We start from the raw sequence: 144,179 nt of genomic DNA, 5'->3' as shown, positions 1-144,179 counted from the left end.
CCTGCTGGTTTGACCAGGGATATAGTTGGCTTTTAAGATTCTGTGGTTCTGTCGACTATGGAGCGAGAAAATAACAAAAATGTAGCTGACACTACTGAAGTAGACTTAGCAAAATCAGAATCATCTGAAAAGAAAAGCTCTAATTTATCGAAGGCCAAATCTGATACTGCAAAGTCAGTGGCCAACAATTTCCTAAAGACGAGAAAAGCAAATGTTACTTCTGAGGTCCAGAGGAAAAAACAAAAGAAGAAAAGCACGAGCATATCAGGAGGCAGTAAAGCAATTGAAAATGGCGTTACAAAGTTAAACTCAATTGAAGAAAATCAGAAAAAGGATGCTACCACAAGTATGGAGCATGTAGAGAAGAGCCAGGAGATCCAAAAGAATCAAGAAGATACAAGTGCATCTGATAGCAAGGAAAAGATTACAAAATCAAATAACAATCCCAATAAACGGAAAAGTGGTGAGGAACCTGGCCCTTCTAATAGAAATACAAAGAATGAAGAAAATGAGGAGGGTAATAAAAGAAGAAAACGAAATGAACAGAAGGAAAAACACAATAATTCAATGAGGAATAACACAAGTGGCGAAAAGCGAGATGGTGAGGGAAAGAAACAAGAAATTATAAAGAAAGAAAAGATCGATGGTCTAATATTTATGTGCAACGCAAAGACCAAGCCAGATTGTTTCGGATATTATGTAATGGGGGTACCAGCAGGTAAAAAGGATCTTGTTATGGGCATTAGGCCTGGTGTTAAGCTTTTCCTCTATGATTATGATCTCAAGCTTTTGTATGGGATTTATGAGGCCTCCTCTTCTGGTGGCATGAAACTCGAGCCCAAGGCTTTTGGTGGGGCTTTCCCTGCTCAGGTACCGTTTTGTTTCAGCCATCTTCCTTTATGTACAACTTTTCTTATTCGTTACTTTAAGGAGATTTCTGTACCAATGACTTTGTTTCAGGTACGGTTCAGTGTCCATGCTGATTGTCTTCCTCTGGCAGAGAACATTTTCAAGAAGGCAATCAGGGAAAATTACGATGAGAAAAACAAATTCAAAACTGAACTTACTGTTAGACAGGCAAGGAATTGTTTTCTTACCTGTTAGTTTGATGTTCATAGTTTCCTTTCATATTTTTGCATTAACAACATCCAATATTTCCATTAGGTTCGGAAGCTCACAGAACTTTTTCGACCGGTTCCAGTTAAATCAACTGCGTCACCTTTTCACCGCCCATCAAGGGAAGTTCATGATAGACCAAGGGAAGCAAGGCCCCCATCACATAGGGAAGCTTCTCTTAGGGATCCTTATACCAATATTAGTGCTAGAAGTTATGCTCCCTGTGAAAGGGATCAGCGAGTTGGATATGGAGAGTTGGCATCTATTAAGAGGGAGGATGGTCATGATTTATACCCTAGTGAGAAGGAATATAGGACTTATAGTCTTCTGGGGGACAGAAGTAACTTGACTCCTCAGCATCGTATCACTCCTTGGTTAACATCTTACATGGGAGATCACAGAGAGGCATCTCTGCGACAACCAGATATTGTATACAGGGAACCTGTGCCTTCGCAGAGAGATACAGTTTGCTCTGATCCTCTTTACTCAACTGAAAGAGAATACCGGACTTATGATTTGGGTGCTACACGGGAAATGCAACCAACAGTTTCTGCACGAACTGCAAACACATCTGTAGCTGGTGCTTCTACCTTGGACTCCTATAGTACAGATCCATATTATGGCCGTTATTCTGGTGATCCATTGGTGGACGCTTACCTACCTCGCCCGAGAGAGGCACAGCCAATTGAGACTGATCTTTTGAGGAGGGAAAGCAACCAAGTGGATAGGTTATATTCTGCATATCCTTCTGGTGCTTTAATAGATCGGAACCAGATACATCGTCATCGAGATGTTAAACCTGCATCTGCTTCTACATCAGTTTCGTCCCGGTATGCCTTTGGTGGTTCATCGTTGCTTTATCGCTGAGAGTTATCAGTCCCTTCATATCGCCAGCACAAGACATGTTCTTTTAAAATTAATGTTCTCTTTGCTGGTTATCTCCATGCATGCTGTTGAACTTCAATAAGCTACTCTGTTAAATGGTATATGATACATAATTAGGATAACAATGCAGTTATCTGGATGTGTTTGAATGTTTTGTCTGACCATTTTGCCAACCTATCTATTCAGCCTTTTTGCTAACAGCCACATTCTGTTTTCATATGTTTGCAAGATTGACGTCTGAATTGTATGTTTCTTTGATTAGGGTCAGAGTACTGTAGGTTTTTGATTTATACATTGAGGGATCGAACATCAAAAATTCATTTTAAGAATAGTGAAACTTGTTAGGCATGAATAAAACAACAGTAATGGTGTCATTGAAGTTGAGGCTATTTTTGGACGTGGCGATTGTGACGGAGGCAGTAAAAATTGAACTGGTAGGTTGTTCCCCTCTCCCTATCTCAAAAGCCACGGCAACCGCACCTATATCTAATGCCGAGGCCCCTATCTCGACCTTCGATGACACCACCTTTGTACTGAAGATGTTTGCTTCGTTTTATTTCTCTTGCATTCAGCCATCTTTTACGAGAATGATGGGTTTAAATGAGTTGTATTTGTATTGTTTTTGTTTTTTGAAATTAGGTTTCATCTCAAGAGAATGATGGGTTTAAATGAGTTATATTTGTATTGTTTTTGTTTTTTGAAATTAGGGTTCATCTCAAGTTCATACGTTTCTTATTGTTTTGAAATTGAATGTGTAATTGATGTGATTTGTTTGTTACTGACCTAATAAACTGATTATATTTACTGATTATACCGAGAGAGACAGAGAGAGAGAGAGAGAGAGGCTACATTACAACAAAACACTAAAGTTTAGAGTTTTACTTGAGTAAGCCAGTACATCTATTATATATAAGTTTAAAGAGCTTAAATATACAAAAGGTGTCTAACATATGTCTTTAGTTTCAGTTTAGTGTCTAACATTTATTTCGTTTTAGTTTGGTACTTAATGTTTCATTCCGTAACTCAAATTGGGTCAGACCATGACGGATCGTTAAGTGACACTTGTCACAATATGGTAATTTTAAAATTTTTATTTAAAATTAAAAATTTAAAAGTATATATATATTTTTAAAAAGAAAAGACAAACTTTGAAAACCTTCATTTCAACCCCTAAACCTACCCCGACCACCATCTTTTGTCGTCGATGAAGCTCCACCCCACCTCTCCTTCCCCAGGCAACCAAAACCTCCATGAAATTGTGACTGATCGACGGTCGATCGATGGCGAATCAACGTTTTATACCTTGCGAACCCTAGGATGAAATTCCCGATCCCATGCGATTCCGACGGTCGATCGACCATCAATCGGTCACGATTTCATGGGGGTTTTGATTACTGGGGAGGGGAGGTCGGTTGGAGCCTCATCGATGAAAAAGGCGGTGGCTGGGGTAGGTTTAGGGGTTGAAATGAAGGTTTTCAAAGTTTTGGGTTTATTTCAAAATTTGCATTTTCTTTTTAAAAATATATATACTTTTAGTTTTTTAAATTTTAAATAAAATTTTAAAAATTATCATATTGTGACAAGTGTCACTTAACGATCCGTCACAGTCTGACCCAATTTGAATTACGGAATGTAACATTAGACACCAAATTGAAACTAACAAACGTTAGGTACTAAACTAGAACCTAAGGCATACATTGGACAATTTTTGTATATTTAAGCCTTTATTAAATAATGTACTTGGATTAAATCAAAAGCACAAAGTATGGAGTCCTTTTCTTATACTTCGTAGCAATTATTCTATATTTAATAAGTAAATAGAAGTATTGCTATTCAATTCATTAATTGATTAATCTAGAGTGAGGACAATAAATATTTATTATAAGAATTATATTCTCAATTCAATTCAATTTATTATATTACACATGGTTTCTTTTTCAAAGTAAAAGAAATTCCAACTTGAATTGAACTATTTTTCATTAAAAATATTATTTTACTTCAAACTTTTTAGAAAGAATTATTTTGATTAATGTGCTTTTAATTTTTTTATCTTTATGGTATAAAATAAATAAATTATTTTTTCTAAATCGCATGACATGATAACTAAAATAATTACTATCTAAAAATAAATTTAGCAATTACTATAAAATTCAATCTATTTTTTAAAAATATTTTCCTCTAAATCAAGATTTCCCCAATTTAAAAAAATTATCTCTAAGATCTCGGCCAATTGCCGTCGTTCGCGACGGCCGGTTTCCAACCCCGATGTCCAATGAAATGTATTTATCTCTAATTTTATTTATCCATAACGTGAATCAGTAGTAGAAGGAACTATCAAATTAGAGGATTAAATCAAAAGCACAAAGTAGGAGTCCTTTTCTTATACAAATATTTTATGCAGCAAATTATTTATAAGTAAAGATAAGAATTGATATTCAATTAATTAATTAATTAATCTACAATGAGGACTGTGAATATTTATTATAAGAATAGTCTTCTCAATCCAATTTAATTCAAGGTACAAATGGTTTCTTTTTCAAAGTAAAAGAAATTCCAACTTGAATTGAAATATTTTTCATTACTAAAAGAAAATAAACTTAATTTACATTGAATAAAAAGAAAATATTTGACATAACTTGCACTAATTTTTACAGTGAATCCAAAGATTACTTTATTTTATTTTAGAATAGATAATTATCAATGATTTTGATTCAATAGAGATTGCAACTTCAGTTGTTAAAAAGAGTGTTATTTTTCATAGATCTTGAGTTTAAATAATTACCGTAAGGTGTATGTTGTCAATAATTAATTAATAATTTTTTTAAAAATATTATCTTAAAATTATCTCATACTATTAAAACACAATTTCTTAATTAAAAAATTATCTCTTTTACCAATTCATTACTTTAATCATGAATAGAAGAACTATCAATTTTTATTTCCGAAACATAATAAAGAGTATTAGAAACTTAAGTTTGATTTGAAATTTTGAGTTATTTGAGTTGGACAAATCTTATTTTATAACTCGAATTTGATATCGAGTTTATAAAATTCAAGTCGAGTTGAGTTTTCGAGTTTTTGTTTAAATTTAATTATAAATATTTATATCATAAGACTATTTAAATTCAATTTAAATGATATTTTACAACCATATACAATATATATTTTTCTTCGTATGTGATATATATACATCGTACAAAGTTAAGATACTCGACTCAAACTTGAAAAATAATTCATTAATTACTAAAACTTTTGAGTTATTCGAGATATGTTTTATAACTCGATTTAAAAAAAAATCTGAATCGAGCCGAATTTATGAAATTATAACTTGAATTCAGTTCTGTAGACACTAAATTTTTGCCCGTTTTATTTTATTATTATTATTATAATTGTTATAATTATTATATTTTTATTATTATTAATAAATATTATTATTACATATTATAGGCCTAAATATTAAATCCCAAAGCCCAGTTTACAAGCCCTATTAGAACAGGCCCACGAAACCCTAAAACCCAACTAGGGTTTCTCTTATCCCAGCCGCCTCTTCTTACCACCATTGGATCTGGCTTTGATCCAATGGCTCAGATGATTCCAGATGAAACCTTAGGGTATCATCACCCTAGGGCCACGTTTCCAACCGCCTCCTCAGCTACCACGCGGCCGCCGCCTCTGCTGTCGACACTACAGTGCCACGTCACCGTCGAAGACTCCAGAACCAACAACCACGAAGAAGACACACAACAAACAGGAACCACAGAGCAGACGAAAAACAAACGAAAAGAAAAGGAGGAATACTTACCATCATTGAACCTTTGAAACGTCACCGGAAACCTTCGGATTTCGAAGGTAAAAATCTAGATTTACTCTGATTAGGAGTTTTTTTAGGGGAAATCAAAGCCAGATTCGGTATTGGGGTAGTCGGGTTTCATTTTGGTGTAAGTTATTATTTTTCGGCCACCGTCGGTGGCTGGCGGTCGACCAATGACCGATTTCCCTCCGACGAGGGAAATCTAGAGAGAGGGGAGAGCATTTTTCATCTCTCTCTTTTAGAGAGAGAGAGTGAAAAATGAAAAATAAAAGGAAATGGCCATTATGACCGACCATTTTGGGTTTATATATTCCTTCTCAAACGACACCGTTTTGGGGAGGGTATGTGTGTAATTTCACCAATGACCAAACTATACACGCTATACCTATAGTTTCATATTTTATATTTTAGTCACCAAATCTAATTTATAAGTATTCTGATTCGGTTTTCTAATTTTTTATTTATATTTTAGTCATTGAAACTAACTTCTGAACTTTTAATTTGGTATTCGAATTGCTATTTATTATAATTTAATCCCTGACCTAATTATATATATCTTAGGTTAAATATCTTATTTAGTCCCTCATAATTTAATTAATATTTATTTTAATCACCTATTAATAATTAAGGGCTAATTACACTACTAGTAGTTATATATTTTTTTATAATAATTCGAATTACGTTCATTAATTTTGATAATTTACATTTTAATCTTGTTGTTTAATTTTATTTAATTATTATTTATTTGCATTTTATTATTGTCCTTTTTATTTCAATATGTTTAAATTATTATTTTTATTATTATTTTATTATTATTATGTAGTCATATAATAAATAATATTTATTTACTTATTTTTATATTTTATATATATATTAAATAAAAATCCTATTTATAAATTTATATAAATTACTTTTAAGAAAAATAATCATATTTTAATATTTATTTATTTTTTAATATTAAGAAATGGGATGTCTTAAAGCACCTAGAAGTCCTTTTTGATATTCTTAAATAAATAAATATCCTATTTTTATAAAGTATATATTAATTTATTTTAATGTTTTATTAATATTTATTTATTTTTTTAATATATTAAGAAATGGGCTGTCTTAAAGCACCTAGAAGTCATTTTCTGATATTTCTAAAGTAAATAAATATCTTATTTATAAAAATAAAAAAATATATATAGATATTAATATATTTTCTTAAAACTATACTAATAAATTTATAACAAGATTATGAATTAAATATATTTTTAAATTTTTAATTTTCCAATAATAGAGATAATTTATAATTAATAAGTACCAATTTTGGGCTTTATAGGGGTGCTAATCCTTCCCTAAACGTAATCGACCACGAATCCTTTTTTATTAAATTTTTTTGTTATACGCAGATCAATTTATCTTTTAACTGATGTTTTCTTAAAAACTCTTTCAAAAGATAATTTTTGGGTATTCGACCTACCTAACCCAAAAAGGTCGATGGCGACTCCCAAATCATTTTTTAATCAAAATCATTTTTATCCACATTATTTTTCCCGCCAAGTAAAATTTCGTGCCCGGGCGAAAACCGGTTACGACAGCTTGGCGACTCTGTTGGGGACCTGGTCAAGCTTTAAAAACAATTATAAATTGTATCTATTAATTAGAAATTAAAAATTCATATATTTAAGTTATAATTCTTTCTTTTTCAAAATTTTTATATATACTTATGATTTTCATAATATTTATTATATATATTTTTATTATTAATGTTTTTTTATTAGTTTTATTTTCAAGTATTAAATTTCATCTTCAATTGTTTGTCAAAGGTTTGAAAATTTCTCCTCACACACAACACTTGCATTGCATAAACATAATCTCTATAATTGAGATTTATCCCTTTTAAATGGGAGTGAAAGCGATGTCTTGTGAGAATTTATTCTCTGTGTCAGACCTAGCAAGTAACTTTCGGGGTTCATATGCTCTATGTCTTCGTGAGAGTTTATTCTCCGTGTCAGGCATAGAGAAATGTGTCCCCTCGAATTGAACTCGATTCGCTTAAGTCTGTGATGGACTAGGATTGAGGGTTTGACAGCCTAAGAGGCACCAACAAGGACAGTTCGAGTACCTTTACTCTTAAAACTGAAACCCTGCATATAATAAACCCTAGAAATTCTCCTGATCTAAGATAATACTAAAACCCTGTCCATAGGTGTACACAAAGGAGAAAAAGCTCCTGAATAAATGTCTGCGAACTAGTAATCATGCGGTTAGGTTAATTTTTTCCAAAAAAGCATGAAACTAGAAAGCATGAGGTTAGGATTTATAACTTGATAAATATTTTTTTTCTTTCCATTAATTGGTACTAACCATTTTATTTTTCTTATTTTATTTTTTTATTATTTTACATTTTATTTTGCTCTAACTTGTTTATATTGATTTCTTTTGTTTGCATTGCATGATCATAGCATAACCAAAAGGTGTTGACTTGAAAGATTATTCATCAAATTGGAAAGAATTCATAAATGGACAAAAAGTTTTATGATCAAACAAAATATGATGCAACCAAAGAAAGATATCCTGAGGAAACTTTGAGGATAGAAGCGAGCTATGCACGTAAAGATCCTGTTATATTAATACCAAAAGTATTACACAAAGATCCTGCTAGATTGATACCAAAAGCAGTCTACAATAAGAGTATCAGTCGGGACACGCAGAATAGAGAAGGTTTTTATGAAGCTCAAGCATGTTATTTGAAGGATCAAAATAAGAAATTGAGCACAGAAATGGAAACCATGCATGAAGATTTTCAGAAGATCAGTCAAGCCTTTTAAAATGCTGGCATAGGAAATACCCAGAAGAGTGGATAACATGGGTCATTAAGCTGAAAAGAACTGCAACATATACGAAGATCTTGTCCAAGAACTTCTTGAACACAAAGGTTCTCTTACAAGGGAAAATGAGCAACTCCGAGAATTGACAGAGAAGATGAAGGAAAAAGAGAATGACATGGAAGAAGCCACAGTTCCAACAAGCAATATGGCTGATAGACTTAGCTAACTTTACAAGGAATTGAAGCAGACTGATAACTCAACTTTTGAGCATGAATGAAAACTAATTTGGCTTTAGAGAAGTTAGGAGGGAAAGTTATCCCCTATATGTAAAGTTTTGTTGAAGTTAGGACTGAAAGATGTCCCCTATATGTAAAGTTTTGTTTGATGCACGAAAGCTTTTGTTCAATTAAATCTGTTCTAAGATGATCACTCTTGAGTAACACCTTTTCATACATGCATTTACATTTTGAATCTTTGCATTTTTCATTTATACTTTTATGTTTGCTTTTGTATTGCACAAATTGAATTCTTATTTTTGCATCGTCATATTTACATTTGCATTTGCATATTTGCATAGTTACACCTATAGTTTCAAACTTACATCATGCATTAAAACATTCATCCATTAAATAAGGATTTCAACCGAAGTGATCTTGGTTATTTCTTGTAGCAAGAACGCTTAGTACGATACAAGAAAAATGTCTAAAGAAACAGATGATAGGCTAACCAATTTTGAAATAGAGAAAAAAGAGAGGCAGAAGAATTGAGGAGCAAGTTGGCACAAATTGAAGCTAATATCGTAAATTCTCATATCAATTACTGAACAAGATTGAAGAAATGATTGGGAAACATTTGACCGCTGGAAAGTGTCTTGTTGAAAACCCCACAAATCCTCTGGGTGTTGCATCTGTTCACATTCCTGAACACACCTCTGTACACCAGGAAATTCAATCACCAGTTCACTTCGCTGTTAAGAACCCACAATATCATGCTGGAGCATTATTCCCCACTGATTTCCTACTACTTCTGGATTGAAGCCAGATGAATTTTGTACTGATGATGAGATTTTTGACCCAAATGAATTAGTTGAGAAGAAACAACTCATCCAACAACTAAAAAATGTAGAAGAGGTGATAAAATCTAGAGAGACGGTTGAGTCATTTTATGGGTTTGATGCCAAAGAGCTAAGTTTGGTCCGACTTAGTTCCCACCAAAGTTTAAAGTTCCAGATTTTGAGAAGTATAATGGAACCACATGCCCTTCATATCATATCATTATGTACTGTCGTCGCATGACTGGCTATATGGAGAATGAAAAGTTGTTGATCCAATGTTTCCAAGACAATTTATCTGGGTCTGCATCCAAATGGTATAATCAACTAAAACATACTCAAATACATTCTTGGAAAGACTTATCTCAAGCCTTTTTGGATCAATACAAGCACATGGCTAATACGACCCCTAATCGAACAATGTTGCAAAACATGAATATGAAGTGCAATGAAAGCTTTCGACAATATTCACAACACAATGATGAAGGAACGTTGCTTCTCAAGTGCATCCACCATTGAATGAAAGGGAGTTCATTACTTTGTTCATCAGTACATTAAAATTTCCCTATATTAATCACATGATAGGGGTTGCCTCTAATAATTTTCTGACATCATCATGAGTGGAGAAATGGTCAAAATAGCTATCAAGAATGGCAAGATAAGTGGCTCTGATAATACTGACGTCGAGAAAGAAGTTGAGGTTAATACAATGAGATCTTATTCAGTTAAACAAGGTGTCAAACCTTATAGAGTGATCAAGAAGAAAAAGAATGTGCAGGGTTTTCAATTTCCTCCCTTCCACTGTTCGAGTGAAAAATTGCAACCAAAAATGCTCTCAGCCAGATTAATTACTCTGCGACTTGTTCAACCATAGTGGCCTCCAAATGAGAATTGGACCTATAAGGAGGTTCATTGGATAAATCAGACTGGAATTCAAATTGTTCAGCTAAGGTTCCTGGTAACCTTGAGGGAAATTTCCAAGATCCTTTAGAGCAAGCAATTCAAAAATGCAAGGTAAAAGAAGGGGATAAGGTTCAATGCTTAGAAATCGTTGCCTCAACAGAGACTAATGTGACCAAATCCTGCGAAGAATATCGGGCGCAAGAAAATGAGAAAAGAAATCAAAAGGCTCCCATGTATGTAATTCGAGATTGTCCCATAGGTCTAAGAAAGAATGGGGTAGATATAACCCAGAAGAAACCTCATATACCTATAACCAGTAAAGCAAGGGGTAACTTAAGAAGTCTAGTGAATACTACCCCAATTATAACTGAAATGAGCATCCAGTTAGTCGTTCAGAACGATCAAGGAAAGTGATAATATCTCAAGCGAGAAAAATTCTGAAGGTGTTTCAAGAATCTATCTCAGATCTGTACCCTCATTTGGTTAAAGGCCAATACATTAAACCAAGATTGGTGAAAGTGTCACCAAAGCCTTATGCCCATTGCTATGATCAAAATAGTTTCTGTAATTTTCACTTGGGAGTATCTGAGCATTCAACAGGGAATTGTTGGTCACTATTAAAAGAAATAGAGACGCTCGTTGACAAGGGAGTCTTGACACAAGAAATGATCAAGAAATGGGGGGCAAATAAAGGTGAAAATCCTGGGCCAAGTATACACCCAACATTCAAGGAATGATGAGGCATGATAGACAAAACAAGTGGAAGTTGTTATCTACCATTGTAGTACTTTCTACTTTACATCTTATTTGAACATGTTTTTTGTTCCTTTCCCCGTCTTTTGTGCAATAAATAAATTTGTGTTGCTTTTATGGTTATGAGCAAAAAATCAAATTTTAATCTTGAAGTTTTTGAGTATCAAGTATATTAAATATTCTTTTTCAAGAATTATAGATCTTTGGCAAGTTGTAAAATTATACCTTCCATATCCCATCCAATGCCAATTACTTGACCCTCACAAAAACAAATCTTGACCATATATTTATCTGAGACTAAAAAATAATGGCTCTACCTATTTTTGAGACACTAAATCCAGATATTTACCTTATCAGTAGAGTTGATTGGTTCATTACCTTCCATTATATACACGACTTCCAAAGTCACACCTTTGTCCTTCCATATACAAAACCATCATTTTTGTACAGTGAAATCAAAAGACCTCAAAAGAACCAAACTTCCAAATTATGCGTGAATCTTCCTGCAAGAAGAGACGAGATGAGGCATTATGGATCAAACTTATCGAAGATAATTTCGAGTGATTGGGGCATACTCAAAGAAGAAGAAAAAAAAGATTGATTTAGAAAAATATATCATTCATTAATTATATTATTTTTATGTAAATAAAGATTAATCTTGAATATTCATCCCCCTGGGATACCTCTTTTTACAAAGGATTCTGTGTATGAGATGACGAACGATATTGTTTCATTTATCCTGTCAAATATATGTATATATATATCCTTGTTGTCCCCTTTTGAGCCTATATTATTTTTCTTCTGATTCAACCATAACCAAAGATCACCATCCATATTGGGGAGCAAGAAGAAGGATATCTGCTCACAGGAATAAAGATTGTCAATTACGAAGGTAAATCTACAAGAAATAAAGTGAGAAATATCAAGATACCACAAGGTAGATCAAATGCAAAGTGCTTGAAGATCAATCCATTCAAGAATAACGAAAGGATTTCCAAAATGCAAGAGGAAAAGGAGGTGCTCAAAGAAATTGAAGTCCTATATTAAAAAAAAGGAAAAAATTGAATCAAGATAGGTGACTCATTGAGCCTCAAGTTACAAGGTTGATCAAGTTACAAGGTTGATGAAATATTTCACTTTCTTAAAAGTAAGTGGTCCAAGAAGCCAGAAAGTATGGAGAATTGAACTTGTAACGCTCTCCTGTGACATTATTAGAAATTCATCAAGAAATATTATCACTTATCTTATATTGAGGGCGATAAGCATCACCAGACAAATTATTTTCCCCAGCCACTAATCCATGGTCTCTATCAGATTCTCAATCACAGAGTCATAAGTCTCATTAGGTGTATCATGGGAATGAATAAGTCACCACCTGCACTCTGGTTATACCATGATACTGGCTCAAGTCTTGATACATCATTGCTATTTCTTCCATGTCGATCATTTTCCTTGTCAGTATTATATCCATTATGTCCTTCAGAAGATTGTTGAACTTAAATTTGACATCAGAACAGATTCTACACTTGTATACCTTTCATATTGGGTAACATTGGTTACATGATTCCAAAAGTAAAGATAACTAGTTTTACTATCAACTAAACCTTTCCATGGTTCGGGAAGAGAGGGATATGTAGGTGTCTATCTCGAAGCAGCATAAGAGGCATCACTGTAGCAGTCATTGCAAGAAAATGCACCAACAAAAATCTTCTAGTTCATCTCAATGATGTTTATTTCTTCCGGTATGCTAGTCGGTAAAGGACAACCTCTGCACCACTAATCCCAGAGAAAAGAGACATGACATTGATACCACCGGGGAACATGTCTCTAGAAAATCCTCATCCTCGTATATGGTTTTAGGGAAACCTAGAAGTATTTCCACCTCATCAGGTTCAAGTGAAACAACTTTATTCCTTCCAACCTATACCATATTCCATTTTCGGCACTCATCAAGAACATACTTATGGACACTCGAATGTGGCTCATCGTCATAAGCTTCAAAGCCTTACGAATCCTTTTTGTCAATTTGGCACTTCCTGTACATGTTTGTAAATAGTTCAACTTTGTTCTTGGATCCAGGAAGGCCACCATTTTTATTCAATAAAAAAGTCATGGCGGAATAAGAGGAAATCTGTTCTCAATTGGCAGATTATGATTATAGCCCCTTTTCCGTATAACAGCACAAAAATACTTCGAATTTACAAATTCTGGCTCTACATCGTATAAGTACCATGAATTTTGGTCCAAACTCCAACTGGAGCAAGTGCCAAGTTCTCGTAGTAGAAATAAAAAGGCCCAATAGCATCTTCTGGAAGTGTTCTTTGAGTTATTTGATCTGGTTTGGTAAGAACCCTAAAATCAATCATTGGATTTTGAAGATGAACTGCATGATAGTCTTCATTAATAAGCTTCTTTTCAAGCTTCCTCTACTTCTTCATTTTCCAAAACTCATAGCCCGAGTTTTGCTTTTTCTTGTAATTGAGGTCATTACATAATGGCTTCCTATCTTCTACCAAAAGAAGTGTGTCAGTAGCCTTAGCCATTTGAGCAGGACATATAAAATCTATCAACTCTGAAATTAATGAATCCAGACCACATCTCTCCATGGTTATTGAAGCCTCAGCCTCCGAGTACCCCATTTTCGTCAAGTATAACGGTTTATTCTCCTCATCATAATTAGAATTCAGGATTTTCTCGATATCAGAAGAATTATCAATATATGTGAAATCATCCTGAAAGACGCTTCATAATCAGATGAGTAGTTATCAGAATCAACATGTTGTATGGAAAAGTATATTCCAGAAATAGCCTTCACTGAAAACAAGGTTCATTGTGTCGACCTGAAATGAATTACCAAGCAATTTATACCACTCTGTCCAACTAGATCCCTCCAGATAAAAAAATGGACACCTCATTCAGAAGAGGCACATATCTCAGACATTTCCTTCAGAATGATTGATTACTTCTTAAAGTTTGTGACAACATGAAGAGAATCCCTCAGGTTACATGACAAATGTTGTTTAGTGACACCAGAATGAGAAAATAGATTTGGGGCACGAATAAAGCCACAAGTACCCACCACAGTGCATTGTCAAAATTGGACCTCGTGGGGATCATGATATTTAAGTCAAACAGACGTTGAGAGTAATCTTTACAGTTTAGAATGTATGGTATTTTGAAGGCCCAATTCAGACAGATCCATGCAGGACATCTTGAAAGCCCATTTCAACCAAAATAGAATGATAGGATATTTTGAAGGCTTATAGTAATATGAATATCTGGGCATTCTTGGAGGCTCATCTCATCAAGAAGTAATGTTGAGCACACTTTTAACATCTGTATCAGCAAATGTTGGGGCATTTTAAAAGTTACTTCAGACAGATATATGTGGGGCATTTTGAAGGCTCAGATTAACAAGAAGCAAATGATGGAGCAAGCTGAAATCCTATTTCAATCATAATCAGGAATATTGACACATTTTAAACGTTTGTATTAGCCAATGTTGGGACATGCTGAAAACCTATATCATCTTATGCAAAAAGATCATAACTTGAGCAAATATTTTCAATAATATAGAAAAGTATGAATAATGAAAATGGTGAAACAGTGATAGTGGAGCTGAATATATAATTGTTTCGTTCATCAGGTAGTCATGTTGTTGAACAAATATCTACTCAGCAAGTATGGTTTCAAATACCCAATCTTCTTAACCATTTGTCACATGACAACGTGTTCTTTATTGAGCTACATCATGATTGCATGAATAAAGATGGTCCCCAGGTAGACCATTCGATCTAGGGTTCAGTTCCTTAAAATATCGGCTTTGAATTTTGTATTTGTTTGTCGGTGATGATTGAAAATATTTCTTTGAGATTCAGCAGTTAGTTTCAACCATACTGTTGGGGTTATGAAGCTATTTTACACATCAGTTTTCGCTTACTTGATAACATTGAATAAAGAGGCTCAGCTTATGTTATTCTTATTCCCGTTGTTACTGGGGTTATCATTACCAGACAGGATGAACTGAGTTTTCATCTATTTGGTTTATCATGTGCGTTTCATCTACAACAACAAGAATTCCATGGACCTCCTTCTGTACATGCTCCTATAGCTGATGTGTTTCTACTTCCTACAACATTCATTATGGAAGAAAACGTGATCGATGCCATAGCTGGATGAATGTGTTGTCAAATGTTTTACGAGCATCTGAGCAGAAGCCATAGGAAATGATAAATGTGTTGTCAAGTGTTTTACGAACCAGTAATTATGGTACTGAACCAATGTTGCAATCATATGACATTTTATTTATGGATCCAAGATGAAGTTTGTCTTCTTCAACACCAAGCTTTGAAGTAAGATATGATGATGTTTTCTTTCCATAGAAGGGAAGCAGAAATTTTAACAACAAGAAACTAGTGGAGCCAACTAATGTTGAACGACAGGTTGTTATTAAGCATCTTGACATGATATGGTCCAAGTTTCCTTGTTCGAGATCCAATTAGACGTGGAGACATGAAAGGAATTAGGATAAATCTTCCTTGTGATGTGTTTCAAGAGTCAAATCAGAATAGACGCTGATCTCCTAATTAATCTCTGCTGAGTTTAGCATATCTACATCTACATTCTTCAAAGATGATATATTATCTTTTCAAAGATGATAGATTCTCTTTTAAAGACGAAAGCTTTATTGGATTTTTGCACAAGTTCATATGAAGAAAGCCGATTTTATCAAAGACAAAATGGGGGCAACAAGGTCATAATTCTGACTGCGATAAGAGTTCCATAAATGAAACCTTTTTTCTGAGCCTTTCATGAAACAAAGAAGACACAAAGATTGCTCTTTCAAATCAGAAATACCAACTTGAAATGACATTTTAACCAAGTGAAGGAAGACCAAGTTTGCCACTTTGAAATAAAATAGAGATAAACTCAACATTCATACATTATATTTAGGCATTTGCAAAAATAGGGACATTTTCATTCATTTTATTCATGTTAAATATTTGACAGGAATTTCAAAGATTTTAGCAAAGATTTGAATCCATCACTCGATAGATCAACTTTTTCAGAGAAAGTTCATAATAAGAACTCATCTAAAGAAGAAGAAGTTCATAATGAGAAGAACTTGTTCAACCTTTCGCTCGAATTTATCACTCGATGGATCAACATTGCCAGGTAGAGTTCATAATGAGAAGAACTCGTCTGAAGAATGAAGAAGAAGTTCATAATGAGAAGAACTCATCTGAAGAATGAAGAAGAAGTTCATAATGAGAAGAACTTGTTCAACTTTTCACTCGAATTCATCACTCGATGGATCAACATTGCCAGGTGGAGTTCATAATGAGAAGAACTCATCTAAAGAAGGAAGAAGAAGTTCATAATGAGAAGAACATGTTCAACTTTCGCTCGAATTCATCACTCGATGGATCAACATTGCTAGGTATAGTTCATAATGAGAATAACTTATCTGAAGAGGAAAAATAAGTTCATAATGAGAAGAACTTGTTCAACCTTTTGCATGACTCCATCACAGAATGAGATAGATCAGCATTAACATTTCCAGAAGTGTTCATAATGAGAATAACTCATCTGAAAAAGAAGAAAAGTTCATAATGAGAAGAATTTGTTCAACTTTTTGCTAGATTATATCATAGAATGAGATAAATTGTCATCCCCAGTGGAAAAGTTCATAATGAGAAGAACTAATCCCAAAGAAGAACTTGTTCAACATTTCTTTCTTAATCAAGAGAAGTCAACTGAACAAAAATTTATTGTCTTTTCATCTTTGCCCTATTCTTGTTAAAACAAGAATGTACAAAGAGGGGCAGCTGTAGACACTAAATTTTTGGCCCGTTTTATTTTTATTATTATTGTTATAATTGTTATAATTATTATAAGAGAAAATAACCTCAGTGACCGAAAATGCCTTATAATATACGATTTTGACCAACTTTTTTTTCGATTTGCCAAAATGACCAACAAAATCGCAATGCGATCTCCAGTATCGCAAATCAGTTTCCAGATTCGCAACGCGATTTTGACTATTGCATTGCGATTTTCCAAATTCGCGTTGCGATTTTAGAAAATCGCAATGCGAATATGTAAATAGCAACGCGATAATACAAAATCACAACGCGATTCTGACTATCGCAACACGATAATACAAAATCCCAATGCGATTTTTCAAATTCGTTGCGATAGTCCAAGTTCGCGTTGCGATTTTGAAAATCGCAACGACTGGTGGTATTGCATTTGTTTCTTAAGAATTTTCTCTAAAAAGATAGTATCCACGCGGACGTGTCGAAGACACGTATTACCACGACCACGACCACGACCCGAACCGACCCGACCCGACCCGAGACGGGACGACGACGGCGGCAGTGCGCGAGAGTCCCACTTGTTCTTTTCCACTCAACAAGGAAGTGGGAAATCCAAGCCTTAAATACCAATTCCCAATAGTGTTTCCAATACTATGTGGGATTGATCATTGCAAACACTTGGGAATCTTTTACACTATCGCAACACATTCTTTATTGTTTCAAACTCCACGTGAATTTGGAATAGTTAAAATGTAAACTTATTTTGGATTTTTCACTATCGCAACACTTTTTCACTATCGCAAACAACACGTTTTTCAAACTCTCGCAACACATTTTAATTATTGCAACACATTTTAACTATCACAACACATTTTTCAAAATCTCGTTGCAAATCTTACAATCGCGTTGCGAATTTGGAAACTAGTTGAAAAATTAGAGTTCGCGTTGCGATTTTGTTGGTCATTTTGGCAAATCCAAAAAAAGTTTGTTAAAATCGTATATTATAAGGCATTTTCGGTTACTGAGGTTATTTTCTCTTATTATTATTATTATTATTATTATATTTTTATTATTATTAATAAATATTATTATTACATATTACAGGCCCAAATATTAAATCCCAAAGCCCAGTTTACAAGCCCTATCATAACAGGCTCAAGAAACCCTAAAACCTAACTAGAGTTTCTCTCATCCCAGTCGCCTCTTCTTACCACCATTGGATCTGGCTTTGATCCAATGGCTCAGATGATTCCAAATGAAACCATAGGGTATCATCACCCTAGGGCCACGTTTCCAGCCGCCTCCTTAGTTACCACGCGGCCACTGCCTCTGCTGCAGACACTACAGTGCCACGTCACCTCGCCGTCGAAGACTCCAGAACCAACGGCTACGAAGAACACACACAACAAACAGGAACCACAGAGCAGGAGAAAAAAAACAAAAATAAAAGAAGGGAAGACTTACCATCATCGAACCTTTGAAACGTCATCGGAAACCTTTGGATTTCGAAGGTAAAAATCTAGATTTACTCTGATTAAGGGTTTTTTTTAGGGGAAATCAAAGCCAGATTCGATATTGGGGTAGTCGGGGTTTTATTTTGGTGTAAGTTATTATTTTTTGGCCACCGACAACGTGGCGGCGGCGATTTCAGCGGCGGTCGACCGGTGACCGATTTCCCTCCGATGAAGGAAATCTAGAGAGAGGGGAGAGCATTTTTCATCTCTATCTTTTAGAGAGAGAGTGAAAAATGAAAAATAAAAGGAAATGGTCATTATGGTAGACTATTTGGGGTTTATATACCCTTTCCCAAATGACGTTGTTTTGGGGAGGGGTATATGTGTAATTTCACCAATGACCAAACTATACGCGCGATACCCATAGTTTCATACTTTTATATTTTAGTCACTAAATCTAATTTATAAGTATTCTGATTCGGTTTTCTAATTTTATTTATTTATATTTTAGTTATTGAAACTAAATTCCGAACTTTTAATTTGGTATTCGAATTTTATTTATTATAATTTAATCCCTGACCTAATTATATTTATTTTAGGTTAAATATCTTATTTATTCCCTCATAATTTAATTAATATTTATTTTAATCACCTATTAATAATTAAGGGCTAATTACACTACTAGTGGTTATATGTTTTTATAATAATTCGAATTATGTTCATTAATTTTGATAATTTACATTTTAATCTTGTTGCTTAATTTTATTTAATTATTATTTATTTTCATTTTATTATTGTCCTTTTTTATTTCAATATTTTTAAATTATTATTATTATTATTATTATTATGTAGTCATATAATAAATAATATTTATTTACTTATTTTAATATTATATATATATATATAAAACAAAAATCCTATTTATAAATTTATATAAATTACTTTTAAGAAAAATAATCATATTTTAATATTTATTTTTTTTAATATTAAGAAATGGGCTGTCTTAAAGCACCTAGAAGTCATTTTCTGATATTCTTAAATAAATAAATATCCTATTTTTATAAATTATATATTAATTTATTTTAATGTTTTATTAATATTTTTTAATATATTAAGAAATTAGTTGTCTTAAAGAACCTAGAAGTCATTTTCTGATATTTCTAAAGTAAATAAATATCTTATTTATATATATATATATATATATATATATATATATATATATATATATATATTATCTAATAAATTTATAACAAGATTATGAATTAAATATATTTTTAATTTTCAATAATAGAGACAATTTATAATTAATAAGTACCAATTTTGGGCGTTATAGGGATGCTAATCCTTCCCTAAACGTAATCGACCACAAATCATTTTTTATTAATTTTTTTTGGTTATACGCAGATCAGTTTATCTTTTAACTGATGTTTTCTTAAAAACTCTTTTAAAATAATTTTTGGATATTCGACCTACCTAACCAAAAAGGTCGATGGCGACTCCCAAAATATTTTTTTAATCAAAATCATTTTTATCCACATTATTTTTCCGCCAAGTAAAATTTCGTACCCGGGTAAAAACGGTTACGACAAGTTCAAGTCAAGTTTTTTAAATGAGTCGAGTCGAAAAAATCAATTTTTTTAAACGACTTGAGTTTTGATGACCTCTGATGCTCATTATAGCTAGATAATTTTCTAAGCTCTCTCTATTTCTATATAGGCATGTATACCTTAGTCGGCTGAATCAAACTAGTGTTGAGAGGTAGAGAATGGGAAAAAGTAGGTATCTTCCTCTTTACGAAACAAGGTCAGCTAGGGGAACTTCCTTGTTTCGACTATTCGCAACTTCAATATTCGTAGCCATCTGCTTCATTTTGTGGTACAGGCTGACCTATTTTCCACTACTAGAAACTACAACGGAGAAATGGGTTTGGATTGGCATGTTTCTTTCTGAACTTTGCTTTGCTTTATACTTCTTCATCACTGTCATCGTCAAATGGAACCCTGTTTTCGTTACACTTTCAAAGACAGACTCTCTTCAAGGTTATCATCTCGTTTCACTTATTTACAGAAGTCCTTGTTCCTTTTTGTAAATGAATTTTAATGGAGACTGAATGCTTTTTTTTTTTAATTAAGAACAGGTATGACGATGAAGCACTGCCGGGAGTAGACATTTTCGTTTGCACGGCGGACCCGAGATTAGAACCACCAGCAATGGTGATCAGCACTGTGTTGTCACTTATGGCTTACGACTACCCACCTCAGAAGCTGAGCGTTTATCTCTCCGATGACGGCGGCTCCAGTTTAACGTTTTATGCTTTGTTAGAAGCTTCACGTTTTGCTCGGCTATGGCTTCCTTTTTGCAGGAAGCTCAAAGTAGAGCCAAGGTCGCCTGAGGCTTATTTCCAGGTGACTCCTGAACCCGTTGATGATCCTGCCATTGCCAATGAGTGGCTCACCATCAAGGTATTATTTGTCCATTTCTCTTATTGGTTAATTGTTATCAGAAAATAATGATTGACATGTAACTGTGCATATGTAGGGAAAATTCTAATAATGTACCATTAATTTTAAAGGTAAATTTTTTAAATAGTCATTAAACTATACTAAAATGTTCTTTTTGAACATCGAACTTCGAAAGTTACATAATATCTCATTCAATCAATCCCTCAATTGTATCACAAAATGAATATTGCATCTTTAATTATCATCAAAAGGATCACTTAACATGTTAAATTAATAAAAAAAATCTCATTCATCCTTCAATTATAAACTAAATTTTATTTTGATATTTTTCAATATTTTGAAATAATAATTCTAAATAATAAATTATATATATATATATAAATTCATGATTCATTTTTAAAATTATAAAAGTGTTTTTTAAATTTTATAACTTTATAATTAATCTTTTAAATCATAAAATTATAATTATTTTTTAAAATATGAATTTATTAATTCACAAAATTTTTTTATAATTAATTTTTTATTTAATCGTGGTTTCATTTGAAAATTTATAATTTATAATTTTTGAAATCATTTTTTATTAAACAATGTGATTCAATTCTTTAACTTTTTTTAGTAGTTTTAAATATAATTTTAAAAATATATTTAAAATTTCAAGAATAAATTTTGAAAATTCATATATTAAAAAAATTATTTTTCTATTTTTTTGGAATTATTACATAAAATTATTGAAAATATCAAAAATAAAATTTTAGTCAAAATTGATGGAGCAAATGAGATTTTATTTATTTATAATATATGTCACATTAATCTTAACGATAATCAAATGTCAATACATTTATTAACAAAATCTAAAATTTAATATTCATTTTATAATTTTTTAAAAGTTAATTGACCAAAAAATTATTTTATCATAATTTAATAACTATTTATACATTTATATCAATATATATATATATATAAGTGTGCGGTGTGCATTGTAGTACGGATGAATTGTAGTCTCATCCGTATATGTAGATATTTTCAATATTTAAATGGATGTGAAGGGAGATAAGATCATTGTTATTTCTGTCCAATCTCTATGTTGTAAGTTTTAGACTTGCATACGTTTCTAAACATCATTTTACTAAGGTGTTTGAGGTCAGATGCTGACAACCGACAAGTGACAGCTCATGACTGCCGGTCAAAATATCCTCACCCTACATATTTCCTACCTCCTAATTTTTATAGGATATATTCTGCATTTAATTTTAAACTATTAATTTTAATCTATTTTAGTATTTAAATTTTTTATTTTTTTAAAATTATATCTAAAATTTAGTTTTTATTTTATTTTAATATATCGTTTAAAATTTAATATTAAGTTTTGAAAAAAAATTAAAAGTTTAGACACTAAACGGACCAAAACTTATAGTTTAAGTATTCGTTAAATTTTTAATGACGAGATACTAAAATGAAATAAAAATTAAACGTTAAGTATAGTTTTTAAAAAAGTTAAAAGTTCAATACTAAAACGAATTAAAATTAATAGATTAAATATTAAATACTTAATTTATCTTTTTTGATAAACAGCAAAGGACCAGCACGCCAATATAGAACATATATGATTTTAACCTCAATGAAAACGACTGAAGAGGCATTTCGTTGTCCTTTTATGTTATAATTTCATATATTTACTTACTAGAACAAAGAAGAATTTGTTAAATTTAATTTTGTTAATATAGTTACTAATAAATTTCGTGATTTTCATATTTTTATATTAAAAAACCTTTACATTTTATAGAAATCATATGAAGATATGAAGAGTCGGATTGAAATCATCACAAGATTAGGCGAAGTTCCAACGGATATACACAAAGAACATAAAGGATTTGATGAATGGGATTTGGTTTCAAGTCGACATGATCATCAAACTATTGTCCAAGTAATATTTAATAATTTGCTACAATATTTGTTTCTTCTTCTTTTGCATTATATATATATATATATATATATGTTAGCTCATAATTAGTTAGTTGTAATTTTGCATTAAAAAAAACCTTTTGAAGGTGTTGATTGATGGAAGAGATCCTAACGCCATTGATATCGAAGGAAAACCTTTGCCAACCCTTGTCTATTTGGCTCGTGAAAAGAGACCTCAATTTCACCACCATTTCAAAGCTGGAGCCTTGAATGCATTGGTAACCTCCTTTTTTTTCTCCTTCTAATACTAGTATTTGACATTTATGTTCGATATATATTCAAATTAAAGAAAAGTAAATTATTTGATCGGAATAAATATATTTATATATTAGTACTTTGTTGAGGTAAATTGTTATTTTATCTTATTCTCGAATATATGGATGAACAGATAAGGGTATCGTCGAAAATAAGTAATGCTCCATTCGTCCTCAACGTGGATTGCGACATGTACTCAAACAACTCCAACACAATCAGAGATGCACTTTGCTTCCTCTTGGATGAAGAGAATGGACATGATATTGCATATGAAGGCCAACTTCAAATCTTTCTGTCCAAGCATTGCACCTTGTTAAACGACCGTAAAAACATGCCTCTCAAGCTTCAACTTTCTTATTGCATCTACATGCTCTGGGCTCCCTCCAGCATCCCCACCCTTTACTTCGTTTTGGTGCCTTCTTTTTGCCTGCTTAAAGACATCTCTTTGTTCCCAAAGGTACGGTTCTTGTTTTATTGTTGTTTTTCAGATGTCGTGTCCAAAATTATTGTGTCTTGTCGAATACTAACATTTGTCTGAATTACTAGATATCGAGCATTTGGGGTGTACCGTATTTGTATGTGTTCTTTGTCCACCGAGTTCACAGCCTTGTGGAATTCGTATGGTGCGGAGGCACAGTCCGAGGTTGGTTGAATGAACAAAGGATGTGGATGTTCAAAAGAACAACTTCCTACTTCTTTGCTGTCCTCGATTACATCCTCAAGCTTTGTCAGATTTCGGAGTCAACATTCGTCATCACCAGAAAAGTGGCCGACGATAACGTAAACCGGAGATACGAGAAAGACATCATGGATTTTGGGATTTCTTCACCAATGTTCACGGTCTTAGCAACGCTAGCACTTTTCAACGTGTTGTGTATCATTGCAGTGGGAACAAAGAAAATCGTTATTGATAATGATGATGTTATGAAGGTTTTCGACATTTACGGTTTTCAGATTGTTGTTTGCTGCCTTTTGGTGTTCATCAACTTGCCTGTATACCAAGCGATGTTGTTCCGAAAAGATAGTGGTAAAATCCCAGCATCTGTAACGCTTGTGGCCTTTACTTTGGCTTTCTTCGCTTCTGCATTAGCCATATACTAGTCTCATGGTCCGCTGTGAGAGTCGACGTTTACACAATAGATTTAAGTATGGGGTCGGGATCTTAGAATAAAGTTCCATGTGTGACACGACATTTATCAAGTAATTATAGTTAAGGAAATACGAACAATACTAGTTCACGTATATTTATTGTTCCTAAACTTTTATCATAATATATGGAATCTTCAAAACTTGTATTTGATTTGGCCCCCGGAACAGCGAAGCATCAACCATAAGCTTCTCACACAGGCAGCCAAAGGAACAGCCCTTGTCTACCGAACATTGCATCTTTTCTTCACTGCCCCTCATCATTACCCCCCTAAAAGGGCAGATTCAACACTTGACATTCTTTTGATGCATTTTGGAAATTTAACTAAAAGAAAATAAAAGGACTTCCATTGTCAGCGGTTCTATGTAATATTTCATCTAGGTATTTGATCGATGCTTATTGTAGAATGTACTTCATCTGGTCAATTAAGAAAATTTGCTATTTCTACAAGGGTTCGAACCAGGGACCCCTTGCTTAAGGGACCATAACCCCTTCCACTCAGGCCAACCTTCGTTGGTGTTTGCTTTATTAGCATGTATTTCAACAGCAATTTAAGTTGTAACTTGGGAGAGGATGAGGAATACAATCGAAATATTTGGGAAACTAAGTGAGAATACCAGAGGGGTAGTAGAAATAAAGTATGACTTGGAAATGGAAACCTTAGTCAATTCCACCTATCCGGTGCTGTGGTAACATTACCAAAGTTAAAGAGTACTTATGGTTAACTAGCATATGACCATGTAAATGCGAAATCCAATCTAATTCTTTTAAACAAATAGCCTAATAAGAACTTAAGATAAGATGAAGGATGTTTTGGTGACAAAATGTCGTGTTTCTCACTAATTTCTCTTATATTAGTTATTTAGTTTACTCCCCAATTTTGGAGGTTGGCCTAAGCCTTCTTCTTCGTGTGATGGGCTACCCTTCTAGAACTAAAACAGTTCTATTGTTGGGAAATAAAACGAGTAACAAGTAATTTCCCTATAATCAGATTAGTGAGAATGCGAAATAAAAGCGAAAAATAATACCCGAAATTGATAACAAAGTTCAGCCAATTTGCTTACTTCTTTGGACTGCTGCAGATCTTTTACTAAGAAAGAAAATTTACAGGTGTTTACAAAACACTCACTACTCACAAGAAAGCTCTCTAATATTGGGAGAAAGAAATGATTTTTGGGATGATTTTGAAGTTAAATGAGCTAGGGTATTTATAGTTGAAGGTTAAGGACTAATCTTATAAATACCCTAAAGTCCAGTGACTAATAATAATTATCCCATTATAATTTTTCAACAAACATTTACCAAACTTTGAAAAACCATTTTTCAAAGAAACATTTACCAAACTTTGAAAACCATTTTCAAAGAAACATTTACCAAACTTTGAAAATCATTTTTTCAAAGTTGGTTGCCAAACTTTGAACTTTTAACAATCTCCCACTTGAAGACTGATTTTAATCTGTCTTCACACCTCGATCAATGCAACAACTTTTCTAGTCTTGTTACTCTAGCATGCCAACTGAAGTTGAACACAACTTCAGTTTATCCGTAGTCATCATCTTTGTCAACATGTCTGCCGGATTTTGAGCTCCACTAATCTTTTCAAGTTTCAAAATCCCATCTTCTAGAAGAGACCGGATAAAATGATATCTCAATTGTATGTGCTTCGTCCTGGAATGAAAAGATGGATTCTTTGCTAGATGTATAGCACTTTGACTGTCGCAATACAAGATATTGTTTTCTTGTTTCTTGCCTAACTCTTCCAAGAAACTTTGGAGCCAAACCATCTCCTTGCTGGCTTCCATAACAGCAACATATTCTGCTTCAGTTGTGGAGAGAGCAATTATCTTCTGTAGTTGAGAAACCCAACTCACTGCAGTTCCTTCTAGAGTATAGACATATCTTGTAGTTCTTCTTCTAATGTCAACATTTCCGGCTAAGTCAACATCTACATAGCCTGTTAGTATCGTATCTCCACCTTTAAAACAAAGTGATTTTTTTGTGGTACCCCGTAGATATCTGAGGATCCATTTGACTGCTTCCCAGTGTACCTTGCCTGGATTATTCATGTACCTGCTAACAGCTCCCACTGCATGAGCAATATCTGGTCTGGTACAAACCATGGCATACATCAGACTTCCAATTGCTGAGGCATATGACACCTTCACCATGTGTGCACGTTCTTCCTCCGTCTTTGGTGACTGTTCTTTGGAGATTCTAAAATGAACAGCTAAAGGTGTACTTACTGGTTTAGCATCTTGCATGTTGAACCTGGAGAGTACTTTATTGATGTACTCAGCCTGTGATAACATCAAAGTCCCCGACTTTGTGTCTCTCTATATCCTCATCCCAAGAATCTGCTTTGCAACGCCTAGACCCTTCATAGAAAACTGCTTCGACAATTTTTGCTTCAGGTTTATAATCTCTTACATGTCTGAGCCTGTAACGAGCATATCATCAACGTACAACAATAAAATAATGAAGATATTGTCGAACCTCTTGATATAGCAACAATGATATGCTTGGCATTTGGTAAAACCACTGCTACTCATGAAGCTATCGAACTTCTTGTACCACTGTCTTGGAGCTTGTTTTAAACCATACAAGCTCTTCTTCAACCTGCATACCAGGTTTTTGTTTCCTGCCTCTATGAAGCCTTCTGGCTGCCTCATATAGATTTCTTCCTCCAAATCACCATGAAGGAAAGCTGTCTTTACATCTAAATGCTCAAGATGTAAATTCTCTACAGCTACAATTTTTTAACACCAGTATGATTGTAGACAGTTTTACAACTGGAGAGAAAATTTCATTGTAGTCAATACCTTCTTTTTGCTAAAAGCCTTTGACAACCAATCTTGCTTTGTAGCGTTTGCTCCCATCGTGCTCTTCTTTGATCCTGTAAATTCACTTGTTATGAAGCGCTTTCTTGCCTGGTGGTAATTCAGCTAGTTCCTATGTCTGATTTGACATAAACAAGTCCATCTCATCTTTCATGGAAGACTCCCACTTGACTGAATCCTCCACTTGCATTGCTTCATCATAGCACTCTGGTTCACCATTGTCAGTCAACAACAAAGAAGGAGAAGTAGTGCAAAGAAGGGAATTCTGGAGAAGCGTCTTAGTTCTGGTGTGCCTGGTTCTTCTTGAACTGCTTCATGACTGATCTGAACATCATTTCCAGAAATCTCCTCGAACTCAACAAATTCTTTTGTTTCAGCTTCGGTGTTTGAGCTACTTGATTCTATGGTTGATCTGTCTTTGTACATCACATTCTCATTGAAAATGACATCTCTGCTTCTGATGATCTTCCGATTTTCATAGTCCCAAAACCGGTAACCGAAATCATCACCGCCGTAACCAACAAAGGCACATTTGTTAGACTTAGCATCAAGTTTACTTTTTTCAGCAGAGTTTATGTGTACATAAGAAATACAACAAAACACTCTTAAGTGTGAAAGGTTTATTTCTTTCTTGCTCCAAACTTCCTCTGGTATTCCGCCATCTAAGGGAACTAAGGGCCCACGATTGATCAGGTAAGCTGCAGTGTTGATATCTTCAGCCCATAGCAATTTGGACAAGCCGACGTGTATCCTCATGCTTCTGGCATGTTCATTCAGAGTTCTGTTCATGCGCTCTGCTACACCATTATACTGCGGTGTCATGGGAACTGTTCTCTCCATCTTGATCCCATTGTTTGCGCAAAATTCTATGAATCTACTATTTCTGTACTCTTCTTCATTATCAGACCTCAACCGCTTGACTTTAAAACCAGTCTCATTTTTCACCACGGCCTTCCATTTTTTGAAGGTATCAAAGACTTCTTATTTCTTCTTCAGAAAATAAACCCACACCTTCCTTGTTGAATCATCGATGAAGGTGACATAATATAGTGAGCCTGCAAGGGATGGAGCTGGAGATGGTCCCCATACATTAGTATGAACCAACTCTAACTTTTCTGCCTTGGGTGTCTTGCCAATCTTTGCAAAACTGACTTTCCTTTGTTTGCCAAAGATGCAATCCTCACATAGTCTGACATCTACATTCTTTAGATCCGACAACTTCCCTTTTGAAAAAAGTGTCTTTATCCCTTTCTCGCTCATATAGACAAGCCTTTGGTGCCATAGGTTTGATTTTCCATCAGCATCTGCTGTAGCAAGGATATTCTCTAAATTTGAGGTTACATAGAGAGTACCAATCTTCTTACCACGAGCAATGATGAGTGCTCCTTTGGTGATCTTCCATTCACAGCCTGAAAAAGTTGTACTATATCCTTCTCTATCAAGTTGTCCTACAGAAATCAAATTTCTTTTGAGGCCAGAAATATGTCTTACTCCTTTCAACGTCCAGGTGGTCTGGTTTGGCAACTTTAATCGGATGTCTCCATTTTTGACAATCTTCAAGGTTTCATCATCAGCTAGATGAACCTTCCCAAAATCACCACTGACATAGTTCTTCATGATTTCTCGGCATGGGGTGGAGTAGAAAGATGCCCCTGAATCCAAGATCCATGATTCAATCGGACTGTTGACGTTTAGAATCATGACATCACCTGTCTCCTCTGTCACGTTGGCAGATTCCTGTGCACCGGTATTTTTCTTCGGTGCTCGACAATCTCTTTTAAAGTGAACCTTCTTGCCATAGTTATAACATGTAAAATCTTTCTTTCTCGTTCTTGATTTTCCCCTTCTGGATTTGGATCTGCCATGATTTGAATTTCTTTATGAAGTTCTCCCTCTGGACTCCGTGTGCAAGGCTGAGGAGGTTGATGCTTCATCTGATTCTCTCCGTCGAATTTCTTCGCTCAGTACCAGATCCTGAACATCGTCGAATTTCAATTTGATGTTTCCCGACGAGCTACTAACTGCTGTAACAATAGTATTCCAACTTTCTGGTATAGATGATAAGAGTATTAAAGCTCAAACTTCATCATCAAATTCAATTTCCACGGAACTCATCTGAGTTGTGATTGTGTTGAGCCATTGATGCCCCTTCCGCCATCCGCAAATTGAATAATCGCCTCATCAAATGAACTTTGTTTGAGGCCGATGGCTTCTCATACATACTGGAGAGAGCCGCTATAAGACCTGCCGTGGTATTTTCCTTTGCTATGTTGAAAGCAACATTTCGGGACAACGTCAGTCGGATAACTCTGAGGGCTTGTCTGTCGAGAAGAGTCCAGTTTTCATTCTTCATGTCATCTGGTTGTTTTCCTGAGAGATGTTGATATAGATTTTTCTGGTACATAAAATCTTCAATTTGCATATTCCAAAAGCCAAAGTCCGCACCATCAAACTTTTCAATTTTCACATTCCCTTCGTCTACAGCCATCGCTCCCACTCGAATATTGCTTATTCGGATCGTTTTTGACAATTTGTGCGAACCACCGTGTATTATAACACCTCCGTCGATAAACTCGTATTGTCGACAAAATGTTTACTATTCACGTGAATAGTAATGAATAGTAACCTCGTAAAAATTGACAAAATTCACAACCAAAAGCTCTGATTACCAATTGTCGGGAAATAAAACGAGTAACAAGTAATTTCCCTATAACCAGATTAGTGAGGATGCGAAATAAAAGCGGAAAAATAATACCCGAAGTTGATAACGGAGTTCAACCAATTTGCTTATGTCTCCGGACTGCTGCAGATCTTTTACTAAGAGAGAAATTTACAGGTGTTTACAAAACACTCACTACTCACAAGAAAGCTCTCCAGTATTGGGAGAAAGAAATTATTTTTGGGATGATTTTGAAGCTAAATGTGTTAGGGTATTTATAGTTGAAGGTTAAGAACTAATCTTATAAATACTTTAAAGTCCAGTGACTAATAATAATTATCCCATTACAATTTTTCAACAAACATCTACCAAACTTAGAAAAATCATTTTTCAAAGAAACATTTACCAAATTTTGAAAATCATTTTTTCAAAATTAGTTGTCAAACTTTGAACTTTTAACATCTACAACCGGCATGATCAAAGAATTTTCGTGGTTAACGCCCTCTACGTGCATTGTTTAGAAAACTAGTAGTTTGCACTACGTTACGCAGCAAGTCAGAGTTGTTTGACTTAGTCGGTCCTGAAGCTCCACTTCCTTCTGATATTTCTCGACCACCTCTTCAAAAGAGTGAACAGCAACTTATAGATGAGTGGGAAAAGACTGGTCCACGGCCCGTCCTCTTCCTCCACCTTCTCATAGGCCCATATACCAACATGAAAAAGAAGGTCGTATTCTTGGATTACGGAGACCGACAAAGAACCGGACCCTTCACCTATGGAACTTAGGAAGCAAGCTCACAGGTTAATTTGGGATGCGCTCCATTATATCGTCTCTGTGGAAGCAAATGATGATGATGACGCAGTTGAAAAGATAGAACCGGAAGTAACTAATGTCACAAGTAGGCTTAACATGACTGATTGATCGCGATGAAGAATGGGATCCTAATGACTAACCGGAGGCAAATACAAACTCCTCTGTTTCATCAGCCCAACTGAGTTTCCGGTGAGTTCTTCTGCAATGAAATTATCTTTGTGTCACAAGGGTAGCCATTCTTTTATTTCGCAGCAGTCAATTGTCTTTTTTCCGAGTGGATTCGTTCAATCTATTCTCCAGTGACAAAGAAAATCAAAGAATTACTTTTAGATTGGCTTATACCATCAGAGTTTTCTAAAATTAGAACAACAGTTCGATTCTTCTTTTCTTTTTTTTAAAATTGCTCTTTCTTGTGGAATTTCATCGATACATGCGCTACAAGCAATTCATAACAGTACAACACTTGAAGCTTTAACCTCGGTTCTTTTTTTCATGGTTAAACTTGTGACTGCTCCTAATTATGTCTTTTCCAGGATTCAAACTGAGATTCTTTTTCTAATATATCCAATACTTGATAATTACTTGTTTGATTATCATCAAATAAAAATCATTGTATAATATTACATATTCAATCAATTTTTTCATATAATTAAACAGAGTTTTTCAAACAAAATTGATGGACCAAGTTTAATTGTTCACTGTTTAAATCCAAAATCTATTTAATTCATTATCAAAAGCTCAAGCAGCAACATGAAGAATAAAAAAGAAAGAAATATAGAAACAGAATCACCATTAAAACCCACCCGACAAAGGAGCTAAGCAGTTCACCCCCTCCATGTTCTTCACTTCTCGATGATTTTCCCGTTTTCGCTAATTTAAAGTCTCCTTATCATTAATAAAAAAAGTCAGCTTATCAAAAAGAAAAATCTTTTAATAGACACTAATTTACACCATTTCTGTCTTCAAAAACAGAGCTCTTTACATCCGTCCATTTTAGCAAAGTTTAAGGTATACATGTATGCACGGACCAAGTGACCTCGGTAGGAATTGTTATTATTCTTTGAGGTCCCAAATTCGAGCACCAGAAATGTTAGGGTGTGAACATTCAATATCAAATGGTTGAGAGTTATTTTTAAACAAATATTGTCTTATATTTACCCTAAATTAATTATGATAAAACAAAGCTATACATACCTCTGTGTTTGGGTTCCTCGTGCTGTGAGTTTAAGGTATACGATTTCTTTGTCTTTAAAGATCAACGAACTGTTTTTATTATTATTCATGATTGATCTAGGTATGGATCTAGGCAGGGCGGGTCGAGAAGGTCGCCCTATAAAAATTTAAAATTACGATATATTTTATATTTTATTTTTGTATTTTCTATTAAAAATTTATTTTCGCCCCTATAATTTTTTAAGTTTAATTTCACCCTCCTAAAATTTTATAAGTTTAAGTTCGTCCCCAACATAAAATACTGTGTCTTTCCTGGTTTGATCTTTGTCTTATGCTGTTTTCTCTCTCTTTTTTCCTTGGAGATGAAGCATGAGTTTTTCCTGATTTGTAAAATGACTCCGAGAGGGAAAATACTCTTTTAATCATTAAAAATGTAAAAACGTTTCAGATAAGAAAACAGTATAAAGTATTTAAAAATTATGAATTAATATGAATATAATATCATTATTGATCGAAATAGATTAAATAAAACTTTTATCATAATAATTATTAACCGATAAATCATATAAAATAGATATATCAGTATTGATCGAAACATATTAAATAAAATTTTGACCATGGTAATTATTAACCCATAGATCATATACCAACAAGTGTGGAAACTTATTTTATTAGGAATTGATGGTTAGCTGGTTCATATGCGATCACTGATTCCAAAGAGTTCCAAATGATCCTAACAGTATCTGGCCTTCTTTCTTACAAATTACAATATTCAAATTGTTCCCTTTGTTATTAAGGCTCAAGCATTCAAAATTCCAAGCCTTTGTTAGAAATCAAACTTGATTTCTAAAAAGTTGAAAAGTAAAAAAAATGGCTATAAAGCAAAGGAAATGGAAGCAAATGAACAAATGTGAAATTGTGGAATTCAATTACGGTAAGCTTAAATAAAGCGGCAAAACAAAGTCAAAAAAAGGTTGCAAGAAAGGAAGAAAGTGGCAGCTTCTTGAAGTTTAAATTAGTCGGTATAATTAGCTTATATATATGTGTGTGATATGTGAAATGTAAAAATACAAGTGAGAAAAAACAAGAATGTAATATGATTGAAAACTTAGAAAAACTAGAGAGAATTTGAGAAAGCTTAGCAAAGTTTAGAACAGCGAGGTTGTGTTTGCAAATTAGCCGCAACTAATGTTGTAGTATTGTAATATTGGGGTAACGTCGTTGTAACGTATTTTTACCTCGTATCAATAATAGTTCGAGTGTTATAAATTACCAAGAGCCCATCTACGCTTCCAACAAGTGGTATCTAGATTAGGGATGGCAAAAAAACCCGAACCCGACGGGGAAAACCGAAAACCGAATTAAACGGGTCGGGTTCGGGGATGATAAACGGGGACGGGGACGGGGAAAACCCATTTATTTTAAACAGGGACGGGGACGGGGACGGGTTTGGTAATCCCCGCCCCGATACCCGACCCGATAAATATTAAAAATAATTATATATATATATATATAATATTAATAAATTTAATTTAAATAAAATATATATATTTAATTTAAATATATATATATATATACCCGGCCCGATTCCCAGCCCAATACCGACCCAATACCTGACCCAATACCTGGCCCAATACCCGTTTAAATAATCGTTTGTGCTAAACGGGGATACCCGTTTCCCCGCGGTTTTCCCCGATTACCCGACGGGGATCCCCATTTAAATCCCTGCGGTTTTTTAAACAGGGACGGGTACCGGTTTTTTAAACGGGGACGGGGACGGGGGGACCAATACCCGGCCCGAACCCGGCCCGTTGCCATCCCTAATCTAGAGCTTGGTTTGAGTTTAATGTGGTGGAGAAGATGACCAACATGATTCAACCTCAAATCCTGAGATTGACAAAGACGAATTATGACAATTGGAGCATTCAAATGAATGCGTTACTAGGCTCCCAAGATTGTTGGATATCATCAAGGATGATTACACCAAGCCTGAAAATGCAGCAGCAGAAGCAGTCCTGACCAATGAAGAAAAAAAGGTATTGAAGGAATCCCGGAAAATAGATAAAAGAGCGTTGTTTATTTTTCAAGGAGTAGACGAATCTACCTTTGAAAAAATTTCTAATGCGAAGACCGCAAAAAAAAGCATAGGATATTTTGCAAAAATCTCTCCAAGGTGTCGAAAAAGCAAAGAAGAAGAATTGAAAGATTTATCCCAAATATCGATCGATGAGCTTGTGGGTTCACTTCAAGCCCATGAGCAGAAAATGAAACAAAATGAAGATTCTGAAAATTTGGACAAACTCTACAAAGCAAGATGAATGTCAATGAAGGAGAAGCTAGCAGATGTTTATTATGAGTGTAGAGGCAGATATCAACAAGGAAATAAATCTCAAGTACAATGTTATAATTGTAATAAGTATGGTCATTATAGTTATAAGTGTAGATCTGCTCCTAAACAAAAAGAAAGAAATAACACAGCAGCAGCTGAAAAAGAAAAAATTGAAAAATCTCATGTATTCCTCACTTATAAAGGAAGTGAAGAATTCAAGAAAAATATTTGGTATCATGATAATTGTGCCAGCAACCATATGTGTGGTAAAAAAGAACTGTTTGTGAAATTAGATGAAACAGTCCATGGACGAGTAACTTTTGGAGATGACTCTCACGCAAAACTAAAGGGAAAAGGAGAAGTCATGATTACTCAGAGAAATGGTGAAAAGAAATGCATTTCAGATGTTTATTATATACCTGCTTTGAAAAGAAATATCATCAGTCTTGGTCAACTCCTGGAAAAAGGATATGAAGTGCATATGAAGAATAGCTCACTGTCATCAAAAATAAAGAAGGATAATTGATAACCCAAGTTGATATGACTCGAAATCGTATCTTTACAATTGATATCGAGTCGGGAGAAGTCAAGTGCATGAAGACTGCGATCAAAGATGATTCATGGTTATGGCATCCAAGATATGGACATCTTGGATTTTCTGGATTGAAGTTGTTATCAAATACAAGAATGGTGAAAGGACTTCCAGAGATCAACCCTGTAAATCAATTATGTGAGGCTTGCATTAAAGGAAAGCAACATAGACAAAGCTTTGAAGTTGGTAGATCCTGGCATGCCCGAAGACCGCTGGAGATAGTACATACAGATATAGCCAGTCCTTTTGATATACGATCGCTTGGCGGTAACAGATACTACCTTACTTTTATTTATGATTTTAGTAGAAAATGTTGGATTTATATCTTGAAAGAAAAATCGGAAGCGCTGAAAATATTGAAAGAATTTAAAGCAATGGCGGAAAAGCAAAGTGGTCAATATATAAAGATAATCAGATCAGATAGAGGAGGTGAATATACATCAAAGTTATTTGAATAATTCTATAAAGAGCATGACATCATCCATCAGCTGACAGTTAGATACACACCACAACAAAATGGAGTTGCAGAAAGAAAGAACCGTACAATTCTTGACATGGCAAGAAGTATGATAAAAGGTAAGCAACTACCAAGAAATTTTTTGGTTGAAGCAGTTCAATATGCAGTTTACCTATTGAACCGATGTCCAACAAAAAGTGTAAAGTATATGACGCCAAACGAAGCATGGAGTGGTAAGAAACCAGGAGTTGGACACCTCAAGATTTTTTGGTGCATCGCACATCTAATGTTCCTGAACAATTAGAAAGAAGCTTGACGACAGAGGAGAAAAATGTATTTTCATTGGCTATGATGAAAGAAGCAAAGGTTACAGATTATATAATCCTCTTACCAAGAAGGTAATAATTTCAAGAGATGTCGAGTTCGATGAAGCAGAATATTGGAGATAGAGCAAAGAAGAAAATAAAGTTGAAGGACTATTTTTAATGAATATAAAGATAAAGATGATGATCTTATCAATCAAGATGAACAAGCTGATGATCAAGGTCCTCAACAAAATGTATCATCACGACAAGCAGCAGCAGCGATCTAACAACATAATAGAAAATTCTGAAGCACCTCCCACTGAAGTTCGAAGATCCACAAGAGAGAGAAGAATATCAAAAAGGTACAAATATTATGAATTAAATAATGTTTCACTATTCAGTCTCTTTGTAAAGAGTGGTCTCATAACAAATGAAGAATCGATTGGAGATGACAAGCGGAAAAAAGATTGGAATGGAAAATCAAGTTTGAGGGAGAGTGTTCGAAATCAAACTTGATTTCTAAAATGTTGAAAAGTAAACAAATATGGCTATAAAGCAAAGGAAATTGAAGCAAATGAACAAATGTGAAATTCTGGAATTCAATTACGATAAGCTTAAGTAAGGCGGCAAAACAAAGTCAAAAAAGACTGCAAGAAAGGAAGAAAGTGGCAGCTTCTTGAAGTTTAAATTAGTCGGTTTAATTAGCTTATATATATGTGTGTGATATGTGAAATGTAAAAATACAAGAGAGAAAAAACAAGAATGTAATATGGTTGAAAGCTTAGAAAAGCTAGAGAGAATTTGAGAAAGCTTAGCAAAGTTTAGAACAACAAGGTTGTGTTTGTAAATTAGCCGCAACTAATGTTGTAGTATTGTAATATTAGGGTAACGTCGTTGTAACATATTTTTACCTCTTATAAAAAATAGTTCGAGTGTTATAAATTACCAAGAGCCCATCTACGCTTCCAACAAAGCTTGGTTCGAGTTTAACGTGGTGGAAAAGATGGCCAACATGATTCAACCTCAAATCCTGAGATTGACAAAGACGAATTATGGCAATTGAGCATTCAAATGAAGGCGTTACTAGGCTCCCAAGATTGTTGGGATATCATCGAGGATGGTTACACGAGCCTGAAAATGCAGAAGCAGAAGCAGTCCTGACCAATGAAGAAAAAAAGGTATTGAAGGAATCCCGAAAAAGAATAAAAGAACGTTGTTTACTTTTCAAGGAGTAGACAAATCTACATTTGAAAAAATTTCTAATGCGAAGTGTAGACACTAAATTTTTGTCTCGATCTTATTATTATTATTATAATGATTATTATATATATATATATTATTAATAAATATTTTTATTGCAACTCAGGTCCAAAATACAACAAACCCAGAGCCCAATTACCACCAGGTACCCACAAGCCCAACCTGGTCCAGACCCGGTTAAGATAACTCGGTCCAAGCCTAAATGATAACCCTAAACCCTCTTAGGGTTACAACATCTTCTCCAACCGCCATCCACCATCAGTCGTTGGATCTGTTGAGATCCAATGGTCCACATATGAGCCAGAGGAAACCCTAGGGTTATGATACACTAAGGACCACGCGGCGCCGCATCTGCTGCCACCATCTCACCTACGCCCCGTTGCCACGCCAACGTCTCACCAAAAGGCTCCAAAAGCCATTTGCCCCTCCACACGTTGAAGCTCTATGGTGAGTCACTCTATGGTGAGTCACCACCATAGTTCGATGACTCACCTCGAGGGCCATTCTTTACCCGGTCCAAGGAGGACATCATCGATGGCTATAAAAACCATCGACCGAACTTGCAAAAAAGAGGAAGAAGACAGCAACAAGGACCAGTGAACGAACAACAACTTCGAACCAACAGAGAAAGAAAGAGGGAACCAACAAGCAATAACCAAACACCACCGGAGAACCATACCAACAACCATCAACGAAAAATAATCTAGAGAAGAGGAAGAGACTTACCATCGTCGTCGGAGCCTCCATACGCAGCCATAGAACCGAAAGGTCGAAGGTAAAGAAAGTTAGATCTACTTCGATTTAAAGGGTTTTAGGCTAAAATAAGTGTGGATTCGGGTTTAGAAAAATAAAGGCTTTAATTTGGGAAATTTTAGAAAAATTCGACCACCGCGGGGGCTACCGACGCCAGAGCAAGGTGGTCGACCGGTGATTGGGCTTTCTCTAGACGGAGGCGTTTAGAGAGAGGGAGAGAGAATTTTTCCATCTCTCTCTTCTAGAGAGAGAGGAAATTGAAAAATGAGAGAAAAATGGCCTTTAGGTCCAATTAAAGGGTATTTATACCCTCACCAAAACGACATAGTTTTGGTGAGGGGTCTCGGTGTAATTTCAAAATGGGGAAATATCATACTCAATCATTCAGAGTTTGTAATATTTCATTTTGGTCACTCGTATCACACTTTTATTTATTTTAATTTTATTATCGTATTTTATTTTATTATATTTTAGTCCCTAGCATATATATGTTTATATATTTAGGGTAAATATCTATTTAGCCCCTATAATTTTAATAACTTTTATTTTAATCACGAATAATTTATTATGGTAAAATCACACTGTTAATACTTATATTTTATAATATTTCAAATTATGTCTATTAATTTTTATATTTTGCAATTTAATACTATAACTTTTAATTTATTTTATTTTGGTCATTATTTAATTGCAATTTTATTTTTATTATTGTCATTTATTTTTCAATACTTTTAATATAGTACTTTAATTATTTATTTATTTATATGTTTTATTCACTAATATTTACATGAAATACAATATAATAATTTCATAATTTGATTAAATAATAATATTTATTTATTTTTAAATACTTAGAAAGGGCTGTCATAAAATAACTAGATGTCCTATTCTGGTATTTTTAAAAACAAATATCTTGTTTATAAATATATATATATATACTTTATTTTTATTTAAATTATTTGTATCACATTCTTATTAATGTTTATTTATTTTTTAATATCAAAGAAATGAGCTATCTTAAAATAACTAGATGTCCTTTTCTGATATTTCTAAATAAATAAATACATTTTTTATAAAACCTTAAAAATATAAATATTTACTTTAGTTTTATAAAAATTATTTTAATATATTTTAGCATTATTCAATTGAATCTGAAATAACAGGATTATAAATTAAATTTATATTCGAATTCTTCTATTTCTGCTAATAGAGACAATTTATAATCAATGGGTACCAATTTTGGGCGTTGTGGGGGTGCTAATCCTTCCCCAAACGTAAGCGACCACAAATCCCTTTTTATTACTAAAAAGAATGAATTTTTGGTTATACGCAAACCAATTTATCTTTTAAATGATTTTCCCTAAAAACTCTTTTAAAAGATGATTTTTAGATATTCGACCTACCTTACCCAAAAAGGTCGATGACGCCTCCAAAACATTTCATAAAAGAAAACCATTTATTCATCCACATACTTTTTTCCACCAAGGAAAATTCGTACCCGGGCAAAAACTGGTTACGACAGCTTGGCGACTCCGCTGGGGATCCTGGTCAACCTAAGTCAATTATTTATTGTCTCAATAGTTAGAAATCAAGAATTCAATTTTATTTAATTTATGATTTTTTTGATTTCTTTCAATTTATTTTATACCCTTGTATATTTATGTTTGTATTTAATTGCTATTTAGATATTAATTTTTGTGTGAAAATTTCTCCTCACACACAATACTTGTATTGCATAAACATAACCTCTATACCCGAGCTCTTTTTACTTTTAAGTGGGAGTGAAAGCGACGTCTTCGTGAGAATTTATTCTCTGTGTCAGACCTAGCAAGTAACTTTCAGGGTTCGTATATCCTATATCTTCGTGAGGATTTATTCTCCGTGTCAGGCATAGGGAAATGTGTCCCCTCAAATTGAACTCAATCCGCTTAAGTCTGTAATGGACTAGGATTGAGGGTTTGGCAGCCCAAGGGGGCACCAACAAGGACAATTCGAGTACCTTTACCCCTAGAACTGAAACCCTGCATATAATAAACCCTAGAAATTCACCCGATCTAAGATAATGCCGAAACTTTGTCTGTAGGTGTACACAAAGGAGAAATAAGCTCTAGCTTTTAATTTACTTGATTCAATAAATGCATGCGACTAGTAATCATGCGGTTAGGTTAATTTTTCCAAACAAAGCATGGAACTAGAAAGCACGAGGTTAGGATTTATATATAGATACTATGATAGATATGATCTTTTCTTTCCAATAATTGGTACTAACTATTTTATTTTTCTATGCATTTTATTTTTCTTTAACTTATTTATATTGATATCTTTTGTTTGCATTACATGATCATAACATGATTAGAAGGTATTAATTCGAGAGTGTACATCAAATTGGAAAGTTTTCATAAATAAACAAAAAGTTTTTGATCAAGCGAACTATGACGCAACCAAGGAATGTCATTCTGTGGGAACTCCAAGGATGGAGGAGAACTTTGCACCCAAAGATCGTATGCCCATTGAAGAGCAAAAACAGATACGAGAAATAAGAGAGCAAATGTCCAAGATGATGGGTAGAATATCTGATTTGGCCAAAGGAAAAGAAATTCATGCACCAAAAGAGAGAGAGCTTAATGAACATAACCCTGCAAACTTAGATATACAAGGGACTTCAGATCCTAACCAATTTGAGAAATTATATACAGTCATCATTCGTATTCACAAGTTGTCTGGAGATACCAAGGAAATGGCGACAACTGTAAAAGCTCCCAGAGATGAGAAGAAATCATGTAATTTGAAATCATCGAATTTTAATCTGCTCCCGACATCGGGAACTCTGATTTAATTCAAGATAAAAGGTGGTTCTCATTTTGATGCTATCCCTATATCATATAAAGAGTTGTACGAGAAGCTACTTGAAGCATGAGAATCATCTCTTCATTATGTGAAACCGTTGTAACCTCCGTATCCGAATTGGTATGACATCAACGTTTATTGTGAATATCATGCCGGAGCTCAATGACATACCATTGAGAATTGCCTTGCCTTCAAACATCAAGTCCAAAGTCTTTTGGATCATAGAATCTTAGAGTTTATGATAAATGATCAACATAGTTTGGTAACTGAAGGTCTTGCTAGATTAATACCAAAAGTGTTCAAAGATAAGAGTATCAGTAGGGACGTCCAAAAGGAAAAAAATATTTGCTGAGGTCTGAGGCTCAAATATGTCATTTAAAGATTGAAAACAATAAATTGAGCACCAAAATGGAAACCATGCATGAAGATTTCCAGAAGGTAAGTCAAGCCTTTAAAAATGTTGGTATAAGAAATACCCAGAAGAATGAATAACATGGGTCACCAAACTGAAAAAGAACTGCAAGATACATGAAGGACGAGCCAAGAAGTTTTCTCATGATTTACGAGTTGCAGAAGAAAGATGTAATGTATCTGTCTGTGAATGGGAAAATGTCAAGCCAAAAATCAAATGTTGAATAGTGCTATGACCAACATGGAAGCATCATATCAGATCCATCAGTATGAGATTGACACTGAATTAAAAGCCACTAGAGCTAAAAACAAGATATTTATGAAATGTTTTTATGATTATGGAGATCTTGTATGAGAACTTCTTGAACACAAAGGTTATCTTACAAGGGAGAATGAACAACATTGTCTACAACTTCGAGAATTGACACAAAAAATTAAGGAAAAAGATAATATCATGAAGGAAGCAGATGCTCAAGCAAGCAATAAAACTAGTTGATTAAGATGGCTTCACGAGAGAATTAAAGTAGATTAACAACTCCACACCTGAGCATGAGTGGAAGTTAATTTGGCTTTTAAGGGAAATAGAGAAGTTAGGAGTGAAAGTTATCCCCTATATGTAAAAGTTTTATTTGATGTATCGAAACTTTTGTGTTCAATGAAATATGTTTTAAGATGATCACTCTTGAGTAACACCTTTTTCATACATGCATTTGCATTTTGCATCTTTGCATTTTTATTTTGCATTCGTACTTTTATGTTTGCTATTGTATTGCACAGTTTGCATTCCCATTTTTACATTTTCGCATTTACATTACAGTTTTATTTAAGTATTGTTATATGCATTGATTATAAAAACATGTAAATAATTCATGAAAAGTTTTGTAACAGTAAAATCGAGATCATTCATTCATATTATTGTACCATCATCATGAAAACAATGGAACAATCTTATTAGGACTACTAGATCAGTGGCCAGAATAATTGACAGGGTTACATCAAGATGCAAGGAAAGAAGCATCAAATTATCCACAAGATAGATCGAATCAAATTATTCAGGGGATGACATCTGATAAAGAAGAGATAACTACTAAAGAGCAACAGTGCTATCAGATTAATGAGTCAAAAATGATAACATACCATGGGGCATCCCAATCGAACCCAAAGAATAACCTCATTAATTATTCACAATATAAGGAGAGATTCAAGAGGGCAGATGAAATAATCAGAAATATGAAAAGTGTTAATGCCTCCCACAAAGAATTAAAAGCAAGAGAGCTCAGCTTGGTTCCAGACTTGGTTATTCCCCATGAATTCAAAATGCCTGATTTTGAGAAATATGATAGCATCAGTTGTCCTCTAATCCATCTGAGAATGTTTTGTAGAAAAATGGAAGGATATTTAAATTCTGATGATTTGTTAATTCACTCTTTCCATGATAGCCTCGTTGGCCCAGCAGTAGTATGATACACTCATTTGAATCAAGAACAGATCAAGAGATGGGTTGATCTAGCTGATGTATTTTTGGGACAATATCGGTATGTTAAAGGTTTAGCTCCCAAGCGTAAGGATCTTCAAGGAGTAAAAATGGAAGCCAATGAAGGATTTCAGAAGTATATCTTAAGATGGAGAGGAGTAGAAGCACAAGTTCAACCTCCCATGTTAGAAGAAGAGATATCACATATGTTTCTTGATTCCCTTTCTCCTCCCTTCTTTGAGTTAATGTTGGCAAATCCGACGAAGGAATTCGAGAATCTTATGACAAATGGAGAATTAATTGAAAATGTAATCAGCGAAGGAAACTCAAAAGTCACATCCAAGAGCCCGACAGATCAAAAAACGAAAGCTGATGATGTGAATGAGTGTCGCATCCAGAGTCCCCGCAATTGCAAAAGAAAAATAGCAAGTAGTTGTTCGGATCGACCAAAGAAAATCACACGACCAAGAAAAACTCTGAAAGTGTTTCAAGAATCTATCTCAGATATGTACCCTCATTTTGGTAAAAGGTCAATACATTGCACCAAGATTGGTGAAAGTGTCACCAAAGCCTTATACACATTGCTATGATCATAATAGCTTCTGTAATTTTCACTTGGGGGTAAAGGGGCATTCAACAGGGAGTTGTTGGCCACTGTTAAAATAAATAGATACGCTCGTTGACAAGGGAGTCTTGACACAAGAAATGATCAAGAAATGGGGGCAAATAAGGATGAAAATCATGGGCCAAGTACACACCCAACATTCGAGGAATGATAAAGCAGATAAATAAACAAGTGGAAGTTGTTATCTACCACTGTAGTATCTTTCTATTTTCAACATCTTGTTTGAACTTGTTTTTGTTCATTTCTCTGCCTTGTTGTGATAAATAAATTTTTGTTGCTTTTATGGTTATGAGCAAGGAATTAAATTTTAATCTTGAAATTTTTGAGTATAAAGTAGATTAAATATTCTTTTTCAAGGAATTAAATATTCTTTTTGAGACACCAAATCCAGATGTTTATCTTCTTGGGTAGAATTGATTAGTTTATAACATTCCACCATATACAAAACTTCAAAATTAACACATTTGTCCTTCTAGATACAAAACCATCATACTGGTAAAACCAAAAGACCTCAAAAAAATGAACTTACAATTATCCGTGAATCTTCCTGCAAGAATAGACAAGAATAGGCATCATGGACCGACTTGTCAAAGAGAATTTCGAGTAATTAAGGCATGCTCGAAATAAGATTAAGAGAGAAAAAAAGAATAAGAAGAAGAAAAAAAGAGGGATTGATTTAGATAAATATATCATGCATTATTACATTATTTTCATATAAATAAAGTTAATTCTGAATATTTATCCCCTGTGGATACCTATTTTTACAAAGACTTATGTGTATGAAATGATTTTTCTGATTCAACCCTAACCAAGGATCACCCTCCACATTTGGGGGCAAGGTGAAGGATATCTGCTCACAGGAATAAAGAATGTCAACACAGTTTTATTACGAAGACAAATCTCCATGAAATAAAGAGAGTTTTAAACTACGAGGTAGGTCAAATACAAAGTGCTTGAAGCTCAATCCAGTCAAGAATAATGAATTTTTTTTCGAAATGCAAGAGGAAAATGAGGTTCTCAAAACAATTAAAGTCTTATACTCATTCATTAGAAAAAAGAAAAAAAGAAAAAAGAAAAAAAGAAGAGAAAAGAAGAAAAAATTGAATCAAGATGAGTGGTTCATTGAGCCTCAAGCTACAAGGTTGATCAAGTGCAATCAGTTCAAAGATTCATATTCAACAAGAAGCGCAAGAAATGCTGGAGATATAAGAAAATGGAAATGAACCAAAAAATTGGCAGTCTAGAGGAATCCAGAAAAAGAAATGATGAAAGGCAAGTAGCAAAACATATTCAAATCAAGCAAGGCAAGATTAAAGGCATCATGGATTCGAGTCCATTTTAATCATACATGAATTTCTATGTGAAAGAGACTATCTTCAGATTTCATTTCGCTTCTCAAGATTGATTTTTATTTGTAAAAATTGGTTTTTAAAATATTTAATGCATGATATGAAAAATGATAAAAGGGGGGGTTCAAGACGTAAAATTTCTAAATAACGTTTTGAAACCAAATGAGGATTTGATTCAAAAACCTGAAAAGGCGACTCTAATATTGAATGGTGTAACAACAACATAAGAGACGATCTTAAGCTCTTGATGGAGCACCACACATCCCAAAGACGTTCCTGAGATTCTGGAATCAAGAAGTATCTCTATGAGATGAGCATAGCACCCATTTCTTCAAGTTAGAGAAAGCTCAAAGGGATATATATGCTGGACCAACCTCAGAGACCTTACCTTACCAGAATCAACCTATACCTTAAATCAATCAATAATTTTGACACTTTCCATAGGACTATGAATTTTTTATTTAAAAGTGTAGTTTATTTATTTGATATTCATTAAACTCATGTTTTATGATTTGATTCCATTGTGAGCCTAAATTAAGGGGCAATATTTTACAAAATTCTTTTATTCTTTGATAAAGAAATGAGGAAAAATATTTTCAAATAAGTCAATCTCAAATAAAGAAGGTCCTTGAAGCAAGTTGATGTCTATTCTACCTCTATTGGAGAAAAAGAATAAACGAAGCCATAATGATAAAACATTTCACATTGTTAAAGGCAAGTGGTCTGAGAGCCAGAAAGTTGGAGAATTGAACTTGTAATGCACTTTTTTGTGACATCATCAGTAACTCATCAAGAAGGATTACCCTATTCAAAAGGGGAACATATCTCAAAGCATAGCAAAAGACAAGAATGCGATCAGTCAAGAAGAAGATGACCACCTCGTTCAGAAGATGCACATATCTCAGACGTTTTTGTCAGAAAGATTAATCACTTCTTAAGTTTGTGACAACATGAAGATAATTCATCAAATTACTTGACAACACTGCTGTTTAGTGACACCAGAATGAGATTATTCAAGATAAACAGATTTGGGGCACGAATAAAGCCACAAGTACCCATAACTGTGCATTGTCAAAATTGGACCTCGTGGGGATCATGATATTCAAGTCAAACAGACTTTGAGAGTGAACCAGAAATAGAATATTGAGGCATTTCGAAAGCCCATTCCAGACAGAAATGATCTATATGGGGAATTTTGAAGGCCAGTGTCAATATGAATATTTGGGTATTTTTGAAAGCTCATATTAGCGAGAAGCAAATATTGGAGCATCTCGAAAGACCATTTCAGACAAAAATGACCTATGTGGGGGCATTTTGAAGGCCCACGTCAGTATGAATATTTGGGTATTTTTGAAAGCTCATATTAGCAAGAAACAAATATTGGAGCATCTCGAAAGCCCATTTCAGACAAAAATGACCTATGTGGGACATTTTGAAGGCCCATGTCAGTATGAATATTTGGCATTTTTTAAGCTCATATTAGCAAAAAGCAAATGTTAGGGCATTTTGAAGGTCCATTTTAGATACAAATGATTCATTTGAGGCATTTTGAAAGCTTATTTTGAGGACACACATCATCAAGAAATAATTTTAAATGCACTTTGAACATTCATATCAGCAAATATTGGGGCATGATGAACCCATTTCATCTTATGGAAAGATCATTGATTTGAGAAAATATTTCCAATGAGATAGAAATGTATGAAGAATGAAAATGGTGAAGCAGTGATAGTCGAGCTGACTATAGATAATTACTTTGTTATCATATAGTTGCATTATTTTGGTGATTTGATGATTGCAAGCCAAAGCATCCCACTTGTGGTCCCACTAAGCTTTGTTCTTAAATGAATTCATATAAAAGCTTTGAGCACTATGCAAAGAGCTTCATTGACTAGAAATTTGGGCAGAAGCCACAGAAAAAAATGAATGTGTTGTCAAATGCTTTACGAACATCTGGGTAGAAGCCACAGGAAATGATGAATGTGTTGTCAAATGCTTTACGATCATCTGGACAGAAGCCACAGGAAAGGATGAATGTGTTGTCAAATGTATTACAAACATCTGTGCAGAAGACATAGAAAATGATGAATGTATTGTCAAATGTATTACGAATATCTGTGTTGAAGCCACAGGGAATGATGAATGTGTTGTCCAATGTTTTATGAACCAATGATTATGGTGTTGAACCAATGTTGCAATCATATGGTATTTACATGTATGGATCCAAGATGAAGTTTAACTTCTTCAACCCCAAGGTTAGAAGTTAGATATGATGAAGATTTCTTTCTATAGAAGGGGAGCTGAAATTTTAACAACAAGAAACTAGTGAAGCCAACTAAGATTGAACAATAGGTTGTTGTTAAACATCTTGACATGATATGGTCCAAGTTTCCTTGTTCGAGATCCGATTAGATGTGGAGGCATGAAAAGAATTAGGATAAATCCTCATTCTAATATGTTTCAAGAGTTAAATTAGAACAGACATTGCTCTCCTAATTAATCTCTGTTGAGTTGGGCATATCTACATCTACATTCTTCAAAGATGATAAATTCTTTTTTCAAAGATGAAAGCTTTATTGGATTTCTACACAATTCCAGACAAAGAAAGTCGATGTTATCAAAGACAAAAATGGGACATCAAGGTCATAATTTTGATTACGATAAGAGTTCCATAAATGAAACATTTCTTTTGAGACTTTAATGAAACAAAAAAGACACAAAGATATAAGTTAATCAAATGGTTCTTCAGAAATATAGCATAAGTTGCTACACTGATATCTAAAGGTAACCCTAGAAATAAATGATCAAGTGAAGGAAGACTGAGTTCACCACTTTGAAGTCAAATGAAGATTGCATCAACATTCATGCATTCATAAGAACATCATTTTCACAATATACAATGCATTACATTGATATATTTGATTGCATTCAAATATGAAGTTCTACAGATCTTCGTATGAAAAAAGAAGATTCATGATGGAAAATACCTTACAAAGGGAAGGTAGAATTCAAATCACATCAGGAGAGGCAAACATCTGAAGAATAGACAGTCGCAATCCACAAATGAAGCATTATTTTGAAGTAGGACATGTTACCCAACTAACAAGTTATTTCAAAAATGAGAAAATAATTTCCAAAGTTTCTCATTTAATCTTTTCTGAAAATGAAATTTTGAATAGTAAGAAAATGATTTCCAAAGTTTCTTACTTAGTAAACTATTTCCGAAGATGATAAGACCTCCAGTACAGGATGTTTTCAAATGAGATTTTAGAAACTAAGCCTTTCAGAGGTTTCTTAATTATCTCAAAAGAGCTGTTAAAGGAAGCTAAGCCTAACAAAGGGGATCCTTGAAAACTAAGAAACTAAGCCTTCAAAGGTTTCTTAATTTAAATCCTTCAGGTCATCTGTAAGACCTACAATACAAGATGTTAAAGCCTTCGGGTTATCCATAAGACCTTCAGTACAGGATGTTTTCAAATGAGATTTTAGAAACTAAGCCTTCGGGGGTTTCTTAATTAAAAGCCTTCGGGTCATCTGTAAGGTCTTCAGTGCAAGATGTTAAAGCCTTCGGTCATCTGTAAGACCTTCAGTGCAAGATGTTAAAACCTTCAGGGTAGGATGTTTTCATAGGATATTTTAGAAACCAAACCTTTGGGGGTTTACTAATTATCTCAAAAGAGTTGTTAAAGGAAGTTAAGCCTAATAAAGGGGTTTCATTGACAACTAAGAAACTAAGCCTTCGGGGGTTTCTTGATTTGAATTTCAGAGATTAGCAAAGATTTCAGCCAAGAATTACCAAACTTTTCAAAGCTTTGAAGATTAGATTTCAGTAAAAATTTGAATTCATCACTTAAGGGTTCAACAACATTTCTGTCTTAATCAAGAGAAGTCAATTGAACAAAAATTTATTGTCTTTTCGTCTTTGCCCTATTCTTGTTAACACAAGAATGGGCAAAGAGGGGCATCTGTAGACACTAAATTTTTGTCCCGATTATTATTATTATTATTATATAATTAATTATTATTATATATATATATATATATATTAATAAATATTTTAATTACAAATCAGGCCCAAAATACAACAAACACAAAGCCCAATTACAACCAGGTACCCACAAGCCCAACCTAGTCCAGACCCAGTCCAGATAACCTGGTCCAGGCCTATACGATAACCCTAAACCCTCCTAGGGTTACAACATCTTCTCCAGCAGCCATCCACCATCAGCCGTTGGATATGTTGAGATCCAATGGTCCACAGATAAGCCAAAGAAACCCTAGGGTTATGATACCCTAAGGACCACGCGGAGCCGCATCTACTGCCACCATATCACCGACGTCCCGTTGCCACGCCAACGTCTCTCCAGAATGCTCCAGAAGCCAGCTGCCCCTCCACACGCCGAAGCTCTATGGTGAGTCACCACCATAGTTCGGTAACTCACCTCGAGGGCCATTCTTTACCCGGTGTCGGAACCGCCTTTCGGTTGGTCCCCAAAATTGGGCTTCGATTTGGATTAAATGAATTGGAGTCGACACCGATCATTTATTTTAAAACAAATGGGTTGATCGGATACCCTATTTCTTATATGATCTACGTCTTTCCAAAGATGTGTCAGATTCGGGAGTCGGTTACAGTCAAGGAAGGGTTAGCACCCTTGAACTGCCCTTTTGGTACTACGCAATTTCCAGTTTTCTTAAATTAAGAAAATTTTAATTTAAAATTAAAAGGTAAAAATATGATCTCAATTACTTACATTAGATAGTTTTAAAGGTGTGCCCTTAAGAAGGTAAAAAACTATGTTAGATAAAAAGCTAATAAATAAATAAATTAAATTAAAATAAAGAAAAAAACAAATTAAATAAAAGATAAGATAAAGAAAGCAAAGATAAAATCGTAAGTAAAATAAATAAATAAATATATAAAGAAAAAGAAGAAAAAATATATAAATAAAATAAATAAAACAATAAAAAAGAAAAAAATATATATGTATATATATAAATAAAAACATAAAAAATAGTATATATATATATATATATAAAAATTAATAAAACAGATAATAAAAAGTAATATATATGTAATCTAAAAAAATAAAAATATATACTAAAGTAAAAAAGAAAATGCATAAAATGTAAAAAAATATTACATAAAAAAGTAACAAAGCAATTAAATAAAATGAGTAATAAGGGAAATGCGCGTATAAATAAAGTTAAATAATAATTAAAACGTAAATGTAAGGGACCGAATCAAAAGGAAAACAAATTGATGGGCAAATTTTGAAACAAATTGATTTAGGGGGAGAATTAAATATTTAAAAGCAGGAACACGCCTCGGGGGTAGATCTAGGTTCGAAACTTCGAAACCCCACCCCTTTTTGGTCATCGACGCAACCCACGTTTTGGGTTATTCGAACCAAATCTCAAGAAAAATAACATGCACATGCGAGAAATAAACGAATCAAGGTAAAAAAAAGATGCTACCTTTTATTTCTTTTCGAATCGTTTATAGTAGCTTTGCCTTTGTTTTTTTTGTGCTTTCCTCTGTATTTTGTATGTAAATCGTGTCTTACAATAGTGAGTTACGATGGCTATTTATAACGCTTGTGGATCCTATTTTAGGAGTTTGAATCATAGTAGAATTATATCATATTTTTAGGAGTTTGAATCCTAGTAAAACTCTAACGTTATGTTTGTTTTCTGATTCCCACTAAATTGAGGTTGTTGTACCTGGACGAAAAGGTGTGTTGACAGTTGCCCCTTTTTGCCCATAGCCATGTAACGGGGATAGGGCAAAGATTAAAAGACACATTTTTTGTTCGGTGGAGTTGAAAATTGACTTTGATGTTTCAATAACTCCTTGTCGAATTGAGTTGCGGATGACTTCTCCGTCGTGAAGTCGAGTTCATCTTGATATGGAATTGAAGCCGTAGTTCAGAATTTGAATTAGCACGGGGCTTCTTGTTGCCCTTCGGTATTCTTCTTGGATCGGAATCGAACTCAGAAATCTTCGTTGACATATAGCTTTTCTTGACTTAAGCTATGCTGCTTGAAAATGGTTGCTTGTCACTAAGGAACGGCTAATCCAAGTCTTCTTCTCGACTTGAAAACCTCGACTGCAACCGAAAAGTGGTGTGATTGATGTGTCATCGAGCTGAATGGAATCGAACTCGACAATTTTGTTGACAGATAACCCTTCTTGCCTTGAGCTATGTTGTAAATGATATGCCCTCGAAGCTGAGTGTAATCGAACTCGAAGGTCTTAGGTTTCAAGAGAAACAATTTCAAAGGTTTTTTTGTGTTTCAAGAGAAACTGTCCCAAGGGAACCAAAATTTTGCTTCAAGAGAAATATATTCAAAGATTGGTGTTTCATGAGAAACTGTCTCAAGAGAGACAAAACTTTGTTTCAAGGAAACTGTCTCAAGAGAGACAAAATTTGTTTCAAGAGAAACTGTCTCAAGAGAGACAAAACTAAGTTCCAAAAGGAACTATCTCAAGGGAGACAAAATTTGTTTAATGTAAAACATATTCAAAGATTTTGTTTCAAAGGAAATTGTCTTAAGAGAGACAAAATTTGTTTCAAGGGAAACTATCTCAAGAGAGATAAAAAAAATCAAGAGAAACTGTCTCAAGAGAGACAAAACTTTGTTTTGAGTAAATTAGTCTCAAGCGAGACGACCCCTTATTTCGAGAGAAACAATCTCAAAGGCGATCGATAATCTGCTTGTTCCTGAAGATAAATGTTGTTGGTGGGTACGATTCCCTTCGTCGTGAAGTTGAAACCGTGGATGGCCCATTTGTTGTAAAGTTGAGCCTTGAATTGGATATCCTTCGTCGTGAAGTTGAAATCCAATGAATGTTGCTGGTGAGCACGATTCCTTCGTCGTGAAGTTGAAATCGTGGATGGCCCATTCGTTGTGAAGTTGAGCCTTAACTTGAATATCATTCTTTGTGAAGTTGAAATCCAAGCTTATATTGTTTCGAGTCCAATATCCTTCGCTGTGAAGTTAAAATTGGCTCTGAATAAAATTGGGAAGCCCCTTCACCGTGAAGTTGAGCTTTGAATTGGATATCCTTCGTCATGAAGTTGACATCCAATCTTCTGTAGATGGGCACGATATCCTTCGTCGTGAAGTTGAAATCGTGGATTTGTGGGCACAATATCCTCCGTCGTGGCCCTTTTTCGTGAAGTTGAGACTTGAATTGGATACCCTCCATCGTGAAGTTGAAATCCAACCTTGAGAAAGTTGGTTTTGAGTTGGATGTCTACTGTCTTGGAGTTGAAATTCAATTTCAAACAAATTGTGTCATTCGAGTTCAATATCCTTCGCTGTGAAGTTGAAATTGACTCTGAACGAGACTCAAAAAGTTATTTTATCGTCATACAGTCTCCCCTTTACTGTGAAGTCGAGCAACCACCCTCAACTTTTAAATGTGCTTTTGAATTGAGTAGCTTTCTTTCGTCTTGAAGTTGACACTTGACTCAAAAAACTGCAAAAAAATATGTATGCTAAAAATGATAAATGTGATGTCTAAGATACATGCAACATGGATTAATTCTTTTTTATCTCTTGGATGGAGCCTCATTCTTTGTCTGCTTGCTCCTGCATGTGGAGGAAAAGGCCTTTAGAAGATCTGATAATTCGCATCAGGATGTTGAATCCCCAAAGATGCTCCAATATTCGATATTGAATCTTCAAAGATGCCCCATTATTCCTCATTTCTTACTTCAGCATTGATTCTGAGCATGAGTTTTGTGTTTGAGAGCCACATGCCATTTACCAAGATCTACTCTAGAGAGATTGTCTTGTTTGAAAAAAAGGTTTTTCTTTCTCTTTTATTTTCAAAGTTCTTAAAAATATCAATTAAATGTGTTTCGAAAAAAGTTTAATCAAATTTTTTGAAAATATTGCCCCTTTCACGGTTTTACAATTGAGACGGATCATAAAACTAGAGTTCATTGGATATCAAAGAATTAATTTCATTATTAATCCTTCAATAAATTATATTTATTTGACAAGTGTCAATATCAAAACTATTTTTGGGAAATGGTTAAGTAAAGTCTCAGGTTATTGTGTTTGGTCAAAGGTTTGGCATTTTTGTTTATTTGGTGCTCAAAGGTTTGATGGGGTAGCTTGTATGCTCATTTACTGGAAGTGTTCACCAACTCTCAACTTTTATGGTCACGCTCGGATTGTACGATGCCTTATCAAAGAATTTGTACGATTGCCTCAGCTGCACAATTTTTATATTCGAGCCGTCTTTTCAGGTTTTAAACTCAAATCCTTCTTTGGTTTCAAGACGTCATTCAGAATTTACGTCTTGAACCCCCTTTATTATTTTTCTCTATCATGCCTTAAAGATTTTAAAAAACTGTTTGCAAATAAAGATTAATCCTGACGGGCGAGATGAAATCTGAAGATATCTCTTATGTTTAGAAATCCATGTATGATTAGAAGGGACTTTTAAGGCACGTAATATAGGCCATGGTTCATGGTTATGAAAGAAAAGGATAAATAGGCCCAAACAAGTGTTTCAGGGTATTAAACCAAGGATCAATTCATTCTGATGCCTTCAATCCTGTCTTGCTCAATTTGAATCTGCTCGTATGTGTTTCTCTTGATTTTCTCTGGATGTTCCATGATCTTCGAGTGAAGTGATTCTGGAATGATTGTGCTTGATCAATCTCATAATTTGAATCTTGTCACGTCATTTGAATCGAGTGAATCTTTGCATATGCATATTGTCTTCTTTTTCTTTGTTTTGTTTCTCTTTTTTATTTTCTCTTTGTTTTTTCTTTTTGCTTTTTTTCTGATTGGATCTTCGCACTTGGCATTTGGTATCTCATTTGGATTGATGTCTTCACTCATGTGAGTTGATTTCATCCACCTTGCCCCCCAATGTGGAGGACGATCCTTGGTTAGGGTTGAATCAGAAGAAAAATAGTATAGGCTCAAAAGAGGACACAAGGGATATATATTTTCTCCTATTTTGCATGTATAAAGAAAGAAAGTCGTTCATCATTTCATACATGGAAGTTTTCACAGAAGAGGTATTCCCAGGGGGATAGATTTTCAGGATTAATTTTATTCGCATGAAAACAATATAATTAATGCATGATAGAATTATTTCAAATAAATTATTCTCTCTGCTTCTTGCTTCTGACATGTCACAATGTTCAGGATCCCTACGAGATGCCCCAAGTTGTGTTTTAGAAGAATGCTCATGTTCAAAAGAACAACTCAATGTCTTGGGTTTTAATGGTATAAAAATGTCAATTTTGAGTCTAAAAAGAAAATGGTATGACTTTATTGACTCAAAGAAAGGTTTAAAAGTTTCAAAGGATGATAATGTCAAAATCTGGTCTTTTGGTAATGACCATGATTTATTTTGGGTAAAGAATCAAGGTATTTTATTTTGGGATTTGAGATAGGATAAGAAAGGTCTAATCTTGCCATATGTCAAAAATCTATCATTCTTGAAGAATTAAAAGAATCCTTAATTCATTTAATATTCGAAGAACTAAAGATTAAAATTTGTTCAATCATTCCACCTTATAAAGTAGCATAAATTCAATCGTTTAAAAGATTAAGAAAACATGAAAGATTAAAGACGTGTTCAAACAAAACAATGCTCTAAGTGCAAATGGTATATGCAATGCTCTCTTCTTCGGTTGTTCATGCCCCTGAATTCATCAAGTTTTGTGCTTCGGCGCCTTATAGTTCTTTGGGGATTATCTGAATCTTCCTATGTGGAAACTGCAAGCAACTTCAACATCGTAGCCCTTAGGATCTGGGGACTCTTTTCTCAGATCTTCCTGGCAGGCTTAGTCCTACAATTAGTTGATTAAGCTCCCACTATAATGATTTCAGTTTTTTCTTTTAATTGCTAAAATCTTGCTTCCATGTGGTGTCACGTGGTTAAGACCACTTTATCGAATCCTCCGTGAAGAAATTTCATGTTTATGAAAATGCTTAAAAATGAACGTAGATGCAAAATGAAAAATGAAAAAATGCATGAGATGTTCGAGGCATTGATCCAAAAACATGTATGTTATTATAAATAATCTTTATTGGGACAAAAGTGTTTTATCTTTTAAGAGACAAAAATATCAAAGGTATATTCTGACTAAATCCTCTAGACCCGGAACAGGTTGACTAGTCATTTGCCTTCATCTTTCATCGATCGAATTCTCTGCCGCACCGCTCCAGCTTCTCTGGCTAAACCGTGCAACTGACGAGCTCCTTTTTATTCCCAAAAATATCGAATGATTGCATCTCTGGCTTTCATCTTTTGCTGAACATGTTCTCTAACGAAAACACCATTGAAATCCTCCATCAAAGGGATTATCTAAAGTTCATTTGATTACTTCTTGAATTTGTAAACAATGGCTTCCAATTAAACTATCGTTTTATTATCTTGTTATTGTTGTCTTTGAAGAGACTCTCCAAGTCAGTAGCCTTTTTCTCGTCTTGCCCCTACAAATTTTGCCAACTCAAAATGTTGACTTATGATATGAATCTTTTATAATGCAGCAGAGTGATATTCTTCGATTGTGGGTACCACATCTTTTGGTTGAATTTTCTTGCTGATTGTCTCCTTGACCATAGTCAGACCTCTGCGTTTTTCATCTCTTGCATTACAACCCCTTTGTCCATTAATGCAAATTATTTTGGTTTAACGAACACGTTTTAGTGGATCAATATATCTTTTGAATGATGCAAATGATGAAAATAAAATGAAAGAAAACAGAAATGAAAAGAGTTAGTGAGGTAAAAATAATCAGAACAATCAGGAAAATAAAAGTCCCACCCCACATGCTTATTATTCCTACCCGAACATGATCTCTATCACGCATACTAATTTCAAACAAATCCTAACCGCATATTTGTCTAGTTTGCATGCTTTGAACAGAAAGTAAAGCATAAAACAAAGCAGTCTAGGGTTTGGAGTGAGATTTTGGGGTGGGCTCTAATTCCCTGTACTCTCCCGGTTTAAGTTCTAAAAAAAGGTAACCGAGTTCTCCTTGCTGGTGCCCCCTTGGGCTTGCCAGACCCTTAGTCCTAAGCTCATTACTAGCTTATATGGACTAAGTTAAACTCGAGAGGAAACATTCCCTTATGCCCGTACGGTGAATAAACTCACACGAAGACATAAGGTATATGAATCCCGAAGGCTACTTGCTAGGCCCGTACGGTGAATAAATTCACACAAAGATGTCATTTTTACCCCCACTTAAATAGGGTTCAGAGCTCGGGTATAGAGCCTTAAATGAAAAACAAGTTTGGAAGTCTGAAATCATTAGAAAACAGTTAGTACAACTATTTACTCGAAAATATAATCAAAAGTAAGCAATAAGGATCGAAATGTTACCTTAAAATTTAAACTTACCCTTTTCGTTAAAAAAAACAACTGGAAATTACCTTAGTATGACTCATTTACATGTCTCCAGCGGAGTCGCCAAGCTGTCGGAACCGCCTTTCGGTTGGGCTCCAAAATTGGGCTTCAACTTAGATTAAATGAATTGGAGTCGCCACCGATCATTTATTTTTAAAAAAAATGGGTTGATCGGATACCTTATTTCTTACCTGATCTGTGTCTTTCCAAAGATGTGTCAGATTCGGGAGTCAGTTACAGTCAAGGAAGGGTTAGCACCCTTGAACTGCCCTTTTGGTACTACGCAATTTCCAGTTTTCTTAAATTAAGAAAATTGTAATTTAAAATTAAAAGGTAAAAATACAATCTCAATTACTTACATTAGATAGTTTTAAAGGTGTGCCCTTAAGAATGTCAAAAAACCATGTTAGATAAAAAGGTAAGAAATAAATAAATAAATAAATAAAATTAAAATGAAGAAAAAAAAATTAAATAAAAGATAAGATAAAGAAAACAAAGATAAAATAGTAAGTAAAATAAATAAAGAAAAAAATATAAAGAAAAAGAAGAAAAAAAATATATAATAAAATAAATAAAATAATAAAAAAGTAAAAATAATATATATATATATATATATAAAAAAATAAAAACATAAAAAATAGTATATATATATATATATATATATATATATAAATTAATAAAATAGATAATAAAAAGTAACATATATATATGTAATCTAAAAAATAAAAATATATACTAAAGTAAAAAAGAAAATGCATAAAATGTAAAAAAAATATTACATGAAAAAAAAAGAAAAAAATAACAAAGCAATTAAATAAAATGAGTAATAAGGGAAATGTGTGTATAGATAAAGTTAAATAAATAAAATAATAATAATTAAAACGTAAATGTAAGGGACCGAATCAAAAGGAAAAACAAATCGATGGGCAAATTTTGAAAAAAATTGATTTAGGGGGAGAATTAAATATTTAAAAGCAGGAACACGCCTCGGGGGTAGATCTAGGTTCGAAACTTCGAAACCCCACCCCTTTTTGATCATCGGTGCAACCCACGTTTTGGGTTATTCAAACCAAATCTCAAGAAAAATAACATGCACATGCGAGAAATGAACGAATCAAGGTAAAAAAAGATTCTACCTTTTATTTCTTTTTCGAATCGTTTACAATAGCTTTGCCTTTGTATTTTTTCGTGTTTTTCTCTGTATTTTGTATGTAAATCGTGTCTTACAATAGTGAGTTACGATGGCTATTTATAACGCTTGTGGATCCTATTTTAGGAGTTTGAATCATAGTAGAATTATATCCTATTTTTAGGAGTTTGAATCCTAATAAAACTCTATCCTATTTTTAGGAGTTTGAATCCTAGTAAAACTCTTATGTTTGTTTCCTGAATCCTACTAAATTGGGGTTGTTAAGAGTGTTGTACCCGGACGAAAAGGTGTGTTGACACCCGGTCCAAGGAGGACACCGTCGATGGCTATAAAAACCATCGACCGAACCTAAAAAAGAGAGGAGGAAGACAGCAGCAAGGAAGAATGAATAACAACTTCGAACCAACAGAGAAATAAAGAAGGAACCAGCAAGCAATAACCAAACACCACCGGAAAACCACACCAACAACCATCAACAAAAAATAACCTAGAGAAGAGGAAGAGACTTACCATCGTCGTCTGAGCCTCCATACGCGCCGTAGAACCGAAAGGTCGAAGGTAAAAAAGTTAGATCTGCTTCGATTTAAAGGGTTTTAGGCTAAAATAATTGTGGATTCGGGTTTAGAAAAATAAAGGCTTTAATTTGGGAAAATTTAGAAAAATTCGACCACAGCGGAGGCTACCGACGCTGGAGCAAGGTGGTCGACTGGTGACCGGGCTCTCTCTGAACGGAGGCGTTTAGAGAGAGAGAGAGAGAATTTTTCCATTTCTCTCTTCTAGAGAGGGGAAATTGAAAATGAGAGAAAAATGGCCTTTAGGGCCAATTAAAGGGTATTTATACCCTCACCAAAACGACATAGTTTTGGTGAGGGGTCTCGGTGTAATTTCAAAATGGGGAAATATCATTCTCAATCATTCAGAGTTTGTAACATTCCATTTTGGTCACTCGTATCATACTTTTATTTATTTTAATTTTGTTATCACATTTTATTTGATTATATTTTAGTCCCTAGCATATATATGTTTATATATTTAGGGTAAATATCTATTTAGCCCCTATAATTTTAATAACTTTTATTTTAATCCCGAATAATTTAATCACACTGTTAATACTTATATTTTATAATATTTCAAATTATGTCTATTAATTTTTATATTTTGCAATTTAATACTATAACTTTTAATTTCTTTTATTTGGGTCATTATTTAATTGCAATTATTTTTATTATTGTCCTTTATTTTTCAATACTTTAAATATAGTACTTTAATTATTTATTTATTTATTTATTTTTATGTTTTATTCACTAATATTTACATGAAATACAATATAATAATTTCATAATTTGATTAAATAAAAATATTTATTTATTTTTAAATACTCAGAAAGTGCGGTCTTAAAATAACTAGATGTCCAATTCTGGTATTTTAAAAGTAAACAAATATCTTGTTTATAAAAATATATATATTTACTTCATTTTTTTAAATTATTTTATCATTTTCTTATTAATGTTTATTTATTTTTTAATATCAAAGAAATGAGCTATCTTAAAATAATTAGATGTCATTTTCTAATATTTCTAAATAAATAAATACCCTTTTTATAAAACCCTAAAAATATAAATATTTACTTTAGTTTTATAAAAATTATTTTAATATATTTTTAGCATTATTCAATTGAATCTGAAATAACAGGATCGTAAATTAAATTTATATTCGAATTCTTATATTTCTGCTAATAGAGACAATTTATAATCAATGGGTACCAATTTTGGGCGTTGTGGGGTGCTAATCCTTCCCCAAACGTAACCGACCACGAATCCCTTTTTATTACTAAAATGAATGAATTTTTGGTTATATGCAGACCAGTTTATCTTTTAAATAGTTTTTTCCCTAAAAATTCTTTTAAAAGATGATTTTTAGGTATTCGACCTACCTTACCCAAAAAGGTTGATAGCGACTCCAAAATATTTCATAAAAAAACCATTTATTCATCCACATACTTTTTCCGCCAAGGAAAATTCGTACCCGAGTGAAAACTGGTTACGACACAAAGACCGCAAAAAAAGCGTGGAATATTTTCTAAAAATCTCTCCAAGGTGTCAAAAAAGCAAAGAAGAATAATCAAAAGATTTATCCCAAATATCGATTGATGAGCTTATGGGTTCACTTCAAGCCCATGAGCAGAAAATGAAACAAAATGAAGATTCTGAAAATTTGGAGTAAGCTCTACAAAGAGAAGCTAGTAGCAGCTACACACGAGGTCGAGGAAATCATGGTGGTTATCGTGGAAGATACAGAGAGGATTCAGAGGTCGAGGTAGAGGCAGATATCAACAAGGAAATAAATCTCAGGTACAATATTATAATTGCAATAAGTATGGTCATTATAGTTATAAGTGTAGATCTGGTCCTAAACAAAAGAAAGAAATAACATAGAAGCAGCTGAAGAATAAAAAATTGAAAAATCTCATGTATTCCTCACTTATAAAGGAAATGAAGAATTCAAGAAAAATATTTGGTATCATGATAATTGTGCCATCAACCATATGTGTGGTCAAAAGGAACTGTTTGTGAAATTAGATGAAACAATCCATGGGCGAGTAACTTTCGGAGATGACTCGCACGCAGAACTAAAGGGAAAAGGTGAAGTCATGATTACTCAGAGAAATGGTGAAAAGAAATACATTTCATATGTTTATTATGTACCTGCTTTGAAAATCAATATCATCAGTCTTGGTCAACTCCTAAAAAAAGGATATGAAGTGCAGATGAAGAATAGCTCGCTTTCCATCAAAAATAAAGAAGGAGAATTGATAGCCCAAGATGATATGACTCGAAATCGTCTCTTTACAATTGATATCGAGTCGGGAGAAGTCAAGTGCATGAAGACTGCAATCAAAGATGATTCATGGTTATGGCATTCAAGATATGGACATCTTGGATTTTCTGGATTGAAGTTGTTATAAAAAACAAAAATGGTGAAAGGACTTCCAGAGATCAACCCTCCAAATCAATTATGTGAGGCTTGCATTAAAGGAAAGCAACATAGACAAAGCTTTGAAGTTGGTAGATCCTGGCGTGCCCGAAGACCGTTGGAGATAGTACACACAGATATAGTCGGTCCTTTTGATATACCATCGCTTGGCGGTAACATGTAATACCTTACTTTTATTGATGATTTTAGTAGAAAATGTTGGATTTATTTCTTGAAAGAAAAATCGGAAGCGTTGAAAAAATTGAAAGAATTTAAAGCAATGGCGGAAAAGCAAAGTGGTCAATATATAAAGATAATCAGATCATAGAGAGGAGGCGAATATACATCAAAGTTATTTGAATAATTCTATAAAGAGCATGTCATCATCCATCAGTTGATAGTTAGATACACGCCACAACAAAATGGAGTTGCAGAAAGAAAGAACCGCACAATTCTTGACATGGCAAGAAGTATGATAAAAGGTAAGCAACTACCAATAAATTTTTGGGTTGAAGCAGTTCAATGTGCAGTTTACCTATTGAACCGATGTCCAATAAAAAGTGTAAAGTATATGACGCCAAACGAAGCATGGAGTGGTCAGAAACCAGGAGTTGGACACCTCAAGAGTTTTGGGCGCATCGCATATCCCAATGTTCCTGAACAGATTAGAAAGAAGCTTGAAGAGAGAGGAGAAAAAATGTATTTTCATTGGCTATGATGAAAGAAGCAAAGCTTACAGATTATATAATCCTCTTACCAAGAAGGTAATAATTTCAAGAGATGTCGAGTTCGATGAAGCATAATATTGGAGATGGAGCAAAGAAGAAAAGAAAGTTGAAAGACTATTTTTTAATGAAGATAAATATGATGATCTTATCAATCAAGATGAACAAGCTGATGATCAAGTTCCTCAACAAAATGTATCATCGACGACAAGCAGCAACAACGATCCTAGCAACATAATAGAAAATTATGAAGCACTTCCCACTGAAGTTCAAAGATCCACAAGAGAGAGAAGAATACCAGAAAGGTACAACGATTATGAATTAAATAATGTTTCATTATTCAGTCTCTTTGCAAAGAGTGATCTCATAACAAATGAAGAATCAATTAGAGATGACAAACGGAAAAAAGTTTGGAATGGAAAATCCAAGTTTGAGGGAGAGTGTTAGAAATCAAACTTGATTTCTAAAAAGTTGAAAAGTCAAAAAAGATGGCTATAAAGCAAAGGAAATGGAAGCAAATGAACAAATGTGAAATTGTGGAATTCAATTACGGTAAGCTTAAGTAAGGCAACAAAACAAAGTCAAAATAGGCTGCAAGAAAGGAAGAAAATGGCAACTTCTTGAAGTTTAAATTAGTCGGTTTAATTAGCTTATATATATGTGTGTGATATGTGAAATGTAAAAATACATGTGAGAAAAAACAAGAATGTAATATGATTGAAAGCTTAGAAAAGCTAGAGAGAATTTGAGAAAGTTTAGCAAAGTTTAGAATAGCGAGGTTGTGTTTGTAAATTAGCCATAGCTAATGTTATAATATTGTAATATTGGGGTAACATTGTTATAACGTATTTTTACCTCGTATCAATAATAGTTCGAGTGTTATAAATTACCAAGAGTCCATCTACGCTTCCATCGGCCTTGGCTCATCATAGTAGATTCTCACTTTTCTAATGCGGGATGGGACTGCTACATTATTCTAGCTCAATTAAACTTTGAATCATCATGCTTTCTGCTAAAATTTGTGTTGTATTTTTCTCTCGAGAAATTTGAAGAAAAAGCAGGAACAGTTGAATTTGAGCTTGAGTTTGTGGCCCATGGTTTAGTTCCAAAACGATCAATAAACACGAAATTGAGACGAAGGAGATAGAGTCGGCCGGTGAGAATGAAGAGAAGGCTGAGGTGAAACTTGAGCATGAAACGGAACCGGTACAGACTAGTGAGTTGAAGCATGAAGAAAAAGAGGAGAAACATGTAGACAAAGATAAAGATGTCAAGATTCTTCAAAAAAGTGATAGAGATGTCGAAGAGAAGAAAAAGATTGAGTGAAAGGAGAAGAAGGAGAAAACAAAGAAGGATAAAGAGTTAGAAGGCGAAGAAAGAAAAAGAAGAGGAGGAAGGATTCTCTTTCTTCTTCTTCGTCGGCTTCCTCATCATCTTCTTCTCTTCTGATGATGATTCGGATTCGAGAAAGAAAAAGAAAGAGAGATGTATGAAGGAGAAAAAAAAGGAGAAACACAGCGCCAAAGAAGATGAAAATAAAGAAAGACGAAGAGAAGAAGAAAACGAAGAGGAAGAAGAAAGATAAAAATCATAAAGCTAAAACGAATGCTAGAGAGAGCTACTAACAGAATATCAGCCGTTATCGCGAGAAAGGCCAACATCAAAAGGATGCGTAAAGAAGTTGAGCTGCAGCAGACAAGTGAAGCCACAGCAGCAGCAGCAGTCACGGTCGAGAAAGCAGATGAGTGAAGGCTGCAGCCGAGGAGCATATCACTGAATCCGCAGGTATTAATGAACATATAGTGATGAATCCATATATACATAATCATTGGTGTGAAAAGGATGGCGTGAGGAATGAAGCCGGGTCCGAGATCAATCCATGTTAATTCAATCATCGAATAATTAGATTAAGACAATTGACAAGGGATGGGTATATCTTGGATCAAACTTCATTCCTTACGCCCTCTTTTCTTCTTCCACGAAACCCTATTTTTAGAGCTTCTCTGTCAATACTTACATTTATAACCACCCTTCCTCAATACACGATATATATATATATATCCTTTTTCTTTCATGATTTAACAATAACCTAGAGATCTTAGGGTTTAATATACATAAAGGAGACACAAATAAGCATGCACACGCCTACCGAGCATATATATATTCTCTCATTCTCATGATTCGACAATCAAATAAGGCTGCAAATCACCATCTCTCTCTCTCTCTTATAAAATGAATTATATATTTCCAAGGAAAAGAGAGACAAAGAATGAAGATGGAAATTATTAATAAATGGAAAAAAAAGCACATGATAGACAGATCACTCCAACTTTAAAAATAATGAAGGATAGTCATAGTATGGGCGTCCACTCCAATAACACAATTTATTCTCACTTTAAACCTTAAATTAATGGGAGATTCGCTTTAAAATCATGGGTTAAAACCCTTAATAACTTGAAAAAGTTTTAATTTTTTGAAAAAAAAAATATTAACTCTAAACTATCTTATCATTCACACAGCAACATTGTTCACATATCAACTGTGTGAAAACTTTCTATCAATGGACTTAATAAAATCTTTATGTTCAAAGACTCGAGAAGTTAAGGTTTAATTGATCTGTTCGAATTTAACCTTACCCTTTGTTTTTGTGTTTTTCTATGATGTCATTTGATGCTCCAAAAAAATGCTTAAGTTACATAATCTTTATTGAATGACGAAAATGTAACTTAAATATAATCCTAGTATTAAGTTAAAATCTATATTTCTAATGGCCGACCCTTAGCTGATGGAGGCTATCCTAAAATAAGAAAAAGGTTAACTCCGAGAGACATCTGTACACTCAAAATACAACCAAAGGGGAAATTTGAAGAAAAACAAAAGAAGAAAATATCATCGTCATTAGGCCCTCTCATGACTGGTTTTTGACAACTTTAACACTGCTGTAGAAGCATTTCAGATCCTTCATAGCCCTCTCTTCGATCTGAATTGACCGAATCGAAGTCGCTTCAGCCTCTGGTTTGAACCAACGGCTCATCGCAGGGGAATCCAATGGCGAACCTTGACTGGTAGCTGTTGGAATCCCGGACACTTTTGTTTTTGGACTGTGAAAAAGACTCTGCAGTTGTTTTCCCTGCTCTTGCTCAAAAAAGACCAAACAAAAAATGAATAATAAGAACGCAAAATGCTTAACTAGATTCAATATGCATTGCATGGAACAGAATAGGATGAAAATATCGTACAAGGACGAAACGCGGATAGTATAAATGATTAAACTAATTAAGGATGCATGCATGACACAAAGACGGGGAGAGCCGGAGGTCGGTAATTTCATGCACCTGCTGCATCTGAATGTCCCTAAGAGATGACCGTAAAAGATGAGTATCAGAAGCATACCAACGGGTCGTGCTTTTTTCTACATCAGATGCCTGTAAAGCTTGAATCGAGGCAACAGAAATTGGCTTGGATGGCAAGAATGAACTCAAAAGGATTTTCCTGAATTTCTATCATCAATATGATCTTCTGCCTGATTTTTGCTTCCATGTAACCGGCTCACCTGTAGTTTGCTCTGTTCACCTGTAGTTTGCTCTGTTCATCCTGAATTTCACGAAGTGAAGCTTTTCCCTTTGGAACTTCTGCGCCGCCCCATGCAGGGCCCTCGCTCCGGGGTGTTGGCGGAGGAGGTGAAACATGTTTGGGAGCGTCATCAAGAGCATGTCAAGATTGGAGAAGAAGAAGAAGAGGAACGGCGAGGAAATATCGAAGGAGATTTGGGAAATGAAGATCGAGGGTTAGGGAGCAATTGGGAATTTAATCATGTGAGAGGCACGGGGTTACTTACATTATCAGAAGAGAAGGGCGAGCAGCAAGGAAGTCTGAAGGAGCAGCCCAATACTGAAGGCCCAATACCTGAGAAAGAAAAGAAAGAGAGGAATCATTCAGTTATATAGTTTGGACAGCTAGCAAGGAATTATTGGCATTGTAACTAAATAATTAACAGACCATAATGTAAAAAAATCCTTGTGCAATATATGATGAATTTTCTTCTCTATCAGCTCTCTCTCGTCTAAATTCTTCTCCTAAATCTTTTGTTTTTCTCTCAATCTATATCAATTGGTAATCAAAGATTCGATTCTGGTAAAAATTTCTGGTGGGCATGCCAAAGAAGAACCAATCTATGGCGGAAATGGATTTATCTAGGATCCAAAACAGATTGAAGACCTAGCTGCATTGGTGAAAAAGGGGCAAGATGAAACTAATCCACCTAAATGGTGGGAGACTTAAGAGAATAGAATCACTGCATTGGAGTCCAGAATGGCTACTAATCAGGGTTATGTGGAGGAACTATTAAAGATTCTGACAGGCAGGAATGGGGAGCAGGAGCATTCTACTGATAATCAGGTACAATCTCCTGATACTTCTAAAAATAAGGACAAAAATCATGTTTTAGTGACTGTGGTGAATGACAAGTCTAGATTTACTTATAAACTGGATGAACCTGGGATATTAAACACTAAACATGATGTTTGTTTAGCTCATAAGAACATTTTTAGGCCTGAAAATCAAGTGGGTGAAAACAGTGATTCTAGACCTAATCTGTTGGGACTGAAAGCTGAAAAAAGGGGGACAGGGGGTCATTTAACAGTTCAGGAACTATGTGGCACAAACCTAAGATAGAGCTATCATTTTTATGGGGTTAATCCTAGGGGATGGATTCAAAAATGCTTGAAATATTTCTCTATTTGGAGTGTTCCTGTTGAGCAAAGAGTAGAGGTAGCTACTATGTATTTGAAAGGCAAAGCAGAAATATGGTTTGATAGATATATAATGCAAAAGCACCATGTAACATGGTATGAATTTGAAGCTGATATCTATCACAGATTCAGTGATAGATCGTTTTGTGATATTGTGGAAGAGTTTACTAAATTGACTCAAAAGGGGTCAGTGGAAGATTATCAGGAAAAATTTGAGGAGTTACAGCCCTATATGTTGTTGCAGAATCCTACTTTAACTGAGGAGTTCTTTGTATCACTTTTTATTAGTGGTCTAAGAGATGATATTAAGCATAGGGTCAAGGCTTTAGATCCTAAAATCTTGTTTGAAGCATGTAAACAGGCCAAGCTTTATGAACTTTCTGTGGAATTTGAAAATAAAAGATTAAGGCCTTCTTTTAAAAGCCCACCCTACCCAAACCCCATATCTATGTCTAAAACTCCTGCTCTGCCAGTGCCTATAAAGCCTACCTCATCACCAAATCCAAAACAAAATCTTATGGATTATAGAAGACAAAATAATCTTTGTTTCAAATGTGGTGAGAAATATTTGTCATGCCATCAATGTAAAAACAGGCAGTTAAATATGATGACTGAAGAAAATGATACTTCTCCTTTGGAAGTTAGTCCTACTGATACAGAAAAACTACAGCAACCAGAAGATGAAAACTTAGAAATTTCTATGAATGCCATAATTGGTTGTATTGGCCATAATACTTTGAGAATTTAGGGTACTATTCAGGGAAAACCCTTGAATATCTTAATGGATAGTGGTAGTATACATAGTTTTTTAACCCCTAAATGGGATGATGTTGGTATACAGATTACTACCCCTAATCATCTGGCTAGAGGCTATCACTGTGGTTAATGGCCATAAATTATTCAGTTCTGCTAGGTGCAACAAGGTAGAATGGCAAATGCAGGGCCATACTTTTTTACATGATTTTAGGCTGCTCAAATTGGGAGGAAGTGACATGGTGCTGGGAGTTGATTGGATGAAGCTATTCAGTCCAATATTAATGGACTTCAATAACATGACCTTAAGCTTTGACCATCAAGGGGATCAGATTTGTATTCAAGGTCAACAGCCCTCTAATGAACTACTACAAATTTCTGGGGCTACACTACTTAAAATGTCTACATGGGATTCAGATATTTTGGGTCATGTTGTCTTATTGAATATGGAAGGAAATTATACTAGTATTCCTACTGAAATTCAACATTTGTTGAAATAGTATATATCAGTTTTTGCTGAACCTAAAGGGCTACCTCCTCAGAGATCTCATGACCATGCTATTCCACTCAAATCTATTGTTACTCCTGTTAATTCAAGGCCTTATAGATTTCCTTACAATCAAGAGGCTGAAGTGGAAAAACAGATAGTTATTATGTTGTCCTCTTCTATTATTCAACCTAGTAAGAGCCCATTTGCATCTCTCTGCCTTCTTATTAAAAAGAAGGATGGCACTTGGAGATTTTGAGTAGATTACAGATAATTAAATAGTCTAGCCATCAAAGATAAATTTCCTATTCCTATAGTGGAAGATTTATTGGATGAATTGCATGGGGCAGTATACTTTTCAAAAATTGATTTGAGGTCAGGTAATTGGCATATCAGAATTAAACCTGAAGATATTTACAAGACAACCTTTAGAACTCATCAAGGTCATTATGAGTTCAAGGTAATGCCTTTTGGTCTCACTAATGCTCCTGCTACATTTCAGGCTCTTATGAATGAATTATTCAATTCTTTCCTTAGAAAATTTGTTCTAGTTTTCTTTGATGATATCTTGGTGTACAGTAGCAGTATGCAAGATCACATTAAACACTTACAGCTAGTTTTGGAAGTTTTAAAGGGGAATCAATTATTTTCAAAATTGTCCAAGTGTTTCTTTGGACAGACTCAGGTGGAGTATCTTGGCCATATTATTTTTGCTGCTGGGGTATCTACTGACCCTAGCAAAGTGAAGGCTATGTAGAATTGGCCTAAGCCTAAAACTCTTAAATCTCTAAGAGGATTTCTAGGCCTAACTGGATATTACATGAGATTTATCAGAAATTATGGTATTATTAGCAAACCCTTGAAACAGTTGTTGAAAAAAGATGGATTTCAGTGGACTACTGTTGCTTATAAAGCTTTTGAAGATCTTAAAATAGCCATATGTTCTGCTCCAGTTTTGGTCTTACCTGATTTTTCTAAAATATTTTATCTAGAAACAGATGCTAGTTCTGGAGGTATAGGGGTTGTTCTTTCACAATAAGGGAGACCTATTGCTTATTTGAGTCAAGCTCTAAATCCTACAAATTCAGCATTATCTATCTATGAAAGATAATACCTTGCTATTCTTTTGGTTGTTTCAAAATGGAGACATTATTTGTAGAGTAAACCTTTTATTATTAAGACTGATCACGAGCCTCTAAAATTTCTTTTAAAACAGAAATTGACTACCACTATTCAAAAGAAAGGGTTAACAAAGCTATTGGGATTGATTATACTATACAGTACATAAAAGGAAAATTGAATGTTGTTGCTGATGCCTTATCTAGAAGATGGGAGGATCAGGCTCAATGCTTTGCTTTGGGAGCTACTGTTTTGGTACCTACTTGGGTTCAAGAGGTGGAATAGAGTTATCAGTGTGATACTTTAGCTCAGTACTGGATTTCAACTCTTATTATTAATCCTACAGCTGATAGTAAATGGAAGTATTCTAAGGTTGTCCTTAGATACAGTGGTAGGGTTTATATTGGAGCTCATGGCAGTCTTAGATTGAAGGTTATTAAGACCTTACATGACTCTCCTCAAGGAGGACATTCAGGAGCCCAAGCTACATATTATAGGATTAGGTCTTATTTTTATTGGCCAAATCTTAAATCTATGGTTGTTACTTATGTGAGAAGCTGTGAAATTTGCCAGCAGATTAAGGTTGAACATGTAGCAAAGCCTGGTTTGCTACAGCCCCTTCCTGTTCCTAATCAGGCTTGGGAAATAATTACTATGGATTTTATTGAAGGTCTACCTACAGTCATTTTTTGTCTTTAGCTCACCCTTATTCTGCAACAGAGGTGGCTAAGATATACCTAGACAATGTGTATAAGCTACATGGCCAGCCAAATATGGCCATTTCTGACAGAGACAAGACCTTCACAAGTGTTTTTTGGAGAGAATTAATTAAACAGCTTGGAACAAAGACACTTTTCAGTACTGCTTACCATCCAGAAACAGATGGTCAAACAGAGAGAGTCAACCAATGTTTAGAGTAGTATTTGAGATGCCTTTGCTTCTATCAACCTAAGCAATGGGCTAAGTGGCTACCATATGCAGAATGGTGGTACAATATCACTTATCATACTGCTCTAAAGTTAACACCTTTTCAAGCATTATATGGGTACAAACCACCTATTATGGTTTGGCCTACTGATTCTATAGTACAAACTATATCAGAAATGATGAACAGTAGAGAAGCTACAAGGCAGTTGCTAAAGAATCAGTTACAAATAGCAAGAAATAGAATGAAGCAACAAGAAGATAAAAATAGAACTGAAAAAGAACCTTTGAGATTGGGGATTTAGTTTACCTGAAATTGCAGCCCTACAGACAAACATCAATTACCATGTGAAAAAACTTGAAGTTTGCAGCAAAATTTTTTGGACCCTATCGTGTTCTGAAAAAAAATAGGAATGGTAGCCTATCGAATGGACTTACTCGATTCCTCTCTATTACATCCAGTTTTCCATGTCAGTTTACTGAAGAAATTCATCAGCGATTCTTCTATTGTTGCTTTCGATCCTCCTATAGTAGATGAAGAATGAGAGTTACAAATTAAACCATTAAAAATTATGGCCAGAAGAATTGTAAACATAAACAGTAAACCTGTTACTCAACTTTTGGTTCGCTGGGAGAATCTCGCTGCTGAAAACGATACTTGGGAGGACTACTCGACTCTGAAGGGACAACTTCTAGCGTTCGATCCTTGGGGACAAGGCTCATCTCGAGGGGTGTGTATTGTCAGGATTGGAGAAGAAGAAGAAGAGGAACGACGAGGAAATATCGAAGGAGATTTGGGAAATGAAGATCGAGGGTTAGGGATTGAAACAACAATTGGGAATTTAATCATGTGAGAGGCACGGGGTTACTTACATTATCATAAGAGAAGGGCGAGCAGCAGGCCAAGCAGCAGGGAAGTCTGAAGGAGCAGTCCAATACTGAAGGCCCAATACCTGAGAAAGAAAAGAAAGAGAGGAATCATTCAGTTATATAGTTTGGACAGCTGGCAAGGAATTATTGGCATTGTAACTAAATAATTAACATACCAGAATGTAAAAAATCCTTATGCAATGAATGATGAATTTTCTTCTCTATCAGCTCTCTCTCGTCTAAATTCTTCTCCTAAATCTTTTCTTTTTCTCTCAATCTATAACAGAGCACCACTCAGAAACATAGAAAGTCCGCCTTTCCTATTCTTTTTGGTTGATGTTTGTGAAGTACTCTTATCTTTTGCACGGACCGAATTGTCATTTCTCTGAACAATGCAAGTAGACTCTTTCGAGGCTTGGTCTGCTGCAGTTCCTTCCAACATAGCAATTTCTTCCTGTCAAACATCACAGACTTCAAAAAAACACGATAACTTGGTCAAATAATGTTAACTCTTTTTTCCTTTTAGTAATTTATAGGGAACAAACGGAAAAACACTCTTCAAGATGCAATAATACAGGACCCTAGCAGACGTAGCAGGATAAGATAAACAGAAAAGCAAACTCACAAAATACAAGAAAAATAAGTCAGCTTATTGCCAAACTATGGTGTCGAAGGTTGATTCAAAGCACGAACCGGATCAGGATCAGGAATAAAAGATCTCAAAGAATCTTATCAAACATCAGACCTAATGAAGTTGTAGAAATTTCCAGATATTGACGATCATAACAGGCACTTGAAATCCTTAAGGGCCATAATGGAACTGTCAAAGATTCAGTTACAGATGGCTAGTTCTGATGAATATCAAGATCATTCAACAAAAGGGAGGGCTTCAATTAATTTAAGCACGAGAAATCCTAATACGTTATTGCAGACTTTCACACCTCGATTCACAGCTCCACATCTTGAACTTACAGTTGAACTCAAAACATAAAAAGAATTGGCAGGAGTAATGGTACAGAACAAAATAAACTAAACAAAATTTTAATCAATACAGGATAGAAGAAAGAAAACAATCAAGCGCTAGAACTACAACCAAGCAATCATCAATTCAGAGTGTCCACTGAAAATGGAGGCATTCAAAAGAAGTCTCTACATGCAGGAAGCATATTGAGTTTACCTTATTTGTTAAAACTTGAGGGATTTCAATATCGGAAAAGTCCTTCACATTGTTTGGTTCTATGTCACTAGTACTAAAACCCGAGACTTCCTCAACTTGAGCTGCCCTTTATTTGCTCTTCCTCCTCTGTTTTCTTGAAACCTCAGACTTTTTATTTCCTTTCGCATCTATTGGAACTGAACAAGATCCTTTCAACTGAGATTTTTCAACTGGAATACCAATATCGGTGAGAGAATTTTCAAGAGCTGGTTTTCTCTGCAGCTTTGCAAGTTGTTGGTTGTCAAGGACATATCCACCCAACTGCTTCATTTCAAGCACCTCGATCTGCTGCAACTTCTTCCGTAAAGCTTGAACTTGTTCAGAAATTCCTTGATTAGGATCAACATTAGGTTGCAGAAAAAAGCCCAATCTGTTTCCTCCATTCATAAAGCATGTTATATTCTTGTTGTCACGGGTTCTCAGAACCTCACTTTCACCATCCTCCTCGTCACTATAGATGATAACCGAATAGGTAGCAGTAGGAGTGGGAAGCCTTCGGTAACTCCATGATTCTGATGATCTCAAGTCTAATGACTTCTCAAGATTAGCTAGAACATCTGGCGATGCACTTGCAAAAGCTGGCGATGAGACGATTAAGATATAGTCCAAGTTACAAATGACAATATCCTGCGTTCAAGAAGTCAAAATGACTTCATAGTCAACGCATGTTTCATCATGACACACTCCTGACTCACCACCAAAAAAAAAAAGACTTAAGCCTTACTGCATTCAAATTCTGGTATACTATCATAAGAATGTCCAAACCAAAGACTTCTGAAGAATATAAGAAAAAGTTTCTCCCAATAATTGTTAAGACCACTGAGGATATTACCTCACAATGCTTAGATCGTCAGCTCCAAGTGACTCCGCAATTTCAAGTAGTTGAATTGCATTTTGTGGATCCATTAGACACTTTGCTGCCACTTTCTCACAAAGACTCTTTAAGCTCGGAATGGTCTTCTCAGAATCATTTTTATGTACGGATGATCTCATACTGCTCGGCTCTGAATCATTAAACAAAAACTCCTCGTCAAATTCTTCTACTTCATCATTGAATTCCAACTTTGGTGCCTGATCACTCTGGGGCATATTGGGATGATAAACAGGGTGGTAGAGAAAAACAATAGTCAAAAGATGAGTTTCACCGACTGAAACTGAAGTAGCCCTCTTAACACTGTAACCGGGTTGCAACAGGTCTAGGTGTAACAAGTCGATGACCCCAAGTATATATCTACCATACAAGTTTTACGGTGGTTAGCCCCGTGTGCTAAAAAAATATACTCTCATCCTACAATAGCAGGTGAAAACGCAACTTTCATTCATTCATTTCAAATTCAAATACACGGGATTTAGAAATAGTACAAGTAGACATTAATCTAATTATCAATTATAGAAGGTGATAGCATATTTACCTCTCCATCAGCTCCCAATGCAATTGTGATATTTTGCAGTTGCAACACTCTTAAAGACCTTGCCTTTGAGCGTACTCAACTATTCTTGGTGTGTAATTTGATGCTGAATTAGAGGTCCCATAACCAAGTTGACCCTCCCGGTTGCAGCCCCAAGTGAAAACTTCACCAGAGTCGGAAACAACGGCAGTGTGCTTATTCGCAACAGCAAGTATTCTTGATTTAAGTGAACTTTCTCTACGTGGTGTTGGTTGGGTATCCTCGGATGTATAACCCAACTGACCCTCTGCACAGTGCAAGATGAAGTCTACTTCTGCATTTCTTGTCAATTAGTACTTGATTTGTTTGAACAATTAATGCAATCAAGGAAATTTTCGCATTGGGAAACAACTACAGTGTGATGTTTAGCTGCAGCAATTGCTTTCACCTGACGAGTGCCCAAACCACAACTCACTTGGCGGGGAGTGATAATTGCAGCTTGACCACTGAAAAATATAGAAGATAAAATAATTGGTTTATTATTATTGACCCAAAATAAAAATAATAAATAAAATTCTCCCAAACTTTAAAATAATTTCAGTATGGCATTCCGATCCAAGAAAAAGATGACAAAAATTTTAAACCAACAGAATTCCACATATAGAGTTCTCAAAGCTTAAATTTTACTCAAGTGTTCCTTCTTGAATCATTAAAGCAGCTAAGGCTTTGTGTCGTTCAAAAGTAAGAGAAGTCGTTTACCTATGGATGTCTAAGTCAGGGTGCCCGAGACAGCCTCCCCTTCCAAAACCCCACGTGTAGACTTTTCCATGAGCAGTAACAGCTACACTATGGAATTTAGCAGCAGAAATTAACTTGATTATGGAGCCATAAAGCGAATCAAGTTTGCATGGTAACTTTTGTATATGAGCATTTCCAGTTCCAAGTTGATAGTTTACACCACTTCCCCAGCTAAAAACCCCAATAGCTACTAAAAACACAAGGAAAATTGTTATACTTTAAAACGGGTAGATTTGATTTGCATAAAACAATCAAATGTTTCCCAACAAAGTAAAGACAGTAGGAGGCACCTGAATCAAGCCCACTTTCGAAAACCTTCATCACAGGCCCAGAAAGGAGATCTATAGGTGTTCTAGCAGTTGAATCTTCCAATGTAATAGAAGCATGGGACTGCAGGAGAACACTTGCTACAGCAAGATGACCAAAATTCAGAGCCCTGTGAAGACTACTCCATCCAGATTCTCCATCCTGAAAATATACATCTATGAAAAGAGGATTGTACATAATGTTTAACACAGTATTATAGACATTCCGAGAAGGATACTCGATAACCATCTATTACGAACTTGAACACGTTCAGATCAATTAAGAGATGAGAAGGATTACACACCCTAGCTTCAGGATCAGCACCAGCTGCAAGAAGCCTCTGAATAATGGGAATGTGGTTTCTCCAAGTTGCAATGTGGAGAGGAGTCAGGCCAAAAGTGTTCCTAGAATTGATGATCCCACCAGTCTTCTTCAATAGCGCCAATGCTGAATCTACATCAGGTAAGGATCCTTCTCGCACAGCAAGCCACATGCGCTTGAATGCTGGCGAATCAGAGAGACTTACATGGAAATGTACGGGGAAGATTTGATAACTCTGCTGAAAAAAACTAGCCATCGTGGTCAGCCAGGTGGTTTCGCCCAAAACTTCCGCAGCTTTGTCCCTTTGGATGCTCGATCCTCACGAACGTGACGCCATTGTTGCCCGCGAAGCTCTTCTGCAAGATGATACTAATTATTGGGCTCTTGTTGAAATTTTCGTGGGACGAAAATCAAGTCATATTGCACTTATTAAACAAGCTTATCACTCCAAGTATAAAACGCATTTGGACCAGGATATCATCAATATTGAGCCTCCCCATCCCTACCAGAAGGTAAATTTTCGCCCTTTTTTTCTGTGTCGGACATCCGTGTCCGACTCCGACACACATCCGCTCGGAGAAAATTGGGTGAAACATAAAAAAAACGATACCACCGATTCATCTATGTTTTTATTGGCAGATTCCGGTTGCATTATCCACATCGCATGAGGCACACCAGGCAGATGTTAGCCAACATACAGCGAAATGCGATGCGAGGAGGCTTTACGAGACAGGGGAAGGAAGCCCTGGCGCCATTGACGAAGGCCTTGTGCTTGAGATTTTCACTAAAAGAAGCATTCCACATCTTAAGCTCACATTCTCTTTCTATAAACACATCTATGGGCATGATTACACAAAGGTAACATTTGTTCCTTTTTTGCAGTCTTCTTAGTCTGTTCCGATAGTGAAGGAAAAACTTATCGATTCCTTCTGTATTTCTCAGTCAATCTTTGATGCCAATTCTGGGGAGTTTAAGGATGCATTAAAGATGGTCGTAAAATGTATTTGCAACCCACCTAACTATTATGCAAAGGTAATATAACCGCAATAAGTCCATTGATACATACTCGTACCAAATATTCCATACTCGAATCCGAGTAACATAATGTTTCCTGCTTGACTGATTACAGGTTTTGTTCGCAAGCATTAAAGGGATGACAGCTGATACAGGAGCCGTAACACGAGTGATGGTGAGAAGATCCGAGATGGAAATGGATGAAATTCTAAGGGTTTTCAAAGCAAAATTCGGAGTTGAAACGAGAGAAGCCATATGTGAAAGCATTCCCTCCGGTGATTACAGAGACTTCCTTCTTGCTTTAGCTAATAAAACAGTCGCCGCCTTTTAGCTGCGGTGTAAACTCGTATGTCGTTGTTATCTGGACTCTTCATTTTCTTTAAAGAAGATAAAAAAAAACCGATACTCGTATTAAATATAACCTTTTATGTAACACTCACATCCGAGTCCGGATAATATAAGTTCCAATAGGTAATATAGCCATTACCGTATCATGTAACTAATGGAATTTGAAGTAGTGGAACTAAAAACATCCCCAAAGAATTCCAGCAAATTCATAAAAATTAAAGAGTAGAAAAAGCTAAAGCATGCTTGTCAGACAACAACTTTAAAGTCTTCCGTTTGCATCTTTTGTGGTGTAACTTTACTGCATATGATGATCTTTTTGGTTTCATTGCCAGTTGAAAGAAAGCTAAACCTACTATAATGTGTGAAGAACTTGGAGTTTCTATCGAAAATTATTGAATCCTGGAAAGAAGTTCAATTGTGAAATCAAAACGACTTAAATCGAAAATTATTGAATCCTGGAAAGAAGTTCAATTGTGAAATCAAAACGACTTAACATAATACTGATAATCAATATATTTACGTGGTGTTTGTTATATTTATATTATCGTGTTTATACGAACTCTATAATCATGGCATGCACATCAAAACTTTGAGAACTCATGGAGTATATTGAGCCTGGATTAAAGAATTCTGGCAATAATAAATTAGGCAAGTACATTGAAAATGTACCATAATTTGACTGAATAATATTAGATTACATAATCAGATTTTATTTAATAATAAAGTTTGACTGAATAAACGCGATACTTCAGTACGTACATGATATATTAAAATAACATGGAGGATTATTGCGGTTAATTGTTGACGTTCTTGAACAATTCCATGACCCAATAATTACAAGCAGGACAAATAGGTTTCAAAGCAGAGAAAACGGCTTGAATGGCTAATGTGTGGAACTCTTTTCAGTGTCCTTTCCTTTGCAGCAGGACACAAGAGTAACATTGAGAGACATCGGTATTGAGTGTTGTAGCAGTGACCGTGTCAGTGGTGGTGGTGGGCAGGTTCGGCATTAACGGTTCTACTGATACAACTTTTCCACTTTCTGATAATGCTTCGTAACAATTTCAAGCATTCTTCGTCTCCCCAATCATGAAGAATACACTAAACCAATCATACTAAAATGTGTTACATTTACTATAATTAAATAAAATCGATTTAAAATTCGAATGATTTAATTAATTTAATCAAAGTTGAAGCCCTTAATTTGTGGATACTTTGAAAGAATGAGCTTAAGATTAGTGCCCAATCCCCCTCCCACATCGATCGCTTGAGTTAAGCCTTCAAATCCCTTGTAGGACTTTGTTCATGATAATGGTAGTGTGGGTTGACAAGGTTTGGTTGAAATTATTGGATAACTTTGTATCTTTTGCAAGCACCTCGAAGAAGTCTGCCCCAACTACCCTCTCAAATGGTGATAACCTACCTTCTAACATTGCACCCTTCAAAGAATTCCTAGTTCCTACACATAATTTATGACATTTATTACTTTAGAACTTAGAAGATTGAAAGTTTGTGGGTAAAGGACCGACCAATATCGAATTAAATATTGGTAAGCTACGTTAATTTATAATGAATTTTGACCAAATTTTCATTTTGGTCATTGAACAGATTCAGGGACGGAGTTGTTCCTATAAAAGTTTTAAATTCTTATATATATATATATATATATATATATATATATATATATATATATATATATTTTCTATTGAAATATGTTTCCACTCCTCTAAAATTTTATAAGTTCTTGCTTCCTTAAAATTTAATATGTTCATATCTCCAAACATAAAGTCTTGTGTTCGTCCCAACATTGAACTATATATATATATATATATGTATATTATAGCTATAAATCTTTCGAATTTGTTTCTTAATCACCCGATTGTTTAATCTAAAATAACCTATTGATGAAAAAATCAAAAAATGTTTTAAAATCTTAAGTGACTTTGTCTTCTTCTCCACAGTTATGTTCCCCCATTTGCATTCACTACTGTTATCTGACATCTTTTTTCATCATTCTAAATATCGATGAACTTGTCTTATCGTCCTCTATCATTCTATTAGTTTAGATTTTCTCATAGTCTTTCTTAAACTCACAAAGATTCAAAAAACAATCAACTTTTTTGGAGGTTTAATAAAAAAATTAGAAAATTAAGGAACCTAATGAGATTTAAAAAAAACTTTGAGAAGCTTAGTAGAAGAATAACAATTTTTAAGAATTTTAATTAAAAACATTAAAAAAAATATCAAGACTTTGTGAGAATTTCTAAAAATATTAAAAAGCTTAAATGATTTATTTTTTAATGAAGTGATACAAATTATCCAAAATTTTAGAGATGTCAAAGTTTTTTTATAATTGTTTTCATCTCATCTCTAAATAGAATGTTGGAATTTTATTTTGATTTTTTTCGATTTTAAAATAACTTTAAGATACAAGAGAGAGAGAGAAAGGAAAGTTTTAGGGTTTGTTTATTTCCTTGTAATTGGCTTTTCGAAAAATGTTTTCCTCATTTTCCAGTGTTTGGTTAGCGAAAAACAAATGATTAATGTAAATTCATTTTCTTGGTCAATTGAATTTCTTTTCCATTTTATGAAAAAAAATGACTTATGGTCTATAAGTAATTTTACGAACTTTTCACTTTAAAGCATAAACACTCAAAACATTATTATTTTATATATTTAATATTAATATGTTATTTTAGTATCATTTTAATAAAATATTAATTATTAAAATATTTTTTTATAATTTTAGTAATATTATTATATTTTATTGTTATAATTATATTATAATATATAATATTGCATTTTATTTTAATAATATATAATAAATTATTAATAAAATTAATATATTTATTAATTTCATAAAAATAATATTATTGAATTGTTGAATATTTAAAATATAATCCTTAAAATAAAATATATATTCTTCTTTTAATATTAATTTTTCAATATTTTAATAATATTACTCTTTTAATAAGTAATTAATATAATTAATAATATATTATTCTTATTTAAAAATTAGTATACTTTATAATACTTTTTATTGAAATATAATAATCTTAATATTTTTATTTATAAAATTGTAGATATAATATTTCAATAATAATATTGACATAAATAATAATAAATAAATTATTCTAATATTTTAAAAATATTATTATTATTTTGTTAATAAATTATAGTATTTATTATATTTGATGTTTATAATAAAAAAAATTAAAAAATTACAAATAATTGGAAAATGAATTATACAACATTATTCAAACGTTGTAAAATGAATTTTTTAAAAAAAATTTAAAAAATATAATTTATTTTACGGAATTTATTTTTTAAAATATATTTTCTGTCAAACAAGCGACCTTAATGTCGATTTTAGTTAGGATCTTTTGGGAGTATAAAAAATAAAGCGCAACATCATAAGTCATAACGGCACGTTAAAGAACTTACAGGCCGAACGATTAAAAAACAATTTCAAAAAGGCTTGTGCTTTAATTGATTTTGTTTAGTTCAATCACCAAAATGAAAACACTGTCAAAGTTCACTGATTAACGTTGTAGTTTACCCATGGAATATTTATCATATATAACCTCAAAACTTCAAGGATAAAATTACTAAACTAACAAAGTAATTCTCCAAAATCATAAATTCGCAAAGAAAAAGAAGACTAACCAACAGTACTCGCAAACCCGTTCAAATCTGAAACTAGAGAAATTCCATCTTCATTTTGAAGAAAATATCTTCCGATTGAGGAAATACCGTACCTTCTCGTCGTATTTCCATATTGATCGGTGACAAGATCGCAATCTAAGATGGAAGAAGCCGTAAGATATCGAAGGATACGGTCGAAGATATTGGGAGCATTAGGGTTCTTAGCTGGAAGTTTCGACACAATCTCCGCAGCCGACACCTTAGAGCCTGGACCTGATTTAGCTATAATCTCCAGCAAATCAAGGTCGACGGCGTTTTTAAGAGCAAAAGGAAGCACTGTTGACTTAGCAATTTGAATAGCCCGTAAGCAATCTTCCTCTTCCTTTGTTGTGATTTGTGGTGAACTCGTCATAATTACTTAGTTTGCTTTTAACTCTGGGCTTGCAGCTGAGGATTTGCAGGAGGTTCAGTTTGCTAAATAATCTATTTAAAGATGAATTTGTAAAACGCAGAGTTTGAAATGACGTCATATGAACGTTTTCTAAATTTGCATGGACGAGACGAAATGGATAACAAACTAGTGAGAAAGAAAAAAGAAAATCTTATGGGCTGTTTGTTTACTTCAGAATAATTAAACGTTGAATGATTCAGATGTTCTGTATGAATTAGTTCAGAATGTGATATGCTGTTTGATAATGGCTCTGAATCATTCATAAATGTACTTTAGTGTTGAATGATTTAATATTAAATCATTTAGAGATGAGAAACAAACGTCTGAATGTTCAACATTCAGCACTGAATGATTCCATTCAGAGCCAAACAAACAGCCTCTTAAATCTTTACTTGACAAATCTAGTTATTTTTAGTTATAGGGTAAAATATATTATTTCACTTAATTTTATTCTATCTCCTATTTTACTCATTTTATTTTTAATTTTTTTAATTTGCGTACCAAACTTTTAAATTGTTTCTATTTTGATCACTATAAATTATTTTATTATTATTTTTATATGATGCGACATTTTTATTATTATCTAATATAAAAATAATTTTATTATTATTTAAATGGTCGATGGCGGTCCACAATGGGAGGTGATTATTTGAAGTTTGTAAGCTTTGTGCATTGCTTTAATAGGTCTAGAGTTCAATCCTCCAAACACAACATTTTAATATTTTTTTCAAATAAAATGACATCGATTTGGGCTTTTTGGGAATCAAAATAGTTGCACCAAAACGGTGTCGTTTTGGAGAAGTAACCACATCAACAACATCACGGCATGTAGCTGTCATGTCATCGTCCCATTAAATCATTAACGGTAGAGTGACATAATCAAACATAAAAGAAAAAATTAGTACTAAGATTGATAAAATTAAAAGTTCGGTGGTATAACGAGTCATCGCTTAAAATTTGATGGTATCAAATGTAGTTTAACCTTTAAAAAACAACCAATTGAGCGAATTAAATCATTTTTTTAATATTTATTTCGAATTTTAATAAAGCAGATTGATCTATCCTAGTGATGGAAAGAGAGAGTGGGATTAAGTTCCAAAGAGAGGGCCATTTCAGTTTTCTTCTGATGCTAAATTCTTTGCATTTAATTAATGGGTAAATTATGCATTTACAATAAAACTATCATTTTGTGTATGTTTTAATATCTAGACTTTCAGTTTTTTCAAAGTCATACCTAACATTTAGTTTTTACTTAATTTTAGTATATTGTCGTTAAAAACTTAAAGTTTTTAATTCTTAAACTATCAGTTTTAATTCATTTTAATACCTCAACTTTAAAAAAAATTCAGAACTTAGCAATAAATTTTGAATAGAATTACTAAAATAAAATAAAAATTAAATTTTATGTATAGTTTAAAAAAATAAAATTTAGATACTAAAACGAATCAAAATTAATAATTTAGTATAATTTAACCTTAATTAATTAGATTCAACCAAGAATTTTACACGGAAAGTTATTTGAGTAAAACATTGAATTTCTTGAGTTTAACACACTCGATAAATTAAAACGCTGAATTAGTTCAACAGTATCGAATTCCAGCTCGAAGAACTTTCAGTTAAACCCTTAATTCAGATCACATAGTTGATTGAAAACGAAGCCACGTGTTAAAAAAACAAAATCCGATCTTTAATCGGGAAATTCAATATTCATCCAAATTTTATTGGAACACTTGTCTTATCTGTAATGACCATCACAGATCTCTAAAAATATATATGTGCAACTTGCAGGCTAATCTTCCATTCTGAAAGGGACACGTGCCTCATCGTTGTTATAACGTGACGAATAAAATTTGGATATGCTAAACATGTATTCATTATAATTAATGTTATTTTTTAAAAGTTTTTTTATTCAATAAATTGTGATTACGATTGTGTGTGTACTATCGATGGATATAAAATATTATGAATATATAGTACCTTATAATTACCTTAAACTATTATGTTGAATTAAAATTTATAAATTTGGGCACACATTTATAATGTCTATTGTTATCATAAAATATGACTTAAATTAAGTAACCAATTATTTTATAAAGTCATAAGATATTAGAAGTTTTATAGAAATAAAAGTGTAGAAACTATTAAAGTTATAAGTATAGATAATAAAATATTTTTAAATCAGCTATATAAAGGGTTTATGGTCTCTAAGAAATAGACAACCTCGTATTTACCCTTATCCTGTCAGAGAGTTTATACTTAAGGGAACTATATCTTCAGGAAAGATTCAAGGATTTCAATCTATCAATTAATCCATGTACGCTTTCGTTTTATTTTTATTCTTTATGATTTGGCATGATTAGATAAGGCTGTTTTTCATATTTATTAAGATTTGGTTCTAACATGTTAAAAAAAGTTGTACTAATTTTTTAAGTACGTGCGATTGATATCCAATAAATATATTTAATTTAAAATTAGGTCAACATTAATACGTACAATTTTTATGAGCCAATCAGTTGCCACTATGAGAACTTTTTCAAGATATTTATTTTAAAGAAAATATTTGATAGGTTATTATAGAATTTCTAAAATTTAATCTAATTTAAAATTATCACTAATGTGAAATAAAACTAATTCATCACAAAGAAATAAATTCAAAATAAAGGTGCTTCCAACTGTAAAATATATAAAAAAAATCTATCAAATAAAAAACTCAATATAAATATGAATTTAAAATTGAAACTTAAGAAGTGATCCGAATAACAAAAAATGATATGTTCTTCTTAAATAATATAGATTCGAATAATATTATCTGTGAAGTATGCTTGAGTTTACCTAGGAAAAAAATAAGACAGATACCCGCATGAAAATGTTAGAAAAAATTGAAAACTGATCAAGGACTTAATCAAGGAGAAAATAAACTAAGGGGGACCCAACTATAATTGACCTAAACTAACATCCCCGCCATTCATCATATGTTTACGGGCAAAGTATGTATTGGACTCTTCATCCAAGTCAAACTTTTGGACTAATGGACCTTATCAAAATTTGGGCTTAAGTCGTGCATTTGGACTTCTACAACTCACTTTAATTATTTAATTAATAATTCATTTAAATGAAAAAAATAAATTAAGAGAAAATAACCCCAGTGACCAAAAATGCCTTATAATATACGATTTTAACCAACTTTTTTTGGATTTGCCAAAATGGCCAACTAAATCGCAATGCGATCGATAATTCGCAACGCGATCTCCGGTATCGCAAATCAGTTTCCAGATTCGCAACGCGATTCTGACTATCGTATTGCGATTTCCCAAATTCGCGTTGCGATTTTCCTAATTCGCAATGCGAATACGTAAATCGCAACGCGATTACATAAATCGCAATGCGAATTAGGAAAAATCGCAATGCGAATACGTAAATCGCAATGCGAATCTGATTATCGCAATGCGATTTACATAGCGCCATTCGTATTAACGCGTATTTTTTTTCAAATTCCAAACACGAATTTCTTAATATATCGGAAACTGAACCGTCCACAGTAATCACAACTCATAACCTCAAACCTAAAATCACAACACTCAATCCCATCTCCATCTCTCACTCTCTACGGCGAAATCCGTCCCCATCTCCGAAGATTTCCGTCCCCATCGCGGGCGAAATCCCTCACAACCATTCACGGTCAGAAATCCCTCACAATCATTCAGGAATGGAAAATCAACCTCCGAGGGTTAGTTTTTTTAATTATTTTTATTTTGAAATTTTTGCATTATTTTAGGTTTTTCATATTGAAATTGATGATAAGTTTACTGGTAATTTCAATAATAGATTAACCATTTCACTTAGATTTCTTATTAAATTCATTCGATTGTTGCCAATACTGCTAAACTATTTAGTCTTTAACCCTGTGAAGTTAGTATTTGTCTTTGTTTTGTCTTTTGGTTGAAGTAATGCAGAAGAAGAATAGTTTCGAGAATGAAAATCGCAACGCGGAAATGACTATCGCAATGCGGAATGAAAATCGCAACGAGAGAATCGCAACGCGAAATGAAAATCGCAACGAGATAATCGCAACGCGAAACCAAAATCGCATTGCGATTTTCATTTCGCGTTGCGATTCTCTCGTTGCGATTTTCATTTCGCGTTGCGATTTTCATTTCAACCAAAAGATAAAACAGTGTTGCAAATTTTAGTTTCAAGAATAAACTACTATTTATGTTTATTGTTTTTGGTATATCTTCACAGTGTAGTTTTTGGTATATCTAACTTGGTATGTTTATTGTTTTTGTAGAAATTTTTTTCGGCTTCATTGACATTAAGGAATAAAGTTAGCCTAGCCACTACAATTGCTTCGAAGCTTTCACCTGCACAAAGAAAATTGTTTGAGGAAACCTGCTTCGGGCCATGGCTGAGAGTACAGCATCCGAGTGGAGATGCTAATTTGACCCATTTATGGCTTCAGACCATGACTAGCGATCTACCCGACAGTATACAACGTGGTGAGGAAGAGATATGGTTTCATTTTCCACCGGCGTATACTTGTTTTGGGCGGAAGGAGTTCTGCTTAATCACTGGTCTATGATTCGAACACGATGATGTAGGCCAGTACACTCGTCATATCACCCGCCCATCATGGTTATCCAGGGTTTTTCCTGATGAGTCAATAGAGAAGCCGAACTTACACGTCGACGACCTGAAGAAATTGTTTAATAAGAAAGATGGTTTTACTTGGATGAATGACGTCGATGTTGTCCGAGTATGCCTTCTACTACTTTTGTATGCCGACTGTTTAGGCAGAGAGGCCAGACAACCTATTCCTCAGGAGCTAATATTATTGGTATAGGACCTAAATGCATGGAATCTATTTCCGTGGGGTTTGTATATATGGAAAGCTACCTGGACTAAGTTGTCGTCTGCCTTTGATGACCGCAAAAGTTTGCGTGGCGATGAGTCGAAATACACTTTGTCAGGCTTTGTTTGGGCCTTTAAGGTAAGAATTTCTATATAATGTTTTCAAAATTATATTTCCTAATGTTTGTTATTATATTGTTTGTAGATTTGGATATTCGAGGCTTTCCCCAGCATGCGGACATATGCATTAAAAACTTCAAATGATATTCCTATGGCTATTTCCTGGAAGAGGAAACATCTGTTGGATAGGGAAGACTTAATACCATATGCGACAATAAATAATGTAAGTTAACACAAATACTATCATATATAAACAAGTTATTAATAGTAGACGTTTAACTTTGTTTGAGTTTTTATATTTTTAGGAGGCCAACACTCCATTAATGAGACTGAAACCCACGGAGGTTGAGCTTGCCACTGATTGGTGGCAAGCTAGTCAGTGTTTTCTTGATGGCACGAATGATGAGCAGCCTCCACTTCCTCCACTTCGAGAGCCATCACATCACCCAGAGCCATCACCTGATCGACCCGACTATACACCTCTACAACGAGAGCCATCACCTATCCCGTCACATCATCGAGCCTCTTCTCCACCATCACCTCATGATAGGCGACCGGCAAAGATGCCACGACTTCTATCTCCCTGTTCTCCACCTCCACCTCCACGGGATGAGTCAAGGGAGTTACGTGATGAGGTCAATGCCTTGCGTGAGGAGATCGGTACTCTACGCGATAACGATGGTGCATGGCGTGTGGAGGTGTCTACTTTACGTGGTGAGGTTGCCGCTCTACGTGAGATGGTAGTATCGTTGCAGAATGAGGTTCATACTCTACGCAATGAGGTAAGTTTAAGATTTTCCATATTTAACTTGATGATAAATTTACTCGTAATTTCACTTAGATTAACCATTTCACTTAGATTGCTTAGTAAATTTATTCGGTTGCTGCCAATACTGCTAAACTGTTTATTAACACTGTGAAGTTAGTATTTTTCTTTTGTTTTGTCTTTTGGTTGAAGTAAATTTATTCGGTTGCTGCCAATTCTGCTAAACTGTGTATTCTTTAACACTGTGAAGTTAGTATTTGTCTTTGTTTTGTCTTTTGGTTGAAAGTAAATTTGTTCTCTTGCTGCCAATTCTGCTAAACTGTGTATTCTTTAACACTGTGAAGTTAGTATTTGTCTTTGTTTTGTCTTTTGGTTGAAAGTAAATTTGTTCGTTTGCTGCCAATTCTACTAAATTGTGTATTCTTTAATACTCTGAAGTTAGTATTTGTCTTTGTTTTGTCTTTTGGTTGAAGTAATGCAATCCATTCAAGTTTAAATTTGCAGAAGAAGAAGAAATAGTTTATTCTTGAAACTATATTTTAGTAACACTGTTTTGTCTTTTGGTTAAAATGAAAATCGCAACAAGAGAATGAAAATCGCAACGCGAAATGAAAATTGCAACAACAAAATCGCAACGCGAAACTATAATCGCGTTGCGATTTTAATTTCGCATTGCGATTCTCTCGTTGCGATTTTTATTTCGCGTTGCGATTTTCATTCTCTCGTTGCAATTTTCATTTCGCGTTGCAATAGTCATTTTTCACATTGCGATTTTAAGTTCCAGAAACTATTCTTCTTCTACAAATTGAAACTTGAATGAATTGCATTACTTCAACCAATAGACAAAGATAAATACTAAGTTGACAATGTTGCAAGTTTGAAGCATATTTGCCTTTGTTATCTGATGCATTTTGTGAACTATGATAGAATAATGACTTGGGTGAATTCAATGCAAGTTTGAAACATATTTGTCTTTGTTTTCACTGTTTAAATATCATGTCTGTTTATTTACTGATTTTTGTATTTAATTATTTAGCGGTCCGATAAGGTGGATGTTTTACGTCGGGTTTTTCTTGCACGACAGAGTTCACGCATCAAATGGCGTGTACGTGCTATTAAGTCTCCGTACACCCCATTAGTGCGAAGACACCGTAAGAAGAAGCCCGACTCGCCTGTCATCCCTCAAGAGTCCACTTCTATCGTTGAAGAGGCCCCTATCATTCCTCGAGAGTCCCCTCCCACCGTTCAAGAGGCCACTGTCATCGTTGAAGAGGTCCCTCCCACCATTCAAGAGCCCGATTCACATGGCGTCATATGTAAGATTCTTGAGAAACCCTCTGACGTGCCGGACATGATGGATGAGAGTTGGCTCTCGTATGAATTACCGGCCAGTACCATACCGGTATCTGAAGTGGAGAGGAGACAACTACCGGACACAATTCTGGATAACACCCTTTGGGCTAAGACCGCAGTTGATTTTTATCTACATGAGCGGAGCTAGGGGTGTTTCACTGACATATGCAAGCTCAACGATGATATATATTTGTTGCTTGATCGGTCTTGGTGGGGCGTATTATTAGGGGTCGAAGACAATGGCTATTTCGATGGAGGGATAAGTCTTATATTTTTCTTATATTTCAATTTGATTATTTTTTTTAAATTTATGTAAGTTACTAATATATGTATTTTTTGTAAAACAGCATATCGATGCGTGGGTGTCACGTCTTCTAATAATTAGGAAACTTAAGGAAAATAAAAGAAATACACGATATACAATTATGCCGACGTCTTTTAATGCCGTTCACTTGAAGAATCAACGAGATGAATCATTTGCGTTGGGCAATGGACAAGCTAAACTTTATCCTGCATGGTGTGAGGTCGATAAGGTTAGTATTTATTTTAGATTGAGTTTAAAGGTATTCATAAATAAGTGCGCAAATGAATGAATTATTACTTATGATTGCAGGTGTTTATCCCTGTTTTGGAACGTAAACATTGGCTTCTCGTCGAGCTTCAGCTCCCATCCCTTAAGGCAATAGTATATGACAGCATGATAAATTACATATCATTGGCTGATTTAAGAGATATTATTAAGGGATGGAGCTCTCATTTGGCTAAATTCTTGGATGCGATAAATTATTGGACTCGTTCTGGAAATAAGAAGCCAAAGAAGCTCAATATTACAGTTAGCAGAGACGAGACCGCACCACAACAAACGAAAGGACCCAGAGGGGATTGTGGTCCTCTCGTATGCTTGGCGTTGGAGCGTTTGATCACAGGAAGTATAAAGTATCTACCTCCCACCGATAGAGATAGAGCTGCAGTAGGCTTGTGGTTTCGGCATTATTTGGCTAGATCGATATATACAAGATGCTGCCTACCTGCATCCGCGTTATAAAAATATCCATAAACAATTGGTAAGTTTATAGGCTTTTGGTTTGAAAATGTTTGGTTAAGTACCTAGAATTCAATAATTTGTTGTTTGTAGGTTTTAGATGTGTAGAAAGTGTTGTTTGAGCAAATGTTTGGTTTCTGCAGGTTAATCTCAGAAGTGAGCTACGTGAAAATGATGTATGGCTGCAAAAGTTGATTCAATAGTAGATGAGGAAATAAGAATTATTGCTTATTTTTTGATTGTTTAATTGATTTGTAAAAGATGATTTGTAAAAGTTGATTTGTTTAATTGATGTGAACATAATTCTTATTTGTGCTTGTTTAATTAATTGAAATATAATGGTTGATTTTGTTGATTTCAATCTGCATTATGTTGAAGGCAAAAATGACTATCGCAATGCGAAATGAAAATCGCAACGAGAGAATCGCAATGCGAAATGAAAATTGCAACGAGGGAATCGCAAAGCGAAATGAAAATCGCAACGCGAATTTAGTTTCGCGTTGCGATTTTCATTTCGCTTTGAGATTCCCTCGTTGCGATTTTCATTTCGTATTGCGATTCTCTCGTTGCGATTTTCATTTCACATTGCGATAGTCATTTCCGTGTTGCGATAGACATTAAGATGATTGCGAATGTCATTTCCGTGTTGCGATAGTCAAATGAATGCCTAATAAGTGATAACAACTGAACAGATCATAGCAATTTTCAAACTCAAGTTACTAATACATGACTAACTGAAAATGTTAAAAGTACACACATAAAATCCACATAATACAACGTTTGCATTTAAAAATCACCTAAGTTAACAGTCCCAAAAGGTGAAGCCGGTTGTGATTGGGATTTTAAAGATGATTGCGATTTTGATTACCTTTTGCTTGACACCATATGAGCTTTGGATTTTGATGAGGATCCATATTTTGGTAGAGGAAAAGATGATTGTGATGGCACTGGTGATCCACATGTCAACCTTGTATGACCACTTTCCTTGCACCGACTACATGTCGATCTCTTCTTCTCTTCACCCTTAGACGGTATACGATCGTGACTTTTTGGTCGGCCAGGTAGCCTTCTGTCCATGGCTGGTGGCAAAACTGTTTGTAAGTCATCTGGTATGTCCCACTCAGAAGGATGTGGAATAGGGTAGACAATCTCGCCATAAGTCTGTCGATATACTTCTGTAGTGTAGCAATCCATAGCGTATGCGCTTGAATCATCTTGGATTAGATGAAGAGAAACTTTTATAACATGGCTACACGGATAACCAGATGTTTGCCATTTCATACAACTACACGTCTTTGCATTTAGATCGACAAGCCCATTTAAGTTATTATCCAGTACTTCAAACAAAGTGTTTGAACATGGTTCAACTCTCCATGACGTTGACTTCACAACACGTTTCGTTATCTTTTTTTCTGTCCATGGTGTAACACGATGTTTCAATGTTCCTGTAAATTTAAATAAATAATACTTAGTAAAATATATGATAAGTTACGAATTTAAAGAAATAATACTTGTATGGTTTCTTTTCTTGTAGTACCACTGTTGAATAGAGGCTCGAAAAAACTCCATTAACATAGTAATGGGTAATTTCAGGGAATGATGACTTAGAGCGTTGATTGATTCTGCACTATTAGACGTCATGAAACCATATCTTGCTCCAAGTTGATGTACTCTTGACCATCTTTCAAACCCGACATCTTCTAGTGTTTGAGCACACTGAGGCAAAACACGTCTTAAACACTTTATATGCTTATTAAAATCCACTTCCCGATAAGCTTTTACAGCCTTCCAGTATGTCCATTTGTGATTTTTTATACCAGCAGACCTTGATTTTAGATTTCTATACAAATGAACACCACAAAGTCCATGAAAAGCATCTGGGAAACACCTTCTAACAGCGTTGTCAATTGAGTTTGCCCTATCGGATATGATTGTCAGATTGCTAATAGGACCTATGCAATCCCTAAGATGCCCCATAAACCATGTCCATGAATCAGAGGTTTCAGATTTTCCAACCCCGTAAGCTATTGGCAGTATCCCATTGTTAGCATCCATGTCTACTGCTAATAAGTTTACTCCAAGGTATCAACCTTTTAAATGTGCTCCGTCAACTATAATAACTGGGCGCATGCAATTAATAAACGAACGAATCTACAAAATCATATACACAAGAAATATAATCATTTAAATGTGAAATGCATGTAACTAACAAAAATGAGTCAACAAAATTATATTGATTTACTAACCGCAGCACCAATGACGATAAACAACAACTCAAAGCGTTCATCTCTATCTGTTTTGATATGAGTTACCGACCCAGGATTTTTCAGCTTTAAATTGTGACAATAAGCCGGCAGTTGGGCAAACGATGCTTCTGGCGACCCCCTCAACAATTCCAAGGCATAACATTTGGCTCTCCAAGCTTGAGAATATGAGATACTAATCTTGAACCGAGCATTCATGTCAGTCATAATTTCATGTCCCCGATATACCCTACCATTCAAAAACATTAACTCAGCCAGAAAACCACCCAACACCTTTTTGTTTGCCTGTCTATGGTGAGGAAAAACTTGGGTTCTTGAACATGTATGTTTATCAATAAAAGTCCTAACTTGAAACATTTCGCAATCTTTTATCCTCTTTGCAATCATATGCCACATATAGTTTTTGTCAATCATACACCTTGTTTCGAAACGATCTTTGCTTGATTTGTTAACTTTTAGTTGATAGCCATCTTCCACACATTTCGTATACAAAGCTATCTTCAAGTCTTCCTTTGTATCAAAACAATCATCTTTCTTGATACGAATAATTTTTGTGTGACAATCAACTGCTATCTTTACCAACTCTTCTTCCGGTATCTGAAGTAATTCTGGCATATTCCAGTTATACTCCCGTGGCATTTTCTTCGGGGACTTTTCTTTGGGGATTTCTTCTTCTTCTTTTTCTTCTTCAGTGTTATATGAATTACATAATGGATGTTCAACATGTTCATTTACAGTCGTAAATTCCTCCTCATTATCATCAACAACATCTTCCTCGGCAACGGCTGTTTCATCATCAAAATTCGGGTATTGACCAATATCAAAATCATTACACATAGGGTCTGTTTCTTCTTCTGAAAAATCATCAAAATCCGAGTATTGACCAAGATCAAATTTTGAATACTGACTAGTACTCACAATTTTTTTTGTTGGCTCATCATCGTCTAACTGGTCAATACGAAAACCAGAATTTGGTGCTGAAAGTTGATTGGGATTTGGATTAGGGAAAGGTTGTGGGTTTTGAGATTGTGTTTGGTATTGGGTGGTGAAACAATATTTACTTGGTGATGAAATTGTGGTGGAACCATTAAATTTTGAGCACCATAAACTGGGGTTGAAAAACTTAGTTGATTACTACCCGCTACTGACCCAACTTCACTACTTCTAGGTTCAACAACATACAATGTAACATCATCACTTGAAACACTAATGTAAGCAATGAATCGTTCAACATCTTCATTGTCGGTTAACAAATAAACTTTACCATTTCTCTGATAAGATAACCTAAATCCACTTAGGGGCTCTAAATTCAATTTATTTGCAACACATAACATTAGAGTTTCATAAGTTAACCTTTTTAATGACAGTTTTAGTTGAAGATTCATGGGTAAAGGCATATATTGTAAAACACCATGAACATTCTCTCATGACCCTCCAAAACACAAATCTATCCAAACATGATCAACATTAGATGATTTCATTATTGTAAATTAATTTACTAAACAAACGAGCTGCGAAACTAAAACTTGTTGCCGGATGGGGAAAGATGTCGTTGGATATAGGAACGGATGTCGCCGGAGAGAGTGATAGATGGAGATGGAATGAGTTGCGATTTAGGGATTTAGGTTATAAGTTGTTGCTGCTGCGTATTTATATACCCAAAACATTTGTGTTGCGAAATTAAAACCTGTTGCGAATTCAGAAATCGAGTTGCGAATTTGAAATTCAGTATTGCGATAGTCAGAATCTCATTGCGATAGTCAGAATCTCATTGCGATTTACTAAATCGCAATGCGATTACGTAAATCGAAGTGCGAATTAGGAAAATCGCAACGCGAATTTGGGAAATCGCAATGCGATAGTCAGAATCGCGTTGCGAATCTGGAAACCTGATTTGCGATACTGGAGATCGCGTTGCGAATTATCGATCGCATTGCGATTTAGTTGGTCATTTTGGCAAATCCAAAAAAATTGGTTAAAATCGTATATTATAAGGCATTTTTGGTCACTGAGATTATTTTCTCATAAATTAATAACCATTTTTTTAAAACTAGTTAATTGGACTCCTCGTATATGGTGTTTTGTTAATTGGAAATAAATACTGCGATTTTTCCTTTTTTTCTTGGAAGTATTTATCATTAATATCCGACATATGTACGAATGAAATTCTGAAATTTACACAGTTAATCCACGACCATAGCAAGGACCGACATTTTCATTTAGCTAAAACATACACTCAGAAATTTTATGCCTTTCAAAGGAATTAAAGGCAGTTTACACATCACCCAAAATATTTAGAGCAAATATGAAAAAAAGGAAATCAATTGGGCTCAAGAAAGAGTTATTCAAATGATAAAACATAAATATCTTTCATTTTTTCTCTCCTCAGATAAGCCAGATCTCTCACTTGGCACTAGCAAGTTGGGTGCGGAGCAGCTTGGCGGCAGCAACCATGTTGCTTAGGGCGGGTTTCACCTCAGCATACTTGCGAGTCTTGAGACCGCAGTCGGGGTTAACCCACAAGACGTTGGTCTCGAGCACTGTAAGCATCTTGTTAATTCGGTCGGCAATCTCTTCACTTGATGGTATTCTAGGAGAGTGGATGCCATACACACCGGGACTAATTCCAGCACCGTACTTCACTCCTTCACGGAATACTGAGAGGAGCTTCTCATCTGAACGCGAGTTCTCGATGGTAATAACATCGGCATCCATGTCGATAATTGAATGGATAATGTCATTGAAGTTGGAGTAGCACATGTGAGTGTGGATCTGTTAGACAAATACAATACCGATCAGAGAGTTCATGGATACGAGTGCTTTCTTGAGATTTAAGAGTGATATAATATTCAAACCTGAGTAGTGTCCTGGACATCGCAGTTGGTGATCCTGAAGGAGTGGACATCCCATTTCAAGTAGAACGCATGCTCGGACTTCCTAAGTGGTAAACCCTATCTCAAAGCAGCCTCGTCAATTTGGATAATGTTGATACCGGCCTTCTCGAGATCCTCCACTTCGTCCTTGATGGCCTAGGCTATCTGGTAGCAAGTCTCAAATCTGGATAATACTCAAACCGTAGAATGTTAAAAGATAATGCAAATGGCAAAACAAAAATTCTGGCGGAAAAGCTAAATTTCTGATCATATTTTCCGGTTTTAATGTGCATACCGTGGCTGATCATTTCTGACAAAGGACCAGTTGAGGATGGTAACAGGGCCAGTAAGCATTCCCTTTATTGGTCGAGCAATCATGCCTTGGGCAGTAGATGACCAGAACACAGTCATTGGGTTGGGGCGGCTAACATCACCATAGATGATCGGTGGCTTCACACATCGAGACCCATAAGATTGCACCCATCCATTAACAGTGAAAGCAAAAACCGGACAACTGTTCACCAAAGTACTCGACCATATCGTTTCTCTGTACAGTTGTAAGAAATAGTTGATTATATGTTGCTAAAAACTAGGCATAGGCCTATCTCCTTCACTGCAAGAGAACAAAACAAAAAGGTATACTCACCTCAGGTTCTCCATGAACCAAGACATCAATGTCAAGATCTTCCTGAAGGTCGACAACCTTCTTAATTTCCTCCTTGATGGCTTTAACGTAATCATCCTCGGAGATCCTGAAAGAAGAGAGCACTAGTCAGAAGACAGGTCCAATTGACATTTTACAATAAAGATAGTGTGGAAAATTTCCAGATAACTCACTTTTTACCCTTGAATTCACGACGAACTCTCCTCAGTTCCAAGGTTTGAGGGAAGGAGCCGATGGTTGTGGTGGGGAGGATTGGCAGGTTAAGCTTTTTCTGCTGGGCATCGAGCCTAGCACTAACATTAGTGGCACGTCGGTGGTCAGAAGCCTTCAAAGCAGTAGCCTGGGAAAGCAAGCACAGTATAACATGGTAAGCAAAGAAATATTCTCACAATGAACAGCTATTACTGAGCAGTGAGCACTAATGTGGAATAAAATCGGAATTTAAGTTTATCAAAAACTTACAGCCTTTTGAACAGCCTCATTGGTCACTCTTGGGGAGGACTTTCTTGAAGCTTGAGAAACAGTGTTGGCAGAGAAGAAGTTCTAAAAAATAGATGAAATAACTAGTAAGTGACATCGTGTCATCTGAATATGGATATAGCATCATGACCTCATTCTGACCAGCCAATGCCTTGGCTAGTGCATTGACTTCAACAACTTTCTGGGCAACAAATGCCTTGGCGAGTGCATTGACTTCAACAACTTTCTGGGCAGCAAATGCAAGCCAGGATTTGATTTCATCATCCAGCTTAGTCTCATTTACTAGATCAACAGCGGTGTGGAGAAGTGAGCAGGAGGTTGATACCACAAGGTTGTCTGTAAATCAGAGTAAATCAGAGTAAATCATAGACATTAGATATAATAATTAACAAAATGATAAACTCGTCATAAAAACGCAGCAGAAAATAGTATACCTTTGCCAACAACAGCCTCGAGCTCCTTCAAGGTGTAAAGAGATGAAGCAAGATCATTGGCCCAAATGTTTCTTCCATCAACAACTCCAGCAAAGAGGTACTTGCCCTTGGGGAAACTGCTCTTGACCAAGTCAACGGTATGGGTTCCGCGGATCAAATCTAAACCATAAGCAGTGACACCCTTCAAACCAATGAGTGTCTTGTATACCTCAGCAGTAAGATCAAAAGAGTAGGTCTCAATCAGTACATTCAAGCCTGAGAGAGTGGATTCCAAATCAGCATAAGCAGCAGTGAATGCTTGCAATTGGTGCGAGTAAAGATCCAAGACAACGGTCGGTTCATCAAACTGAATCCAGGAAGCGTCAGCTACCTTAAGCTCGGATATAACTTCCTTGTAAAGAGATTCAGGGTTAATAATAGCAAATTAGAGCAGTTATATTAATAAAAACTCTAACATATAAAAGAAGTAACTCTTACTTGTAGATAAGAAGGATTTTTGGGAGCAGAGAAAGAAGAGAGAAGGTCTTCTCAACACCTTTTGCAGGCTTAGAGAGCAACAAGTAAGAGACAGGGCCAACAAAGGCTGGGACAGTGTCAACTCCAAGCTGCATGTGGAACAGATAATCAGTACCTAAGTTTCATCATAAGACTAAAAACAACATATAAGAACTAAAAAAAATGTAGGATTAAAAGTTGGCACCACAATCAAGCAGGTCTAATTAATTTCTACTCCCAATCCCAATCTGGCATTCTCAAATTTTGGATCATACAAAATTACAATTCTAGAGATATGAAACTATTGCTTATATAATGCCTCAGGCGTGATAATGAAAAACGTGAGATCAAGCCCTGAAATGTTATATTTCTAAGCCATTGCATAGAATAATTTGAATTCGATGGGATTTGCCCCCATTGAATAGAATAATGGATGTTAAAACGTGTTTATTTAGGTTGAAAGCCTTGAATCTATCTCAAATTCAGACAACCATCTATTTCACTGCATTGAATAACTTATAAAGCCCCTTCAACACTAACCTAATTGCTCTAATTCCAGGCTATCTCTATACTTAATAGAGTCTTAACATTAGCCATTATACCTTATCTCTAATATATGGAAAAATCATATGTAAAAAACAGATTCAGAGAACATACCGCATTAGCTTCCTTGTATTCATCAACTGCCTTGTGAGATTCATACGAGAAGTTAACATCAGGTCCCAATTCAGGAATGATGAAGTGGCTGAAACAAATGCATCGAATACAATTTTAGTATCAGAAGACCCATCATACAGTCGATAAGCTAATAAAGTAAGACCAAGAAACTGCGACTTACTAGTTGGTGTCGAACCACTTGGTCATCTCCATGGCAGGGACAGAGGCATTTCCTCTGGCCATGGAGAAGTAAGTGTCGAATCCAATCTCGCCACCATTCCAGGTGTATCTAGGTGGAACAACTCCAAGCATCGATGTGGCATCGAGCACCTGGTCATAGTAAGAGAAAGTGTTGCTGGGGATGTACTTGATCCCATCATCAGACATCTGTTTCCAAATAGATGATCTCAGATCAGCAGCAACCTTTTGTAAATCTTCGGCACAGCTCTTCTTATCCCAGAAAGATTCCAGAGCAAACTTAAGCTCTCTCTTGGGTCCCATGCGGGGGTATCCAACAATGTGGGAGGTGTTAAAAGTCAAATAATTTAGGCACCAAATTAAGCACCAAATGGTGCTTTGTCAAAATCAAAAATTAGGCACCTAATTTTTGTTGAAATTGGGTAATGGGATAATTAATTTTAGTCATTTTAATTTAGGGTATTTATAAGATTAGTCCTTAAGTTTCAACTATAAATACCCTAGCTCATTTAGCTTCAAAATCATCCCAAAGCATTCTAGCTTTCTTCCAATACTAGAGAGAATTTAGAGAGTTTCTTGAGAATTGTTTTCTCTTTTTTATCGAGAGAGAATTATCATTGTTTTCTCCTTGGTAGATCAAGAGAGGTTGTAATTCCTATTTTCTCATAGTGAAATTCTTCTACCGTTGCCCGTGGTTTTTACCCTATTTTATTTAGGGGGTTTTCACGTAAATTTTATGTCTCTTTTTATCTTCATTTTTATTTTCTCAAATTATCAGTTACGATTTTGCTCTATCCGATAGTCGTCTTCCGCAACAATTGGTATCAGAGCTAGATTAGAGTGTGTAATATATGTTTATTGTCTTTGTGATTGCCACCAAAAGGTGGATCCTCCAACATAAGAAAGTAAGAAGTTATTATCCATTCTTTGAAGGTTCCAGAGAACTATTCACGATAGTGAAATAGTGGGAGCTATCAATAATAGAAGTTATGGCAACAAAATTTGATATTGAAAAATTCAATGGGAGAAATTTCTCATTGTAGAAATTGAAGATGAAGGCCATCCTGAGGAAAGACGGTTGTCTAGCAACTATCAGTGAAAGGCCAGTGGATTTCACAGATGACAACAAATGGATCGAAATGGACGAAAATGCTATGGTAAACTTTCATCTAACATTAGCAGATGAAGTATTGTCAAGTATCGAGGAGAAGAAGACAGCTAAGGAGATATGGGATCATCTCACCAAACTGTACGAGGCCACATCGTTGCACAATAAAATTTTCCTTAAGAGAAAATTGTACACTCTCCGTATGCCAGAATCTACTTCAGTGACGGAGCACTTAAATACACTGAATACTTTATTTTCTCAGCTTACATCCTTAAGCTGTAAAATAGGAGAACAAGAACGTGCTGAACTTCTACTTCAAAGTCTACCGGATTCGTATGATCAACTCATCATCAACTTGACAAACAGTAATGTCACTAGTCTAGTCTTTGATGATGTTGCAGCTGCTGTTCTACAAGAAGAAAATTGGCGCAAGAACAAGGAAGACAGACAAGTAAATCTGCAACAAGCAGAAGCGTTGACAATGATGAGAGGGAGATCAACAGAACGTGGCCAAAGCAGCAGTCACAAACATAGTAGATCGAAGTCGAGGAGCAAGAAGAATTTAAAGTGTTACAACTGTGGAAAGAAGGGTCATTTGAAGAATGATTGTTGGAGTCTAAATAAAAACTTCAATCCACAAGGCAATACCGCAAACACTTCAGATGATGGAGATGCTCTATGCTGTGAAGCGTCAACCACCGTGGAAGGAAGAAAACGATTTGCAGATATATGGCTCATTGATTCGGGAGCAACATATCACATGACCTCAAGAAGAGAATGGTTTCATCATTATAAACCTGTCTCAGGAGGATCTGTTTATAGTTGCAATGATTATGCCTTAGAGATCGTTGGCGTGGGAACCATTAAATTGAAGATGTATGACGGAACAATTAAAGTTGTTCGAGATGTGCAGCACGTGAAAGGCCTGAAGAAAAATTTATTATCCTACGGATTGTTGGATAATAATGCAAGCAAGATTGAAACACGGAAATGAATCATGAAGGTGTTCCGTGGAGCGCTTGTGGTGCTGAAAGGCGAAAAAATAGCTACAAACTTGTACATGCTGAAGGGAGAGACTTTGGTAGAAGCAGAAGCCTATGTTGCCTCATGTAGTTCAGATTCGGCAATGCTATGGCATCAGAAACTTGGACACATGTCAGAACAAGGAATGAAAGTCCTTGTGGAGCAAAAGCTACTTCAAAGCTTAACAAAGGTATTACTTCCTTTGTGTGACCATTGCATAACAAGTAAGCAGCACCAGTTGAAATTCAACACATCAAATTCTAGAGGCAAAAGTGTTCTAGAATTGGTTCACTCTGACGTATGGCAAGCACCAGTAACGTCCCTAGGTGGATCAAAATACTTTGTCTCATTTATTGATGACTACTCTAGGAGATGTTGGGTGCACCCTATTAAGAAGAAGTCAGACGTGTTTTCAACTTTCAAAAACTTCAAAGCGCGGGTGGAACTTGATTCTGGAAATAAGATCAAGTGTTTTAGGACAGATAATGGAGGAGAATACACAAGCGAAGAAATTGATGACTTTTGCAGGAAAGAAGGCATCAAAAGACAGTTCACAGTGGCGAACACTCCTCAACAAAATGGAGTGGCAGAGAGGATGAACAGAACCTTGTTAGAAATAACATGAGCAATGTTGAGGAATGCAGGCCTAGAAAAATCATTCTGGGCAGAAGCAGTCAATACCGCCTGTTATTTGGTGAATCGAGCTCCATCAACTACAATAGAGTTGAAGACACCAATAGAGATGTGGACTGGTAAACCAGTTGATTATTCAAACCTCCATGTATTTGGAAGTATTGTGTACGTGATGTACAACGCCCAAGAAATTTCAAAGCTGGATCCAAAATCCAGGAAATGCAAATTCTTGAGGTATGATGATGGAGTAAAGGGGTATCACTTATGGGATCCCACTGCCCGCAAAGTGATCATTAGCAGGGATGTTATCTTTGTAGAAGATAAGCTACAAAGAAAAGAAGACGATGATAACGTTGAAAAGTCAGGGACTACTCAGATACATGTGGAAAAAGAGTTTGAAGAATGAGATTCTTCTGAAGCAGAACCAGCACATGATGAACAAGAACCAGAGAGTTCTGAAGCTCCAATAACTCGTCAATCAGATCGTGTGAGAAGACGTCCCAATTGGCACTCAGATTATGTTATAGAATGTAATATTGCATATTGCCTTTTAACAGAGGACGGTGAGCCATCAACATACCAGGAGGCAATAAACAGCTCAGATGCTTCACTGTGGATGATGGCGATGCAAGAAGAAATCGTAGCCCTTCATAAAAATAATACATGGGACATTGTGCCACTACCACAAGGAAGGAAGCCAATTGGTAACAAATGGGTCTTCAAAATCAAGCGAAATGGTGATGATCAAGTTGAGAGGTATCGTGCAAGACTGGTGGTCAAAGAAATGAAATATTTTCTCCTGTGGTTCGACTAACAACAGTTCGAGTAGTTTTGGCAATGTGTGCTACATTGGACTTACATCTAGAGCAGCTAGATGTTAAAACAGTTTTTCTTCATGGAAATCTTGAAGAAGAGATTTATATGCTCCAACCTGAAGGTTTTGAAGAAGACGAAAAGAAGAACTTGGTTTGCAGGTTGAACAAATCTCTGTACGGTCTAAAGCAGGCGCCGAGGTGTTGGTATAAGAGATTTGATTCCTTCATTATGTGCCTTGGATACAAAAGATTTAATGCAGACCCTTGTGCTTATTTCAAGAGGTCTGGTGATAACGATTTTGTTATATTACTGTTGTATGTGGATGACATGTTGGTTCCAGGACCCAACAAAGATCATATTGAAGAATTGAAGGCACAACTGGCTAGGGAATTTGAAATGAAGGACTTGGGATCAGCAAACAAGATTCTAGGGATGCAAATTCACCGAGACAGAAGTAATAGGAAGATTTGGCTTTCACAAAAGAATTACTTGAAGAAAATCTTGTCACGATTTAGCATGCAAGATTGTAAGCCAATTTCTACCCCTCTTCCTATTAACTTCAAATTATCCTCCAGTATGAATCCTAGCAGTGAAGAAGAGAGGATGGAGATGTCTCGAGTACCGTATGCATCAGCAGTGGGAAGTTTAATGTTCGCTATGATATGCACAAGACTAGACATTGCACAAGCAGTGGGAGTGGTTAGTCGATACATGGCGAATCCAGGCAAAGAGCATTGGAATACAGTAAAGAGGATCCTGAGATACATCAAAGGGACCTCAAATATTGCATTATGTTATGGAGGATCAAACTTACTAATCAATGGGTATGTAGATTCTGACTATGCAGGGGATTTGGATAAAAGCAAATCTACTACATGATATGTGTTCAAAGTTGTTGGTGGAGTTGTAAGCTGGGTTTCAAAATTACAGTCAATTGTGGCTACATCCACAACAGAGGCAGAATATGTAGCAGCTACACAAGCCAGTAAAGAAGCAATTTGGTTGAATATGCTATTGGAGGAGCTTGGGCACAATCAAGAGTATGTCTCTCTGTTTTGTGACAGTCAAAGCGCCTTGCATCTAGCAAGGAATCCATCATTTCATTCAAGGACAAAACACATACGAGTTCAGTACCATTTCATTCGTGAAAAGGTGGAAGAAGGGACAGTAGATATGCAGAAGATCCATACCAAAGACACAACATAGCAGATTTCATGACGAAGGCGATCAACGCTGATAAATTTACCTGGTGTCGATCCTCCTGTGGCCTGTCAGAAACGTAAGCAACATGAAGGTACAAGGTAGAAAGAATGGTGTGAAGATATGATTATTCCAATCAAATCTTCAAGTGGGAGATTGTTAAAAGTCAAATAATTTAGGCACCAAATGGTGCTTTGTTAAAGTCAAAAATTAGGCACCTAATTTTTGTTGAAATTGGGTAATGGGATAATTAATATTAGTCATTGTAATTTAGGGTATTTATAAGATTAGTCCTTAAGTTTCAACTATAAATACCCTAGCTCATTTAGCTTCAAAATCATCCCAAAGCATTCTAGCTTTCTTCCAATACTAGAGAGAATTTAGAGAGTTTCTTGAGAGTTGTTTTCTCCTTTTTATCGAGAGAGAATTATCATTGTTTTCTCCTTGGTAGATCAAGAGAGGTTGTAATTCCTATTTTTTCATAGTGAAATTCTTCTACCGTTGCCCGTGGTTTTTACCCTATTTTATTTAGGGGTTTTCCACGTAAATTTTATGTCTCTTTTTTATCTTCATTTTTATTTTCTCAAATTATCAGTTGTGATTTTTCTCTATCCGATAGCCGTCTTCCGCAACAGGAGGCCATTTTCTGAATCAAATAAAATAGCAGATGAAATTCAGATTTATTAACATTCAAATATAAAAGATGATAACCTTATATGTCCTATCCCACTATATTCCTGAATTGAAAAATCATCAAAATCAAAGCTAAGATCCATGGTAAATATGCAACGCAGCTTGCAGCTTGGGCTGAGATCTAAAGCTTCTTTCACTCAGATCTATAGAAAGAAACTAATGAATTCACTATGGATCTATAAGTTTCATGATGAAAACGATTGGATCAAATTAAGTTGCTTTCATAAACTGACAAAATAGAAAGATAAGCCAAGAAAACATATCAAACACTAACACTAACAAATAGATCTTATCAAAAGAAGAAAAAAATTCTTTAATGAATCCTAAAACCCAAGTTGGATAGACAGCAAAACGCCTCATACATGCTCACACCTATTAGTAGATTTTAGCAGGAAACTTTTTATGTTTTTCGAAAAAACCAAGTTGAAAATAGAATTTTTAAACCAATATCAATGAAAACCCAGAAAGAAAATCAACCGGTATAGTTCAAATGCTGACACCCGTCAATATTCAATAGATTTCAATCAAATGGTCCAATTTTTGTGAGTTATTCATTTTACAAAACCCAAGTAAAAAATGATAAGACCCAATCATATTAGCGAAAACCCAAGAATAAAATCATCAGTGAAAGTTGAAATGCTCAACACTTAACAGTAGATCTCAGTACAAAGAGATGCAAATCTTAATTTTATTTAACAAAATCCGGAGTTAAAATATTAATTTTATTTAACAAAACGCTTAAAGAAGTTTAAATCCATTTCAAAGCGTGTTTATAATTAATTAAATTGAATGATAAAGGCACAGTCATGACTCAGAAAGAGCAGCGACAGTACCGTGAAGGAACCGGAGAGAATCTAAAGAACATTCCCTTAGATATAGAGGTAGAGAGGAAGAAGTGGCACGAATTGTGAGGGGTGGAGGAGTTCCCTTTTTATAGCCAAAAATGGTAGCCGCTGCCTTCCAATGATTGAAAAAACAATGTTAATAATAAATTATATTTTAATTCTAATCATGAAGGGAAAATTTGTGAAATTAAACACTACGCGCGACTCTTTCTTGAGTGTCGTGTGGGTGAATGTAAGGATGTAATGTTGATAATTTTTTTTATTCATTGATTAGATATAATTATTCAAGTCCTTAGATAAATTTAAGAGTAAAGTACACAAATAGTCCTTTGATTATATGATTCTATTTTTTTAGTCTCCTTGCTATTAAAAGTTACAAAATGGTCATTTGACTTTTCATATATTTCAAACTCATCATTTTTTGTTAAAAAATTAACAGATGTCTGAGTTGTACATTAAACTACTGATTATGATATGATAAAATCATATTTTAATGATGTTTATAGGGATCATTAAAGAAACAGATAGAGTTTGGAATATATATGATTTGAAAACCTTTGGTAAAAGAGGAACTTGAGCTTAATAAATACTCAGAAACAGAAAGAATACCTTGACTAAGCATCGCAATCTCCCGATAAAGAAAAACACGCAAGATCTAGCCATCAACTTCGTTAAATCTTTCCTCAATATTAGATCAAACAATCATCGCATTAGAAGCAAACACGATGCCAGCTGATAACTCTCTACTCTCGATGTTTAAGATCTAGGACAAAATTGTGGCGTTGCAACTCTCCCGCTGAGGATTAAGAGAAGGATCATGTTCGCGTGTTGTGAGTACTATAAAATATACGCAAATAAGGTGCAAGTATACACAATCGCTCAAGTAATATAATGATGAGTGAGTATCGTCTCCACAGGGATTGGGTGAAATTACGAAAGTAAAGCAACGCACTAAATTATCTAAGTATAGTTAGTCTTGATATATACAAATGTCACGGTAATGGAAATGTGTATGCTGGTGAATGTGGATTGATGGTGTGATGGTGTAGCAAATGGAAATGCAGTGGCAATGATGGATGTTTAATATTGAGTATGGTGAAATGTCAAGGCAATGAGAAATGGTAAAGACAATAAATAAAATAAATAAATAAAAAGAAAATAATCCTCACGTGACAAGCTTCCAATGAAATGAATGGTAAGGATTGGTCTAAGGTTGCTAAACTTATTTCTCAAGTATATTTAAGCTATCTTGTCTTTACTTACTCGACAGGGCTTTCCTAAGGTGTTCAAAAGAACCTAACAGAATAGGATGCCAAGGCATCTGCTCTCACTCAACGATGTTGGATAGCCTACCCTATTGATAAAGACACCCTTTTTAGTCGTTGAAATCCTATCCTAGTCTCTTCCGAGATCTAAGGGAATAAGTTATAATATTCCTAAGCCGGTTCAAAGCCCCTTGAAAATACCATAACCCATTGCTTATGAGGATCTTATCTTGCGTTTCTTCCGAATACTTACAAGTATTTTTAGCTTAGGATTCTTCCGAATACCTAACCTTCATCTAAGAGATGGACATTTCCATGCCTCTTATAAGCCTAGATGGTGAAGCATTCATAAGCAAAGCAAATAAAGAACCCAAAATAAACTTAAATATACCCCAAAAAATAAAGTTTAAATAATTGTTCAACCAACCACCACCAAATAAGTTAATTCATGGTGGGGTTCGAAATATCCAAACACAAAGTCATGAAAATATTCGTTCCAACAACCCACAAATTAATAGAAAAATAGCAGCAAAAGGGAAGTGAGAAGAAGCCTTCGACGCGCCACCGGAGGTCTCCTCCTCTCGGCCACCACGAACCACCTAGCTCGCTAGCTCCTTCCGGCGCCTAGCTTGCCACTCCTTGGAGCTTTATTAATGGAGGACTATCCCAAGGAAGAAGAAAAGAAAAGAGAAAATAAAAATGTGATTTTTTTCTGCTCTATGTGTGTGCTCTCTGTCCCCCCTCTTTTTTTTTTTATCTCCCATGAGGTGTCATATATAATAAAAATATCTAAGGGTAATGATGAGGTTGTTAGGTGCAAAATACCCCTCATACCCCTAGAATCACATGTTGTGCATGAACCTTATCCTCCAAGTGGCAGTGGTCCTTTGGCAGCTCTAGCAGGCGGTTACAGCAGTCCTTCACGTGCAGAGACAGCTGTCCTTATGCAGAAATATCTTTTTGTCTTTTTCTGCGCCAGAAATGCCAAGGCATTTCAATCTGCTTTAGCAACGTGTGATGCCGCGGAATTACTTCCCAAAGAATCCTTTTTCTTGCTATTCCCTACACACCATAGACAAACTGCACCTTTCCCTCAAACAGCACCATTAAGAAATAAAATAGCACAACCACTACAAATGCAACTATATGCAACTACATGATCCTAAAATGACTAAAATGAGCTTTTAAACAAACAATAACTTAAGTGAAAAAGGCTTTAAAAGTATCCTTTTTAGGAAGTTAACACACCCCCAAACTTAAGCTATTGCTTGTCCTCAAGCAATGGATAGCAGTTACATAAGCATAATGTCATGGCAATGTTCGATAGTAAGACAATAGGACAAAATTGAATTTCAACCCTCAGAACGATAGGCTTCAACATGCTAGACTTATCAAGAATTCAAGTACTTTTCCCTAGGTCAAAATCCTTTGTGGTAGTGTGTGTGCGTGATTGTATCCAATCTATACTTAGCGAATTTAGACAATTTCTAATCAAGTCCCCTAGTTTTTGTCAAGGCATTTACTTATCATTAAGCACATTTTTACTCCCTTTTCTTTGATTTTTTTTTATTATGCTGTTACGAAGGGAGTCAGCTCATCACACCTACTCTCCCACACTCTAGATGAAAGGGAGAATACCTTATATCCCCAAGCTAGTTAAGTAGAGTCATCCTGTGACTTCTTTCATTCACTCATATGCACAAGGCTTCCATTTATTAAAGAAAGTTCCAGGAAATGCCACGGCAAAGAGGAATGTCCCTCTACAGCTATGCTTAAGCATTTATTCACAGTTTCATTTCTAAGGGAGTTTATTTTTTATTTTTCTTTTAAACACCATACTATATTTCAATGCCAAGACTAACTAAAGTTCCTTCATAAAAATTTCCTAAATTTTCTTAAGTATAGAAAACATACAAATCGTGTAAATATTTTTCACAAAGCATCAAGCCCTAGAGTGAGTTCTATCATTCTCAACAGTCATTTACATTCAGATTCTATCCTAACAAAATTATCATCATCGGGTATCCTCAAAACATTTCATCTAACTGTCCTACCATTTACTGATGCCATGGCATAATACTATGCTAATGCTATCATACATATGACCTACCAAGAACAATACCTCCCCCAAACTTAAGGGAAGCATTGTCCTCAATGCTTTAAAGAGAACTAAACTAACTATAAACTATATGTTATGCAATGAAATGCAACTAAATGAAAATGGATGCAAGAGAGGTACCTCAATGTTTACGTGGTGGTGGTGCTTTGGAGGTGCTAGCAGCTCCTCGTCGGGTGCGCTTTCGGATAGGTGCTGGGCTGGACTCGGAAGAAGTGGAGTAATAGTGCGCAATGCGTCCAGCCGTGGTCTTGGTGCGACGACCACTATGTTGTGCATGAGAAGGATTGGGTGTTGGGACGGGGCTGGGTGTTTCTTCGACAGGGATAGTGGGCGGATATTCAAGAGTCTTAGACCGGTGTGTATCAGGAGTAGGGTCAGCAGCAGGAAGATCGGGTGCATCGTGCTCAGGCTCTGGAGATGCCTCGGCATTGAATGCCGGCAGAATTTCATCTGGGAAACCAGGGAAATTCCGTTGACCGTGGGGAATAATTTCTTGAAACAACGATTCCACCATAGCATTTATATGCTTCACGTATCCAAAGAAATTACGGATGTCACCGTGTAAAGCATGCAGTTGAGCTTGAGTCTGCGCCACAGCTTCCTCGAGAGCAAGTAACCTTGCCTCGACATTCGATTCTGTAGTACCTGCAGATTGCTCATGAACAGGGTCTTTAGACTTGGGATTTTCAAGTCCCAACAATAGTGGAAGTCTAGCCCTAGTGATGCCCGATAATCCAGGTAAAATTTCATCAAAAGCATTTTCCTCAACCTTTTTCTTACGACATAAAGAGGTAATTAAATTAGGAAACACCAAAGCACTTGCCTTTTTACCCAAACAGTCATGAACTTGCTGAACAATAATACGACCCACATCGATCGGACGGGATACTATCATAGAATGTAAAAACAATAAGCGTGAAAGTGTTACCATAGTGTTGTGGGAAGTGGGCATTAGTTTATGCTTGAGAAAGTGATTCCATAACTTTGCGCGCGGCTAAAGACGTTCTCGGTTGACCGAGTATCTACTCGTTTGTCATCCATTCCACTCAGTGTTTTCAAAACAAATGTCCTCCAAGACCCCATCGTATGTGTTGCTATCGGCTTCCTCTTCGAACATGGCATGGTCGTCTACTACCTCCTGTAAATGAAAATAACGATTAATAGCAGTGGATGTAAAACGGATTTGCTTACCTCGAACGAAGATGGAGTGTTGACTGGGCTTGGAAATGTTCGCATAGAACTCCTTAACTAATGAGGCGTTCACCGAACCAGGATGACGGGCAAACTTCTGCCACTTGAGCAGCGTCACGATATCCATAACATCGGGTCCAAAACCACCATCGGTTTCCTCGGTAAAAATAAATCCCAACTCAAAAAAGAGTTTTCGGTTCTTGAAGTTTTGGAACCGAGCCTTGGCCTCATCGTTCTCAAACTGTTGCCAAGCGGTCGTGTCGGTTGGAGCTGGTCTTGAGCGCACCATTTTCAGTGTTTTTGAAGTAAGAAAAATGAAAAAGGAAGAAGCTTTTGAAAGCTTTAAAAACTTGGATGTATTTCGGCTATGGAGAGAATAAGGGGAAGAAGATGAGTAAAAGAGAGAGAAAAAGTAAAAGTTAACATGAAAGAGAAAAAATGAATAAAGAAAGAGAAAAGAAAAAGTTAAAAATTTGGGAGGGAAAATGGGTGATAGGACGGTTAAGAGAGGAATTAGTGGGTGGGGGGTTGTGCATGTATAGGGAAGGAAAAAAGAAAAAAAAACTGCCAAAAGGTAATGATGGTGATAGAACAAGTCTGTGGAAAGAGAAAACGAAATGTCAGAAATTAAATTAAATAAAAAGAAACAAATCAAAAGAATATCTCTCCAATTAATGCTTTGTCATTTCCTCCATTTGGTAACCACTCCTTGTACGGTTTGCAGCAATGTGGTCCCTACAAATCAGATCAAAAATTAATTACAAAATAAAATAAAATAAAATAAAACTAAAGAAAAAAAACTTGAATGTTAAATTTTATTTATGCACAGACACAAATTCAATGCCGAGGCATCGAATTTTGGTTCTCCTCTGGGCACGCTTCAGTATCGTGCAGCCGTAACACGTCATTGTTGTGCGGTGGTGGAATTCCATTGTAGGCTTTCAGGCGCTGGCCATTGACCTTGAAGATCTTCCCATTGTCTATTCTCTTGATGTCAACAGCTCCATGGGGATAGACATAATGCACCTCAAATGGCCCTGACCATCGAGATTTTAGCTTCCCAGGAAAGAGTTTAAGTCTGGAGTTGTAAAGCAAGACTTGGTACCCCACATGAAAATGTCGTGGCATCAGTTTTTGGTCATGCCACTTCTTGGTTTTCTCCTTGTATATCCGAGCATTCTCATATGCTTGTGCTCTAAACTCTTCCATTTCATTAAGTTCTAATAATCTCTACTCCCCAGCTAGTTGAGCATCGAAATTCAATCGCTTGATAGCCCAATAAGCTTTATGTTCAAGCTCAACCGGGAGATGACAAGCTTTACCACACACTAACTTGAAGGGTGACATCCCCAAAGGAGTTTTGAATGTTGTTCTGTACGCCCAAAGTGCTTCATCCAACTTTGGCGACCAATCCTTTCGCTTTGGGTTCACCACTTTCTCTAAAATCTGCTTGATCTCTCGATTAGATATCTCAGCTTGGCCATTTGTCTGCGGATGATATGCCATGGCAATCTTGTGTCAAACTCCATATCTCAGCAATGCCTTGGCAATCAACTTGTTATCAAAATGGGTTCCTTCATCACTGATGATAGCATGAGGTACTCCAAACCGAGTGAAACTATACTTGTGCAAAAACTTGAGTATGGTCTTGGAGTCATTCCTTGATGTTGCTATTGCTTCCACCCACTTTGACACATAATCCACAGCAAGCAATATATATAATTTTCCTTCAGAAGATGGGAATGGTCCCATGAAGTCGATGCCCCACACATCAAACAGCTCTATCTCCAAAATATTTTACAGCAGCATCTCATGTCGTCTGGAGATGTTTCCAGTCTGTTGGCATCGATCACATCCTTTGTAAAATGCTTGGGCATCTCTAAACAAAGTTGGCCAGTAAAAGCCTGATTGTAGAACCTTAGCAGCAGTCCTTGCTCCACCAAAATGGCCTCCACTTGGGGCCGAATGACAATGGTACAAAATATCACTTTGCTCCTCTTCGGGTACACATCGTCTAATGAGCTGATCGGCACAATGTTTGAACAGATATGGCTCATCCCAAAAATAGTGATTTGCATCGTGCTTGAACTTCTTTTTAGCCTGACTATTCAAATCAAAAGGCACAATTCCACTAACAAGAAAATTAACAAGGTCAGCGTACCACGGGATTGCCGCGGCATATAAAATTTTCTCATCAGGAAATTCCTCTTGGATATATACAGTGTCATGGCATTCAGAATTGTTCTCTAGCCTAGATAAGTGATCAGCAACTTGATTTTCAGTTCCTTTTCTATCTACCACCTCTAAGTCAAATTCATGCAAAAGTAAGATCCACCTAATAAGTCTAGGCTTGCATCCTTTTTGTTCACTAAGTATTTTATAGCCGAATGATCAGTGTGAACAATAACTTTAGTGCCTATTAGGTAAGGTCTAAATTTATCAAAAGCAAATGCTACGGCAAGTAATTCTTTCTCAGTGGTGGTGTAGTTCAATTGTGCTTCATTTAAAGTGCGGCTAAAGTAATAAATAACATGAAAGATTTTACCTCGGCATTGCCCCAAAACAGCTCCTACGGCATAATCGCTTGCATCACACATCAGCTCAAATGGTGATGTCCAGTCGGGAGGGACTACAATGGGTGCCGAGATCAGTTGTCGGTTTAGCTCAGTAAACGCGCCGAGGCATAATTCGTCAAACACAAAGGGTTGGTTTTGTTGAAGCAGTGTGCATAAGGGTTTAGAAATCTTGGAGAAGTCTTTGATAAACCTTCTATGGAATCCAGCATGTCCAAGAAAACTTCTTATTTCCTTGACCGAAGTTGGTGGTGGCAATTTTTCAATTACTTCAATCTTTGCCTTGTCCACCTCAATACCCTTGTGTGAAATTTTGTGGCCTAATACAATACCTTCAGTCACCATGAAGTGACATTTTTCCCAGTTTAATACCAACTCAGCCTCCTCGCATCTCTTGAGAACTTTTGCTAAATTGTCGAGGCATCGTTCAAAGTCGTCCCCACAAACAGAAAAGTCATCCATGAATATCTCCAGAAAATCCTCAACCATATCTGAAAATATAGCTTGCATACAGCGCTGAAACGTTGCCAGTGCATTACAGAGTCCAAAAGGCATCCTCCTAAAGGCAAAAGTGCCATAGGGACAAGTAAATGTAGTCTTCTCCTGGCCCTCTGATGCGATGGCAATTTGATTGTACCCCGAGTACCCATCCAAAAAGCAATAGAATGCTTTGCCGGCCAATCGATCCAACATTTGATCGATGAAAGGTAGAGGAAAGTGGTCCTTCTTCGTAGCTTTGTTGAGTTTTCTATAGTTCATACATATCCTCCATCTGGTCACAGTGCTAGTGGGTAATAGCTCATTATCCTCATTCGTAACCACCGTCGTGCCTCCTTTCTTCGGAACACATTGGACAGGGCTCACCCATGAGCTATTGGAGATAGGTAGATCACTCCAGCATCAATCCATTTCAGAATTTCTTTCATCACCACTTGCTTCATAACAGGGTTGAGTCTTCTTTGTGGTTCAATTGAATTGTCGTGGCAATCTTCTAGCAGAATCTTGTGCATACAGATTGTGGGACTAATGCCTTTCAAATCGGCCATAGTCCAACCAATTGCTTTCTTATGCTGCATCAAAACACTTAACAAACTTTGCTCTTGGTTAGCAGTAAGGTTAGCGGAAATAATCACCGGTAAAGTCTCATCGCTACCTAAGTAAACATATTTAAGATGCCCTGGCAAAGTCTTAAGCTCTAGATTGGGTGCATGCAATAATGAAGGCTTAGGAGAAATGAATTCATCAAAATTCAGAGGTTCAGAATTCATACCTGATCTAACTTGTACTAAGATAGATTGCTCCTCCAAAATTGGAAAGTCGTCGGACTCCACTAAGCTTTCATCATCCACCCAATATTCATTTTCTGCTAGCTGAATGAAGTTGTTCTGGCAAAGATGTTCAGTCTCTTCTTCAATCACTGAGTTCAATTCAGAAATACCTTGGCATTCTTCAGTGTCATCAACATATTTGAGCGTTCTAAAAACATTGACAGTCACACACTGATCAGCCACTCTCATGGTGAGTTCACCTTTTTCTCAGTCTATCAAGATAGGTCCAGTGGCTAGGAAAGGTCTTCCCAGAATGATTGGTGCCTTGGCATCAACTTCGCAGTCCAGAATTAAGAAGTCGACTGGAAACACAAACTTGTCCACCCTTACTATGACATCCTCGACTCTCCCTTCAGGTTTAACATGGGATTTGTCGGCAAGTTATAAAATAACTGAGGTGGGTCTTGCATCTCCTATGCCAAGCTTCAAGAATATCGATTTCGGCATTAAGTTGACACTTGAACCAAGATCACATAAAGCATTTCCAACGAAATTAGCTCCAATTGAACAAGGAATAATGAAGCTGCCCGGATCATTTCTCTTTGGCGGCAACTTACTCAATGAAGAACAAAATTCTGTTGCCGTGGCAACAGTCTCTACTTTCCTCTTCTTGGTACAGATGTCCTTCAGAAATTTGTCATACATCGACATCTGTTCAACAGCTTCCAAGAGAGGTTTATTTATATGTAGCTGATCAAGAATGTCTACGAACTTCTTGAACTGAACTTCATAATTGTGATTCTTCAATCTTTGCGGGAATGGTGGGGGAGGTCTAGCTTCCTTAGCTGTAGGAATAGAATTTTCTTTTGCCTTGGCATCAGAATCTGGTACCTTGGCAGAATCCTCCTCCTTGTCCTTCTCAGAAACTCTATCATCTTGTAATTCAGCTTCAGTAGTGGGATTAGAATCATCATGATGTGGCCCACTATCGTTGACTTGTCGATTGATTTGTGTTCCACTTCTAAGAGTTAACACATTGCAGTGCTCTTTTCCAGGCCCTTTAGTGACTTCAGTATCACTTGGCAAACGTCCTTGCTGATGCTCTTGCAATGTCGTAGCAATCTGACCAACTTGACCTTCCAAAGCTCTCAGAGACGAGCTATGGCTTTGAAGTAAGGCGCCTTGACTATGAAGTAAAGCTCCTTGATTCTTAATTGAAGTAGAATGGTCTTGCAGTATTGTCTTCGTAGTAGATATGAATTCTTGAATTGTAGCTTCTAAGGAACTTATGCTCACTGAAGATGAAGCTCCTTTGTTAGCATTATGCCATGGCATAGCATTTTGGTAACTTTGAGGCTCATTGTGATTCTGCTGCCTAGTAGGTTGATTAGCATTGTGGGCTCCTTGATTTCCCCATGAGAAATTGGGATGCTGACGCCATCCAGCATTATAAGTGTTTAAGTAAGGATTGTTGCTGCCTCGATTGTAATTACCAACAAAGTTGATGGACTCATGGTTGGTTGGGCATTCGCTCTCGTGATGATTGCCTTGGCATAACAGGCATGCCAGATTAGTTGTTTTCACTTCCTTCACATCAGTGGAACATTGTAAGTTCTTCAACATATTAATAATAGCGGAGAGTTGAGCGGACACCGAATCTTTGGCTTCTAACTCGAATGCTCCAGGTGCTCTCCTCCCACTCCCAAGTCTTGAGGAAGGAAATTGATAATCATTGTTAGCAATTCTGTCCAAGATAGCAAACGCCTCCGTAGGTGATTTGTCCAGCAATGTCCCATTTGCCGAGGCATCCAGTAACATCCTCGTGGGTGCATTGACTCCATTATAGAACATGACTACTTGAGTCCAATCATGAAAACCATGATTTGAACACTTTCGAAGCAAACTCTTGTAACGATCCCAACACTCATACATGGATTCGTCGTCGCCCTGGCGAAAAGATGATATTTCATTCCTTAGCTGCGTATTCATGTTTGGTGGGTTGTACCTCAATAAGAAACTCTTCCAAAGATCGGCCCATGATTCCATCGAACCGGTTGGTATACCACTCAACCAAGCTCTTGCTCGGTCACGCAATGAATACGGAAAAATCTTTAATTTCAGAAAATCCTCATGCACTCCTTCTTGGCGGAAAAAATCACAAACTTCCAGAAAATTGCGAATGTGCTGCCTAGCATCTTCAGTTGGCATACCCCCAAACTGCCCAATGGAATTCAACATGTTGAACATGATTGGTTTCAGCTCGAAATGTGCAGCTTGAATTTTGGATGCCACAATCCCAGGATTCAGATCATCCAGCATCGGATTTAAATGATCTCGAATAACACGAGGCCTGATAGCAGGTTCAGCATTGTTTAATACCGCGGCATTCTGATTTCCGTCATCTTGACCAATGCCTTGGTTTCCAATCTGATACATATTTCCTTGAGCACATCTTCTTCTTCTAAAGAGTCTTTCAATCTCAGGTTCTATTGGTTTCAAAGGCTCTTCAGAATTTCTTCTAGGCATACACTAAATAAATCTGAAAAATAAAACAAAAATATCAAGTAAACTATACAAAAAAAATAAAAATGCAAAACAAAATAAAATGCTCTGGCAAAACTAAATAACTTCAAGCTGCCAATCCCCGGCAACGGCGCCAAAAACTTGTTCGCGTGTTGTGAGTACTATAAAATATACGCAAATAATTTGCAAGTATACACAATCGCTCAAGTAATATAATGATGAGTGAGTATCGTCTCCACAGGGATTGGGTGAAATTACGAAAGTCTAACCAAAGCAACGCACTAAATTATCTAAGTATAGTTAGTCTTGATATATACAAATGTCACGGTAATGGAAATGTGTATGCTGGTGAATGTGGATTGATAGTGTGATGGTGTAGCAAATGGAAATGCAGTGGCCATGATGGATGTTTAATATTGAGTATGGTGAAATGTAAAGGCAACGAGAAATGGTAAAGATAGTAAATAAAAAAAATAAGAAGAAAATAATCCTCACGTGACAAGCTTCCAATGAAATGAATGGTAAGGATTGGTCTAAGGTTGCTAAACTTATTTCTCAAGTATATTTAAGCTATCTTGTCTTTACTTACTCGACAGGGCTTTCCTAAGGTATTCAAAAGAACCTAACAGAATAGGATGCCAAGGCATCTGCTCTCACTCAACGATGTTGGACAGCCTACCCTATTGATAAAGACACCCTTTTTAGTCGTTAAAATCCTATCCTAGTCTCTTCCGAGATCTAAGGGATTAAGTTATAATATTCCTAAGCCGGTTCAAAGCCCCTTGAAAATACCATAACCCATTGCTTATGAGGATCTTATCTTGCGTTTCTTCCGAATACTTACAAGTATTTTTAGCTTAGGATTCTTCCGAATACCTAACCTTCATCTAAGAGATGGACATTTCCATGCCTCTTATAAGCCTAGATGGTGAAGCATTCATAAGCAAAGCAAATAAAGAACCCAAAATAAACTTAAATATACCCTAAAAAATAAAGTTTAAACAATCGTTCAACCAACCACCACCAAATAAGTTAGTTCATGGTGGGGTTCGAAATATCAAAACACAAAGTCATTAAAATATTCGTTCCAACAACCCACAAATTAATAGAAAAAATAGCAGCAAAAGGGAAGTGAGAAGAAGCCTTCGACGCGCCACCGGAGGTCTCCTCTCGGCCACCACGAACCACCTAGCTCGCTAGCTCCTTCCAGCTCCTAGCTTGCCACTCCTTGGAGCTTTATTAATGGAGGACTATCCCAAGGAAGAAGAAAAGAAAAGAGAAAATAAAAATGTAATTTTTTTCTGCTCTATGCGTGTGCTCTCTGTCCCCCCTCTTTTTTTTTCTCTCACATGAGGTGTCATATATAATAAAAATATCTAGGGGTAATGATGAGGTTGTTGGGTGCAAAATACCCCTCATACCCCTAGAATCACATGTTGTGCATGAACCTTATCCTCTAAGTGGCAGTGGTTCTTTGGCAGCTCTGACAGGCGGTTACAGCAGTCCTTCACATGCAGAGACAGTTGTCCAGTGCCAGCTGTCCTTATGTAGAAATATCTTTTTGTCTTTTTCTGCGCCAGAAATGCCAAGGCATTTCAATCTGCTTTAGCAACGTGTGATGCCGCGGCATTACTTCTCAAAGAATCCTTTTTCTTGCTATTCCCTGCACACCATAGACAAACTGCACATTTCCCTCAATCAGCACCATTAAGAAATAAAATAGCACAACCACCACAAATGCAACTATATGCAACTACATGATCCTAAAATGACTAAAATGAGCTTTTAAACAAACAATAACTTAAGTGAAAAAAGGCTTTAAAAGTAGCCTTTTTAGGAAGTTAACACACCCCCAAACTTAAGCTATTGCTTGTCCTCAAGCAATGGATAGCAGTTACATAAGCATAATGCCATGGCAAAGTTCGATAGTAAGACAATAGGACAAAATTGAATTTCAACCCTCAGAACGATAGGCTTCAACATGCTAGACTTATCAAGAATTCAAGTACTTTTCCCTAGGTCAAAATCCTTTGTGGTAGTGTGTGTGCGTGATTGTATCCAATCTATACTTAGCGAATTTAGACAATTTCTAATCAAGTCCCCTAGTTTTTTTCAAGGCATTTACTTATCATTAAGCGCATTTTTACTCCATTTTCTTTGATTTTTTTTATTATGCTATTACGAAGGGAGTCAGCTCATCACATCTACTATCACACACTCTAGATGAAAGGGAGCATACCTTCCATCCCCAAGCTAGTTAAGTAGAGTCATCTCGTGACTTCTTTCCACTCATATGCACAAGGCTTCCATTTATTAAAGAAAGTTCCAGGAAATGCCACGGCAAAGAGGAGTGTCCCTCTACAGCTATGCTTAAGCATTTATTCACAGTTTCATTTCTAAGGGAGTTTGTTTTTGATTTTTCTTTTAAACACCATACTATATTTCAATGCCAAGACTAACTAAAGTTCCTTCATAAAAATTTCTTAAATTTTCTAAGTATAAAAAACATACAAATCGTGTAAATATTTTTCACAAAGCATCAAGCCCTAGAGTGAGTTCTATTATTCTCAACAGTCATTTACATTCAGATTCTATCCTAACAAAATTATCATCATCGGGTATCCTCAAAACATTTCATCTAACTGTCCTACCATTTACTGATGACATGGCATAATACTATGCTAATGCTATCATGCATATGACCTACCAAGAACAATACCTCCCCCAAACTTAAGGGAAGCATTGTCCTCAATGCTTTAAAGAGAACTAAACTAACTATAAACTATATGTTATGCAATGAAATGCAACTAAATGAAAATGGATGCAAGAGAGGTACCTCAATGTTTACGTGGTGGTGGTGCTTTGGAGGTTCTAGCAGCTCCTCGTCGGGTGCGCTTTCGGATAGGTGCTGGGCTGGACTCGGAAGAAGTGGAGTAATAGTGCGCAATGCATCCAGCTGTGGTCTTGGTGCGGCGACCACTACGTTGTGCATGAGAAGGATTGGGTGCTGGGACGGGGCTGGGTGTTTCTTCGACAGGGATAGTGGGCGGATATTCAGGAGTCTCGGACCGGTGTGTATCAGGAGTAGGGTCAGCAGCAGGAGGATCGGGTGTATCGTGGTCAGACTCTGGAGATGCCTCGGCATTGAATGCCGGCAGAATTTCGTCTGGGAAACCAAGGAAATTCCGTTGACCGTGGGGAATAATTTCTTGAAACAACGATTCCACCATAGCATCTCTATGCTTCACGTATCCAAAGAAATTATGGATGTCACCGTGTAAAGCATGCAGTTGAGCTTGAGTCTGCGTCACAACTTTCTCGAGAGCAAGTAACCTTGCCTCGGCATTCGATTCTGTAGTACCTGCAGATTGCTCATGAACAGGGTCTTTAGACTTGGGATTTTCAAGTCCCAACAATAGTGGAAGTCTAGCCCTAGTGATGCCCGATAATCCAGTTAAAATTTCATCAAAAGCATTTTCCTCAACCTTTTTCTTACGACATAAAGCGGTAATTAAATTAGGAAACACCAAAGCACTTGCCTTTTTACCCAAACAGTCATGAACTTGCTGAACAATAATACGACCCACATCGATCGGACGGGATACTATCATAGAATGTAAAAAGCAATAAGCGTGAAAGTGATATCGTAGTGTTGTGGGAAGTGGGCATTAGTTTATGCTTGAGAAAGTGATTCCATAACTTTGCGCGCGGCTGAAGACGTTCTCGGTTGACCGAGTATCTACTCGTTTGTCGTCCATTCCACTCAGTGTTTTCAAAACAAAGGTCCTCCAAGACCCCATCGTATGTGTTGCTATCGGCTTCCTCTTCGAACATGGCATGGCCGTCTACTACCTCCTGTAAATAAAAATAACGATTAATAGCAGTGGATGTAAAACGGATTTGTGTACCTCGAACGAAGATGGAGTGTTGATTGGGCTTGGAAATGTTCGCATAGAACTCATTAACTAATGAGGCGTTCACCGAACCAGGATGACGGGCAAACTTCTGCCAGTTGAGCGGCGTCACTATGTCCATAACATCGGGTCCAAAACCATCATCGGTTTCCTCGGTAAAAATAAATCCCAACTCAAAAAAGAGTTTTCGGTTCTTGAAGTTTTGGAACCGAGCCTTGGCCTCATCGTTCTCAAACTGTTGCCAAGCGGTCGTGTCGGTTGGAGCTGGTCTTGAGCGCACCATTTTCAGTGTTTTTGAAGTAAGAAAAATGAAAAAGGAAGAAGCTTTTGAAAGCTTTAAAAAACTTGGATGTATTTCGGCTATGGAGAGAATAAGGGAAGAAGATGAGTAAAAGAGAGAGAAAAAGTAAAAGTTAACATGAAAGAGAAAAAAATGAATAAAGAAAGAGAAAAGAAAAAGTTAAAAATTTGGGAGGGAAAAGGGGTGATAGGACGGTTAAGAGAGGAGCATGAAAATGCTATTTGAACTCTTACGAGTTTGCGATTTTTTAAAGGGTCGATTTGATGTCAAATTTTCAATAAAATAGAACAATTTTTTTTTATTATTTGTGGTTCAAACGTGAATTATAAAGTTATGATTTGCTAACAAACAAATAAGGCACCGAGGTTAAACTTATGGTGTACAATTTTTTTTAATAGAATTCGTTAATATTATTAAAAAAATAAAAATACCTTACGTTACAATAAGAATTTATAATTATCATCATAAACTAAATACATAATTTAGATTTTTTTTCTATAACATTGAAACTAACCAATTTAGATCATATAATGACTATATATAGAAAAGATTAAAAATACAACCAAGATATTTGAACAATAATATATACGAATAAATCTAATTGCATCTACAAACGAACCATAAAAGAGAATTAAACTATTAAAAGACCACCGAAAACTGTAGATCAGAGCCGAGCGTCGTGAGAAAATATCTACAAACACAAAATCACGCATCCAAATTCAATCCAAATGTCCATACCAGAGACGATCAACAATATTTCAAATAAGCATCATCTTGATCAATCGTGACGTCGTCAAATCCAACTCTAAAAAAACATAAATAAAAGTGTAGACACCCGTTTTTGACCGGGCTTAAATTTTTTTTTTATTGTTATTACTATTATTATAATAATTACTTATTATTAATTTTAGTATTATTATTATTAATTTATAAATAATTATTTTGTAGGCCCCAATTGAACCTCACCATCTCAAAATGCTTCTATTCGTGGGAATATGGGCACTCATCTTCTCCTAGAACTCACCAGCAAGCACACCCATCTTCTCCTAGAACTCAGCAGCAAGCATCCATGGGAGAGGAGCCAACATCTATACTTTAAGGACTATAAAAATCAAAATCCAGGAGGCACCACGAATCATTGAGGGGAGGCCACTCATTCATCTCTCTTTTTACTTCCAAAAAACCATTGGTTCCCACGGGGGAATATGCACAGAGGAAAAGCACAAATGGGGGAGGAGATTACAAATCGATCCTGGGATATAAATAAAGAGCAAAAAATAACAGAAAGAGATGAGATGGATCATCACGAAGATGAATCTCGGGCTAGAGGTGAACACCATGGAAAACAAGACGATGAGGAAGCCGTTGCTCGTCTTGAGGAAGTTAAGAAATCTATTGAGGGCAAAATGGCTCTTCGTCAAACCAATTTGAATCCTGAAAGGCCTGACTCTGGATTCCTCAGGAATTTGGATTCTAGTATTAAACACAACACAACTGTGATAAAAAAAATTAAAGCAGATAAGTGAATAGCAGAAGGAAGGATTGATGGAGGAGCTACGGAGTGTCAATTTAAGTAAATTTGTTAGTGAAGCTGTCTCTGTTATTTGTGATGCCAAGCTTAAGAGTTCGGATATACAAGCCGCAGTTCAGATCTGCTCTCTGCTTCATCAAAGGAACTTGAAGGCAATGAAGAAAGCTGTTATCATGGAAGCTATTGAAGAAACTGGGGCCCGAGGGGATTTAATGGTGAATTTTCTCCGTCACTTATATTTATGCGTTTTATATTGTTATCTTTCAAGTTTAGGAAAAGCTATAACATGTTTTCTGACATTAGTTCTAAAAAAAACCCTTTAAATATGTTTGTACATGGACATGTTTTAATAGTCAGACTCATTTATTTCATGTAACCCACGTGTATTTGGGATTATTATTATTGTACTAATGTTTTTTTCTTTGTTCATATTTATTTTTATTTTATAATCTAATAATATTTTTAACTTTAGGGATACTTTTCAACCAATCAAAGGTAAATAATTTAAATAGAATGTTTTAAATTTTAATTTTAATTTTATTTTTTGTAATTAAAGACAATCGATAAATTAATTGGTACCGAAAGGGCGGTTCAAGGGTGCTAATTCTTCCTTGACCGTAATCGACTCCCGAACCCGACATATTTATAGTAAAACGCAAATCAGGTAAGATGGTGTCCGACCTACCTAAATGTTTTTAAAATGGTCGGTGGCGACTCTAACCCAATTATCCAAGTCGAAGCCTAATTTCGGGGTCCAACCGAAAGACGGTCGCGACAAAAAGAACAGACAAACGATCGAAAAAAAATTAAAAAACGTACTACAAAGACAGAGATAAACGTGCAACGTAGGCAGAGATAAAATGCAATACAAAAAAATTATTTTTATTAAAAAATAAAGAGAATAAAATCAACAGTCGAGAACCAACATCAAAGTTGATGTCATCACCGGTAAAAGAAAAGCAAAGAAGAAAAAATTGATATAATTTAAAAAATTAAAGAAGAAAAAATTGATATGATATATGAAAAACGATACAAAGTCAAAGAAAAAAATAAAATAGAAAGAGGCTAAGAAAAGAGTGAGCAACTGCCATTAGTCTGGATGCATATAATAATTATATTGGAGGTACACGCTGATAGGATTTACCTAAATTTCATATTTTAGTTGTGCTAAAGTTGAGTCATTGTTAGAAGTAGGAATGTAGGATTGTTAAAAGATATTAGGATTACTCGAATGCATAGAGATGGAAAATACAGTATCTTTCCCAAACAAACAAGGAGAAAACATCTTTTATTGATGCCGTAACATTCATCTCATTTAAAAGAATAAAATTTACGTCACCTAACCCAAATATAGTTGAAGTCCCGGGGCGTCTCTCGACACCAACCTCCGACTGTCACTTATTCGGCTTTCCTACCCTATTATACTCCTCTCCTTTATCTATAAAATAAAATTAATTTTTTTAAAAAAACAAAAAGAGGAGAAAAGATATTTAGAAAATAAAAATAATTTATGATAAATTTGAGAGTGAAAGATGTTGATTTACAACGAAAAATTACTTTATTTTACCATATGAGTCGTTGACTTTTGGATAATGAAATTAATTTATTAAAAATATAGTATATAGTAAAATGAAAAATTAATCTTATATTGAGTGGTTCATAAATATTATTTTTTAAAATTTTGAACTAAATTAAAATCCAATTAATTCATGATACCAATAAACACTCGAATCCCCCTATTAAAAACGTGTTTAAATTCGAGATTTTTAGGGATAATAATTATCCCTTTAATCACTGAGATCGTTTGATTCGTATTTATCGTACACTAATTTTGTCCACACAAGTTAAATTGGATTAAAGACGATCGAAGATAACAATTTAAAGTGGTTCGTGCGCTAGTTCGAGTGACACGGGTGAAAAATAGTTCGGGGCTTCGAGAAATTTCAAACATTTGCTCGTTTGGGTGGGTGACCATACATGGTTTAAATTTCAAACCCAAATTCAAAATTAAAGTCTTGTTATTGGATATTAAAATACAATTGTTAAATCCAAACAAATGTCCATTTCAAACCCAAACCAAATCAAGGCCCATTTAACTTAAAAAAACCCTTCACCCGTTACATGTGACCCCATCGCCCATTTAACGCTAAACCCAAATACAAATAACCCCCTACCCACTCAGTCCATTCCCAAACCAAGATACAAACCCATGTACAAAAGTGTCACAAACTAATCCTGGGAGAAGCCCTCTTAATTTTAAAACCCAAAGCTGGACCATAAGCTGTAAAGACCAAATAGAGGCCCACTATTGCAAATGTTAGAGATTAGGGTTTCATCAAACTCTTTGACGTCGCATGATTACCCACCTTTGGATCTGTTGGAAAATATTAGTTATGTTGTACGACAGCATTAATATACGGTTAAGAAAATGCTCTACTAGAAATGTTAATATTTATTTAACATTTTCGGTAAAACGTGACCTAAAATATTATTTTTTTACCGGAAATGTTAATTTCACTACCTAATTTTCGGTAGAAAAAATAACATTTTAGGTAGCATCTAATATTAACATTTTCGGTAGAAAAAAATAATGTTTTAGATAGCGCTTTACCGAAAATGTTAAACATTTTAGGTAGCGCCCAATATTTATATTTCCTGTAAAAAATAATGTTTTAGGTAGCGCTTTACCCATAAAATATAAGATTTTTGAAACTCTGGACATGTATGTCAGTCGCCGCCTGCTTTTGTTTCTTTCTATCTCTTTAGCTTCACATGTGAGGAACCAGCCAGCAGTTAGGATGAACAAAATTCGACTCGAAAAATTAATATTTTTTAAATTTAAGTTATTCGAGTTAACTCCAATTATTAATTCAATTTTTGAATTCAAGTCGAGTTGAAATTTTGAGTTACTCGAAAAACTGACTAAGTATTTTGACAATTTTATGATTTAATCTCTGATTCTATTATTCCTTCAATTTCTTCTTCTTACTAAATTTGAACTATATACTCATAAACCATAATAGAATACATATGTACTTTCAATAAAAATATGTACTTTCAATCTCTCTCTTTTTTATAACAAATTTTTTATTTTTCAATTTAGTTCATTAATTTTTTATAATTTTTTTATTTATTCAATTCATCTTTTATATTAAGTTATTTTTTTCAAACTTGAACTACATGCTCATATATCACAATAGAATGCCTATATAACTTTAATTTTTACTTTTCATTTTTACTCAATTTGGTATTTGACTATAATTATTTGCAGATTCTTTCTTCTCATCGATATTTTATCCTTAAAATACTTCCTTTAAAATATAATATTATGAATATATTTTATAATTTTATATTATATTTGATATATTAAAAACATTATAATGTGATATATATATATATATATAATGGTTAAAAAAGACAAAAAAACAAATTGAAACAAAACTTTGTCATAATAATATAAATAATTGTAATAAAATTAGTATATAAACTCGAATAACTCGACTCGAAAAAATTTTAAGTTAAGTTCAAGTTGTAAAGTACGACTCATCAACTCGAATAACTTAAATTTTTTTAACTCGACTCGATTGAATGCTCAACCCTACCCAAAAGTAGCCTCATTCAGGAAAATGGTTGAAATAATGCCTTTAAATGTAATCCACCTCTAACATTATTTCGGCCAAATGATATTGTACTTTAAAATACTCCAAGAATGCATGAAGACTTCAAGACTGCATGAATTCTTGACTTAAAGACTTCAAGATAACTATGAGTTTTTACCTTTGACAAAATTGGAAACGCATGATTACTATGTCTTCCACCAAAGAAATTAAAGTCGCATCGTGTTCTTGGCATCCTCCTCTCTGCTACTGTAGCAATGCCATAGATTGGAAAATAATATGACTAGAGTCTTATATGGAGATTTTTTTTCTACTATTCTACATGAGCAACGAAACCATAATAATATAAAAAAAATTATAATAAAATTAGTATATAAACTTGAATAATTTGACTAGAAAAAATTTCAAATTAAGTTCAAGTTATAAAATACGACTCGTTAATTTGAATAACACAATTTTTTTTTAATTTGACTTGATCGAATGCTCAAGCGTACCCAACAGTGGTCCCATTAGGTTCTCCTCTCCAGCATCCACATGGCAGATCCAGAAATTTAAGAATGAGAGTCCAAAATTTTAATTTTCTTTTTTTAAAAATAATAGTATGCAAAAATTGTATTTTTTTTTTCTTTTTTCCTTAACACATTAAACTAAATCTAATCAATTTCCCAAAATAATAGGATGTACTTGGCCCCTATGGAGGCTTAATGCATCCGGCACTGGTGTCACCCCTAACGCTCGACAACCTCAATCAATTGGTCCCATTGGATTCGAGCCTCCTCGTCGATACATACACAAAAACAATGAAGAAAACTGAGAAGACTTTTTTTTAATTTTTACTATTGTAACCCCAAAGATGGGTTTTATAAACCCAAACAAACAGATTTTGTAGGGATCTTTCCCCTTCTTTTTACAGAGAGCAATACCAAAAAAATCTTTTCCCATTTTTTAGATTGAGTCACAAGTAAGCGGTGTAAGTAGGGGTGAGCATTAGATCGAGTCAAGTAAAAAAAATTGAGTTGACAAGTTGTATTTTACAACTAAAACTTAACTTCAAAAGTTTTCTAGTCGAGTCAAATTTAAGAAATTCAAGTCGATTTATTCAAGTTTCTATACTAATTTTATTATAAATTCAATATTAAGCCACTGTTAATTTCAAAAAAGGAAATGAATAATATGCTAACACCTTTTGCTGAAGACCATATATTTTTTTATCAATGAAGAGTTCCGAAAACATACCATCACTGAAGTTTAATAGTTGCTTGGGACCATTTTCAAACTCTCGTTTTCTCCAAAACCATAAACAATGAAACAATGAAACAATGCAATAGTCGTAGTTGAAATATTCAGTAGCTTCAATGATATTGTCATGGAATATTCTTCCAATAAATCCCAACACCATGAACATATCCCATTTTTTGTGGTTTGTTTTTCCTGTTTGTGTTGGCTTATCATTGAACATGTCTCCAATACAAACAGGAAAAACAAACCACAAAAAAGTAGAGACAACCAAAATGACTACTTGAGTCAAACGACAGTTTCTGTAATGGCTCAAATCAACTTAATGGTCCTGCATATGGAGCAAGTAATGGCCATATTGAGCAGATTACTGTCATTAGAGCTTTTATTGGAGAGAAAAAACAATGACGTCTTTTCCACTCTCATGAAAAATTCACATAGTTCTAGTCAAAGAAGATTTATATCTTTTAAGCTAAGTTTATTAACTGCCTTCCTAATATATTTTCAAGGGTAAACTACATAAATAGTTACCGAAGTTTTAGGACTCTTATATTTTGGTCACTCAACTTTTAAAACTTACAATATAGTTAACAAACTTTTAGTTCGTTTCCAATAAGGTACCCGGGTCTTCGGGCATTTGATTTCCCCGCCCGTGTCCCGACCCGGATGTTACGGGTACCCGTAATTTGAGTAATCGGGTACCTTTTTTTCAATTTTCAAATTATTAATTAAAAAACAAACACAAATTTAAGTGCTCGAATTACATAATCCAACATCCAAACATAGAATTTAAAAATTCGAAATAAAAAAAAAAATCAATAATCCATAATATAAATTCATATAAACTGTACTATAAATGAAATAGACCTCATTCAAAAAATAAAAACCCAAATTAGCAACTATCAATGAAACACAAATTAACGGCCTCATCACCTAATTAATGGCCTTAAAATCTGCTAACTTTGCATGCACCTCATCACCTAATTAATGGCCTTAAAATCTCTATCAATCATCATTGACGGTTTTTATGCCCCTAACCCGGAAAAATCTAATTTTGTGACCCGGTCTAGACTCGGGAAATATCAGGTCGGGTATCCGACCCGAAACTTGAAATTTAAAAAAAATTACCAGGATTTTTTATCGGATCTGTAAGTCGAGTTATTCGAGTCGAATATCTTTTAACACTCCTAACGTCAACCCTTCTTCTTCTTCCACCCTTTCTCCGGGCGCTGTCGTGGGAATCCGAGTAACATCCTCTGAGACAATAGAATAACAGTGTAAGACTTCAACAAAAATATGCTAAACATGGTTGTTTTTCAACATTTTAAGATTCTTTCAAGTAGTTGTTTCTTCCTTTAGCTTTAAGAAACAAGTGCAGAAGTTATTCATGCATTCTCACGATGATCTTCCTTTAGCTGTTCATGTGAATGGTAATATCCTCAGAGAGGTCTAGCAATGTTTCGAAGGCTGAAAGTTGGTTCAGGCTCTATGTTCTAGCTCACTTTCCTGCTACCAAAATCACTACCATTCTTGTGGGTGAAACTTTTTTCTGTCAGATTGATGAAGAAGTTTGGGTTTTTTTATTACCATCAATGAAGAACATTTATCACTCTCTTACAAGGTGGGGTCTAGAGAAAGATATCAAAGTTTCAGCCGCTGTCTCGTCCAAATGTTTGATGCAAAACTCTGCTCTTTTTAGTGATGGTTTGGCTATGAATGTCTCGTGTTAGATTTCTTTCAAAACACAAACTCCACTTATTCCATATTGCTCCTCCAATTTTGCCTTCCTCTTCACTACTGTCTTCCCACCTGGATTTCATGAAAAAGTTTGGATCTTTTGAGCTTACAAAGGTCAATATGGTAGTCACCGATGAACATGTGAAAACCCCCATAAGCAAGAAGCTCTCAGCTTTCCCGGCTAGACCAACCTCGTCGTCAGAAACTACTGTCAATGTAGCCAAAAAGCCTCATCCTCCACAATACCCCGCCATTTTAGCATATTATTGTCGAAGTCTTGCACTACTATTCTATTTTCTTGGAGGATGTTACTCTCATCTCCACCAACAGCACCGAGAGAAAGGGTGGTAGAAGTAGAAGAAGAAAAAGAAGAGCAGAAACGTGCCACGTCAAATAAAATTAATCTGAAATAACATTGTCTTAAAAGTTTGATGACTATTTATTGGGTTTTTAATTATAAATTTAATGGTGAATTTATAAAAGGTTCGCTGAAGATGCCCCTTTTAAAAGTAACCGTGAACTAACGTTGACTTTTTTTAACGATTGACATATAATTAGTGTAATCTAGATGCCAACATTTTATTGGAGGGCACTAAAAGGGACAAGAACTCTGTTTACAAATTTGGTTAGAATGTGGTTCAATTATATGAATATATATATATATATATATATGATGGCGATTTTTCCGATATATCACCGGTGACTGGTAATATTATCGATCTAACATCGGTTATATTATATTTTTCGATCTAACACCCTTAGCAGTAAAGCGTGCCCCCTGCACCGTGCTATAAGATGATTTGGCGCCACGTGGGGTATAGCGCGCCCCCTGCACCGCTTTATACGGTGAGCTGGCGTCACGTGGGTATAGCGCGGCCCCTGCAGCGCGCTATACGCCACGTAGGGGTATAGCGCGGCCCCTGCAGCGCGCTATACGCCACGTAGGGGTATAGCGCGGATCATGTATCGCACTATACCTTTACTGCATAATTTTATATAGCACGGGGTATGTACCGCGACATACCTTTACTCCTGACATAATTTTATATAGCGCGGGGCAGGTACCGCGTTTTGTATAACTTTCCTCGCTATAAATACCATTCTCCGCCGGTTAATTTCTCACATCTCTCCTCTCAACTTATAAATTAATACAACAATTTTGTTAACGAGTCAATAATTCTGGCAATCTTCTCATATTTTATTTAGAAGTTCGTACGATTTTTCGTTATATGGTAATTTTGTTATAATTTTTTATTATATTTATTGTTTATTATGATTATTTGAAAAATATTATACTAATTATTTTTAATTAATTTGTGTTTGTAAAATTAGAAAGCGGGAGCATACGTCGAAATAGTTTTGCGGTGTAAGTAATAATATTAAATTATATTATTTAATTTATTTACGTTAATGTGTAAAAATTTTATTGTGTTATATGTTCGTTCATATATAATTTATTAAATCAGGTTTGTTTCATTTATTTATTTTGCAAATATAATAGTGTCGCACTTTTAAACTCAAATAATGACGCTACTTTCAGCTATTGTTTATAATGATGGTGAAATTCGAGAAGATGAAACCGACATTGTTTTCGTATCAAATGAGCGTGTTAAAATATCATTCAAGAGAAACATAACTCTTGAGGAGCTGATAACGAAGATTTCGAGGAAGATTCATGTTGGAAGTAGTAGAAGAGTGTCGTCGTTGCAGTATAGATTTCCAACATCATTGTTGCCATTAACTTAAACAGCGTTCGAACTTTCGAACAATGATGATGTTGAAATGATGGTTGAAGCTCAAAGTAATTATTAAGACGCCGCTATTGAGATGTATGCACATTTTGTTCAAGTGTGTGCTGTTCGGGGTCAATTATTAAACTCTCACTATGGGCTGACTGAACAAGTTAATCTAAAATCAATTTTTAAACATTAAAATTCATACATGTGTGCCAGCCTTCTGATCGATTAGCACCCTAATCTTTTCTAAATCATCAGGTAGCTCCTGATGATTTTTCCTATCAGTAGACCACCTATTCAAGGAAAAAAATTTGTTATACGCTGTATAAAATTATTAATATACAAAATCAATTTTATAATTACCTCAGAAGTGGTGAAAATACGAATGGGTTCTTCACAACGGGACATAAAAAGGGCAATCGATACCATGCCCAAGACTGCAGCAGCAGGAGACTGCAGCAGCAGGAGACATCCGCCGATAGCATTACGCCTGTAGTCGGTGGCTCCACACATCTCCCTGTACAAGAAAACCAAAACTGCCTAGCCCCAACTGAATGATCCGGCAAGACGAAAGTCGCTAAGATGTCACAACATGTAGTAAACTAGGTTGTGCGATTTGTCTGGCATCAGCAACCCTCCTATCAGCTGCAGTATGCATGCCCGTGCATACATCTTAATCTCATCCTCAGAGGTGTCTGCGCTCAACTCCCGAAAATTAGCATCTAACCAATTTAACGGTATCCTACCTCCGATAAAATTTTCTGGAACACGTCCTAGACTATCCCGACACAAAGCAGTCCAAGAATCGGAAGCTATCACCGATATCACATCTCCATCCACCGAAAGCCCCAGGTGCATAGAAACATCCTCAAGCGTGATCGTGCACTCTCCGCATGGAAGATGAAATGTGTGGGTCTCCGGCCTCCACCACTCTACTAAGATAGAAATTAGGTCTAGCTCTATCTTGCAGTGACCCTGATATCTACCTATATAACCGAATCCAGCCTCTACTAAATACAACAAGACACGGCTGAATATCACTAACTTAAGATTCCTAATAAAAGGATCTAATACACGATCATTCTCCTAAAAATATATCTATAATGACGTTTTTTCAATAAATATCACTATAGATGAATTTAGTACGGCGTTTTCCAAAAACACGTCACCAGTGTTGCGACTTTTACTAAAAACCGCTATTATAGATGGATCTATTGCGATATTTATAAAAACATCACTATTATTATCTCGAAATCGAATATATCTAAAAAATAAGGACATTTATAAAAATTTATATAGGACTCCGACAACCTAACAACGGCCCTGATTATTACTCATTAAAATTACGAATAATATAATGGTTCGTGTTCATAAAATAGTTTATCATGACTTAAGAATTAACTTTAGTGTATATATAATCATATTGTTTTATGGACTTATTTTTACGTGTGTATACATATATGATTCTGTTGTTTAAAAAGGTTTTATATTCTAATTTATTTAATCATCTTCTCAAAGGAAAAAAACTGGCAATCATATCTATGCAATATATAGATACAACATTTGGAACATTATATAAAGTAAAAATTTATTCTCATATCATATTTCGTTCATAGTATGCCAAAATACATCACACAACATTACTATTATACAAATATGTTTTTTTCTTCATAAAGTAAAGCATATGACAAACCATAGATTCATCTCTTGCACCTGCAACACAAAAAATAATAAAGTTCTATGAGAATATGCAATTATAAGAATTTGCACTTTTATGTAATTACATACAAATATATTTGTAAATAATGCAAAATTTTGAATTTATATAAATTCACGGAATTATATTATAATATTTTCTATATTATTTTCTCTTCTTACATTTACTAGATCAAGGAAATGTCCTACGTATTATGAAGATAAAATTTCAAAATTCTATAAAAAAAATTAGTATTTTCCTACTCTTTTAAAGGTTTATGTATAAGGTTAAAAAATAATTACCCGATACTACAAGGGAGTGAAGGTCTAATAACTGTCGCTGTAGCTGTCATGACCACCTTCATGCTTCTTCTTCTCCATCTTCTTCATCTCGCCCTCTTGACCATGTTCCGTAGTTCCGTCGCCATGGATCTTGCCCTTGATCTTATCCATTAAGCCTTCTTTGTGCTGCTCGCCATAGGCATGGCCCTGACCAGCCTCTCCCATGTACGTGTCCCCAGTCATGCCCGTGCCATAGCCATGGCCATGACCGGTCTCTCCCCTGTATTCTGTTCCGGTCATGGCTGTACCACCTGTCATGCCCGTGCCATAACCATGGCCAAGACCAGTATCTCCTTTGTATTCTGTTCCGGTCATGCCCGTATCATAATGTCCTTCCCCCTTGTGGCCATGACCGGCCTCTCCCCTGTATTCTGTTCCGGTCATGGCTGTACCACCGGTCATGCCCGTGTCATAACCATGGCCAAGACCGGTCTCTCCTTTGTATTCTGTTCCGTTCATGCCCGTGTCATAATGTCCTTCCCCCTTGTGCTCGCCGCCGCCATATGCGTAGGCTTGGCCGCCATCATAGTCACCTTCTCCCTGGTGCTTCTCTTCCTCTTTCTTGGCACCTCCCTTGTGGAGGGTCTCACCCATCTTGTGCATGATTCCCGACATTGTTGGAGCTTGGTTTTCTTTTCTTTATTACTTTGATTACTTGATCGCTATGAATTTGTGAGTAAATATTTTTCATGATTTTGGTTCCTACTTATAGGCAAATTAAGGCGGGTTTCACTTTCTTCAGTGGCTCTAGAAAGAAAATTTTCTCTTCATTATTGAAGATTATCCTTGCCAACAACTCAAATTACTTTCATACCCTTTCGCATCCCAAACGAGTTGTGGGTTCTCCTTTTGCAACGTGTTTGTTTTTAGAAACTAGGGTAAATTACGCTTTTAGCATCTCAATTATTAGTTTTGGATTGTCTTAATACTTAATTTTTTAATTTTTTTTAAATCATACCTAAAGTTTAATTTTATTTTATTTTAGTATCTGTCATTAAAAATATAATAGATGGGCTCATCATTCGTGGTATCTACAATCGTCAACCATCGCATCTGTCGGTCAATGAAATCCAAAATTTTCATTGCGTACATTTTTTGCTACTTGAATGTATGTTAGCATCCGATTTACCGGAAAATACCTCAATTTCCTTAAATCATTTATAGATTTCTTAACTTCTTCATCCTTCAATCTATGTCGTCAACCATCTGGTGAGCCTGAAACTAATCTATGTTGGTCAACTTATCATTCTTTCATGGTCCATCATTCTGATTGGTCATTCATATGTGGGAACTATGCCGTGCAAACTCGTTGGTTAAATTTTTAATGACAGATACTAAAATATAATAAAAATTAAATATTATGTATGATTTAAAAAAAATTAGAAGTTTAGGCATTAAAATTGATCAAAATTAATTGTTTAATTATTAAACAAGTAATTTACTTTAGAAAATATTATTTATTTGAATTCATCAAATATTTAAAATAATACGTTATTTTAAAGAAACTATTGCTTGATAATTAAATATGTGAATAGGTGTTCAGTGTTGGCAAATTTTGAGTCACGAACTTTCAACGCCAAATTTATGATTCATCGTGCACAATACTGTGTCCTCCACTATATTTATTTATTTATTTATATTCATTTTAGTTGTTTGTGAGTTTTAATGTATTAATTAATTTTAACTGTGGCGACGGTCCTATATGTTATTATCTTTGTATTTATCTGTTGTATAATCATAATGGTACATCTTCAAAATATACGGAAGTATTTGATTTGGATTCTTATATAATAATAACTGTATAAATAGTCATTCAATTATTAAAGTTTAAAAAAGAATAGAAAAAAATCAAATTAGAAGGTTATCTTTTTCTTATGTTGAGTGAAAACCAACAAAATAATATTCTCCCCGTACCAATTTAATAACGCTGAAAAGAACCAGACATGAATACAAGAGATATCTACTTGTGCGGGAGAGGTGTTGGAGCAAATTTGAAGATATGGGAATATCAATTTCTCCAATTCTAAAATTTGTATTTTATTAGACTCGAGATTCATTAACTTTTTAAATAAATATATTTATTTTTAATAGAAACAATAATAAATACACAACATTAATTTTTTTAGAACAAAACGTTTAACCTCACTTTTCACAAAAACACAAAATTATCTTACATAGACAATTCGAGAATATCTTTTTTTTTTCAATTAATACGGTTTAGAGATTACTTTTTCATAAATATATTTTTAGAGGTTTTTTTAAAATAATAACGCCTTTTTATTTGTACACTTGGGCACTCGATAGAAAAAGGGAGTGTCACATCTTAATATAAGATTAAAATAAGATTTTATTATTTTTATTATTATTTAAATAATAAAATTGATAAAATAATATTTAAAATATTATTATTTTTACCTAAACCATTAATTTTTTTAATATTTCTGATAAAAATATCTAATAATAATAAAATCGATAAAAAAATAACAAAACCGATAACACTTTATCAAATCTAATAAAACATCCAATAATAAAAAATCAATAAAAATAATAATATTTTTAATTATTTTTTACTAGTTTTATTATTTAAATAATAATAAAATTAATAACATTTTTTTTAGTCGTATATTAATACTAGAAAGCATTTTTATATAACACGGATTCGATGCTGCCGATTTTGGCAGCAAGTGACGTGATATTACACGTGTCAGTCTATTGTCGAAACTGATGATAATATCTAAATCTACTGTTGCCAACCAGACCTGTAAATCCACCCGCCCCCGCCCACCCAGATGGGCCCACTTGTCTTCAGAGCTTACACCTGACTGAACCGTGACTCTGGCTTATCTCCTATGAACAAGATAGAGGGTTGATCGCTTTCCAATGCGACACGTGTGACGCCAAAGTCGCTTGCCGACAGAGTGAGGAGTTGTTAACCTGTTGCCGGGACTGTTTTAGTGGCAATCCGACAACACACCAACCTTTTCCCTTTTGTTATTTCCCCGAGCAATGCATCACTGGTTACGCATGAAGTCTTTCTTGTCTGATCCCATCTCAACTCTAACTTTAAAAAGTCGATGGTTCAAAGTTCGAAGATAATAATCAAGATACGTGGACAAATAGGGCGTATTTATCGGAAAATTATTATTATTTTTATTTACGTATTAGATTTTATTAAAAAAAATATTACGGATCTACCACATTTTACAGAAAGACGCGACTCATGAACTGCAACTTATATTAATGTAACGTCACGTGTTAAAAGACGCAGCTCATGAACCACGACTTACGCCAGCTAGAGTCACATTAACTTAAGGCGTGATACATGGGTTGCGCCTTTCTGTCAACTGACACATGCGCCAGAAAGACGCGACTCATGAACCGCGCATTTCATAATTAAATCCCACCTATCCGCTTAAACGTCATCTCCATCTATAAATATCCCCTCTCAACTATTTCCACCATACCAAATCCTCTCAAACCATATCAAAAACCAAACAGTCTTAAAGCTAAACCCCGATCAAATTTTATTTAAAAGATAATAATATATTATATTATATTCCATTAAATTAATATTTTAGTATTTTATTAAATTATTTTATATTTTTTTACAGTTATAAAATAGAAGGTGGTCTAATTTGTTTGGATGCAAATCATATCTCGAGACATTTTGTTGATACTATAACATTTTTAAATTCTATTTTAATTTAAATTATTAGTAATAATTTATTTATTTAATTTTTTATTATTAGTTTATATATTAATTTTTGTAATTATTAATAATTTTAGGAGAACGACCGTATATTAGATCATTTTATCCGCAACCTTAAGTTAGAGATACCAACCAGTGTCTGGTCGTATTTAGTCGAGGTTGAACTCGGTTACGTAGCTAGTTATGAAAGTCACTGTAAGATAGAACCAAAGATTTTTGCATTAGTCGAGCGGTGGAGACCGAAGACAAACACATTCCATCTTCCGTGCGGAGAGTGCACGATTACGCTTGAGGATGTTTCTATGCACTTGGGGCTTCCGGTAGATGGAGATGTGCTTTCAAGGGTGGCGCACAGTAACTGGAATTCATTGTGCCAAAAAATATCTAAGAGGTGTCTCTTCAAATTTAATGGTGGTCAGATTCCGTTAAATTGGTTGGATGTAAATTTTAAGAATTTGAGTGAGGACGCCTCGGAGGATCAGGTAAAAAAGTATGCACGAGCATGCATATTACAGCTGATAGGAGGGATGCTGATGCCAGACAAATCGTGCAACCAAGTTTATTGTATGTGGTTGCGGTATCTCGTCGATTTTCATCTGGCTGGAACACTGAGTTAGGGCTCGATAATTTTGGCATTCATGTATAGGGAAATATGTCGAGCTACTGACTATAGGAAAAATGTTATCGGCGGATGTCTCCTTCTGCTGCAGTCTTGGCATGGTATCGCATGCCCTTTTTATGTCCTGTTGTGAAGAACCCGTTCGTATTCCCGCTATTATTGAGGTAATTACAATACTGATTTCGTATATTAATCATTTTATCTAGTATATAATAAAAATTATTTCCTTGAATAGGTGGTCTATTAATAGGAAAAATCATTGGGATCTACCTGATGAATTATAATTAATGAGACTACTAATTGATCAGAAGGCTGACACAGAGTATGTATTTAAATGTTTGAAAATCTATTTTGTATTATCGTTATATAATTAGATTATTATTTTGATAAGAATTATATATATTTGTTTTAGTTTGAATGTGCTCCTTACTGTAATGATGATATGAGGATTTGCATCCCACATGAGTTAAGGGGCCTATTAGATGTTTATATGGCGGTGATCCCTCTAATATGTTATGCGATTGTCAAATGGCACCCCACTGATTGCATGCTCCGGTAATTTGGTTTTGTACAATCAATTTTGGAAGCACCTCAATATCTCGACGAGTTGCATAACACCGATCGACGCAGTAAAAAATATGGATTGACTGCTGAAGCATTATGAGTGGGTCATGATATGAGAGGATCGACGTCGGCGCATTCCCATAGAGAACCCATTTATGTAGACCATTTGAGGTTGTAGATGATTATTACGAGTGGTTCAACACTAACGGGAAACTGTTCCTGCTTTCTGAGGATGCATGAGGACAGAGAATTCATCGACGTCGATAGAGACATGTACTGTCACAACCCTATCATCCCTGACTTGTTAACGGAGAACAGGTGCTTCCGGTTTGTCGTCAGCTGCAGCACCGGAACCTTCGCAGCAGGCACCATCTGCAACGATGTACATCCCGCAGCCAGTTTATATGGGTCCGCAACTATATCAGATGTCACCACCGCCGTTCCCATACCAGATGTCGCCATTGCCACAGAGTTATATTACCCATCCTGGAGGATATTATGGTTCTATGTTTGCATATATGACTTGGGGTTCATATACTAGTTATTTTGCGAGTTCAACCTTACCACCGATGATCGTCGTACTTATACCTCCTGTACAGTTTTCTCACTCATCGATGTCTATGTTTTCTCAGTTTTCCCAGTTTTCTATGAGCGGTGGGATAGTCAGTCATACACCTCCAGGGTCCTTATTCTATGGATGTGCTACATCATCATCAGTTCCTCATCAACAAAATGTATCTGCTCCTGATGACTACAACAACGACGATGATGATGATGGTGGTGATGATGATGACGACGACAGTGAGGAGTAAGAACAAGTTATACGAAGAAATCCTCCTCGAGACAGACATCCACTGTCCTGTGAAACACATTCAAGACACAAACATCGATTGATTCATATATTTTATTATATTTGTATTTAATTGTTTGTTGGACAAATAATTGTAATTTTTTAATTATTTACTATTTAATACTTAATTTATTTTGTTAATTTTGTTTATTACTTAATTCAAGCGAATGGTGATGATCATTTAGTGTTTTTAATCGTTTTATAACAATATTAGTAAATATAAGTATCAAAGACAATTGTCTTTTAAAAAAAATTTGTATTTAAAATTATATTCAAATACCGAATTGATATTAGTTTGATAAAATTTAATAATTGTATTCGATAATTCAAAATCAACAAATTTTTGTTATCATTGTTCAATTGACTCGTTCTTATACGTGAACAAATACGTGTTTTAATATATATCACGTGTCATATCTTTTTAGAGTAAAACTTGTATAATTTTTTTAAGTTTCTCACCTATTATCTCTTTTATTTTAATCACATATAACGCCAACGTCGAATTCCGTTGTACCAATAAAAATGTGTCATATAAACCATAGCTTTGTCAAAACAAATCTCATTTTTCTTAATAAAATTGTAAAGCTAATAGATGTCAAATCTTTATATTTATCAATATTGATGGATAATTTGACTTTGAATGGTTATTCTTTATCGTTTTCTTGTTTAATTAATCAGTGGTTATCAAATGACATTAACTTAAAGTAAATGTGAATTAAATTACAAGAACAATTATTTGATAAACAATAACTACATCAGTTCCTCATCAACGATTACTTGTTGACAAAAGAAGTGAACATGTTTTTCTACTGTGTCATGGGTTTCTACAATACCCACATCTTTTGTTTTGTCTAGATGTTTCTCGAATATCCATATCACAATGAATTTGAGTGGATTTTAGACGACCACGACCCCTCAATAAAGTCGGATCTAGTACAACCGTAACCTAATTCTGAACCTTATTAGGATCTTTCTCATTACCTATGGGGGAACTAAAATTCGTATACCTTAAACACTTCTAATAGTAAGTATACGAGATCAACAAAATGGATATAGTCTTGACGGGTATGCGAGCAAACTGCTATCACATGAGAGCATGGATACTTCAGAGCTTAAAAAAACTCACAGTCACACCATCTGTCTCTTAGATTTACTCTTAACGAGTTAGCTTCAATCCCTTGAAAAGGTCGCGACATCTTTGTGACACAAATAATTCATTCGTTCTAGAGAAGCTTGTTACAGACATTCCATTTGATGCAATAATTCTTTTTTGTATATCTGTAACTAATCTAGGGTGATAGACATTACCACTTTTGTAACATCCTCAATACCATGTTAGTGACTAAATTGGAAAGTTTAAGATTCTGGTGATTAAAATAGAATGAATGAATAGTATAAAGATTTATATATAAATGATTGTGTAGGATTGAATTGAAAAGAAGAAGGAATGGAAAGGCAAAAGAGTCAATTGCAAGGAAAAATTAGTTAAAGAAAGGATATATATGAGTACACGTGGGTTGGAAAAGAAGAGAACACCAAAGGATTCCAAAGTTCTCTTCTTCTTCTTTCTTCCTTGTGCGTGTGAACCAAAACAAAGGTAAATTTTCTGATTGTTGAGTTTCTTGTTAAGTTTAAGATTGGGGTTCGATTATTTGATGATAACTAAGCTTAAGGAAAGCTTAAGTTATCTTAAAATCAAAGAATGATGGAGTTAGGAGAGATTAAAGATTAGAGGTTCTTGAATGAAATCTTGGAATAGAGTTCATAACTAGAATTGAAAGTTAAATTTGACTTGTCATCAATCTAGTTAAGATATAAAAAGTGTTAGAAGTGGAATTAAAACATGTTGAAAAATTTATGTAATTCTTGAATTACATATGAAGAATAGGATTTTGAGGTTTAAGATGAAATAAATGAGTATATATTGGTTTAAGTATGTGTACGGGAGTTAAGAATATAAAAGCGGACGAAACATGAAGGATTTAACTAAAAATGGATGAGATTTTGGGTTCAAAAAGAGAATTCTGGGTAGAGTGCATCAATGCACATTCAATGTGTATCGATGCATCAAGGTTAAATCCCATAAATTTATTAAAGGTGTACCGATGCACAAATAGTGCATCGATGCACTTCTTAATAATAGAAACATCGAATGCAATTAGTGCATCGATGCATAAGGAATGCATCGATGCATCATCTTAATATTAAAACATCGAATGTCTTTTATGCACCGATGCATAAGTAGTGCATCGATGCATACCTTCATTGAAAGATATAATTGGTTTTTCTCTTAATCTAAGGAGTGAACCATTAGAGTATATTAGTTATAATACTGATATAGATCCATGTGCGATTATATAGATACTAAACGTAAGCTTGCTCCGGAATGATCAAAGGATTAGAATCGAACCAAAGTAAAGCTAAGGTGAGTGCATTTTATAGTTAAAGTGTATAGAGACAAGACTTGTGATAAGTCTATCTCTGATAGTTGAATTAATGATTCCATACCCATGTATATGCATACATATACTATTGTAATAGTGATTGCATGCATAATGCATTATATGTTCATATGACATTGAATGAACGAATATTATTGCCAGACAATATAATCCAGGTATGTGAAATACTGGAAAAGATTATGTGTTTACATGAAAAGTGATTAAAGAGATATGAAATAAGAAACGTATTCATATTAAAGCCCATGTTATATGATACGAGAGCTATAGGTATAGTTGGCATGCCAAGAGTCGAGGGTATATTAGTCCTTCGAGACGTATCCAGTGGTCCTTCGAGACGTATCCAGTGGTCATTCGGGACAAATACTGAATAAATGTTCAGTGCCCCTTGAGGGAATTATACGAGCTGTGGTGACAGTATTAGTGCACAACCTCAATGTACTCAAATACCTCTGTTCTCAAATAATGTACATGGACAATTTAAAGATAAAGTAAGGTGAAAGTGATACAAGAAAATAAGTTTCATACGTACATGACATGATTGTATTGGTTATAGTGAAATATATAAATGCATATTGAAATGTTATGATCGAATGGTAAGAATGCATATTCATGAATCTATAGCTACATGTTTATTTATTGCCTCACTAAGTCTATGACTTAACGTGTAAGTGATTTACGCGTAGGTACCAGGAAACAAGAACAGCAGTACTAGAAGTGGCAAGAATAACATCACTACTAAAAGACCATATCAGAAGTAATTGGCAAAGTAGGTATTTTGGGTTGTGTAAAGAACGTTGGCATGTAATAAGTTATTAATTACGAATGCTCTGGTCGATTTTGTATTTCGTGATCTCTTTTATATAAATTAACGTATTTTGTTTTAATGAAAGTTTAAAATTTCCCTATTTTTCTTTAAGTGACAAAGTTTGAAAAGTCAATATGACACCTCGGACTCATATTCGGGTCGGATACGGGTTAGGGGTATTACATTTAATGGTATCAGAGCTACAGTTTAGTCGATTCTCGGCATAAATTGAAGTCTAGAGAGTCTTATGATGTATACATGCCAACAAATTAGTGAAAACTTCTGATCTGATAGAATAATAAGTATGTTGTTTTGCTAATAGAATGATATTATTGTGTCTTAATAGATGTCCGGACATGGTAGTTCTAGAAATGAAGCAGGAGATGATAAACCCGCTGAAAGTAGCAATTCACCTGCCCTGGCCAGACATAGTGAAGAACAGATACCCTCTGGAGTGCCTGTGAATGAACAAGATGTATTCTTTAGAACGTTAGATGCGTTATTGACGCGTTTTCAACCTTCTACTACTTCAACTCTGAAAATGAATGTGGCGAAAGAGTTGAAGGGTTTAGGATCTCCAGAGTTTAGAGGGGAAGCTAAGGAAGGTCCTGTTACTGCAGACCTTTGGCTTAATGACGTGAAAGTCATGCTTGAGGGACTTCATTGTTCAGATGCTGAGAAGCTGGATGGAGTAATTTTCTTGTTAAGAGGGCAAGCAAGGATTTGGTGGACCAATGTTACATTGAGGATGTCTAGTAATCAAGTAACTTGGTCATTGTTTTTAGAAGAATTCAAGCATAAGTACATCGGAGATCAATTTGATCGACATATGAAATATGAGTTCATGAATTTGAAGCAATGGAATCACATTGTATATGAGTACGAGTGTGAATTCAATAAGTTGAGCCGCTTTGCTGCCGAGCTTGTTCCTACAGAGAAGGATGCTTGTGAATGGTTCATAGAGGGGTTACGACCTCGGTTGAAGGAAATGCTGATTGTATTGAATCTATCCTCATTTCAAGAGGTAGTCAATCGCGCCAAAGCTTTGGAAAGAGCTCAAAATGAGAGATTTGAAAATTCCAGAGCTCAGACAGTCAAAAGAACGGGTGCTTCTTCAAGTTTTGCACCATCAAAAAAGGGTAAAGATGCTGGTTCTCGACCCCAATGGAGATCAGGGTCAGTAGCATCCTCCGCTAAAGGATCGAATCCGATGAGAGGTAGACAAACTCAGTCAGTGGGATCTAGAGCTGGGAGAGCTAATCAGAGTCAAGTCAGACAATGCCCATATTGTGGAAAGAATCATTCAGGGATATGTAGGATAATTTCTGGAGTTTGTTTTAGATGTGGGGAGACCGGGCATTTTATTCGGGATTGTCCCAGGGTAGCTGATGATTTTGCACAACTAGAGAGGTCTATATCGGCAGGCCAAAGGGGAAGAGGTAGAGGCAGAGGAAGAAATCAGTCAGAGTCCTCTGCTCAACAAGAGTTACACTCCACGGCTCGAGTGTATAATCTCAAGACCAATGAGGATCGGGATGACCCAGAGATTGTAATAGGTAACTTTCTATTGTTTGATAAATAGGTTATGGTATTGATTGATACGGGGTCTACATATTCATACATTACTAGTAAGTTAGTGAAAGAATTGAACATTCCGTTAGAAACTACTAGTAATGAGGTGATAGTGACGAACCAATTAGGGCACAGTGCTCAGATAAATTTGGTGAGTCGAGGGTGTCCCATACGGATTCAGGGAATTGAATTCCCTGCTAATCTGATGGAATTACCTTTCGACGAATTTAAAGTAATACTGGGAATGGATTGGTTATATCGTTATTACGCTAATGTTGATTGTAGATTGAAAAGAGTAACGCTGAGAAGTCCAGAAGGGGTAGATGTAGTGGTATTTAGTGAATGATGGAATCCATAGGCAAATGTAATTTCAGTAATGTCAGTGAAGAAGTTAATGTTATAAAGATGTCAAGGGTTCATTGCTAATGTATTGGATGTTAGAACCAAGGAGAAAGGGATTGACGAAATTCCTATAGTCAGAGAGTTTTCGGACGTTTTTCCTGCAGAGTTACCAGGTTTGCCTCCAGATAGAGAAGTGGAATTCCATATTGAAATAATGTATGGAACTTCACCTATTGTAATGGTACCATACAGAATGGCTCCAAAAGAGTTGTAAGAATTAAAGATTCAATTACAAGAATTGTTGGATAAAGGTTTTATCAGACCAGGTGTCTCACCATGGGGAGCTTCAGTTCTATTTGTTAAAAAGAAAGATGGATCAATGCGTCTTTGCATCGACTATAGACAGCTCAATAAAGTAACCATCAAGAACAAGTATCCCCTCCCCCAAATAGATAATTTATTTGATCAATTAAAGGAAGCTTCAGTGTTCTCAAAAATTGATCTACGTTCGGTTATCATCAATTAAAGATTCAAGAGAAAGACATTTCAAAAACGGCGTTTAGAACAAGATATGGTCACTATGAGTTTATCGTGATGCCGTTTGGAGTTACGAATGTACCAGCTGCTTTCATGGATCTAATGAATAGAATATTTTAAACTTATTTGGATCAGTTTGCGGTGGTGTTTATTGATGATATTCTAATATATTCAAAGTCAGAAGAGGAGCATAATTCACATTTGAAAATTGTATTGCAAATTTTACAAGATAAGAAGCTTTATGCAAAATTTTCTAAATGTGAATTCTGGTTTAGTGAAGTAACGTTCCTTGGACATGTAATTTATGCAGAAGGAGTTCGAGTGGATCCCCAAAATATTAAAGATATTATGGAATGAAAGGTTCGAAAGAATGTATCGGAAGTTAAAAGTTTTATGGGGTTAGCTGGTTATCATCGAAGGTTCGTCAAAAACTTTTCGATCATAGCATTGCCCCTAACTAAACTGTTGAGAAAGGAAGTAAAATTTGCTTGGACTCAGGAATGCCAGGAGAGTTTTGAAAAGTTAAAGAAGATTTTGACAGAAGCTCTAGTATTAGTTCAACCCGAGTCTGACAAGAACTTTGTAGTATATAGTGATGCGTCTCATAATGGCTTGGGATACGTGTTGATGCAAGAAGGCAAGGTGGTGGCCTATGCTTCGAGATAATTAAAGCCACATGAGAAGAATTATCCTACACACGATCTGGAGATGGCTGTAGTAATGTTCGCTCTTAAGATCTAGCGTCACTAATTGTATACGGATCACAAGAGTTTAAAGTATTTGATGACTCAGAAAGAGTTGATTTTAAGATAGAGAAGATGGGTGTAATTTTTTAAGGATTATGTTGAAACATTTTAATATTTCGATATAACAAATTAAGTTAAATGGATTTTAAGATTTTCCAAATGATTTTCTAAGTATATTCGATATAACTATTCGAATATCAAAACATTACTCCAAATATTTCAAAAATCATTTTTGATCCTTACTTAAGTGTAAAATTAAGTTTTAATCATAAAACAATTTCAAAATATTTTATAAAGTATTTCGAACCAATTCAAAGTAAAAAAATTCCAGATTACTCAGAGGGAACCGATTCCCCCCCCATAGGAGGAACCGATTCCCCCCTGAATGGTTTGGCTCCGAGATTTCCAGAATGCTCGGAGGGAACCGATTCCCCCCAAGGGGGTACCGATTCCCCCCTGTTCAACGGTCGAAATATTTGAATTTTACACTTAGGGAACCGATTCCCTATGAGAGGGAACCGATTCCCCCCACTGTCCAAGCTGTTTTATTAAATGTTTTCACACTAAAACGGCTATAATATCTTCTCTAATTATCCCCAACGTTCAGAAGTGATCCAAGGTGTATTTAAGCAAGCTTAGAAGCCATTGATCAACAACAAGAAACATCAAGCAACTAGAATCAAGAGAGAATCAAAGAGAAAGCATCAAACCTCAAGTTTGAGCATTTCAAGCCCATTTTCATTCAATATTCATTTTGCTTTCAAGAACACTTTTTGTGCTCAGTTGTATTCATCTTTGAGTGTTCTTTTCTTTGTTCTAGAATTGTGCAAACATCTTACCTTGTGAGGTTTTCTTGTAAGTTTGCAAATTTGTAATCTTCTCTTTGAGAAAAGAGTGTTCTCAAGAGTTGGGGTATACTCTTGAGGAAATTGTAAGGTTATCTCTTTGGCCTCAAAAGAAAGAACAAATTAGTGAATTTGTTGGAAAATCCTTAGTGTGGATAGCTAAGGTAGTGGACGTAGACTTTGTTTGAGAAAGTCGAACCACTGTAAATCGCTGTGCAATTATTTTCAATTTTCTGCAAAAGCTTCCACAAAATTTTTATTGCCAATTCACCCCCTCTTGGCCAATTTCGTCATTCGATTAACTCAACAATTGGCATAAGAGCCTAACTCATTTGAAGGTTTAATCGCCTCTTGAGTCGATCCGGGAAGAGTTACATCGATTACAAAGTCATCAATGGCCTCCACTTCAAACTTCGATTCCGGTCTCGATTCGATGCCCGTCAACAAGCCTCCTTTCTTCAATGGAGCTAACTATGCCTATTGGAAGAATAGAATGATGTACTTCATTCAAGCAAGTGACATGGGAGCATGGAATGCTGTAGAAGAAGGATACATCAAACCTCTCACTCATCCAAGGTTGTGGAGTGAAGGAGAGACAAAAATGTTCCAGCTCAACTCCAAAGCCATCCATATTATTTTTTGTGCTCTTGGACCAGATGAATACGGAAGAGTTTCATCGTGTACAACCGCCAAAGAAATATGGGACAAACTTCAAGTCACACATGAAGGTACAGATGAGGTAAAGAAATCAAAAATTAGTATTCTAACGCATAGCTATGAAATTTCAGGATGAAACCAAATGAAGACATCAAAGCTATGACGGATAGATTTTCAACGATTGTCAATGGTCTCAAATCATATGGAGAGATCATCTCAAATGAAAAGCTTGTGAGGAAGTTAGTCTACTCCCTCCCAAAATCATGGCAATCAAAGAAGACGGCAATCATCGAGTCTAAGGACCTATCGTCCTTAACTCTTGAAGAACTTATCGGTTCACTCCTCACTCATGAGATGATGCTTGAAGATGAGGTGGACCTTGATAAAGTTGAAGAGACACCAAAGGAGAAGGAGAAGAAGAAAAACATTGGAGTTGCTCTCAAATCCACAAAAGATGAGAGTGATTCTAATGATGATGATGACGAGGAAATGGCATTGTTTGCCAAACGGTTCAGAAAAATGATGAGACCTTACCAAGGAAGAAAATTCAAACGAAACGAAGGCCTCAAAAATGAACCAAAAGAGAAGGACCCAATCATTTGCTATGAATGCAAAAAGCCGGGGCATGTCAAATATGATTGCCCACAATTGAAGAAAAAGGGTCAATCAAAGAATAAGCACAAGGCTCATGTGGCTACATGGAGCGATGAAGAAGGTTCCGATGAAGAGGAACAAGAAGTAGCAAACTTGTGCTTGATGGCATTCGGGGAAGATTCTAAGGTAACCTCTAACTCATCCGATTTTGATGATTTATCTTATGATGAGTTATTTGAGGAGTACAATGGGTTGGCTTCGGATTATGAGAAATTGTTTTTAAAATATAAAATGATGTTTCAAAATTGAAAATGAAAACAAACTCATATCCAAAACCAACAACGATCTTGAAAGTAAAATCAAAAATTTGCAAATCAAACTAGAAGAGTTTGAAAAGAAAAATTTAGATTTGCAAAATTTACTTTCAAAGATCAATGATGATCATCAAAAGAAAATTGATGATCTTAAAACTTCTTTTGATAAAGTTGGAACAAAACATTTTGAAAAAGGTGAAAATTCAAAATCCAACTTTGTTAGAAAAAGTTTTAGAAACTACAATCATAGAGGTCCCCAAAGAACCTCTAATGGAAAAATCATTAGAAGTGTGTGGGTTCCTAAAGAACTCATTACTACTAAAGATAAAAATATCCTACACAAATGGATACCTAAAGGGACTAGGATTTTGGAAACTAATGAATATGGACCCAAAAGAATTTGGGTACCAAAAATCAAAAATTAATCTATGTTTGTAGGGAAATGAGCATTGCTACAAGGCACGGGAAACAAATTCAAACTCATGGTACCTTGATAGTGGATGCTCAAGACATATGACCGGAGACAAAAGCCGGTTCATTGAGCTTAACGCCAAAAATGGAGGAGAAGTGACTTTTGGAGACAATTCAAAAGGTCACATTGAAGGTATTGGTACAATAGGTATTGTACAAGCAAATGACGTTAGATATGACGTTGGAGAATCATCATCAAAGGAAGAAACAAAAGATGAGGAAACTCATGATCCCCTCGAGAATCCAACCATTGAAGAAAGGGAAGTATCTTTTCCAAGAGAGTACAACTATGTCAAAGATGGTGAAATTATAGGTGATCCATCAAAAGGGGTAACTACTCGATCTTCTCTTAGAAATATCTGTAATTATGTTGTATTTATTTCATGCATAGAGCCTAAGAACATCAAAGAAGCATTAAAAGATGAACATTGGATTATGGCTATGCAAGAAGAATTAAATCAATTTGAGAGAAGTAAAGTATGGACATTAGTTGAAAGGCCTAGTAATAAATCTACTGTAGGTACTAGATGGGTTTTTAGAAATAAACTTGATGAAAGTGGTAATATAGTGAGGAACATGGCTAGA

General features: G+C 35.1%; 3 protein-coding genes, 1 long non-coding RNA gene and 4 pseudogenes across 5 annotated transcripts in view; 3 read left to right on the top strand and 5 right to left on the bottom strand.

Annotated features, from left to right (window-relative positions):
- LOC120121494 overlaps positions 1–2,219 on the top strand; it is a 3,564-nt gene extending 1,345 nt beyond the window's left edge. The window contains exons 2-4 of one of the 2 annotated variants that reach the window (XM_039140838.1): positions 26–870; positions 961–1,077; positions 1,165–2,219. In XM_039140838.1, the coding sequence (XP_038996769.1) occupies positions 58–870; positions 961–1,077; positions 1,165–1,983 (1,749 nt within the window). In that variant the 5' untranslated portion in view covers positions 26–57 and the 3' untranslated portion in view covers positions 1,984–2,219. Of the gene's footprint in view, positions 1–17; positions 871–960; positions 1,078–1,164 lie in introns of both variants that reach the window. The other variant, XM_039140837.1, reaches the window with a different exon arrangement.
- An 18,113-nt stretch (positions 2,220–20,332) lies between these two features.
- On the top strand, positions 20,333–24,386 carry LOC120121492 (annotated as a pseudogene).
- LOC120121493 lies at positions 20,542–34,572 on the bottom strand. The gene is made up of 3 exons (XR_005515995.1): positions 34,562–34,572; positions 22,271–22,281; positions 20,542–20,677 (listed from the first exon to the last, which is right to left on the bottom strand). It is a non-coding gene; the product is annotated as an uncharacterized LOC120121493 (long non-coding RNA).
- A 28,872-nt stretch (positions 34,573–63,444) lies between these two features.
- Positions 63,445–73,661, bottom strand: LOC120121516 (annotated as a pseudogene).
- On the top strand, positions 73,662–74,929 carry LOC120121515 (annotated as a pseudogene).
- Positions 74,930–75,623: 694 nt separating this feature from the next.
- LOC120121509 (caffeic acid 3-O-methyltransferase-like) lies at positions 75,624–78,975 on the bottom strand. Its single transcript, XM_039140853.1, has 2 exons — positions 78,518–78,975; positions 75,624–75,952 (listed from the first exon to the last, which is right to left on the bottom strand). Exons 1-2 carry the CDS (start codon positions 78,906–78,908, stop codon positions 75,939–75,941), a joined length of 405 nt encoding a protein of 134 aa, XP_038996784.1. The 5' UTR covers positions 78,909–78,975; the 3' UTR covers positions 75,624–75,938.
- A 12,701-nt stretch (positions 78,976–91,676) lies between these two features.
- LOC120121491 lies at positions 91,677–101,586 on the bottom strand (annotated as a pseudogene).
- A 26,551-nt stretch (positions 101,587–128,137) lies between these two features.
- Positions 128,138–129,199, bottom strand: LOC120121506 (protein SRC1-like). The gene is made up of 3 exons (XM_039140850.1): positions 129,026–129,199; positions 128,469–128,713; positions 128,138–128,183 (listed from the first exon to the last, which is right to left on the bottom strand). The coding sequence occupies exons 1-2, from the start codon at positions 129,120–129,122 to the stop codon at positions 128,493–128,495; spliced, it is 318 nt and encodes a 105-aa protein (XP_038996781.1). The 5' UTR covers positions 129,123–129,199; the 3' UTR covers positions 128,138–128,183; positions 128,469–128,492.
- Between the last annotated feature and the right edge of the window lie 14,980 nt (positions 129,200–144,179).

This window comes from Hibiscus syriacus, unplaced genomic scaffold (assembly GCF_006381635.1).
Source record: "Hibiscus syriacus cultivar Baekdansim isolate YM2019G1 unplaced genomic scaffold, ASM638163v2 tig00110374_pilon, whole genome shotgun sequence".
NCBI classification, from domain to species: domain Eukaryota; kingdom Viridiplantae; phylum Streptophyta; class Magnoliopsida; order Malvales; family Malvaceae; genus Hibiscus; species Hibiscus syriacus.
Note: the sequence above shows the minus strand (reverse complement) of the source record. Positions and strands in the feature narration are given on the sequence as shown.

Coding starts and splice junctions, on each gene's coding strand:
- LOC120121506 (XM_039140850.1), bottom strand. CDS start 129,122: ATGTCGGGAATCATGCACAAGATGGGTGAGACCCTCCACAAGGGAGGT. Junction 128,714..129,025: donor AGAAGGTGACTATGATGGCG/GCCAAGCCTACG, acceptor GAGAGACCGGTC/ATGGCCATGGCTATGGCACG.
- LOC120121509 (XM_039140853.1), bottom strand. CDS start 78,908: ATGACGAGTTCACCACAAATCACAACAAAGGAAGAGGAAGATTGCTTA.